At 42.2% G+C, this 103533-nt stretch overlaps 6 protein-coding genes across 16 annotated transcripts; 4 read left to right on the top strand and 2 right to left on the bottom strand.

Moving 5' to 3' along the window:
* Nucleotides 1-3860: 3860 nt before the first annotated feature.
* Nucleotides 3861-5159, top strand: id1 (inhibitor of DNA binding 1, HLH protein). Its single transcript, XM_069155208.1, has 2 exons — nucleotides 3861-4363; nucleotides 4590-5159. The coding sequence occupies exons 1-2, from the start codon at nucleotides 4001-4003 to the stop codon at nucleotides 4623-4625; spliced, it is 399 nt and encodes a 132-aa protein (XP_069011309.1). The 5' UTR covers nucleotides 3861-4000; the 3' UTR covers nucleotides 4626-5159.
* Nucleotides 5160-7475: 2316 nt separating this feature from the next.
* LOC138201357 (nuclear receptor coactivator 3-like) lies at nucleotides 7476-37869 on the bottom strand. 4 transcript variants are annotated; one of them, XM_069155078.1, is made up of 23 exons: nucleotides 37792-37869; nucleotides 22520-22587; nucleotides 20510-20614; nucleotides 20080-20240; nucleotides 18684-18784; nucleotides 18307-18481; nucleotides 17941-18132; nucleotides 17509-17595; nucleotides 16366-16509; nucleotides 15085-15232; nucleotides 14384-14976; nucleotides 13263-14239; nucleotides 13049-13172; nucleotides 12591-12830; nucleotides 12237-12449; nucleotides 11701-11818; nucleotides 11385-11556; nucleotides 10776-11141; nucleotides 10334-10540; nucleotides 9921-10242; nucleotides 9625-9817; nucleotides 9306-9504; nucleotides 7476-9167 (listed from the first exon to the last, which is right to left on the bottom strand). In XM_069155078.1, the coding sequence occupies exons 3-23, from the start codon at nucleotides 20593-20595 to the stop codon at nucleotides 9156-9158; spliced, it is 4830 nt and encodes a 1609-aa protein (XP_069011179.1). In that variant the 5' UTR covers nucleotides 20596-20614; nucleotides 22520-22587; nucleotides 37792-37869; the 3' UTR covers nucleotides 7476-9155. The 4 variants fall into 4 exon arrangements, with proteins under 4 accessions (XP_069011179.1, XP_069010918.1, XP_069011010.1 ...); XM_069154817.1 differs by lacking the exon at nucleotides 7476-9167 and having other exon boundaries at nucleotides 9174-9504; XM_069154909.1 differs by lacking the exon at nucleotides 7476-9167 and having other exon boundaries at nucleotides 9174-9504; nucleotides 9930-10242.
* Nucleotides 37870-42719: 4850 nt separating this feature from the next.
* On the top strand, nucleotides 42720-61366 carry zmynd8 (zinc finger, MYND-type containing 8). Of its 4 annotated transcripts, none has more exons than XM_069154294.1 (21): nucleotides 42720-42802; nucleotides 47640-47713; nucleotides 47998-48149; nucleotides 50484-50705; nucleotides 50902-51015; nucleotides 51448-51513; nucleotides 51719-51811; nucleotides 51901-51988; nucleotides 52302-52357; nucleotides 52471-52548; nucleotides 52663-52778; nucleotides 52868-53367; nucleotides 53461-53595; nucleotides 53758-53913; nucleotides 54127-54663; nucleotides 57619-58122; nucleotides 58396-58592; nucleotides 59283-59363; nucleotides 59471-59549; nucleotides 59649-59888; nucleotides 60073-61366. In XM_069154294.1, the coding sequence occupies exons 1-21, from the start codon at nucleotides 42789-42791 to the stop codon at nucleotides 60246-60248; spliced, it is 3678 nt and encodes a 1225-aa protein (XP_069010395.1). In that variant the 5' UTR covers nucleotides 42720-42788; the 3' UTR covers nucleotides 60249-61366. The 4 variants fall into 4 exon arrangements, with proteins under 4 accessions (XP_069010395.1, XP_069010662.1, XP_069010569.1 ...); XM_069154468.1 differs by lacking the exon at nucleotides 42720-42802 and adding an exon at nucleotides 43675-43781; XM_069154384.1 differs by lacking the exon at nucleotides 42720-42802 and adding an exon at nucleotides 45250-45720.
* Nucleotides 61367-62312: 946 nt separating this feature from the next.
* On the top strand, nucleotides 62313-83344 carry dido1 (death inducer-obliterator 1). Of its 5 annotated transcripts, none has more exons than XM_069154078.1 (17): nucleotides 62313-62407; nucleotides 63967-64061; nucleotides 64983-65097; nucleotides 65338-66430; nucleotides 67662-68082; nucleotides 68614-68979; nucleotides 71056-71275; nucleotides 74172-74721; nucleotides 74823-74982; nucleotides 75146-75262; nucleotides 75434-75595; nucleotides 75886-76048; nucleotides 76159-76663; nucleotides 76968-77115; nucleotides 77219-77308; nucleotides 77428-77623; nucleotides 78747-83344. In XM_069154078.1, exons 3-17 carry the CDS (start codon nucleotides 65016-65018, stop codon nucleotides 82724-82726), a joined length of 8253 nt encoding a protein of 2750 aa, XP_069010179.1. In that variant the 5' UTR covers nucleotides 62313-62407; nucleotides 63967-64061; nucleotides 64983-65015; the 3' UTR covers nucleotides 82727-83344. The 5 variants fall into 5 exon arrangements, with proteins under 5 accessions (XP_069010179.1, XP_069010261.1, XP_069009921.1 ...); XM_069154160.1 differs by having other exon boundaries at nucleotides 68611-68979; nucleotides 75434-75547; XM_069153820.1 differs by having other exon boundaries at nucleotides 68611-68979.
* Nucleotides 83345-83705: 361 nt separating this feature from the next.
* On the bottom strand, nucleotides 83706-86629 carry LOC138201283 (opioid growth factor receptor-like). The gene is made up of 8 exons (XM_069154688.1): nucleotides 86185-86629; nucleotides 85954-86016; nucleotides 85828-85866; nucleotides 85679-85733; nucleotides 85081-85159; nucleotides 84940-85006; nucleotides 84719-84867; nucleotides 83706-84629 (listed from the first exon to the last, which is right to left on the bottom strand). The coding sequence occupies exons 1-8, from the start codon at nucleotides 86605-86607 to the stop codon at nucleotides 84218-84220; spliced, it is 1287 nt and encodes a 428-aa protein (XP_069010789.1). The 5' UTR covers nucleotides 86608-86629; the 3' UTR covers nucleotides 83706-84217.
* Nucleotides 86630-91274: 4645 nt separating this feature from the next.
* On the top strand, nucleotides 91275-94783 carry LOC138199480 (potassium channel subfamily K member 15-like). The gene is made up of 3 exons (XM_069151596.1): nucleotides 91275-91557; nucleotides 93822-94397; nucleotides 94530-94783. Exons 1-3 carry the CDS (start codon nucleotides 91275-91277, stop codon nucleotides 94781-94783), a joined length of 1113 nt encoding a protein of 370 aa, XP_069007697.1.
* The last annotated feature ends 8750 nt before the right edge of the window (nucleotides 94784-103533 follow it).

The following is a 103533-nucleotide window of genomic DNA, read 5'->3' as shown; positions in this document are numbered from 1 at the left end:
CGACTACTCTCGGGCCAAGGACGCAGAGCAGAGGACACCTGCGGAGCTTCAAGGATCTCTGCGAGGATCCGCCGCACACTAACTATCAAATGGAGATAGTGTTCCTGTAACCTGCCCCTGGCTCTCAGGGAAGGGCATCCATCCACCCACCCAGTCTGCTGCCTGCACACAAGAAAAATACCCAACAGGCAGCGAGGCTCCAGAAGGTCTGTGCTGCTGATGACACATCTCTGAACCAGGACTCCCCACAGGAAGTGAGTCCTAACCACTGGTCCTCAGTCATTACAGAGGCTGGGCTGCCCAGGGAGGTGCCAGGCCACGCCGGGGCACACAAGGAATCCAGGCGGAAACGCACACGACACACCCACACAGAGGGTGTGACACACAATGTTACAAACTTCCTCAACTTGTATCTGTGTCCAAGGGTCACTAGTCAATCATCGCTCAGCCAGAGATAGATGTGACATTGTGGTCTGGTAAAAGTTTTTGTATCCGACACCACACTCACCCCTCCCAGTCCATATGAGCCTCTCCACACACCTGCACACAGGTGTGATCATTATCAAGCAAACAGGAAGAGCCTGACTGGGAACTGGAAACTAATCCCACAGCTGCGAGGAGATGGCCTATGTGTATGTGTGTGTGTGAGAGTGTGTGTGTTAGTAAAAATTGTTGAAAACTTCCATGTACTGCTCTCCTCTCATAATCAAATTCCTCCCTCGCTTCTTTTCAACAGTGTATCTCAATAATCATACTGAAGTAAAAATCCTCTGTCTAAGAAACCATTTATTCTCATTCGCCGTCGTTGTGCTTTGGTCGCTTTCATGTTTCAGGAAGTAGTATGAGCACTGCTTATTGTACTCGCAGCAATAATAACAGCAGCAAAAGTGTCAAAGCATTGCTGGAATGTCCTATTTCCTTTGAAAGAATTCCTGCCCCAACTTTTCTCCTCTGTGGCTTCCTGTAGTGCACTTCTCTAAATCTATTTACTGTAGCGATAAAGAGGGCGTATCAGCTAATATGTTTCCTTCTCCACCACCAAATGGAACAATTTATCCTGGAAGAAAAAAAAAAAAATACTGGGAAACTGGTACAAAGGATACACAATGTCCTGACCAAAAAAAAAAAAAAAATACAAGTGTTGCTTTGCTGCTGTTTTGATGGATGTATGACCAGTAGCCTGTTGCAGAAATACTAATCAGCTCACATATAAAGAGTCCGCTGGGAAATGAATTCAGCGTCAGTGATGAAGGAGGGAAGGGGAGCTGAGAGAGGGCACTGCCATTCTGTCAGTTAAAATCAGGAGCTAATATGTTTCACTTTTCTTTCCCCTCCTCTGCCTCTTCCCTCTGTCTTCTCTCTCCCCTTGCCTTGATGTGCTGTAAACAGGCTAAAAAGGGCCCAGCTGTGTGGAGTTATTGTTGGTGTCAGTAGGAAGTGCTGATAGCTTTTGCAGCTGAACAAAAGCTGGATGAGGGGAGTGGAGGGGCGCTCCAGACACTGTGGCTCCAGCCTAGATTCTCTCCCACAATCCCTGCACCGCACTCCCATTGTTCTGCCCACCCGGCCTTCCCTCCGCCTTGTCAGCTGCGACCTAGGACAGAGGGCAAAAAAAAAGAAAGTTTGAAAAAAAGTTTTTACAGGCTACTGCAACAGCTCGAAGAAACAGCCGGTGGTAGTTAACTTTGTAGAGCAGTACTGACGTTATCTTTAGTATGGTACAACATCTGTGCAGATATAAGCAGGGACTCTTTAAATAGCATTTATATTAAAATACGAGGGGAACCAGCTTTTTATAACCACTTTAGAACTATATTTAAATCAAATAAACACTTTGATGTACCACTATCTGCCATTCTGCAATTAAAAAAATAAAATTATTACTATCAACATAATCTTCAATTTGCAAAAACATGCATTTATAAACAACTAAATGGTGCAAAACTGCATGGTCAGTGAAATGAATTAAAAACAGAATATATGGTATCAGACTATACAGTGGTGGAATGTTACTAATTATGTCATGAAAGGTACAATTTTGTACATTACTTGTACTTTATATATTTAGTTAACTGTACTATTACTTCATTTACTTCACAACTACAATTATTAGATACTTTACATATTCTAATTTTCCATATGAAATATACAAACTGCCTTTAAATCTTAATGTTACAGATAAACTGCTCAAAAGTGTAAAAAGTGAGGCAAAATCACATTAAATTAAATTCTAAATACACATCAGTGATCAATAACGATTATTTAGGCATGCACAACTTATGTAATACTGATAGGGGCGATTGTTTTGCTTATTTATAGGATCTAAATATATAATTTGTTTTATGTTATTCTACTATTTGTAGCTATAACATTGTGGACTTTAGTCATTTTTTTTTTAATTAGCTAATTGAAGGACCTGATGTCATAAAATGAAATATAAAAAGTCTTTCGAATTATTTTTCTATTCCTTTAAAATGTCATCACCGACATAAACTGAATTCCTGCAAATAAAATAAATGCACGAAAACTTTTTTTTTTTTTTTTTTTTTTTTAAAAAGAAAAAGTTTTAAAGCAGTTTTAGCCCCACAGAGATATTGTAGTGAAAGTGGGCTGTTCGAAGGAATGCAACAGTTATTGTGTGTTTAAATGCAGTAACAGCAGAATGACGCGCCTCCCTCCGCTGTTAACCGGCTGAGAGCGTTTGCTCTGCAGGTGCGCAGGGCGGTAATCTCATCCCGCTGCTCGGAGGTGATAAATGAACGACAAAGCTCCAGAGCCGGTTTGTTCTCAGGGTTCCGCGCGCCACGCAGGTGAATGGAGGAGCTCGGAGTGCGAGCTTCTCTTGTTTGACGTCTCCATGGAGACCGCCCGAGCGGCGCCAGGCTGACAGGCGTCAAGGCTCGGATGAATGGGTGACGTCACCGCGCTGGCGCCTGCCAGTCTGCTCGGGCTTGTTTGGACAATCTGGGGGGAAGATTCAGAACAGAGCGATGCGATCTGAGTGTGCACACAAGGCTGAGCACACACTGCAGAAACATGTGAAGGAATCCGTGAAGCTGCTGCTCACACTGGGCTTCCTTCAGCAGCACAGCGAGCCAGGAAAAAGAGACTCTGTGCTTCGGGAAAAGTGTAGTTTGTGCGCATAAAGAAAGCTTTGAGTTTAAAGAGTGGAGAATTTGTCCGGGGAGCAGCGGTGTGGGAATTAGTGTGTAGCAGGACTTTTAAACCAGTCAACAACCTGACATCAAATAGTCGTCTAATGTTCTTAAACTATTTAAATCAACTCTTTAGTTTTTGTATTACAATCCATTTAAATGTTTATTGTAGACACACTTCACCATCTTGAACTAATTAAAGCATAAAAAGGGAATCTTTTCCCAGAATTGTTTGGTCACTGTAATTAATTCTCCAACTTTATTTTCCCATTGTCATCCACATCTGCAGTGCCATCGACAATTGTGAAAAAAAAAATCTAGGGCACTGTGGTAGCCTAATTATCATTAGCCATTCATCCTATTCATCCTGTCCCATCCCACACACATTCTCACAGTGCATACCCAAAGCATTCACCACCCCTTGACTGTCCCCAGGCAATCTACACCTGCAGAGTCCCCAAGCCATGGACAGCTGGATTCCCACATATTACCCATAAAAGACACACATTTGTTTCCATTTGTAACGCCATCCTTCAAACAGATTGTAAATCCCGATAACCAGCCGAGCGCAGTCATTGGCTAAATCTCAGGTTGTGGACCGCCTCATCAATACAAACGCAGCTGTCTCATTGGCCCACCTCCTTCAAACCAGACGACTCGGACACGCCTCCGGCTTCTGCTCCATTATAAAGCCGAGGAGGTTCGCCCATGTGGATGTTGCAAACTGTCAACATTATATTCCCGTGATCACTAAGAGGAGGAGAAGCCTCATTGCCTTCCTACGCTCTCTCTTTTTTCCCCCCCTGTACCATCTTTTGGAAGCTACACATCCTACGCTGATCAAGATGAAGGTTGTCGGATCTACCTGCACCCTGAAGAGCAAAGTCGGCGGCGAGGACGTGGTGCGCTGTCTGTCCGATCAGAGCCTGAGCATCGCCAAGTGCAAGATCCCGCTGTTGGACGAGCAGATGAGCGTCTTCGTCCAGGACATGAACAGCTGCTACAGCAAGCTAAAGGAGCTCGTGCCCACTCTGCCCACCAACAAGAAAGCCAGCAAAGTGGAGATCCTGCAGCATGTCATCGACTACATATGGGACCTGCAGGTCGAGCTGGACGAGCCGGAGAAGAGCCGTCAGCATTCGGTCAGCGGTGTCCCACGAACACCGCTCACTACCCTGAACGCAGAGCTCGCCAGCATCTCAGTGGAGGTAAATATATTGCCACGGCACTGCAGAATAAATCTAAGAATAGCTCTTATGTCCTCCAGAGCTGCATGATTCCCCTGTAATATCTGATTTTGAATGTCAGTTCGCGTGCGTAAAGTTGTCAAGTCCGTGCGCAAAATCTCCCTTTTGCGCACGAGTTAGACTGTAACTGCTTTGTATCTGTGTGACATACATGTACTTATCGACCTACTTTTCTCTCTCCCCGCAGAACGGATGCTCAGATGACAGGATTATGTGCCGTTAAGAGCTCGTGGAGCATCGCCCCATCACCCCACAGCGAGCACCGCGAAGAACGAACAAGGCTACTTGATGTGACTTCTCGAAAACATCAAAAAATAAAACCTTGAACTGTGTAGGGACGTTTCAAACTCCCAATGCTAGAAAAAAAAACCCGTTGTGTGGACATCCTCCAACTGCGGTGGTCTCACTCACGGCTCTCGATTCATCAGAGGGCCCTGAGATAAGAGGAAGACCGGTGGTGTCCAGATACAGACTGGGTTATCCGGGAGACCAAGACAAGTTCAGTGCAACCAGCATCGCTCGTTGCTTGTAGAGTTTTAAAAGAAAGCTTATGTTTCTGTTACGCTCTTTGTATCTTGTGTAAACCATATAGAGAATTCAACATTTTGTAAAAGGAAAAAAAAATAATTTTCTCAGATTCCTGAGCGACAAACTTGTATTGTATATTACAATGCCACAGTATGTGAAGATATTGTTTTCTTACAATGTACCTTATTGGTGTTTTTATTAAAACAAGACAATTATTTTTGAACAAGAATCCTTCTGTGTCACTGTGTCTGTGTGGGGGAGAAAGATTAAGTGGTGTATCACATCACATTCCTGAGAGGGGTTCAGTATCGATTTCTCGGGATAGAACCATAGCTGTGAAAAACAACACTTGGTTATTATGGGCTGTTACAGCCTTATTATCACTGTGATCAATCGCAGGTCTTGTCATATACATTTTGAACAACTTCTCGTGTAGCTGAGTACCAGAGGAGTGCTACACCAACAAGAAGCTGTCAAGTCATTCAGGTAACATAAAACCAAAGCTGGTGGTAAACATAATGGCTCACAGCCAGTTAAATTGGTAATTTGCCTCTCTCTGGGTCATTAACGTATCACATTACAAGAGGAAGTCTCACTTTAAGTCGTCAAGTCTAAAGATCTTCACACAGTCAAGGTTCGGGGAGTAAACTTTTAAATTAAATCAGTGCAGTCAGATGATTTAATATTTTACACGTGTTTTCAACAAATTCACTGTCAAAGATGAAATCATTTATGGTTTATTAGGAAAGAAAAAAAAGAAAACGGTTTTGATGCACTTCATAAAACATCCATTTAAAGATGGTGTACCAATATGTTATCGTGTAAATCAGCAGTTTTTGCGAGTCTCCCCCGGCACTGCAGGGGTTAAAATGGCTTTGGCGAGGCGATTCGTTATAAGATTTATTCTGTCTCCCTGGTGCAATGTTTTTCCCATTTCCCTGCGGTGCGATGCGCACAGCTGCAGCCCCGGCGTGGCCAGTGTGTGATTGTGTTTGTGTGATAGCTTTGTGCCAAGGGCAGGGGAGGGCGGCGGGGCCCAGACTGAGCGGCGCCTCGGCACACCTGGGGAAGTTCAGGTTAAATAGCTCCACATTCCTCAACACACAGCTGATTGAAACATTAACAAACAGTAATCCACGGGCCAGGCCGCAGATGGGCCGGGAACCACGCCAACACACAGAGAGAGAGAGAGGGAGAGTAGCTCCCGGGTAGAGATTCCCACAGTACAGTCTTATGCCATAAGTTTGCTAATAATATATAGGCTACACTTCTTTAAAAAAAATAAGAGAGTCCTGCACTGCTTGAGCTGTCTGTCAGATAAGTGTCCACAAGTAGTTCAACAGGAGTATTTAACACTTAAAAAAAAAAAGAAAAAAAAAATTCCTTAGTGATTTTCTTAATACTGTTAAATCATTAATTTTATTCCGTCTCCACTGTTAATCACATATAATTATCTATATGGCAGATACAAATGCCCCTTACGTAATGTGTGGAGAAAATGAACACCAGGCTGTTGTGGTCTCCACAATAAGTCTTTGCTCCATATTATATTACCCCATTCAATCCAATTAGAGCTGCATCGTGCGTTTTATATGCGCTTCAATCCTAATGATTATTATTATTCTAATCCCTGAGTGGGATTCAAACCTCATGTCCCTTCCTTCGACTCTCTCTGGTAGCTTGCCCCCTCTTGCGAGCATGAAATGAATTGCAGTCATGTGCTGCGTAAAAAGCTTGTATCGTCCTGTGTGTGGCAGAGGACGTGTCAGTGAGGACATTAAAAGACAACAACGCCCTCTTCTGGTAACACCGACACTGATGGTACAAACCATGCATCATTTATTTAAAAGAAACTCTAGATTAGGAAAAACCTTAAAAAGTGAGTATGTGTTGGCAGAAGAACTTTTAATTATCGAACCACTGAAGTAAAATACCCATCTATAATTTAAGCAGTTAAAACCAGCCACGGTAAAAAGCTATTGAGGATGATCAGTAAGGTGATGAAGAAAATTCTTTTACTTTTGATACTTTTAAGTAGTTTTTGCTAATAATGCTCGAGAAGTACTTTGAATGTAGTATGGTATTGCTCTTTCAGTCAGAGATACCAGTACTCCTTCCACCACTGTGCCTCAGTGTGTTATATCTATTCTAAAGGATTTAATAAATTCTCAGGATCGATCAGCAAGTTTAACATATTTTGACTCACACTTATGGGTTTTATGATGACTTGAAATTAACAACTGTTTCAAGTTTTCTTTTTTTACACTAAATACACTAGAAGTGTATTGTTGAAAATAAAAGTCGTTTTTCTCCTGACAGAATATTGCAACTAAAAAAAGAGAATGGGTCATTTTTTCATTTGCGTTTTCCAATAACCTGAGAGCAGAGGCTCTCATCTGTTTTGTCTGATGAAACTAATTATTGTATCAGTACAGTAAACTGGCTGAGTTTTCCTGTAACCACACTGGGACTAAGTAAATTACAGAAAAACAACATCGCACAAAATCAGTTGGTAAAAAAAACTAGACAGCTGGAGTCAAGAGTGTTTAAATAGAAATTTGTATTTACATCAATATCAACATCAACTGAAAAACAAAAAACAAATCTGTAATATACATCCTGCAAAATGACAGCTTATCTGACATCCAAACAAAGAAAAACAAACCAAATGATCTCTCACTTCTTCTTGCACTTTAAACTCTACAAAGTTCCTTTTTTCCTGAAGTAACAAATCCTGGACATAAAATGAAGTTGTTTCCTGAAAAATAGATGAGATATTGATATGTCTTAAAGTGGATTTCATTCCATTGGTATTTCTCTATCACAGCAAAACATGCTTTGTATTTTTTTGTTTTGTTTTTCTGAATGTAAAATCTGATAAGCTTCTCACTCGTGGAACAACCAATCCCATGTCCATAACCATTCTGACACTTTTACAGATCCATGATATGTACCCATTTACCATTAGAATAATATAACACGCATCATAAAAAATGTACACCAGAAACCTCAGAAACTATACACAGATGTGGAAAAATATCTTTGGATTGCGCATGTTGAAAAGGTAGATTCAGCGAGTTGAGAACAGTCAAAAGAACATGGTGGGAATAAAAATACACTTGATAGACAGAGCAGGTGGGAGGGAGAGAGGAGAACACTGCAAGAACCAGGCTTATTGGTGAACTGAGGAGATCTGTGCTCTCGACTTCACTGTACTGCAGACAGAACGCACACAGCTCAGCTCACACAGAACCCAACACAAATCATCACTTTATGTGTCAAACATTCAACACATCAGACACTCGTCACAAGTAAAAAGGTGCCTTGCTAAAAACATGAAATACATAACTTTTTTTGGGGAAACTTAAAAAAAGCAGTCAGAAAATGACAAACAAGGGAACAGAAACCCAAACATACCTGCGATATTTGCAAAAGCATGAAAAGAACCCATTAGTATTGACCAATGGGACACAAAAATACAACCAGGTCTTTGTGCAACAACGGGCCTTTAAAAAGCATGTTTGATATATTTTGTAGAATATTTACAATTCATATTCACAGAGGATATTTGAGACATCTAATACTGCAGTACCATTAGTTTGCTTAGAACAGGGATTATGATGCTCAGTTACAGTCTAAAGCATAGAGGCGAGAGTTATTGCTCCAATCTGCATAACATCGTAAACTGTGTGCTTATAGCTTCCAATGACTTTTAAGAATGAGGTGCATCCAAAGGATAAGAAAAGAGAAAAAGCAGAAACCCATTGTTGTGAAGGCATTGAATCTCTAGTAAGGCTGTAATGACGAAGAAATATTGCATCAATTGTTTTTTCCCCCCCACGCAGAAGCCTCCAGGTAAAGTGCAGCTACAGCCAGTTGTACCGTAGTCCTGTTCTGCAGCCTGACCATGATGCTGAATACTGCCCGACAGCTTCAGGTTAGTCACCTGAATACACACACACGCACACACACACGCGCACACACACACACACACTGCTGCTTTATGTTTGTGTTGGTATGCAAAGCTTCAGCTGGGGATGAAGCCCAGCCCACATTTGTCCTTGTTGGCCACTTCTTCCGGGGCCAACAGAGTGTTGTGCTGAGTTTTCTGTGTTACATTTTATACTGGGGAACTACAAATGTGTGTGTGTGTGTGTGTCTGTCTCCTCTCATGGTCCAGCCTGCTCTGCCACAGCTGAAAGGGTCCAGTTTCTGCAGTCAGTCCTCAACAATACTTCTGCAGACACACAAAAACAGTTGAAATTAAAAAAAAACAAAACAAAAAAAACCCTTTCCTTTAAATGTCTAACGTGTTTGAACTCAGCTGAACTTCATGTCAGCGCACTAAATCCCTCTGATTTACAGCATTTTCTACCTGATCAGGTCCTATCGGCATTCTGCCCATTCCCATAGGGTTCATGCCTATTTGAGCCTGCATCTGTCCTGGCATTTGGGCCATCTGCCCTGCACCGGCCCCACTGACCGGCCCAGGGCCACCCATGGAGTTGTTCATCATCATGGGTGCAAACTGGCCCTGGTTGCCCTGCTGGGGGAACGGTGGCTGGGGGTATGAGCTGGGAAAACACAAAAATAAAAGAAGTTATATACCTCTGCCACTTTACTGTGAGAAGTATCACACTCTTCAAACTACAAACCTACACTTGAATAACTGATGATTCAACAATGCTACATACTTGTTACGTGGCATGCCGCCCTGGGGCCAGCCTTTCATGTCTCCAGATGAGTACATGTGCCCCCCCTGAGCATTTCCCTGCATCCCTGGCATCATGGGGTTTTGTGGAGGACCTCCCATTCGTCCCTGTATCATGTTTCCTGGTGAGCTGCTACCTGGAGCCACGAATGATGGGTCCCCCTGCTGGTTCAGCCCTGCAAATACAACAACAGCAACAAGAGAACAGTCACGAGTGGGAAACTTAAAACATCCAGGAGAAACTGATACAGATGGCTGGCTTTGTCCCAGTCAACTCACCATAGTTACCTCCGTAGCTGAAACCCTGCTGTCCCGGCTGGTTCATGGGGGGGCCTCCCATGGGGCCGTCCATGCCTCCTGGTGCTGTGACATTAGGAGGGGGGCTGAAGCCTCCTGCTGCTCCCTGAACCTGCTGCTGCTGCTGTTGTTGCTGCTGCTGTTGTTGCTGCTGCTGTTGTTGCTGTTGTTGTTGCTGTTGTTGTTGTTGCTGTTGTTGCTGTTGTTGCTGCTGCATCAGCATCATCATCCGCTGCCTCCTCATCTGCATGGTCATCATCTCCCTGCTGCGCTGAGCCATCATCTGGGCGTTCAGGAAACCAGGCTACAGATAAACATAATGATGACTTGGCTACCTTTATTAAAAGTGGCAAGTGAATGCAAACTACATTATATATGAAGGGCTGACTACACACCTGACCACTCATGCCTGCAGGCTGCATGCCCGGCTGCATACCCGGCTGCATGCCCGGCTGCATGCCCGGCTGCATGCCCGGCTGCATACCCGGCTGCATGCCCGGCTGCATACCCGGCTGCATGCCCGGCTGCATGCCCGGACGCATGGCAGGGTTTACTCCAGGGTTATTTTCCATCTTAATGCCTTGTCGTGTCTGGTTCATAAACTGAAAGATGCAACAAAATCACAACACTTTAATGCACCTTCTTTGATGTTCACAATTAATCAAAACACCCAGGAAGATAAATAACGCCAAGAAACAAGTTCACCTATTATATTTTCAGTCCAACACTATCTGTGTGTGTATTTGTCTCTCTGTGTGTGTGTGTGTGTGTGTGTGTGTGTGTGTGTGTGTGTGTGTGTGTGTGTGTGTGTTTGTTTCTGTGTGTGCGCAAAATCACCTGCTGTCCCTGTAGTCTCTGCTGTAGCTGCAGTCGAAGAGGCTTGGTGGCAGTCATCATGCGAGGTCTTGTCATGTTGGCACGGGGGTTGCCCATCCCCCCCATGCCTGCCATTCCCGGGAAGACTCCTGTCTGGCCCATCTGATTCATCATTGGGTTGAAGCCTCCAGGAGACTGGCCTTGTATCGTGTTGCCGCCATAACTGGGCTGTATGCCCATGGAAGGGGGCCCGGGGGGCCCGGGGTAGCCCTGGCCGTACATGGGTTTTTGGTCGATGACTATGGAGGAGTCAGGCCCTGGGAAAGGCTCTGATGGAGTTCTCTGGCCTTGATCCTGGCCCTGCTGGTGGCCCTCAGGTCCCTGGGCCTGGTGTACAAAGTAGTTGTCATGTTAGTAGACAAAGGAAGTTTTACTGCAATTACCATGCCAGCAAGCAACACAAATCTTGCCAACAGTATTTAATTAAATTACTGCCAGAGCTGCCAGATGGGACTGCAGAGCACAGAGCTAAAAAAAACTCTGGGAGTTTAACAACATTTAATACAAGTTAACAGTCAAGTGGCTGCAACACTGGTTATGGATGTATGCAAGTCATAATTTACACTGTACCTGGCCTACTATTTCAGGGATGCCTAAGGCTCGGTCTATCTCCTGCAGAGCAATGACATCAGCGGTGTTGAGCAGAGAGTCCAGCTGGTCCAGAAGAGCCCGTTCATCACTTGGACCCTCGCTGTTAGCCAGGGGCCCCAGCAGCTCATTCAGGGGGTGTGCAAACTGGTCCCTAATCCAACAGAAGACAGAGTTAAGTCCCATCAAGAAAAGAAGACTGCGATCACAGACTCTACTATCTGAATGTAGCCCGAGGTCGACGGAGTTAGAAACAATCAGGTGAGATTAAGCAAGTGCCGGTGCAAAGGGTTTTTACCTGTTTGTGTGGCTCTGTGGTCTGTCCATTCCCATGGCAGAGTCTGGCCAGGAGGGGGACTGAGGTGGGGGCCCACGTCCACCAAATGGGCTCATGCTCATTTTAGCTTCATGAGTACCTTCAGAGGTGAAAATGGGGAATGTAGGATTAAAAATGAGTCACATTATTTAGTTCATTTTAATACAGATGTTTATTAAACACAAATTGATCTAAATCATGAAACATGCTGGGTTCTCTCCGGGTACTCTGGCTTTCTCCCACCATCCAAAAAAAACCATGCACTTCAGGTTAATTGGTGATTCTACAAATTTCCCTTAGGTGTGAATGAGAGCGTGAACGGTCTCTGTTTCCGTCTGTCTCTACGTGTTGGAGCTGTGATAGACTGGCGACCTATCCAGGGTGAACCCTGCCTTCGCCCAAAGTGAGCTGGGATAGACTCCAGCCCCCCCCCCCCCCCCCCGTGACCCTGTTCAGGATAAAGCGGGTATAGATAATGGATGGATGGATGAAACACGCACTAGTTACAAGAGACATACCCATATCCATAAGTTGCTGCTGCAGCATAGACCTGGTGTTTCCAGGTGCACTGTTGGAGCGGTTGATCATGGGTCCTCCCATTGGACCAGTGCGCCCCATGCCTGGGTGTCCCAGTCCTGCCACAGGGCTGCCAGTGGGTCTCGCCATTCCCCATTCTCCTGGGCCTGCCATGGGATGGCGCTGATGCATCCCCATGCCTCTGCCCACACCTCCTGAACAACACAAGAGTGTTTCACCAAAAAGCTTAGAAACAGTGAACGCAGCACACTAAACTTCTGTACTTTCAAAGATTGTGGGTTTAAGTAAAAATTTAACAGTATGTAGTCGTATTAAGAAGTAAGTGTTTAAGTTACTTGTTGGATTGCCCCGGGGTGGACACGCACTCATGCTTCCCGGAAAGCCGTTGGGCACAGCTCCAGGTCGGATAGGGGCGTCTATGTTCTCCTGTTTGACCAGCGTAGGACAAGGGACGTTCCTTCTTGTAGCCAGCCCGCCTCCTACTGCTCCCTCTCCACCCATTGGCTTAGCATCCATGGACAAAGCTCTTTGATAGGCAGCTCGCTGACTTGGAAGCATGGGGCCTCTCTCCCCGTCTGAAACAACACAATAGCAGGTTTAGGACACGTTTACACATTTGAATTTGATGACTGCTGCAGATTGAAAAGGATCCAGGATGTGACACCAAGTGACTGAAATCCCACATAACACAGCTGCTTTACTATCTTGACCAGGCATACTCTTGTTTTTTTTTGCAACCAGCATGTGCAGTATTTGACTAATTTATACATTGCACTTGATTATACTAACTCACCGTGTAAACTGTCAGGAATATTTCCCTGTTTGTTTCCCACTTCCTTCCCGGCTCTGGAGTCTGGTTCGGGGTAGAAGCCAGAGTTCTTCCTTGGGGCACCCAGAATGGTCTCCAGGGTCTCCGTCTGCACCACCAGAAAGCAAGAATGATAAAAAAATAATGTCTGACTGGGAAGAATTAACAACATGCAAGAGATCTGGAGCAAAATAACTACCTCATCAGATGGCTCCAGCTTGACCTTGCCATCCATGCAGTGGGGGTCCGAGCTGGTGACCCCCACTCCCTGAGCTCCTCTCCCCTCCAAATCTTCCAGCTTTGGCTTCACATCACCACCTTCTTTAGTGTCGTCTTTGTTGAGGAGGTAATGAAGGAGGGCGTGGGGTTTCTCCTTCTTAGGGCTGTGCTGCTCCGACTTTGATTCGGATCCTCTTCCCCCTCCGGGGGCTGCAGGTCCCGGCTCTGGTGCCCCTGAATCCAAGCTGCTCTTCCCGGTGGCCTCTGCTGTGATGCGAGCCACTTCATCGGGAGTGTTTCCGTTCTGCAGGAGCTTGTGGAGGATCTTGTGCTTCTCCTGCAGTGACTGACTTGTTAAATGTCCTGTGCCACCAGAAGAGGACACGGCACCATTATTCCCGCCTGTGGAGGAGGACACTCCTGTTGAGGAGGGACTGGTGACACCTGCTGTTCCGTCTTTAGCCTCAGGTGTGGCGCTGGTCTTGAAGCTTGGCGTGTGATTCGGTGGCACCAGCTCATCTGTCGGGGAGGTGAGGAGCTGTAGGAGCTTCTTGTGGCACGGATTGTCAGGGACCCGTCGGTTGGATTCTCCTCCACTCAGACCTGCCTCTCTGCTGGCCTGACTGTCTGGCTTGTCAGGAGGGCCCTCGCTGGTGGGTGTGTGTGGGTGCGATTGCTGCTCTCCGCCGGCTCCCAGTGAGCTGCCTGGGCTCTTGGAGTCAGAGTAGGCTGGGAGGCCCGGTTTACACGGTCCCCCTGTAGCCTGATTGGTGGAGTTGATGCTTGGGGAGCTGTCAGGCTTGTGAGGAGGAGGAGAGGTGAGTGAGGAAGGCATTGGGTTGCCCACTCCATCACTGATGGCTTGAAGAGCATTCAACGAGCTGCTGGAGAAGGTGGCGCCCCCTCCTCCACCTCCTGAATTACCAGAGTGAGTGGAGCTCATGGGAGAGTTCATACCTGCAAAGGACACAACCATGAAGTGAAAAAAACAAATGTCAGAAAACATGTGATTTAAGAAGGTGTGATTATCTCCATCTAGTTAACTTGCATATCAAATGTTGCTGATTGTTCTTGAGACCTCTAAAAAAGTTTAGCTCATACCTCCGGGAGAAAAGGGGCTGGCAACCGTCTTGGGGCTTCCTCTGACTCTGGGTGAACCCATGACATTTTGAGGACTGTTAATCCCTGGATTGGCCTGGGAGGGGCTGGTCATTCCCATCCCATACCCTCCACCTCCAGCTCCGTGGAACTGACCCATGTGCTGATGTTGGTGCTGCTGCTGCTGCTGCTGCTGCTGCTGCTGCTGGTGCTGCTGGTGCTGCTGGTGCATACCATGATGGCCCATCTGATTCATGGACCCCATTTGGTTCATTGGATGCATGGAATTTATTTGATTCATCTGACCCATGTTGTTCATTTGATGCATGGAATTAATTTGATTCATCTGATGCATGTGATTCATCTGATGCATGGGGTTCATTTGATTCATCTGGTTAATGGGATTCATGCGGCCGCCCCCTGCGTATGGAGGCCCTCCTCTCTGTGGCATGTTGCCCTGTTCAGCCATGCTGTAGCCCCTGCTCATGCCCATGCTACCTCCGGGGCCCATGTTCATCTGTTGGTTGGGATTGTTCACACCCATGTTTTGAGGCCTCAAGCCACCACCCTGGTTCCCACGGTAACCATTGTGCTCTCTGACAAGAAAATTCAAATAACGGTCATTGGAAACAGAAGACTGATTAATCTCAAAGGTGTAGTAAAATCATATTACTAGGTAGTGTAAATTGTTAGAGCATTTGTACCTTTGTAGCAAGTGTGTGGACAGGAAAGAGTGCGGCTCATTTGTGTTGGGATTCCTACAGAGGTCACTCCTCGTCTGGGCTGTAACTGGGGTGCCATCAGAGAGCGAGAAGCGGTAGAGTGGAGTCTCCGCGTGGCTATTATGGAAAGCTGGAGCAAAAAAAAGAAGAATTAAAGTCCCGCCAAATTAGCTGGTATCAAACAAAGGCATACACACTATCAACATTCAAAACAAACAGCTAATAAACCCGCTGCCATATGTTGTGGTACAATAACCAATGTATTTTCCCCTGACACAACACAGAGGCAGGATAACATGATGAAAGTCAAAACTGCAATGAGAACATGTCACGTATACCTCTTCATCAAAGCTTTGCTTTCTAGCTTCTTCTTTTACAATTCCCCTTTATATAAAGTGATCTGCTGACATAAATGCATTGATTTCTATCTCTAAATAAAATGTTTCTATCAAGATGCCATGCAGTCATCACCATTGACCAAGTACTGACTGTGCTTTCTGTAGTTGCAGTAAAAGACCTATCGTAATCTGAAGTTGAACGATTTGATTACGAGTCCACTGGCTGCATTGACAGCAATAAATGTGTGCATTTTTTCGAAAAGAAAACCAATTTGAGATTCAGAGGCTGCGACAAACTGAAGAGACTTTTCAGGAGTCACAGCAGTGCTGCAAGTTGGGAATAGAGACCACTGTCTTGCTTTCTACACAACTAAATGATGACTAGTTGGGTCAGTCTAGTGCAATGCACAGCTTAGTCATGGGCAGTAACTATCCTGCTTTAGCCCTGCCCCCAAACAGGACTATTAAGATTACAGGTCAACACAGTGATCATTCACTGTATACTGTGGATACCCTGCATGGTCATCCTCTGTTACACATCAGACAGTCAGTGTAATTCAATGCGTCACGTAATGTTTTCTGCTGTAGTGGAGATTATATATTAATAGTGTTGCCCTGTTATTCATATCCCACATACCAAACATTTTAAAGTGATGACTTGTGTTCTGCTACATTCCTTATATACTTTTGTGATTGCTGCCTTCATAAGAAAGCTCAACCTGTTCTCCCGATGCCAATGAAAAAAGATCATAACAATGTCTAAGACGATGCTTTGATTTTAAGTAATCTACTCGCATTGAAAACACAAGTGTGGAAATGAAGTTGCTATTGCATATATTTGTTAATGCACACAAACTTATTTAGTTGAGGACGGAGTGATGGTGGCAGGGGAGGTTGGACGGTAGGGAGACACACAGCTACGTACCATCTTGGTAGTGGCGTTTGTAAGACCACGGTTGTCCATCGCTTCGATGGAGGAACATCTGCATGCAGCGTCTCACCAGGTCCTCCCAGCCTGGACGCATAGTGGTGTGAAGGGAGCTCTGCTGTTCAATTTCAATCAGTTTACCTGCAACAGATGATGCACAGTTAGTATTAGAAAGCCTGAACTTTAGGTATAGGGAATATTCCTAATATGGTGTATTAAGACATCTCTAAATATGTAGAATAACGTGGCATTAAAAGTCACATTGTGGTATCAGTACAAGTGATGAAAGTATAAATAAATACGTTTTATTTAAAAGGGACAACCACACATTAACAAATGTCACTTAACACTGAATTTTTAATTTCAGCTTGTTTGACTAAGTAAGCGGCTGTGCCTAAGAAAAAACATTTCCAAATGTCATGTTATATGTATGAAGGCATTCACATGTTTGGGCTCCGTGGGCAAATTAAATATTTTGTTCATTTTTAGTGAAAAGACAAATACAATCCCTGCAGTATGATTTCCCGCTGATGACATATAGAGCGTCCAGTCCTGTGTCAGCTAAACTGTCCTGCAGCTTTTTTAAATCATACGGCAAGTTTTCGTGGTCTTTCAGAGGTCATCTTGGCTTCCACAGCTCGTCTCAATGACATTTCTTTATGGAAATTTCGAGCTCGAAGCACTGACATCTTCTGACAGCCTTCCCCTGCTTTGTAGGCATCAATTATATTCTTATATCTTCTGTTGCTCAGAGGAGCCAATGGTTGTTAAATCTTACCACAACGATTGAAGTGTCAGACACCTTATGAGGCTGTGGAGCTGTCATGAGCCGACAATGCTTGACCTGCTTTATAAGTCTTAATCAGTCAATTAAAGCCTGGGGATTTAATTAAGTTATCAAACTTTATTCGTAGAGAGGTGTTCATTCTTTAAATTAAAATTTTAATGTTCATGAAATAAAGTTCATTAGCATTTGAAGAGAAGCTAATTTTTCCATGCGCGTTTGCTGCAGGGCTCTTTTTCAATTCAAAAATCAACTTAACATTTCATCTGCATCAAAGTTTTCATACAGCTGTACACAAAATGAACACACTTGGGTCAGTACTTGCATCTACTGGGTGTAACACAGTGGGCACTTACCAGACAGTTCATGGCGAGTGCTGAACCTCTCTGTCCTCTCTACAGCGGTGATGCGTCGAGCCACACAGATCATACATGACTGCAAATCTGAGTAAAGAGGCAACGCAATGTTAGGTCTTCATCATTAGACTACACAGGAGGAGAAACTGAAGAGTCAACTATTTGCAAAATGTAAGTGAAATAAACTTAGCAAATAACATAGAAGATGACCGGTCTGCACACTATGTGGAAGCCAAGTACAACAATAGGTAATAAAAACGAGTCCTGTTTTGTAGCACAAATGTTGGTGAACTCATCATAATATCATCTGCATTAATATATGTTAGAGGTTGTTTCTTGAACATTTTTACATCTATTTTTTTTTTTTAATCTGAAAACTACTACAACAGCAAAAATATTTAAATATTCAAAACTGTAAACTTTGGCTTTTACCATCTCCCTCCTCCATCATGGCCCGGGGCTGTGTGAGAGCAAAACACTGCATGGTCTCATAGCGTTGGCCCGCGGGTCTCTCCTCTGACAACCCATGACTCTGACTGTGGACAAAGTTCACCAGCATACGACAGTTGAAGGTGTGGCTCTTCTGACGGGTGGCCTCACCACCCCATGATGCTCCATTTGGTGCTGTGAAGAGGAAAAAGGACAAACCAGTGACCAGGACTGTGTGTGTGTGTGTGTGTGTGTGTGTGTGTGTGTGTGTGTGTGTGTGTGTGTGTTCAATCATGTACACACATATGTAAGTGGTATGAATGATCTTAAACGTGTTCACAACGACACATGTATGGACTCATATCTCACCATTAGACTTGGGTAGATTCTTGTGAAACTCCTCTCTGTCCTCATCGTGAATGATGTTGTACACACTGGTGTTGATCAGCTCCTCCTGCTTGTACTGCAGGTACTGCGTCACATTGTCTGACACAAATACAATGCTGCCCTCTCGGTTGACCACAAACAGAAAGCCGTCCAAGGCCTAAGAACAGCAGGGACACAAACGTGGACAGTTGAGTGAAGTGAAGACTTATCAATGCAAAAATCAGTCATTATTGGTCGCTCCTGTCGAAGCCAGCTCAGATGTTTTTGTCAACATATGAGCAATGACGGCAAAGCACCAGCCCAGCATATGGAGGGGCTGCTAATTGGTGTTGGCCCCGAGTGACCGTCCCCAAGCTGACCTGTAGGAGCAGCGGTCCCAGATGGTCTTTGTCAATGACCCCTTGACCAGTGGAGGACACATCCGCCTTCTGAACATCGTCATCGCTGCAAGAACTCTTTCCTGAGGACAGATGAAGCACATCGCTTTGCTGATGAAGAGAATTATAATTCTACAATTTGGCACCGGGACTTTTTACCTAGTGCTTTACATATTACAAATTATTCCATATAACAACTTTAATACTTAGAACACTTTGTTGACAGGTTTTGATACGTGTGCTGCGTGACTGGGATGTTTCAGACACAATATACTAGATATTTTTTGGATGTCCCTTTATCATACTGTCTGCCATAATTTCAAGTCAACCATTCTATGATTTACCGCTTCGCTATTAAAATAAAATATATTTTCTGGCCACCAGATGGCAGCACATGTCATGAGTGCATGGTCAGCATGCCTTTCTATTTTTAAAATCAGCATGTGTCTGAGGCTTTGTTAGATACCACTCTATTTCGCGGGGTCATTCGTGGTGAGACACTAAGCATGATTAAAAACAGTTTGACACTTGATTAAATACTATTTAAAAAATGGCTGTACAACCAAACAGAGATGGGAAAACAGTCAGTGACGTGAAAAAATACACACATCCAAGAAACTGCCCACAAAGAGGAAAGATGTGTAAACAAGGGGTGGGGGTGGGAAAAGGTGCATTAAATAGACAACAGACAGAGGACAGAAGAAAACAGGGAGGCCCTCCATCATTCCCATTGTGTTACTATGGTAACTTGGCTGCACAACACCAGGACCTGCAGTAGCCAGCTGTGACCCTGTGGGTAGATTCCAATATGATTGCTCTCTTTCTTGCTGCCCCACTTATCCTCTCAGATCTAATCTCAAAAAAGCTAAAAACAGGTGGAGGAAAATATCCGCCTCTGCGTATTTAATCAAGTCAAATCTGCAAAATGATTGGAAAATGGCCTACGGATAGGAGCGACTCTCTATAAGGTCTGATTTCTGAGTCTCCACTGTCATTAGTCTCCCAGAGAGGAGCAGGGTTTGGCACTAACAGATACTCACTGTCACTGACAGCCTTGAGCCATGACCACCAAGGATTGGTCTCAATTACTGGTGTTCATTTACCCCCAGCGATACACACAGCCAAACTGGCTGTCGGTCTGAAGCGGCCTGGCCATGAACCAAACACACCACTTCATCGCTGGGATCATCTGTCCTGCAGGAGGGTACTTGACAAGCCTAACTTTACCCACTGGTCACTCCACAAACACAAAGAGGAAAAAAACAACAAGAGAGAAAAAAAAAAAAAAAAAAAAAAAAAAAGGGGAAATTATACTTGTTCGTATGTGTCTGTGCTCAGGACTGGGAGTGTATGGGTGTAATTTGCACAGAGGTGGTACCTTGCTCTTTGATTTGTCTGATCTGCCTCACAGTCTCCTTGAGGATGGCACATTTGTCAGGCTTGACGTTGAAGCTGTCAATGTTCGAGAGGTTGGCAGAGATGAGCTCAGCCAGCTCCTCGATGTACTTGCTCTCCTGTTCCCTCCGACGCTTGTCACACCTGCCGGGGCGCCAAGGGGATTAGACATGTTGCCATGACAACCTCACCTCCCCATGCCCCATCCGTATGCAGGCCATACGGCCCATACAGGGCTCAGATGAACCGAGTTATTTTGTTAGCAGCAGACACACGTTTGAACTGGGGATGCTAACGGGAGGTCAGGAGGAAGAAAGTGACCAGACGGAACTTGCTGACATTCACACTTAAAACAGCAGAGGAGACAGTGGACTGATGCATGAAATCCATTCAACAGAAGTTGGAGCACTCACCCTAAGCCTGGTGTGTCACAGGTGGACAGTTTACGTTTGCGGTCGGAGCACAGCGGCTCCAACGAGTTGTCTCCTACGCCACTCATCTTCAGCACATATCAGCACCTGTAACACAACCGCACATCATATATACACACATATACAGCTGGTGCAATGTCATCAAAGAGGATGACGTGAGAGTGTTGTTTTATATACTCATATGTGCGGTACAATCCAATCAAAAGATAAGTGTGGACTCAGCTGTTTTTTTGCCAAGTCCGCTCAGAAATGAGTGGCTATAAACGAAGTGACTTCCATGGAAGAGTAGAGTCCTACAGATTTATAAGGGCAGCATATCCAGTTAGTAAAGCAGCCTTGGTTTCTGCTCTATGTTTGATGGGAGTGAAATCTCATCTGTTCCACTGCGAGGAGCGACTGATGATGATGTAGTGATTTGGAGCCTCGGGGGAGATGGGTCATCCTGCGTTCAGCCAGCCTGCCCGCTAGAAGGATACCACTCTGCTAGCAGCAGCAGCACCACACGTACACAAATCAGTTAGTACATGCTCAGGCATGTCACGGCACAGTCCGTAAGGGAGAAGACTGATAGTAGCTACAGTCACAGCAAGGCACATAGTCACCAGTCTGCCCCTTTTGTCTAACTGCCTGAGACTGCACCAGTAAAAACTACACTGCTCAGGCTTGTGAGCCTTCATACTAGACATCTGTTCTTTTTTTCCAATAGGTTTTAACTACCATTTCCACCATGCCATCTCCAGAAAATCCTCTCTCTCTCTCCCTCCCCTCTCTCTCCCTCCCTCCCTCCCTCCCTGGGTGTAGCAATAGTGAGCTGGGGACCCTTCCCTTGTTTTCTTGCTCTGGCATTGCCCTGTGTCTGACCCCTCAGAGTTCACATTAGAGGAAACCCCTGTAGCCAGCCTCTAAGGTCACTGCTCTTTCCTATTCCCACCCAGAAACGCACACAAAACTGTAGTATGTGGCTGTACAACTTCTACTGCAACACCATAACACGAGCGCTCAGTGAGCTCATTCCAGAGAGGAAAAGTGTAGAGCGGATGGGAGCCATTATGCAACTCCTGCTCTGCAACTGCATGCTAGGACATGCAGCTCAGTCACCCACCACCACCACCACCACCACCACTACTACTACTACTACTACTACTACTAGAAGAGCACCAGGACTCCGACACGCACTCCGTACCATAAATCTGCATTGCATGCTTCTTGTCCGTCTACCTTTCAGCAGGCCTTTCTAAATCTGGCTGTAGTGTTCTGGCTGTGGCTCTCGCTGCCCCCCCCTCCCCGCCCGCCCGCCCGCCCGCCCGCCCCTCCTCTCTTTCTTCCTTCCTTCCTTCCTCCCTGGTTTCTGTCCTAAGGCTCACCTCTGCAGCAGTGGAGAAAGATGACATCAGCTCTCAGTCAGCTTTACATCCTGAAACGGACAAACAGCAGTGCAGCGGGCTGCTGGAGCCTTTCTGAGAATAGGGTTGTACAACAGAGTAGTACCATAGAGAAGCTATCCTGAAAACCAGTCGGTGTAAACGGGTTCCTACACAGAAATGCAGCGTTCTTCTAAAAAGCGTCTGGGTCTCCGTTATCGATAACTGTAGCAAAAGAACTCCCTATTTACTGTGGTTTTCATGTTCATACATTTCATTAGCACACTCATGTAAATATTTTAAAAGTATGACAGGACTGAGATCACATAGAGACACCTCACAAGTAGGCAACCCCTTTCAAGCAGAGTGATAGACTGTCAGCAGCAGCCCACCAAAACCACAGAAGAGTCTCAACAGGCCACTGAACTGAGTCAGCTTCATCTGGGAATGTGAAACTTGCTCAGTGACAAGATGAGATGTTCCACAAACCATCAACTACACAAAGAATAGCTGCCAAAGTGAGATGTATGACAGCTCAAAGTTAAAAATTAAATGGTTTAATTCTTTAATGCATTTTCCATGTCGAGGTAGTGTACAAGTGAGTGATTTTGTACATTTGTTGCATGCTCACCTTGGCCAGTACAAGCCCCAGTCAAACTCCATTCACGGTCGAGTGTCACTTCAGTGTCTTCACATCTCCTGAAAACAGAGAAAATTCAAAAGGTCATGAACTCTTGTTCTCTCTAAACCTCTCGACTCAATTATTCGATTACAGACCTCTGTCGCTTCCTATGAAAACAGCATGAGCTTGTTCTGTTTTTTTTTCTTTTACACAAATTCATGGGAAAAACTGATTTCTAAAATTGCACAGGAAGTCACAGCAGATAACATCCTGTTTGCGTCCTCCCCTCAGCCTGTTCCACTGCGTCATCACTTCCCTTTCCTGGAAATGTGGCCACTCATCCACCCTATTTTCATATTCTGTTTATCAGTCTGGTTCCCCGTCGTCCTGGTTCTTACTCCCACCTTGTACGATTGCTGCTGGCCATCAGAGGGCTTTCAAAGCTTAGCTAACTCAGCATTCAGCAGAGAACAATGCAGCATGAAACTAATCCCCTTTTCACAAAAGGTTAGAAAATTCCTGCAAAATGTATAAAATGATTTTATGGTAGTTAAAACAAGAAGTAAAAATAATTCCCATTTACGATTGCTGGTAACCAAGGCACTTCTGACCAAGTCACCCTTTTCCCCTACCATTTCTTTTTAATATACATGTATCTGTGCGATGGTAACCATTCTGTCAAAGCTTTCATAACCGTCGGTATTTTAGAATTAGATTTCTAATCAGAATAATAAAATCCCTCCAGTGGTTTGTGTTTTCTCATCACAGCAACTGTATAAGCTTTCATCAACAGAATAGAAGCTCTCTTGGGCAATGTTTACAGTTACAATGTTACACTCGGATATAATAACTTTTTTTTTTTTTTTTTTTTATTTACCAACATTTTTTCAATCCACAAATTAATTTTGGAGGTACCTGTTATAGGGTCCTTACCCAAATACCAAGAGAGCTTGGTGTTTCATGTTTGGGCACAAACTGCTCCCAAAACCACTGACCTTTAGCACCATCATCCTACTGCCACAGATAAGCCTGTCAGATGTTCTTTCCCTCATGAAATCTAAGAATAATCCCACCCACACAATAAGCTCAAACTGGTCATAATACAGCTACAATAAAGTGTGACTTTCAGATTAACAGAAAAAGAACTTTGAACTGCTGCCAGTCTCTCGGGACACGCTAAATATAAATGACAGATACAAAAAAAATTTTTTTTTAAATGTGAAAAAGAAAACTTATGCATGACACATGCATTCAGGTTTAGCCTGATTATTTACAAGTGTACAATCGTCATAGCAACATACACACAGACAGCGTGTGAGTTGCAAGCCTGATACTCTGCCCTGAGAGAGAGCGAGTGTGTGTGTGTGTGTGTGTGTGTGTGTGTGTGTGTGATCCCCAACCACAGACCACCGATCACATCAGTCCTAACCGTAGAGCTGCAACTGAGCTAATGCTGCAGCTGAATAATTTAAACACAGAGAAAGAGAAAAAAGTGGTCCCTTTTCTGTCAACTGTCTAAACACGCTTTAATAATTCTGCAGCAACTGTTAACAACAACAAAACTGCAGATCAACAATACACAGAAATCATAAGTGAGAATCAACCCGTGAAGGGTTTAAGGATTTTTTTTTTTGTGTGTGTGTGTGTGCATTTTTTATCCAACTGTTAACCTTCATATATTTTGATATTATTGTTAAATTTTGTAAATCTGTCTTTCTGTGCTGGTTTACTGACACAGATAAACACACAGCGTACATGCACAAGCAGCCCCTCGACGTGAAATGTAATTCACACCAGGCAATAAGCACTCCTGTGAATATGGACCGCAGGAGGTGGAGGAGGAGTCAAAGCAGAGTCAAATGCAGAGGGGGAGGGGGAGAGGAGGTGAGGGGGGAGGGGTGCATAGAGGAGGAGGGGAAGAGAAAGAGCACTGTACACTGAGTTAAATACTGTTTTTACTGTGCTACTTGATGCTGGTTATTTAACTTTGATACAGTTCTAACTATACTTGTCTGATGCCTTTTTATTTCAATATAGAAAGACTTGTGGGCAGTGACTTCAATGTCCTATACTGCTTTAGAGTAAATAAATCTGTCATTGCATTTAGAATTTTCTACTTTAATGAAGTTCCAAAACCACTAATTTGGATTGCAAAATAAATTAAATATTATAGTGACATTAAAATTGAGAAAAACAGCAAGTTGCATAGTTTATGTCTAATGCTGACTGCCATAGTGCACAGTAATTGCAGCAGTAGGAACTGAATCCATGAATTTCATATCTGCCAGGTCTGTTTTGGAAGAGAACTCAGAGTAAGCTGAAAGACTAGCAGGTTCCTGTCAGTGAGTGTGCCGTGTAGTGACAAGGTTTTCTTAAAACAAAAGTAATTCCCGCCAGTTTTGCTTAAGCGGTCAAAACGGAAACATGTTGCAGGAACGTCTTGCGCAGATTCAGTAAGTAGTGCAACAGGTGGGGTAATTCTGTACTATCAATTAAAACATGCAAGTAATGAATGAATATAAATCAATTATTATTAGAAACAACCATAATATTACTTTGAAAATGGCTTTGCTGCTGGTTTCTCTGTAGTAAAAGGAAATACAGGTTGTTTTGTGGTTGGTGAAGCTCGGTCAAAACTCAAGTGAGAAATCAGTAAGATACTGACACATGGCACACTTTTAAATGTGGCTATATTCTGTGCTTTAATGGAAAATATTTTTGTATTTCAAATGGACAGTGACAGTGCATTTTATTTCTTAATTTGTGAGGAAGTATGAGTACAGAGGAGAGGTCGGAGACTGGTACCAAACTGGCCATAACACGTATCAATAAGCTTCGGGAGCATTTGGTGCTTCGATTGGCCGTTCAGTCATTTGTTAAACATTCAGTGTTTTATGTTTGCCTCCTGTTAAGTTAACCCTTTTCCTGTGTCTGTCAAATATGAGGATATGTTCATTGGTTTTGCAAAACTATGTTGTCACTGTGTATGTTTTCTCTGGATTGTGGTTTCACGAGATAGTTCTAAGGGGCTAACAGGGCTAATTTATTAACTTTATTTCTCTACAGAACTACAATTAACTGGAAACCACAATCAGTTAAAACTTTTAGAACAAATGGATTAAAGAAAGAAAGAAAGAAAGAGCACTGATGCACTTAGTTAGCCATTTTAATCCCATCACATTATTAAGAGCATTGATAACTATTGATACCGATAAGCAGTACTAGTATTGATCAATACTGGTATTGATGAAATCCAAATAATACTCACTCATTTGACAGAGGTATGTGATAGTTCAGCTTGTCAGAAGTGCCAGACTCTTACGACCAAGATATTTTGCTTCCTCATATCTTCTCAACTACCCACCAACAAAACCACCCCTCTCATGCCAGTTGTGTGTAATTAAACAAGTATTTAAACATCATCAGTGCCAAGATTATTTACAAATACAAGTGGTGTGTCTCAAAGCTCTCACACCAAGCATGACTTCACTTACTGAGAAAATAAGGGGAGGATGAAGAGCAGCTATACAGATAATGAAATCCCAACTGAGATAACACTCAAGTCTTATAATGCTAACTTTCCTCACTGAAGGAACTATGTATTTTAATACTGACATGTTGTTCGGCGCTCTCTAAATAAAAGACGGTTACTCTTTTACAGACAGAGCTGATGACATTACCGAGGTGAACTTCTTTCTAATTGGTACTGCGTTTTTCTGGACCATCCAATCATTTCAGTTGGTATTATAAAAAACACCTGATTTTGATATCGAGGTGTTTGGCTGAAGGCCGAAGCAGCAGCAATGTCAGTTAGTCAGGACCAGAATAGTGAGGACGACATTCCTGCTCAGCCTAAAATAAAGCCTGTAATCTGAGCTCCCTGAGACAAAGAGTGGCAGGCCCAACAATAAACATTGGCCCACCCAAAACAAAGATCACACAAACTGGAGCACACAGACACACAAATAGAGACTATAGAGAATATAACTTTGAGAAAGAGGTGTGTCTAAAACACACTTTAATCAGTATTTTTTTCTCACACACACACACACACACACACACACACACACACACACACACACACACACACACACACACAGGCAAGGTAATAAAGTAACAAAAGGTGTCCACTAGAGTCTGCAACATCAAGTGCAAAAAGGAAACAAAAGGACAGAATGACTTCCTGTTTCTCTTCAAAGAACTTCCCCACCTCCTGCCGAGCATAAAACCAGCTACATACTGGGTTTTAAATGCAACTGCGGCTTCCTGCAACCGCCAGCTTCAACACTGGCTCCATGAGTAATTTCATTTTGAAGTCATGTTTTGTTTGATCCAGATGTCAACTCAGATTTAATACATGACCCTTTAACCTTGAGTGACTAAAACAATTTTTATTTTTTTTTAAATACTGCAAACTATAATTAAATACAATTTTATAATGTTGTTTATAGTAAACAGTTTGTGAATACGGAAGCGTCTCTGTATTGATATTGAGCTTTTATGAAAGATCATTGAAACACAGTCTTAATTGAAAGCCTACATGTACGGAAAAAAACAAGTTATTTGGAGTTCTGGACCCTGTGAGTAAAATAGACAGTTGTGCAATAGTTAAGGTCTCTGTTGTAAGTGCTAAGAAATGAGTTATCAATTTCATCCATCCATTCATGATGGATTAATGAGTCTGTGGTGTACTGTGTAACACTGAAGGGAAATACTATAATGTTTTGTTCCGGATGGTTTGGGAAATGCGTTGTAAAGTGTCATGATCTGACTCTGTGGCCATGACAAAGAAGGAAATAGTTATGCTGAGAAATCAAACAAATCGTAGTGGGCAGTATTTTGTCAGCATTATTGCCAGCACAGTTATCAGCTTATCTTAGAGCTGACAAACACTGTTAAACATGCTCTTTGCACTTGTGATCCTGTGTTTTCGGAGAGGAATAAAAGCTTTTATTGGAAAAGTAAAGTTCAGGAGAGGAGTTTGGTGAAGGGTCATTACCAAAAAAAAAAAATCCTCCTTAAATGTGTTGACGTCACTGAGCTACACTGATATAAACGGGTACAAAACATGTAACAAAAGTACTGCTGAACAACAACCAGAGAAAAAAGACCAAAAATCGATTTCAAAAGAAATCCATTAAAATGAGTAGTTCTTTCAAAATACTTCAGCATTAGTTTGAGTAAATGAAACAAACTGCTCTAAAAAGTCAGACAGCTGAGAGTTAGTCATGTAAGTAAAGTTACAAAATAAACTGACAAAGGAACAAGAGAAAATTGTGCCCAGGCCATGAAATCATATTTTTATATTTTAAATCTAAAGCAATAGCACATCCACAGTGACTGCCGACCTACTTGCTATGATGTCTAAGCTGGAAATATTTTCTTTCTCTTTCTGAATGGCAGGAAAACAGGGGAACTGTGGACAGTATTGCTGTTCTTGCTTCATATAACTTCTTATAACTAAACTTTTTTTTAGTGGCCATTTATCATCTCTTAAAATTATTGGGGAATTCCCAAAATGTCAAGAAGACCATTTCCAGGAGCAAACATTTGTCATAGAGTCAAATGGACCTTTGTTGTTGGTGGACATTACTTTTGGCCCTTTTTTTTTTTTTTTTTTTAACATACCAGACAATTTTAACAAAAAAGTGTCCTGGCAGGACTATACTGGAGACAAAGGTTTTGATGGCAAAATGGAGACTGCTGCCACACAATGAGATTCAGGAAAGGGGATGAAGGGGACATGTGTAACAAATGTGGATTTTGAAAAAGTAAAGCTGCAAATAAGAGAAAGCCTCCATTTAGATGTGACGGCCATCTGTGAAATACCAACGAGGCTTAAAAACCACACTGGAAACACAGGCTGGGTCCTTATTTGTCTGTAGTGTGGCTGGTGGTACAGCAAGACATTTCTGTCTGCACAGTTTTCATGTGAAGGTCCATTCAAACTAGTTCCGAGTTCGGGATTGACGCCAAAAATAAAACAACAGACTTTTGTTTTACCCAATTAATTCACTGAAGTCTTACAGATAAAAAGCCTCAACAAGCGTGGCTGATTTAGACTTTATATTGAAGTCATACAAGGAGCAGTTCAGAGAGGAATAAAGCACACCTTTCAAAACTGTGGTGGTGACGCAAATGTGCGAGAAGAGGAAGCAGGTTGGTAAAGCAGACAGAAACACGTCAGAGACACATTAGAGTTTGTGAAGATCAGTTACATCAGTTAGAAAATGAAGCCTCAGTCTAAATAAAAATTAAAAAAAAATATAAAAACAATCAGCAAAACACATAAATCTGTGTTCTATACATTTGTACAATCAAATAAAAAAAATTAATTGAATATCTACAGCACTTTATAACCCATCTGCAACGCTTCTACACTGAGTGCAAAAACTATTAAAGTGCATTTGAAATTTCCTCCGAAAAAAGATTAATGTCATGATGTACATGATGTCCATAGATGGATGTCGAGAAGGAAGGGGGGTAGTTCAAAGCAGAGGGAGAACTACCTTCACAGGATCGTTTCCTCTCTGAAAAACATCCCCCGCCCTTACCCAACGCACACAAGAGCTCCCATAGGCTCCGTGTGCATCTCCCCATTTTCTCACACAAACTGCAATGTGTAGAAAGAACAGGGAAAATAAATGAAGGTGAAAACAAAGAGATGGCAGATTCCACTTGTGTGTGTGTGTGTGTGTGTGTGTGTGTGTGTGTGTGTGTGTGTGTGTGTGTGTGTGTGTGTGTGTGTGTGTGTGTGTGCGTCACACATGCATCTCCTGCAACTATCCATCATGAATACGGACAAAGAATAGAAAAGAATAGGAGAGGAGCCACGCAGACACAAATTCAACCAGCTAACTCATCACATAGCACCACTATAATGCCGCATTTCTAATAATCCCTTCATTTTCTATAAGCTTGACATCTTGGAGCATATAGCGAGGAGATAAGCGCAAGGACACTGCATTGTCCAGAGGAGACCCCAGTGACCAAACAAAATGCAGTCGGCTGTGATCACACAAGGCTAATATTATGGAAATTAGCTCATTAATCAATGGCTAAACAGCCTTTTATCTGGGGAGCCAGAACGCCAGGGCCTGATCAGCCTCCATGCTGCCCAGTCTGATAACACACACATCATTACAAGCATGCGATGCAGATGCAGTGAGTATACAAATCTCATGTAGCTGCAGATAAATCCGTGTGAAGATATGTTAACCATTGTAATTATTTTGGCAATATTTTTGAAATGCCCTAATGCTGATATAAAATACTGTGCTTGAGTTTTACTTTGCAGTTCAGAGGCAGTGTTTGTGTTTGTGTGTGTGTGTGTGTGTGTGTGTGTGTGTGTGTGTGTGTGTGTGTTTTTGTGGACACGTTTCAACTGTGCAACTGACGATTTTCTCTCTTCCCTCCCTCCCTCCCTCCCTCCCTCTCGCTCTTGTGTCTTTCTCTCCTCCCTCTCTGAGCTCCCTCCCTCCCCCCCTCCCTTCCTCCCCTTCTCCCCACCGTCCCTGTTGGATTGGTGGAGTAAACACAGGAAGAGAGCGGGCTCTGTTCCACCACGCCAGAGCTGAGCCTGGGCGTTCCTGCAGCGCTCCTGCGCCGGGGTCAAAAGTTTACTGTGGTTTTCATTTCACCTTTCCTCAGCCAATCACAGCGCCACACTGCAGCGCCTGAACTCTGACCCCTGCAAAGAATTCCACTGAAAAGATGGTTTGACGCCAGTTTCACAACTTCAGCCCCTCCCACCTCCCATTTTTCCCCTTATGACTCCTTTTCCTTTCTTTCAACTGGCCAGTTTCATGTGTTGACAGAGCTGAGGTGAAAAAGATTCCAGAAATGAGGTACAGGGGGAAACAGAGAGCAGGAGCAGAAGAAACTATCAATAACTGTTTTATTTGATTGTGCAGGATGAGGCAAAACTTGGTACAAAAAAAAAAAAAAAAAAAAAGTAAATCCCCCAATTTACCTAAAAATTTCCGAATCACATGAGGATTATTTTACAACTTGACATGTAAATGAAGAAAAAAGAAGATATAACACAAACAGAATCCTCATGTGCTCAGGATGGCCTGCTACTCTTTTTTTTTCTATGTTCCTTCAACTGCAATGCTTTACATACACACGTGTGTTTATGTGTTTTATGAGGACAGGCTGGGTTGCAAAGATGGATTGTTGAAAGACAGACAGAAAAGGCAAGTTCAGGAACAAGTAGCTGCGCTGGGGTTTTATCACAACACCTGGGAATCTGTTTAGGAATCACATCAGAGCTGCTCAGTCCACACACACACACACACACACACACACACACACACACACACACACACACACACACACGTGTGTGTGTCTTTGTGACACTGCACTTTGTCCCATCTGTTGAGTGATTAAGCCTGCACTGGTAATCAAGTCCTTTTCACTGTGAGGCAGCAAGCAAAGGACAACACAGGCTGATCGAAAAGACACATTCTGGCCTTCGGAGGGCATCAAAAAGCGTCAATATTCCTGCAGACCCTGCTCTTCAAAAAGCCTTTAAAACAAAACCCTTCTAAGCTTGAAAAGGCAACAACAACAACAACAAAAAATAGCAACAAAAATTGCAGACACGTATTCACCGTTTCAACCAGAAGGAAGAAAAGAAAAAAAAGTTGCTGCTACTGCTTTAAGTCACATCCTTTAAGACTGTTGGAAAAATTACTCAAGAGGCTTGGTTCAAAATCAAACACATCGGACATTTTATTTTTGCAAGAAGGAGCAACTACATGCACCCTCAAACAGAGGTGTCCAGCAGTGCTCTCCCCAGCAGTTCTCCAGCATGGCTCTCAAGCAGTCCTCCCCAACAGTCCTCTCCTCCACCGTCCTCGTCTCCCACTCTCCACCCAGTCCTCTTCCATAGGGCAGCTTTTATACAGTTGACAAACAGTTGACGGTCACCCCCATTCCCTTTGTATCTGCTTTCGTATGGAAATACTGAGTTGGTTGTAGGTCACACGATAAGGACACACGGGAGTCGTCAATTAGATGTGATAAGAATCACTTGCAAATAAGCTTGACAAGAGACTTTCCGGAGCCACAATGCAAACAAGAGGAAGGGACCAATTCTTTTTTTTCCATCAAAGACCAAGTCACCGATTAGTAGTAGGGACGGGTCATCATTTTCAAATATTCTAACAGTCATTAAGACTATTTTTCTTCCTTAATTGGATTTTACCAGTGCCTGGTTGCAATATGTTGAAGGTGTTGGTTACGCACCTGAAAGCTGTCAGTCAACCTCCATTAACCAACACGAGGAGAAGAAGAACATGTTGCAACTAGGCTCCAGCGCTTTGGTAAAACTGTGGTGCTGTGAGATTAAATGAATATGGAATCTTGTAGGTCTAGTCATTTTTTATTAAGGAAAAAGTCCTTAAATAGCCCAATAATTCACCGTGTGTCGACACACACTTTTGAGCCGCACCACTGGCTGTGTCTTTGGCCCCCACAACTGTCAAAACTATTTTAGTCCTTAAAACAAAACTCATAAATTGCTTTTAATAATGTTTAGCTTTCATTCAATTTCAAGGGCGGCCACATGGAACAGGGACGGATTTGAATAGCATAGACTGTTTGAGCGGTGCTAATTGACTGGGGACCTTTACTGCTCCTATTTATGTCATACAGAATCATTGGATCTAGCATGGCAATATCAAACAGAAGTGCATATAAGAACAAAATATGGAACAGGCCCAACGGAAAGATGGTGATCACAGGCCAAAGTGGAGCCACCTCTATATACTGGATCAGCTTAATGCCCAACTTTTGGAACTGTTATTTGGAAGGACTTCACTATAAATCTTGATGTGATGTGGCAATGTCAGGCGGCAAGTGTTAGCTCTGCTATTCTGGGGAAAACAGCAAGCTCCAGAGCAGCAACCTTTTGATTAGAGTGTTGCCTTAACAACAAGCCACATAAACAGGGCTGACGTCACCAGGCAGAGTCAAGAACAGTGAAAGGAACATTTTCCACTTCATTCAGAAAGGAGCGGAAAAAAAAAGACGGAAAAAAAAAAAAAAAAAAATCAGAGCCAATTAAGAATTATGGGTAATAAATTATCTGACACATGCCTTGCCAGTGTTGACATGCTGTAGTAAGTCTGGAGCCTTTAACGATGGTGTGGAAGTCTGTCATACAGGACTTGACTCTTCTTTGAACTCAGGCTGCAATAAAGTCAAATTCGCAGTGGAAAAATAAAACTGGTGTTGAGCACAGAGCTCTAAGTAAATGTCTACACACTCAGTCCAACCTGTGTCAACGTCCTTAATGAAAGGAGATTTCAAAATTGCAAATGAACTGGTAGACCCCTTACAGTCCCTGCTTGCTCGATCACATATCCCCTTACAACAAGCAACACTAGCTCCATGCCAGCAGCTGCTTCTCAATCCAGACAGACTCAGAAACCACGCCCCGCTGCCAACTAAATTCAACATCAAACCGTTTCATTTTGGAGACGTGCAGAGAAAGAGGAACACAATGTAAACAAAAGGAAAAAAAACCAAGCAACCAACCATTTAACACAGATGAATTAGGAGGAATCGACTATCGAGGCCAGTAAACACAAACTTTGTGATAATGTGAGACCGAGAAGTTCCGCACCGTGCAGGAGTCAAGACGAAAGGCCTCTGCAGTTTTGCTTGCAAACTAATTGCAGTTTCAGACAGCAGATAAGACACAAGTCTACCCGATGCACAGTCAACCCATTCATGAGACGCGCCCTCTGTTTCAGCCCAGTCTGCCGTGTAGTTCCACACAAGTCGCTGATGAAGCAAAAAACACATAACTGCATCAGACAATAAGGTACAAGTTAGGTTTCAGTGTAACCTGTCTGTCTGCCCATTATGCACATTCCCTCTCTTCCCTGATCGCCGGCACATGCTTACTTTCTATCTCTCTCTCTCTCTCTCTCTCTCTCCTTTTTCAGCCAGTCAGATGACATTTAAAAGGTCCATACCACTTAATTCATTTCCACTCTTGATAGCAACTCTGTTCTACTGAAGCCGGGTATCGTCCAACCCATGTCCACCGCTGCTCCACTGAAATGTACTGACCCATACAGATAGACGCTGACACGTGTTTGATGGTCACCGTGTCGTGTCAGTCTGAACGAGGGCAAAACAACTTTCTTTTATGTTTGATGGCGGCAAAGCATTCATGGGACGAGAATTGTGCAGACTAAGAGTTAAAGATGGAAAGTGTCCATGAAGCGGTTGAAAAGTTCATTCAGAGATGACAGTATCTCTTTCCCTCTTCACCAGCCTTTCTTTCTCCTTCTCTTTATGCTGAATAACAGACAGCGAGCATCTGGTAGCAGTTATCTCACAAACCAAACTGTTTTTTCACCCTTGCCGTCTCTCCCCAAAGCATTTTTCATAAAATGGGGCCCTAAACAAAACACAAACAAGGTCTTGCTAACATTTTACAATAGTAACAAAACTAAGCCAGGGTACTACCCTCCCACTGGCTTGTTCAGGTGAACCCGTTTTTACGAGCATTCTTCAGCTGGGGGAGCGAAAGTTAAAGGGGGAGTTGAAGTTAAAGACTAAGGGCATTGAGGGGAGGGGGACAAAGCTCTTGGCACTCCCTTCCCTAATAAACTCATGCCTTCATCCAATCAAGGAGGACCAGCGAGAGAGAACTGTTCCAAATCTTTTCTGGTTATAAACTAGAATTGGGTGCAATGATTGCTTCAGGCTGCCTGTTTGGCTTTCAGAAGTGTGCATGGCTCACATATGGCTCAGCTATGGCCCATTCGCTCAGGTTTTACCTCAGAGTTGAAGAAGAGGGGACTGACGGGATGAATAAGAAGTGACTTAAAATAGAGTCAGAGTGCAAACTGCACTAATTGACTTGGGTCTTATTGAGCTGGTGGTCTGGCTTTCTCTGGTTTCAGAAGCTCTCATTTCATACTCTCAACTTTCGCTTGTTTGGGCAAAGTAACTGTAAATATTTCAGGAGGGGAAACATGACTGTCTTGTTGAGTAGAGATTTCTATATTTAGCTCTGTAGAGGTAGGCAGATAAAGCAGACCTACCTGTTGTGCTCTACTGCGCCAACACAGCAGTGTGATGTGCACTTTCAACAAACACAAATGGAGATCACTGTCACTGCCCCAGTGACCAGGAGATGTTGGGACGAAACAGGATGTTTTACACAGCTTGAGCTGACCACAGGAAACTTGAATTCTTAATACACCTGGTTGTAAAACAACTTTGGATCACAGGTCAAAGTGAAGTTTAACTAGTGTGGAAATTAGTTTTCAGAGAATCAAACACTGTTGAATACTCTAACTTGATTTGGGAATATATCAAGGTAAACTTCACTAACATCAAAGATATAATAATGAGTGATAATTTAAAGATGCACTATTTCCCCAGTTGGATGTTTTAAGTCAAAGGGAGAGAAACCGTTTTCCTTGATTAACTCTGCACTCCCTGTACTGCTGCCTAACAAAAAGGTACTAAGATCAAGGAGTCATATTTCAATTAGGGGAAACAACCAGGCTGTCTTTTCAGCTGCGTGTCATCAGGAGTTCTCTGGGAGCCACTGTTCGTCCACATAACTATTCTTGTGAACTTGAACACATACCACATGGCCGATTGGCAGATACTCGAAACTAAACTTATTATCTCAGTCTTTTAAAGGCACGCAGACTGATGAATCACTAAGAAAGGCATCTACTCAGACATCACGGAGCAAAACACCACGTGGCAAAGACAGATTGGACAATCATCATAAAAGTGTCACATAAAAGTTGCGGAGTCAGTATTTAGAAATCAACGAAACCAAATAGCATGAATCATTGTCCAATAACATAAAGAAGGGAGATAATGTAGCAAAGTTAAGGCAGTAACATTTTTTTTTTAAAAAGTATTTCATTAATGAATATTTCATTTCAAAAAGGGACGTTTTGACATACTCTGTTCAATATACTAGACATCAAAAGTGTAACCAACTTTACTGGACAGTTAAATTTGAGTGTACTTTTACATACAGTAGATGTATTATTTCCCATGTCTTGTTCTTAGATTTGTTTACAAAATCTGTTTGGAAACTGTCTCACAAAAAGTAAATTTTGACATGTTTATTGTAATATTGACAGGATACTAACAGGATAATTCAACATCAAAAGTAACCGATACAAGTACCAGTGAAATATCAGTAGTGCCACCAAATTCATGCTCATTTTATCAATCAGGCGATGTAACCTCAGAAATCTGCCACCAGAGACTTCTCCCAGACCCATGAGAAAAAGTGATAAGTTAATGAATAATTGAGAGCATAGGGGCCGGCAGACAAAGAGCGAAAGCCATGCATCCATCGCAGTCACTTCTGCAGTCAAAGAATCCCCCCTAAGATTGATTCATTGTTAACACAGCCTGACACCCTGTGAGAGGGAGAAAGAAAGTGGTAGATAAAGGGACAGAGAATGGGGGACAGGGGGCTCCATTTGCCAAGAATATGAGCAGAAGCACTTCATTGGCCAGGTTCCCACAGTGGTCATTCTACCACTTACAAAAATACCACATACGTGAGCTTGAGTAGAGCTTGAGTAATGGCATTCTATCAAGCTCAAAATAAAGACAAGTTAGCTCATCTGATGGCCGAAGACTGCCAGCAGCAACATTCTCCCTTGTTCACTCCCAGGCAGCTACACACCAATTAATGTCTGCGTTATCACCATATCAGTCGATTTAATGAGTGACTGAAATCCAAAAAGTGGGGGGAAAACTCCCACAGGCAACAGCCACGTTAGCATGTGACAAAAATAGCAGGCTGATTTCAGAATAAGCATTGAGATGTGAATACCTGCAAGTATTGGCAAGGATGGCCCAAGGCAGAGAGTGACAGTACACTCTCAACTAGACTTGAAGCGTTTCAGTGGAATGACTAACCTACCACCATATTGTTTCGCTATACGTGAGCACGCTCTCCAAGAATGTCCTATTGCAACCTCAAAAACTGAGTGCTCAGCATACACCTCGTCAAGCGCAGAGAAAGCAAACCAGGACTGTACCTGAACGCTGAGTGTTTATCTTCCTCTGCTCTGAAACACATCCATCAGCCTCTGCCAGCCTGTCGGTCTGATATGATTTATCAGCAGTGAAAACCAACATTTAATCATGGTGTGGTGGGGCCATTACACCAACCATTACAATCATGGACACGCAATCTGAATACAGTCACGCAAATAAATAGCAGACGCCGTGGATTGTCCAGAGCAGCCACACCGAGCAGTCGGTTCAAGTTTGGTAGTCAGCAAGTGAAGGAGAATAATATAGATTACTGGTAAATACGTGAAGTGCAACTGGTTAACACCAAAAAACATTACCACCAAGGAAATAAGACCTCCTCACAGAAAAGTATCATTTTGTGTCTTTCTAATCCCACATGACTTCATGTGCGCTAAACTGGATCGTTGCTCATTGTTAGCTGTTGTTGCATTTTCTATGTCAAGATCATAAAGTGAGAAACTATTCCCCCCCAAACAAAAACAAAAACAAAAACAAAACAAAACACACACAAAAACAAAATGGGTACATATCACTTTTTAGGGGTAATTCACCTACAGTAACATTCCCAGTGCAGGTTAGAAAGCTGTAGCAGACGGCCAATAAAACACCATTTAAACGTGATTTTCTTACACGGGACAGCTACAGCGGTGTGACCGACATGAGCTGCGAGAACAGACGGGATCAGCAGTCCGGCTGAAACTGAGGCGAAGCGGACGGTGTGGAGAAACAATGTAGTGCCCCCCCAAAAAAGCTATTCCGCTGCGTCGTGGACAACGAGGACAAAGTCCAACAAGCGCTACAAAGTTAACATTATTGTTCCGAAACACCAAAACCAGTTCACTCGTGAGCGAGTTGTTGAGTATTAACAGCCGGGATTATCACACCCCGGCGAATCAGAGCCTCCGTCTCGTAAACTTTGCAGCTAGCGGATCATGGAAACGCCGACAAACACGAAAAGAGCGGAACATGAAGCGAGCCGAGTTTAATGTGAATAACTCTCGTGTTTCATAGTTGTGGAGGTAACAGTATCGTAACAAACATTTCATAACAAATAAAGACAGTGGTGGTTCGTTGTATCACGGTGGCTCAAAAAAAAAAAAAAAAAAACCCACAGGCTGCTCGGAAACGAAGCAACACCAACTGTAACAAATGTGCACGTTCAAACACACTCTGATGACCGCGTTCAAAACTTGCTTTCAACTAAATCGTAAACCAAAATGCAGAAAACTCACCGGCTTCGACGCTTTCATTGAGTACAGCAGTTTCTTTAACGCCTCTACAAACTCTCCGCCATCTTCGGCAAGACCGTGTTTGTTTAAATGGGAAACACTCCCAGAGCGGAGGGAGCAAGCTTGTGGCAGAGCAAAAGGGAATTGTGGGTAATGTAGTTGTTGGCCTTTGCAAAGCAGCATCACACTGTTTGGCACGTTGTGAAAATGGGACTACACGTTCACCAGTACCCGTAGGTGACATGAGAAGCAGTCACTGATATTATTAGGGTAGAGATTACATTTTTTTTTTAATTTATAGGCTGGCAGAAAGGCGACTTTATACAAACAAATTACAATACTATTACATTTCTGTGTTATTCAATATACATACAAATATAAACCTTTACAAAAAAAAAATAATGTAATAATATTTTATTTTATTTTGCTTCTACTCAAACTCAGGTTAAAATCCCCAATGGCCTGGACTGAATTAAGAAGGAATAAATAAAATTGCCAAATAATGATTAGCCATCATGGTTCTTATTTATTTATTTTTTTTTTTAAATGAATTCGCTGCATTACACATTTCAGCCATATCTTATTGCAGTTATGTGAGTGCCACTCACATGTGCAAAATGTGCAGCCTGATAACGCAAAGATTATTGATCTAGTGTTGGTTATATTAGTTTAAGTGTGGAGCTACTGTGGTCCCTGAGTAGCCACAGATGATGGAAGTAGCTGTCTCCAAGTTGATCTCTCAGGCACACTAGTTTTGGATTTTTACAAGTGAGGAGGGAGTGAGGGCCAAAGATTGAGGGAAGGCAGGACAATGAGGGTGAAGGGACTGAAGAGGAGGCAGTATTAAATTGTGTAATCAATTTATCAATTGCTCTTTCCTGTCTGAACACAAATCGCTTTGCAATCTTTTTAACTTTGATATGAAAAAAAATTAAAGGGTCTGTGTGCAAAAAAGTCCTCGTTGCTTATTTAATTTGTTAGAAGGCAGTGAAGTTCATTACAACCATTGCAGCACAGTAGTGATGCAAACCATGATTGCATCCACGGTAATCTGGGTTGATGCAGCTTGTTTGTCAGAGACCTTTTAATGAATAAGGAATTGATCAAAAGTAAAAAGTGCATTTCTGTTTTGTTTGTGTTTTGGTCTGTTTGTAAATCTGCTTGCGTGGGGAGAGCCTTGATTACATTCCATGAAGACCCAAAGAGGGGCCCTGTGGCCCTCTGTTTGTGCCCCTTCCCCCACCATACATAGAAAACTGGCATCCCCCCTCAGTAAGACACTTTATCCCATCCCCCCTCCCCACTTGCCTCTTTTCACTTTGAAAGGACAGGAGATAACAGTTTGAAAGGACAGGAGATAGCCCCACAATCATTAATGTATTCAGATTGGTTTACCTGCAAAGAGCAAACAGCATGCCTTTCTTTGCATCAAATCCTCTCCCATCCCCCCTACTGCTCAACAGCTGCAACAAAGCTGAACAAGATCTCATGCATCCTTCATGAAGTAACACATTTTAGGGTTTTATTTCCAAGTTAGAAATCCCATAGCTATTTAGCCTAATCTTAAAGTTTGACAAAAAGCATTCATTCCAAGTTACAGCGTGTCAAATAATAAAAAGTTTAAAGTTCAGTAAAGCTTGTCTACTGTCTCATCAAAATGTTTCCAAATAAAAGAAAGAAGTACAATAAATAGGAAAATCACTGATTCTTCTGAAGTGCTGTATTGTAGGCCAAAACTCAACTATAAGGCACATCCAATGAAGTTACTAAAAAAAAAACCCAGTGAAAACCCAGAAACCTTGCTGGACCCTGTTATTTACAGCCTAAAACACACAAAAAGCTTTGCAAATGAAGTATATTCTGATATCTATCTGTTTGAACCTTTGGAGATTATGAGAAAGCTGGCGTCGGTGTTCTACTTGGCTCATATTTTCATCAACGTCTAGTTTCAGGGGTCAGAAAAATCCGTAAGACTTTAATTTACCTGTAGAATTGATCTGCTGAGAGAAAAAGCAGTCATAAAAACATCACGGTTGCAGCCAGGAGCTGACCCGAGTGGCGAAGCTCTCGCTCTCGCGCCATCTTGGGGAGCGCGAGGCTCGTTACCAGTCGGCCGACCCGGTGGGTGAGGTTTTGAGGTCAGCGGTCACCGTCTGCAGTCCGGACGCCGGACAGGTGCAGTAGGAGCTGACACAGATTTACACACACGAACTTTCCGTGTGGGATGTCACCAGATAATGTTGTTATCGTTCAAATATTTTCACGGCGTTGTAGGCTGACCTAACCCTGTTCAGGGAGTATTGAGAAGCTCATGCGATTTCAGTTAGCCTAATATTAATTTAAGATAACTCCTTAGATAATCATATGTAACTTCTGGTTAATTTTGCAAAGATAATTGAGGAGGCAAAGGGACTCATGGGAAGAAAAAAAACCAACAACCTTCGTTAAAATGAGGAAAAGCAGCAACGTACAGTTTATTTTATTTTATGCAGACACACTTTTTACCATAGGCCTGACTTTGGTGGTTATCAGAGGCTATCTAAGTTCAACTTTTCAAATCTATCTCCTCAAATGTTGCTATTGTACTTTAAGACCCCCAGCTTCACAATTTGTCAACTGTGCATTATGGTATTATATTATAGGACTGTGCTGGAAGAACCCATTTACAAAATCCAGTTTTAAGACAGTTATTATCTGTTGTACACAGTGTATTTACACTGGGCTAAATACATTTGTGTTTGATACATTTACCATACACTCCATAACAAACTGTTGTTATTATTTTAGCTCACAGTTATTTGTTTGGCAATAGTCAAGATGCACTTTGTAGCTAGTTCTGTGATGTGGATATAGGCAGATTATGTGACAATAGGCCCCTGGCTACACCTTTTGGTCCCTGTGCCTTGTCTTGGGCAGACCGCTGTCTAATCCATCCGTTGGGATGTGCACCTAATGGTGACAAACTTGAATGTACAGGGCCCACAGAGCAGGGGCGGAGTTGTGGCTCAGTTGGGTCCTAGAGCTCAGTTTTGGGGCACCCTGGCAGCATGTCCTGGAGTCCATAGCTTTTTCTGAAGTTTGTCTGCTTTAATAATATTTCACACTTAACAGGGAGCTCAGCCTTTGGACAGGACCTTAACAACATTATTACACACTTTGCACTAATACACACACACAACATGCATGTGTATTCCCTGCTTTTGGCAACAAATCTGTTGGCCTCTTAGACAAAGGTTGTCAACTGGGACCTTTGGTTCAGTTCATACTTCTATGGTAGTTCCTGACATACTGTAAATACGTTTGTGTGTAGTGTACTGTTACCCCACAAGAGGTCAGTGCGGTCTTTCTTCCTGTAGAAGAGGAGGCCACATTCTACTGAGTAATGCAGGCAGGGGTTTCTCAGCAGCCAAATTATATATTTTACAAAAAGAAATATGAATTTCTTTCATCTTTTTTGACACCACTGAAAACTTCAACAAACAATGTATTACAGCAAATAATCTATTTTTCCTAAAGAGAAACAATAATTTATTTTTCCCTTAAAACTATCTAACCCAATATATCTTTCAGAATAATGCTCCTTGCTATGATACCTGCCCAGAATATTTAACATAATTATATATGCCTGAATTGGTGGATAACCTATATTCTGCATTTAAATGTACAGTAGAAGCCTTGCTGTCCACTACGACACCAATTCAAATTTAGTATTGACAGTGAACACTGAGCTTAAGAGTGCATATAGGACAGAAAACAATCATCTGTGTATAAGTACCCATAGTTGTTAATTCAATAGACATTTGAGAGATAAGAACTACATCAGTGGCCAATTTCCTCACAGGTAACATCAAACACATGCCTTAACTAACCACTTCTCAGAAACAAGTGATGGTGAAATATAATTTGCTTTGTTAAAATTTTCCTCAAAGTTTATGTTCATTTACTTTTGAGTGGAATAAATAATCCCTCTGTGATGGCTTCTTCCCCTCAGACATTCAGGCTGTATTTATTTCTATTTAAGGTGACACATAGGGAGACATATACACAAATGCACATCACATATGTCTAAATTATTTGTGACTGTGAAATATGTAAAAAAAATTTAAAAAAAAAAATAAAAAAAACCCATTTATGTTGGTCAAAGGGAGACTGGACTTTTCTTTAATATGTAATTTTCAAAAAAATGCTAGAAGCAAAAAAACCCAATGCAGATTAATGAGAATAAATGCAAGTGAACTGTTGACAATGTACTATGAAGTTGCTATACATTTTCTCTTGGCTAATTGAAAATCTTATGAAAATCTTGTTGATTTTGTCCTGTGGCTAAGGCACACAGCAACAACTGAAAGTCTTGCAATTGTTTCTTTATCAGGAACCTCATTGTTAACATGCAATAAACCCAGTTCAAAGGCCAACATCAGGTGAATCACATGCCTGTAAGTTAGTCGACTTGTTATTAAACCTTTATTCATTTCATTTAGAGTCTGCTCACCCTTTGGTTTTATTTGTATAGCAGTTTCGTTGTCTTTCACATGGTGGTTAGTTGAACTTGTGGGTGGGAACTTGTGAGACAAATTCCTTCTTAAGGATACACAGGCCTGTTCTATATGCATATAACTGCTCACTATCCTTCCCAGCTGCACCAAAGGTTCCCTCTGCAGGTGTTTATGAAACAACAACAGCCGTATGCTGTCATCTTGTTGGCTGATATGTGTGCAGAGGCTGATTATTTTTATCTGGGCCTTGCTCTTCTTGCTCTGAGTACTGCGTTTCAGCTTGCCTGTGCTACACAAAAGACAAGCAGCCAGGAAATGCACTAGCCAATCAGCAGCTGCCTTACATTTTGTCAGCGCATGGGGCCAGTCTCAGTGTGGCTTTTATCCGAACAGTGGAGTCGGACAGCTTGGAGAGCCGTGGCTGTGCTCTAAGCAGGGTGAGGGCTGACAGGGCTGTCCTCCATGTTTTAATAAGCATTGACATATCACACAGAGTTTTTAGCCATGCATCCACAGAGGTAAGCCTTATTTTCATTTTTCTCACATATACTACCTTGTTGACAAGGCACCAACCACTGTGTGTGATCTGTGCCTGGGTAATAATACAGGTTTGTCTGACAGACTGGGGGAGGGGGAAGAGTATTTGTCACCCCACAGCATAGGAGAGGAGCTTGAAAGGAGAGCATAGCATGGTACAGTACAACAGACAGTCTCTGCTAACTGGATGGCTCTACTGATATCTGTAGTTGTGGGCTATAGGTCAAATGCAAGGTCATTGTATGTTCATAGTATACTGACCGAGAAAACCTGCGGTCTTTTGTAAAGTTCAAAAGGGAACTTAGGTCTTGTGGCTGTCCCTGGTCTTTGCTGTCAAGATGACAGGCCCGGTGAGGGAATCAGGGCAGGATGGGAGAGACAGGGAGCAGTGCAGAGGAGAATCCTCAGAGGAATTAACAGATGGTAAACTGACAGCACAGCAAGTTTAATTTAGGCCTCAAACTGGAATGAGAGTAAGGCAGCAGGGTACGGTTGTTAATTGTTTGCCAGACTAACATGGCTATTACGAATAGAATACAACTGGTCTAGTTGCACAATTTTTCTACATTCCATCAAAACCTAAGTTCACCTCAGAATGATGCCATTTTTAAATAGGGGAATAAAACAAACATGGCTTTAAAGGGTCTAATCCTGTAAAGTGTTTAACAGTTTTCTATAATACCAATCATCTGCAGACTAAATATGTTGTAGCAGCTTATTTATCACAGGGTTGGAGGAATTGCCTGAGCCTAATGGTGTGCACTGCCTCCCAGTGTTGTTCTCTGCTGCCGAGTGTCAGCCATTTTAGAGAGCTTCCCCTTTCTGTCCCTCTGCTCCAAGCACACTGGGTATTTGTATGTAAGAGAGAAGGAAAGAAGAAGGGAAGGACTTCCTCTGAAAAGGCTCTGCATAGAAACCTCATCTCATCCAGAGAGGCTTGAAAACCTGTAAATCGACCAGGTTAGATTGAATTCTGCAATATATAATGATGTTGGTGTTGATTTTATGTGTGCATGGATCATATAAATTTAGCTCAAGTTTATATCTTTTTCTGTCAGTTTATCAATATTGTTAATTATTCATTTGATATATTTCAAATAGAACAAATAACAATATGTATTTTTTTTATTTTATTTTTTTTATTTTTTTATTAGTGAATGATGTCTGACAGACTACTTTAAATATGACCATGAGAGATATGGCCTGAATATAATGGTGCCAATTTTGTTGCTTGACCAGGGTTCAGGAGCAGTCTGCATTGACTGAAACAGCAAATTCACCAGTCAATGCTTTGTGAATGGTGCCTGCTAATGCGCTTAATCCCTTCATTCCACTACGGTGTGAGGATTGGTGCAGGCAACACTTAAATCTGGCATTACACCTACACACACAGCCTATTTAGTTTGGTGTCTGTCTTGAAAGATCTCCTTCAGGCAGGTTCCAATATATATACAAATACTCGGCTTTGGATAATGAAGGGGGCCTTAGGGGTTTTTTCGATAAAAAACCTGAACTACCTGGTTAAAAATCCTTCAAATGATATCTGTTCTTCCTCCCTCACAGAAAAATCCAGACTCTATGAATATGCAGATGTTTTGCTACACACAAGATGCCTCCCACTTAATGAAAGCTCATTCTTATTGCCTGCGCCGAGGTTTCACACTTCCAAACTCGTTAAAATATTACAAATCATGGCTGCAGGTACACACTTTTACTTCAGATTTCAGGTGACTGTACAGAAGCTTTCCACCTGCAGTAGCAGAATCCGATAACAGTCTTTTAATGTCAAGCTCTGAATATTCATCATTCTTAAAATAAAAATCCAGGAGAGGCAATACTGATAAAAACATTTCTAAGTAGGGGCAGACTTTACAAGAAGACCTTCTTGGACATGGGTCGATAATATTGTTGTTCGTGACTTTTTGGCCTGGAAGTGTTTCTGTTTTGAAGGGCACTTGAGTCGTTCCCGGTCTGTACCACTGTGTTGAAAGTGTGTGCATTTTTGGGATTCAGGCTTCGTAATGCATACATGAGGTCACAAAATATGTATAGGATTGCTCTTGTAGTCAGTTTACGTCATGCTTTTCCTGCTCAGATGCCCACGCAGATATTAATATGACAGAAAATATTGAGAAAGCATAAGAGAAAGAGGGAGGGAGCAGGTTATGCGGTCTAGGAGGCCTTTGACATTTTCAGCCCTATCTTTGTGTCCACTGTTAAGACCCATGCTGCATGTTAGCCTGCTGGGACACATAATAAGCTGCATGTGGTCCTGTACAGCCGATTTGACTGGTGCCGTGTGTACGTGCTGTGTGTGCTGTGCTGCGCACAGTGGTCAAAGAGAGGGAGAGAGAAAGAGACAGAGAGAGAGATTGAGAGAGAGAGAGAGAGAGAGAGAAAGAGGGAGGTAGAGGGAGAGGGAGTCTTCAAAATGGACGCCATACACATACACTGGCTGAGAGCACAGCGAGGGAGGGAATCTGATCCTCTCCCTGTCAAGCCTGCAGGGCTGCATCTTATATGTCTGTTAAAAGGAACACAGCCAGTATATGTCTTTATGGGGTTTTAATGGAGTGAGGGACTTGGTTTTCAGGAGTTTTTTCGTGACAGCGTGGATGAGTCCTCTCTGCATTGCAGCACTGTGCTTGAGGAGAGCGGGGAGAAGGGAGCCTGTGTGGCACATCGAGCTGAGCACCCAATCAGGCACCTCCATGTGTTGCCCAAGCCAATCGGCAGCTTGCAGCTGAGGTTAAAGATTGACAATTGCAGGAGAGAGCAGCAGGGAGAGAAGGCCTTCTGGGAAACCTGGACCCATCTTTTCCCTCATCCCCCAACGTCCTCAATAATTGATAGAGATTAAAGAATAGGCTGAAGAATCTGTTTGTGAGTAAGGAAAAAGGTATGCTGTTCATTTCCTACATTGAGGCATGGTTGTTATGGCAATGGTGGGTGTGGAAAGAGATGTATCAGTGGGCTGTATTGGATGTTCTGTTGTGTTTGATTTAAGGAAATGTGTTTTTGTCAGGATGGGCCGCATTGATTTTTATTCCTGTCCTTGTCTCTCTCAGTCCCCTGGTGTCTTGTTGCTGTATTTCCTGGCCTGGACAGGTCAGGATGTTGTTGGATGTTGCTTGGGTAAACTGTTTGAGGCTGTCCAGACAGGGTAGATGAGAAGGCCAGTGAAGCCATTTCACAGCACTCTTGTTTGTGTCTGCAGATGTGTTGTATTTCTGTCTTTTCATCCTTCTGTTGTGACAGAGGAGGATGACAGGTGTGGGGGTTGGTGAACAGGCACATAGAAATGGAGGCACTATTTTTGCCTTCAGTGAATACTTTCAAATGGTGCTCTCTTCAGGTGTAAGTGAAATGAAAATTATCTCACCAGAAGCAGTCTGAACAGTAAGGCCACTGCGTCTGCTGTGGCGTCAGAGAAAATAGTAACAACAATAGGATCGACAACAGGGCACCTGCGAACCAAGGTGAATCATGTTGGACTTATACTAAGAAAAACCTGTTGGGGAGATTTTCAATAAAAGGTGGCTGACAGTTTGCATTTCAGCATGCATTTTCCCAACAGTACAGGGGCTGTGATTGTGCAATCCTTGATGATACTGTGTCTTTTATTAAGTCACTTGAACAATGAATATTACTGTGTGTTTATTCTGTTTACATGATTTTAACTTGTTGGATGTCAGAATATTCAGACATTGTAGATTCTACTGTTCTGTGTTTTTGTGTTTACTATTTATAGACCTGTAGGGCAGTGGAGAAAGGTGCCTGCTATTTATCATTGAAGAATGACACTCCACATTGAGTTTTTTGCTTTACTTGAGTTAAAGATATGTACATGTTGTCTTCAAGCTGTTGATGTATGTGCGTGATATCATTTCTATGTCATCAGTATTTTCGTCGTGGGGTCTTGAAAGTTGCAAAAACAGTTCGTGGCTCGTTTGTTTTCATGCAGCGTGGTCCCACATCATTTTTTTTTTTTTTGTTATAATTCTTTTGTTGTGTTTATTGCAATCATGAAACAGAGTAGTAAACTAGATGTTTTTGTGAAATGATTTATTTTATTTTGTAAAGTTTTTGTCATTGTATGTGAGTATTTTACCTATTAAACATTTCTGGCAATGAGTGTTTGATGAAAAACATCCATTTATTGACAATGTTGGATTCACGGTAATCTTTCATGTCATTCATATCAAGACTTTAAAACTTATGATTTTCGCACAGCACTGAAGGAGAAGTAGTGATTTACAAATGTGTTTTAGTATGGACTTTTACTGGGGATTTGTAACACTTCTGTTACCAGCTGGGCAACCCAACTCAAACCAGATTACTATTAGTTTAACAGCAAACCCAATGGCAAAATGGACTTTTCTTAAAATAACTTCATTGACGCAAGACAAGTGGAAAATATAAATTGGCAGGTTAGACTGTTATATAACATTTGCAATACCACTATTATGACTGAAAGACAATAATAAGAAGGATCAGGATTTCTTGGATTTTTATGACACTGTCTTAACCAGTTACTTTGTTAATAAGGAAACCTGGCAGTGTTTTATACTTTTTTTTATTGGGTTGAAATATTGATTCAATTATTGCATCGTACTTTTGCCCGTCAAGGGCAGTTAGCCTGCTAGGCTAATGAACTAGTGCAACTAAAAATGTAGTGTTCTTTATACACCATATTGTATTTGCTTTAATGAGTTATTCTAACATAATGATAATAGCGCAAATAATAGATATGACAAATCTTAAGCTGTAGGTTACATTTGACTGGGGTACCTTTGACTATGCTCTTTTGTGTATCAGTGCCGTAGAGGAAGAGGGAAAAACTGAAAACCAGACGGTAACAGAAGACATGGAGATCTCAACGCGATCCAAAGGTAAGAACATACTAGTCAAGGTTTGTGTTTAGATAGACTGGAAAAGCTCTTTTTTCCTCCACCTACATTATTTCTGTACTTGTGAAATGTGAAGTAGTTTTATTTTGGCTGCTTTGGTTAAATAGCTATTGGTCATATTTTATAACTTATTATGTTTCCTGGTTCAATTCAGTGGTGTGAGTATAGGAAAACTCTGGTGTGCCGTTTCTAGTGTTTTTCTTGCTTTACGAAGGCCGACAGTGTGTCTTCCCTGTTTTGTGTAATTGTTGACACAAACTCTGCAGTTTCAGACTCGGGACCAACAGAGCGGATGGTCCAAAAACGAAAGATACCCAGTCCATCTCATTCATCCAATGGTCACTCCTCTGCTGAAACCTCACCCTGCCCAGTAAAAAAGAAGAAGAAACCAGGTGCTGTTAGCGGCAGCAAAGACCAGGTACCAGTCAACTCACAGCCCATGATTCAAATGTCAATAAAAACATTTCCCCTGACCCCACTACCAAAATAAAGAATTTAGACTTGCTATTCCTCCCAGATGGGTTCATATTTATTCTCTGACCAGTAAAAAATTTGATGGAGAAACTTTTGTATTATCTAGAAGTCTAGCTCTTTAATCAAAGAGTTAAATAAACGCTACATTTATATAGTTTGGAAAATATACTTTAAAGTGTCTTAATTAAAGGGTAATTTCACCCAAATCACTAAAAGCGTTGTTTTGTTTCTTACACCAGTGGCACTAGCAATGTGGATCATTTTGGTTAAACTTGTCCAATGTTTTAGATGACAGAACCTCTTTCCACAGATTTGTGCAAATCTGTCATTGTGGACGTACAAAAATGACATGCGATCAAATGCCCTACACTTAACAAAACAGAGGTTATGACTCCGACAGCTGGCCGGAGCCATTATATCTCTGCGTCATCCTTTCATCCCGTTCTTGTGAACGCAATATCTCAGGAACGCCTTGATTGACTTCCTTCAAATTTGTCACAACCATTCACTTGAACTCAAAGATGACCAGATTAGATTTTGGTGGTCGAAGGTCAAAGGTCATTGTGATCTCACTGCACATGATTGGGGATGTAAATCAAGAATGCATACGCTAATGATGACAAAATATCACACAAATGTCTAATAAGATAACAAGATGAAGTGATTATATTTTATATCCAAAAGGTCAAAGGTCACCTTCTCTGTGACAACAAAATGTTGAGCAAAAACTCTTCTCCCGTCATTGAAACTGTGGTGGTATTATAGAAGCATCCACTTTCTCTTAGCTTCATTGGGCAAATTTCCTTAAAGTCTTCACTACATATAGTGAATGAATTTGCAGTTCCAATCAAGTTGCAGTTTAAATGCAAGTCTGTTTAGACTTGCATTTAAACTGATATGATCTATTGCATTGGTGTAGGTGCTGACCAGGCTCATATACATTACCAGAAAAAATATATTTTAGATACCATGACCAATAATTCTGATGACATGAAAAATATTGAGCATGTTCTTTGAAAATGCCAGGCCTGTATTTATTCATATCAGGGTTTTTTTTTCAGGAACAACCTGTTCTACATCCCACACACATTACACACATCCACAACTGAGAGCTACACAGTTTAACTATAGTTAGAACTGTTGGTCACTTAGCATCTCCACTGGAGCAGAATGGGATGAAATTATTTAAACCAAATTTGATTTATTTACTGTAAAAAGAGAATATTTATGTATTTAGACTTGTGTTTTCCTCTTAATTGACCCCCTGGTTCCTTAACTTTCACCAGTATTGTACAGGCTGGGACAAAGTCATAATGTTTCAGACAAGATTACTGCAAGACTGGCTGTTTGCCATTTACAATAATGGCCTGTTTTCATGCAGCTAAAACTCTTTGCAATTTAATAAGCACTATTAAATTCCAGCTTTCTGTTAATAAGTTTGATTCCTAATTCCACTAGGAGTTTAGCATTGTGATGTTATCTCAATATATCCTAAATTTGTTTGTGATTTTCAACTCTTATACGCTCCAGGGAAATCTAATTATTGAGGACTCAAGGAAATGTATGTTGTGCACTACAGCCTATTAGTTATGTCACTGTTTTTTTTTTTTACAAAGCAAAGTTTAGGATTGTTTGTCATACTGTACATAAATGTTGAAGTACACTTTTAGGTATTTGTTCAGTTTCATTGGATACTACCAATAACAGTAATCTAATATGCATTTCAATTGCTGTTTAATTATTGAGTTCTGAGTAAATGTGCTCTAGCAAATGCCAGTATTTTGGTAAAATCTGCAATCTGACAAAAATGATATGATTACTTGTGGCTTATGATTTAGCTCGCATTTTTCATGTGCATGCTTCGCTTGCTTTATGTTTAAAGCAGTTCACAAACATACACTAGGTAATTGATTGCTAGTATCTCTGACTTCTTATATAAATTCCTTGAACTATCTGATATTCTACCCGTTTAGTCGAGGTCGTCCAAACTGTTCACACTCCTGCCCATTGGTGATGTTGATGCCATAAAGCACAGACTTAAAATATGAACCAGGATCTATTGTTTTTTTGGTTCCTATCAATGCATATGATGTTGTCTCTTAAATCTCAGCACTGTCAAGCAGCAGTTTGTGTGTCACGTGGAGCTCAGAGCAGTTTGTGTTTTGGACAGGAACTCTCGTGTGCTTTTTGTTGATACTTTGCATGTTTGCTTGGCTTCTCTAATCTCTGGCCTGATTTTAACCTTCCCCAACTTGTGTTTCTTTTGCCTGCATTCCAGTCAGAACTAAGACATGGTCCCTTTTACTATGTGAAGCAGCCAGCACTCACCACAGACCCTGTTGATGTTGTACCGCAGGACGGCAGGAATGACTTCTACTGCTGGCTGTGCCACCGCGAGGGCCAGGTGCTCTGCTGTGAGCTCTGCCCCAGGGTGTACCACGCCAAGTGTCTCAAACTACCAGCCGAGCCTGAGGGCGACTGGTTCTGTCCGGAGTGTGAGGTACTCACCCTGGAATTTGAAATAGAAATTAATGTTGTTTAAAGCTTGTAGTCAAAACCTGTGGTAGTACTTGTTTAATTATGTAGGATCTAACAGTGAGTATGGACATAAATGACAAACACACGTTGAGCCTTCTTATGTTCTGTGCTGTCATGGGATGTAAAGAAAGTGTTCATTTCCTTTTGATGTCTTTTAGAAAATAACAGTTGCCGAGTGTATAGAGACTCAAAGCAAAGCCATGATGATGCTAACTATAGACCAGCTGTCTTACCTACTAAAGTTTGCCCTGCAGAAGATGAAACAACCAGGTGTAAGTATTCTGTAACCTCTGTCTTTCTTGGGAATTCATGTTACCAAACAAAAAACAAGCGTGTTAAGGCAGTTTTAAAGATGGGGTACTGTGTTTATTCTTCTTTTAATTTTTTGCTGAATCGTACGTTCAGATATATCAGTTGGATATTGGCATGCGCTCTTTACTGGCTAGTCCTGATTTTTAGATTGCCTGTGCAACTAAAAGACACTGTATTCCCATCAGATGGTAAGATCTGCACCGTGAGGTGCTACCTGTTCACATATAAGTCCAGCATGATATAATATTGATTTGCATGTGCAAATAATTTCTAATAAGAGCACTAACAATCACGGTCATTGTATTATTATGGGCCTGTCGTGGCTGGAAACCATGAAAGTAAACATGCTAGCTGGTGGTAAGGATACAGCTGCCCCTCTCACTCTCTTTCAGGACCATCCCCGCTTGTCATCTCGCTCCCCCCATGCAGCTTCCACGCAGAGAAAGACTTTTAATTGGGTAATCAATTACACCACTAACAAGACCCCGTTATGATTTCTTCCTCCACTGGTTTTCCTCCTTTTTATTTGAAGCGGCTTTTAGAGTTTTTAGTAGTAGCATGGTGGAAGCATGTTGGTGGGCATTAGAGGGGACGGTTGTGTAGTGAGTCCAGCCTGAGAGTTTGTTTACCTTCACTCTCTTTTCTGTTCAATCAATTTTCTAGACTGAACCCTTCCAGAAACCTGTGTCGCTCGAACAGCATCCGGATTATGCAGAGTACATTTTTCATCCTATGGATCTTTGCACGCTTGAGAAGGTGAAATGCTAAGATGCTGTGTCACATTTATTTGATACTGTACAAAGTTAATCAATTTGAAAGTTGAGTAATTTTTATTTGCTCTACAGAATATCAAAAAGAAAATGTATGGCTGCACTGAAGCCTTTTTGGCAGATGCAAAATGGATTTTGCACAACTGTATTATATACAATGGAGGTATGTTGCATATTGTTGGAACCATATTAAAGACTACTCATGTAAGGCTGTTGATATATTATGTTGTAGCACATATAGTATACCCAAATCTATAAAGTATATAAGATGAATATAATTAATTTTAAATTCAATGTTCACTACTGTACATAACTTATATATATTTTATGTTACTAGTTTTTAATCACAATTTACTCAGATTAATTAATTTAGGTAACATGATGTTATTATTAAAAGTTCACTGAAAGACAATTAGCAACTCATAGAACTTGGGCCTCTGTAAATTGTTTAAGATTAATGTATGTCTTTATTTCAGGCAATCACAAACTCACTGCTACAGCTAAAGTGATAGTAAAAATCTGTGAACATGAGGTATGTATGTAAAAGCATTTTTAGTATGAGTGTCACCATACCCGACAGCTAAAACTTATTTTATGTCCTTTGATTTTTTTTTTTTTTTTTTTTTTTTTTTTTTTTTTTTTTAGATGAATGAGATTGAAGTTTGCCCTGAGTGTTATCTATCTGCTTGCCAAAAGAGAGACAACTGGTTCTGTGAGCCTTGCGTAAGCTAGTTACCTGAAGTGTCTGTTAATGGTGCCATCAGATTATTTACCCATTCAAATACAGATCACCAGAATACAACTCTGTAGTTCCAGTGTTTTACTGTATGTCTGCAGAGTAACCCACACCCTCTAGTGTGGGCCAAACTGAAAGGATTTCCATTCTGGCCTGCTAAAGCTCTGCGGGACAAAGATGGACAGGTGGACGCTCGCTTCTTTGGCCAGCATGACAGGTAGCAGCCCTTTGCTGTCAGACTTGGAGACACATTTCAGGCTCTATTGTAACACTGGAGACATTGTGTTGTTGATCTTTATCTTACAGAGCCTGGGTTCCTTTAAACAATTGCTACCTCATGTCCAAAGAGATTCCATTCTCTGTAAAGAAGACCAAAAGCATCTTCAACAGTGCCATGCAAGAGATGGAGGTCTACGTTGAGAACATGAGAAAGAAGTTTGGAGTGTTTAATTATGCCCCTTTCAGGACACCCTACACTCCTGACAATAACTTCCAGATGCTGCTGGATCCCTCCAACCCCTCGTCCATTCCCATCAAACCTGACAAACAGGAGAAGATCAAGCTGAGCTTTGATATGACGGCATCACCCAAGATCCCATTGACCAGGACCATTGTGTCTGGGCCTGGGTTGGGAGGAAGTACAGCAGGGCGGCGGCTCCCTCTCGGCGACATGCCGCGCTCCCCCATGAGCACCAACTCCTCTGCCCACACAGGTTCAGATGGGGAACAGGAAACTGCAGACAAGTCCCAGACAAAAGCAGGAAACAGCCAATACAGTGCAGGAGAAGAGTCCATGGACTGTACAGGTATTCAACCTGGTACATTTTATTGTGTCGGCAAGTATGACAGTGTCTATCAGAAGAGAAATAAAATATCTCTTAAATATCTCTTATCTACAGGCTCACCTGCTCATCCTCGACCTGGTCCTGCAGGCAGTTCCTTGGACAGCCCTAAACCATTCCACTCTCAAGCGCCTGGCATCCCCAAGCAGGAAAAGACACCACAGACAGGAAGCATTCTGAACCTTAATTTAGGTGAATCTTCTATGGCTTTGAAATAGAAATTTGTAATAGGCATGTATGTGTTTTGAAATTTCCACTCTGTGAGTAAATACAGGTCACTGGTAGATTCTAAAATTAGAGCTTTTATCTAGTGCTGATATCAATGAATTCCCGCATGCTTGCTTATCCTCACAGATCGAAGTAAAGCAGAAATGGACCTGAAGGAGCTGAGTGAAACGGTTCAGCAGAAACAAGGAGCCACACCAGTCCTCACCTCCCCAAAAAGACAGATCAAGAGTCGTTTCCAGCTGAACTTGGACAAAACCATTGAAAGTTGCAAGGCACAGTTGGGTTAGTACAGATACCATAGAAAGCCAAATTATTTCTGTGCTTTGTTACTCAGTGGTAACTTAAAGTTGCTTAATAAAACACATTTTGGGAATTTGCTTATTACATTATATGTTTTCTGTTCTGTCATTTTGGGCCTACTTAAACTTCTCCTTGATAGATCAATTCTGTAACATGTTGAATTGCGGTGTGATAGCCTCTTTCTTTGATTTGCAGGTATTGATGAGATCTCTGTGGATGTATACAAAGGTGTGGAACACAGCGATTCAGAAGACTCTGATAAATCTGACTCCAGTGACAGTGAGTATGCCAGTGATGAGGAGCAAAAGACCATGGACGGCCAAGACACAGCCCCCAACGAGGAGCCACAGAAGGAGGCTACCAAAACTAAAGTCAAAGACCAACCTTCCCCAAGCCAAACAGAGGAGGAGGGTAAAGCTGATATTCTTGGAGCATCTGAAACTGCAGCTGCTGATGCCAGTGCAACAGTGTCTGATGCTCCAACTAAGGAGAAAATAAGCGTTGATTTGGAGAAAGAGAGCCCAGAGAAGACCAAAGCTCCGCCTGAATCACCTGCTCCCAGAGAAAAGTCTCAGGTGAAACAAGAGACAAAGCAGACTGTGCCAGTGGAGGACTCTGACTCAGAGAGGGAGCTTGTTATTGACCTTGGAGAGGAACCAGGCGGCAAGGGCAGGAAGAGGAGCAGAAAAGACAGCACCGCTATTAAAGAGTCAACTGCTGGTAAATCTGATGGTGAGTGTTACACTTTCCCCGCTGATACCCTGAGAAATAATGTAACACTGATTGCAGTATCTTTTTTTTACCATTTGTTATGCGAAAACATCAGTTACTAAACTTTATTACAGGTGCACAGCAGATCATGTTACCTATCAAAATCCAAAGTACATAGATAACGGCTGCAACATTATATTATTAAAAATCATGAAAAAAAAAAAAAAAGGCTGAAAATCATGAAAATAATTCGAATCAAATAATACGATAGTAACAATTGAGTATTTAGCAGCAGTTGCCTCTTTAACAGAGACAAATAATAAAAATCAGCATACATACATCACATGTTCTTAGTATATGCTTGTATGTAAGGGATGGATTATCTTTTCCAAATGCCACGACTTCCTGTATCCTGTACCTCTATCTCTATGTTTCAACCATGGTCCAGCCATATACAAAGTTTTGGCCTAGTTTTGTTCATCTGGGGTTCAGAAGTCTTATATCTTGGGAAAAAAAGAGCTCTTATGTAGCCTAGTAGTTGGGCTCTTTGTGCTCTGTACTGCTTTCCAGAGGGCAGGAGGTTATACAGTCCATGGTGGAGACAAGTGATGTCTTTGATATTCCTTTTGGCTCTCCTAAAGCTCTGTTTCAAGTCACTGACAGGTGGGGGCAAGGGTCCTATAATTTCATTTTCCCTTTTGTTCTGAGGCATCACAGCTTCCATACCATTAAGAGATGCAACTAGTCATTATGGTCTGGATGGATAGAATATGAAAAGGACTGGAAGGGGGAAGCTTGCTCTCTTCATTGTGCTCTCTTAACTAGAAAGTTATTATTTTTGAATCTACAGTTGCTGTAAAGAGGGGCAAGCACTATGTGTGTTTTCCAGAAATCCACAATAATCTGTTTTGTTTTGTTTACATTCACATTCAGATTCAGATTATTTCTGTTGCACCAGGCCAAGAGCTGAATCACTTCCTCACTGTAGGGCTGTTGTTAATACTGATAAGACCCACCGCTGTTGTGTTGTCAACATATTTAATTGTGACTTGTGTCTTATATTTTGCACAAAGATTTGTGTGTTGTCAAGGTAAACAGAAATGGACAAAGGACAGAGCCTTTGAGGACGCCTGTGTTCAGAATATTGGAAGTATTATTTTCCCACTTATATTGAATAGGGACTGAATGTAAGAAAGCCTAGAATCCCGTTGCCGAGCGGGTGATTAAGTCCCAGTAAACCCAGTTTACACTGAACCTGAGCTATAGTTGTGTTGAAAACTAGGCTGAAGACTAAAAAGAGGAACCAGACAAAACAGTTCTTGTTTTCCAGATGTGTCTGACTCAGGTGCATTACTGATTATACAGCATCATCTGTGGAACAGTTCTGTAGATAAGCAAACAGTAGCGGATCAAGTGTCTGGGAAAGAGTATTTGTTATGTGTTCATTGATTATTTCTCAAAGTACATCACATTAGGAGAGGTGAATCCGTTGTGGTCGGTAGTGATTGACGCATTGCACTGGCAACTTTTTGTCACAGGTGTAATAATGTTATTGGCTTTGAAACATGAGGGAATGACTGCTTGATTCAGAGAGGTGTTAAAGACATCTGTTTGGACTTGTGTGGCCGTACAATGTTGTCCTCAAACCTTCCAAAATGATTATTTAGTGCATAAAAGAAGTCAACGTTGTTGCTGCAGGAAGACATAGTTGGTTTGTAATCTGTAATGGCTTGTGTGCCTTTCACATACTCTTAGAGTCTTTGGGATTACAGTATTGACTAGATTTTTAGTCCATAGTTTAGATTTGGCCACGCAGATATTAGGGTATATAGCCAGACTTAAAGGTCACATATTTTACACTTTTTTCACGTTTTATTTGTTGTCCTGATATTGAGAAGACATTTATGTGGTACCAAGAACCATTTTGATATAGTTATACATCTTCAATCTTAAGCTTCTCTCTGGAGCTCGACCAAAAACCGTCTGTTTTGTTAAAGACTGAAGGCGGACATTTGACATGAGCATGAGTTCATGACATCACTAACTTTGAGAAATCCAAACAGCACAGGTGCTGAATACGGACTGTGTGCATTTCTCTGTGGAGTGTTTTGACAATTTTACAGTATTTGTAGAGCACCGAGACCTGCATTGTAATCAAAACAGAAATGGAAATCTAAATTTACCCAATATGTGACCTTTCAAGGCAGCGATCATACTTCCAGATTATGTCCAATTCACTTGTAAGTCAGGGTTTTGGGTTGCCGTGTACAGTGATATCTTTAGTATAATTAACATCCTTGACACACTTGCTTATTTATCCAGTTACACTCAGCATATTATATAAGTCATCAGGGGCAGCCTCTCTTAACTCGTTGCAATCTGTGCACTCAAAGCAGTTCTGAAAGCTGACATACTGTAGCAACCTCAGTCTGATCAGTCTGAGCCTGATCTGCTTCACAGCGGGTTTTGAACCGGTGGTAGGGGTTTGTGTGCATCGTAGGCTAGCATTCTGGTTCCCAAGATGGGGTCGTTGAACAGCTCTAAATGCATTTTCGATGTCATCACATACACAATCCAGCGTGCTTGCTCGTCTGATGCCATAGTCCACATATTAATAGTAATGTGGAAGGACTGTCTTCAGGTTGGCCTGATTGAAATCACTGGCAATGATGAATATATCTTCTTTATGGTTATTTTGAAGGGAAAGGATTTAGGAATATAATGTAGCTAGAACTACCCCTGTATTCTCACAAGGAGAAATGCATACAACTGCGATGGTATTGGAGATGAACATTTTAGCAAATAAAAGGGTCGACAACCTTCAAAAATTCAATATCTAGGGAGCAGTGACTTAAAACAGATTTGGCATTGTGCACCAGTTGATGTAAATGCAGATGCTGCCCCGGGATTTGCCACTGAGCGTGTTGTTCTTATCAGCTTTGTAGAGGCAATACTGGGATGTCTTTTTTCTTCCAGGTAAAGCTCTGTCCACATCAACACCCTCTCAAAACAGCACAGCCCCTTCCACACCCTCCAGCGTTTCCACGCAGTCCACTATGGCCGTTCCTGTCAACGTGGTCTCTTTTACTGCACCCTCTCCTACAACCATTAGCCTAGCATCCGTGTCCAGTGCCGCCGCAACACCTCCCTCTTCCTCCTCAACATCCACCACGCCAGCTTTGAAGAAACAGCGCCCCCTGCTGCCCAGAGAGACAGTGCCTGTGGTACAAAGAGCTGTGGTGTGGAATCCCACTGCCAAGTTTCAGACTTCCTCCCAGAAGTGGCACATGCAGAAGGTGCAGCGTCAGCAACAAAACCAGCAACCTGTGGCAACAACAAACACGCCGGCATCGTCTCCCAGGCAAGGCCAAGTTCAGACCCAGACACAAGCAGCTGGAAATAGTTCTACTGCAGTCTCCTCATCTTCAGTACAGCAGTCTTCACAAAGCACACGCTATCAGACCAGACAAGCTGTTAAAGGTAAATAACACGGTTTGGTCACAAGTTTCACAGTATATAATTATGACATTACACTGTGTGTACCAGTATATATCAATATTTCTTCATGTAAAATGGATTAGAAAATGTAGAATACAAATATTTTATATTTTTGGTATAGCACAAAAGTACATGCCAAGTAGATAATTAGTTGTTATTTTACAATTCAAACTCATCAACAAAGGTGCTTTAATTATTTAACCCAGTGTTTTTGGCCAGTATATTGTTGCTGATTAATAATGCTTTTTATTCTAGCTGTTCAACAAAAAGACACTCCACTTGGCACATCCACATCAACTGTCACCCTGGTATCCAGCAGCCCAGCTTCTGTTGCCATGGTGGCAGCATCAAGTTTAGGCACAGCTACCACATCTTCACCGGCGGCAACAGACCTGTATATCCCCACTGCCTCGGCAGATGTAGCTGCAGACATTGCCAAGTACACAAATAAAGTTAGTAAAAAAATGTTGGGCATTTGCTTTGTAGTGAGTCCCATCCAGCGGCTTTGCACTAACTGACTGTTCCCTGGCAAGCATGGCAATTTGTTGTAATTCTCCAGGGGAAAACATTTCTGGTGGCTAGTACACTTGAGTCACGTCAACTCTTGACCATTTTAAAGGAGCATTGTGTGGGATTTAGTGGCATCTAGTGGTGAGGTTGCAGATTGTAACCAAATGAATATCCTTCACCTCACCCTTGCCTTTCAAGCATGTAAGAGACTCTATGATGGCTGCAAAATTAATGAAAAATGAAAATGGTCCTCTGTAGACTCAGTGTTTGGTTTGTCCCCTCTGGACTACTGGCAAAAAAAAATGGCGGTGCAACATGCTGGGCTCCATGGAAGAGGACCCACCCCGATGTAGCTATGAGGGGCACTTTCCAAGATAACAAAAACGCAATATTTCTTAGTTTCAGGTGATTATACACGAGTGAAAGCATAATTGTAATAATACATAATATATTCCATTTCTGCAAATAGATCCCCCTAAATCCTCCACACTGAACCTTTAAAATTACATATTTTGTGATGGCTACACTAATTGGGGCTTGAAGATAAAAAATAAAAATAAAAATGACAAAGCACCAAATTTGTGTTGTTTGTCAAATGACACATCATAATAAAGCCATTTTCTCTTTTTCAGATAATGGATGCAATCAAAGGTACAATGACTGAAATCTATAATGACCTTTCGAAGAGTACTTCAGGGAATACAATAGCAGAGGTAGGTGTTTGCTGGAGACTCTGTACAGACTGAATACTTTTAAGCTCACAACCGTGGCTTTACAAATGACTCTTTTTTTTATCCTAACATGCCCACTTGTTTTCCAGATAAGACGACTGAGAATTGAAATAGAAAAATTACAGTGGTTGCATCAACAAGAGTTGTCAGAAATGAAGCACAATCTTGGTGAGAACTACATCGATCATCTATTAACCATGCAGTCATTTCCTCTCCTGTATGATGAGTTCTACTTGTGTCTGGTCATGCTTGTGTTCTTCAATCTAGAGCTTACGATGGCAGAGATGAGGCAAAGTCTGGAGCAGGAGAGAGAGAGGTTGGTGACTGAGGTGAAGAAACAGATGGAGCTGGAGAAGCAGCAGGCAGTGGATGAGACAAAGAAGAAGCAGTGGTGTGCTAACTGCAGGAAAGAGGCGATCTTTTACTGCTGCTGGAACACCAGCTACTGTGATTACCCCTGTCAGCAAGCCCACTGGCCCGAACACATGAAGTCCTGCACTCAGTCAGGTAACAGTGTGTGTCACCACCAAAATGCTGTTGATAATAATATATAACAAAAACAAAGACTATTGTTGTATTGCTTCCCTGTGAGGAAGTCTTCAGCCTTTTGCTCGCGTGTCAATCACCATCCACATTATTGGTGACATTTTCATAGATGTAATGTATTTTTTCACTTTTGTTCTATTTGTAGCCACAGCCCCACAGCAAGAACCTGAGGCTGAGCCAACAGCAGACCTCCCAAACAAAGGTTTAGGGCAGACTAGCAGTGGCCCAAACTCTCTCAGAGAGACGCCAGCCTCTGCACCATCAGACAAAGACTCTGACATGGAGAAGAGCACTGACAATGTCGCTGTCACTTTGTCGTAACCAAGCTTATCGTTCTTGAAAATGTAAATGTATAGATTGTTTTTTTTCACTATGAAGATATGTCGATGTACATTTTTCTGTTCAAGAGCCTGTTCCAAATTAATAATTAATCATTCAGAATATTTATATTTATATTTTTTGTTTGCATTTCAGGGCTCACATTCTGCCCCCAGTGCAGTGCTGTAAAACAAGTCTGACAGCACATAGTTGTAACCACTAGAAGGGGGCAGTTTAAAAAAAATGGATACTGCATATTCATGCACTCCTTATGAGTCTATTCAAAACGCTGTCAGTATAAAGAGCATGCCTGAGTGTCACAAAACATGCACATAGTGTAATGGACAACAGTTAAACAGTTTACAACTGCAAAAATGTAACCCATGTTAATGGACCACCTCAGTTGTTGATTTAGAGGACTGTGGACAGAAATGTCTGTAAATTACTTTATTATTTTGTATCCTGTGTTAATTTATTTGTTATTTTAATGTTGCCTGTTGTATAAAGCAAAATAACAAATACACACATTTTAAACAAGTTATTTCTATGGTTACACTGGGGTCTAATTAGTTACTGAGCAGTCTGCAATCAATTCAACTAGTTTCAACGAGCGGTTCGGTATATAAATAGGTTATGAACAGAGAACTTAGTTTCTGAAACTTCATTGATAACACCATATTGAAAAGTTATTGGTTGTAGACAGTGCCATTGTAGGTTTTACCTTTTCGTTGTCTCTGAAGTTGTCCGGAACTTGTTCATGAGTTGATTTGGTTTTGTAAATGTAAATTATATATGCCAAATTTTTTAAATTTGAATATTTTAGGAATTCCAGAGATCAAAATCGGAAATTATTAAGGTATGAAGTCCAGAATCAACAGAGGGAAAAATATGCAGTTCTGTGTCAAAAGTCAGAATAACAGATGGCTAAAACTAAAGATTTCTGACATTATTGAATTTGGTGAACGTCAGTTCACAACCGCAGGCTGTAACTGCCTGCAGACAGACACTTTCTGTGACAAATATTCCGTATATCCATTGCATACTGTAGCTGACTTGTTAAAATCATCAGAGTTTAGGAAAAAAATCTTTCATGATTTAATTAAAAAGGTAAGTGACCTGTTCTGTGTTCTTCTTCTTTGGTTTTTAACAGTAGCTTGCATTCATATTGTTGCATTACTGCCACCTTCTGGTTGTAATGTCCTTCAATTACCTTCAGACTTAAATCCTTTTACTCAGCTCAGTTCTTATTAGGAAGTTGACCGAGCTCCTTCTACCATATCCATTGCCCCCACACTCCAGGATGCCTTTTAATCCTGTTTCTGCCAAACCTACTCTTCTCAACACATTAATCGTGTCATTTCTCTCTTCCGCATACCTCCCACAATTAGTCATCACGTTCAACTGTTTCTGACACCTGGCAATATTCACATAGTCCTTTTGGTTGTTTAGCAATACTATGAAGTGCGCTGTTCAATTTACTGTGACTTATTCACAACCTATTTATTATTGTTTCTTCTTTTCTTTTATTGTTACTTTTCCCAGGACCAACTCTCTTTTGTATTGCATATAAATGCCTTCCTCTGGTCTCGCGCTCCCATTACTGCTGTCACTAATAATTTTTCCCTTTACAATGGATTTTACTTCTGCCTTCGAGAGGGTAATGTTTGAGTCTGCTGTCTTTTTAATAGCTCGTTTCGCCAGTCTATCAACTCTTTTCATTACCCATAATGTATGGGATGTGCCCTGATCCCAAAACAATAGGATTTCTGCGCCTTGTCTCCCAATCCTTGTGTATACTGTCAATATTTCATGAATCAAATCCTCACCTGACATTAGAGTGTGCAGGGCAGAGACTGAGTCACTGAAGACAAGAGCTCGGGCTGATTTGTTTCGTTGAATCGATTCTGGAGCCGTGAATAACCGCTCTTCGTTTAAACACGGCTCGATCTTTAAGCGCCAAAGCCGAGGCCCGCAAATCAAACGAGCCCGGCCGTGTTCTCCGTGTCGGCTCCACTCCCGGCCACCAGGGGCGCTGCAGACACGACGCGTGTTCTTAACCCGTCAGCCATCTGCCGCAGTCAGTTAGCTCCAACGGGAATGGAAAATGGAGGACTGACCGAAGAAAGACCGAGGGGCACATCGTCGGTATTTCTTGCGTGTAGGTGGGTAGAATGCAACCATTTAACGTGTTAGTTGCGTAGTGTTGACTTTTTTTTTGGTGGTACGCGTCCGTGTCGGAGGGTTTGTAGCCGGATGTGTCCGGGCAGGTGTTTGAGGCAAGGTTGGACACGATGCGCGTGACGTTAGCTTAAATTTTTTTTTTTTTTTTTTTTTTTTTTTTTTTTTTGGGTTGTGCACAATTACGCAATTAAAAAGGAGTCCGACCGCTCACGCTGGTTAAAGTGTGCTTTTGCTACCGAATAAATGGTTTCCGCGGTTTTTGTTTCTGGTAGCGGTGTGTTTTATTTTTCGGCCTCGGGGGGGTTGAGTGTGCCGTTAGCTTACCCACGCTCGTTGTGGCTAACACTGTTAGCTCGGCTCGCTGTCTACAAAACGCACGTTTTTGAAACTCTCCGGTTCTTCGTTGTTAAACGACTAAACGACTAAACGACAGCCGGCTCGTGTGAAGGCGCGCTTAACGCTTCGCGAAATGCTTGCTGCGTGTTCCCGGCTTTTTTTCTTTTTTTTTTTAATCCAACGCGTCTTTTTACACGATCAAACGGGGGTTTGGCGGATTTAAGCTGCGGCCATTACTGGTGTCAGGAGGCAGAATCTAATCTACCATTACACGTCTTGTTTTTACAGGATAGTGCGGTTTGTGTGACGATATAATATTTATATATATATATTTACAGCACATTTTTTTTGGACAAAATGCATGTGGTAATTGTCTGCTGTGCGAGTGTGTTTGGGTATTCAGATTAAATCATGCGCAACAAGGCCGTGTGCAGCTCTCTCTCTCTCTCTCTCTCTCTCGGTGTCGAGCATCTGAACGTTACCGGAGACACGTGACGTCACACACCGTCAGAAAGTTGATTGAACGTGTGATTATACACGCCGTGTAATTTAAACCGTGTAACGTTAAATTTGATCTTGGTAACCGGCCCCTCCCACCTTTCTTGGCAACCGTTGCCCCCCTCCCCCCCCCCCTCTCCCTCCCCCGTTCACGTGGCACGGTTTCGTGACAACAGGCACCATTGGAGGAGTCATGTCAATCCCTCGCAGTGTCCTCTTCCTCCCCCTCCCTCCCCCCCCCCCCGTTGCCGTGTGCAAGGCGTCCTCGTGCTTCAATTTAAAAGAAGATGCAAATATTATGAATTCACTCCCGACATAATTGTAGGAGGATGCATTGGACTGTAAGTCGTGTTTAACTTGCTCCCTGTGGTTTCTGACTTACTGTGAATGTCAACAATAGGAACGAGTTTCCTCGTGTGTTTTGCACAGTGAGCACTTGTTCCGCCTTTGTTTTCATATGTAGTTCTTCCACGCATCTGGAGGTGCTCAAAAACAACACTGCAATGCAAATAATGTTTTTGTTTATCATATAAAGTTCAAACTTCAGTTAACTAGTGGAGGAAATGATAAATATTCCAGTTAAGTCCAGAGGATTAGCATTTATTTTGTATCATCTGCTCGAGTCCACAGTGTTGTGTTGTATCTTAGTCCTTCTGTAAAACACGGAGTACTGTGATCATAACTTGTGTTTTCCTCTTTCTGGCAGATCCTTTAATCTTGTACCAAGACTGATGATTACTGATGTGGAGCCTTTGTTTTGTTTGAAGAGGAACTTTGTTACCCATCACTCCTGAACTGCAGGTACAGATACGGGCTTTTTTTCATTACGTGCTCTTATATTAAAGCATAGCATGGTTGGCTCTTCATAATGTAAAGTGAAGTGCATTTTCCTTAATTCTCATAATTCTTTATTCTCATAAATTTGGTTTTAGACTTGTAAATGGATGTTATCATTGAAATGTGTTACTGTGGTTTTCATCCTAATCTTTGACTCGTAGATTTAACAAAAACATAAACGTATATTATCCTGTTCTACCATGGTGAAACATTTTCACTGGTATCCCAGTTGAAATAGCAACACGAGACAATCGAGGGTATGAACGTTATGCGACTATACACCAAAGCTACTCCTTTTTAGTGGAACAGGAAACACTCTTCATTTATCATCATGCTTTCACATTGTAAACAATGCTAGAATTAATAAGTGTTGTGTAACCAACCACACAGATTCAGGATAAAAATCCTTCCTTAGGGATTGTGCTGTTAAAAAAATGTATTCAGAAATTTAATAAATTATATAAATTTATGAAGTTCTACCTTTAGACTTTTTAAAGTGAGCGAAGGCCTTGCAATTTTTTGATCAGGATGAAAAATATGAAGTGGGGCATTGCAGGACTCGACATCTATTTACCTTCAAGCTTATGGTAACTTCTTGTTTCTTGACACGCGTACATATTCGTTATTTGTGTCAGGAGGCTCAATATCTGGGCACGTTTTATTGATCTGGCATCAGAAAAGATTCAAATGATTAAAAAATTACCTGGTGCAAATAAACTCTGTTATATTTAGATTATTGTTTTGGAGTGAATAAAATAGAATCAAGTGTCTCTGAATTTTGTAAAGACATGGAATAGTGCTTCTTGGCACCCCTCAGTAATGTTCATATGATAACCTGAAACATTGACTCATAGTCGGTCTCTTGTGCTTTTCTCTCAACTGTAGACGTTCAGTTTGAAAGTAGTGACTCTGTCGTCTATGGAGGGGAATATGAGCCCTGGGCTCTCTCTAGCTCCTGAGCCAGAGCAGAGCCAGGATCGTATGGATAGCTGCTCTCAAGGTACCTTGAATGAGCTCTTTTCCCTTCATAATACTGCATTAATACTGGGCACAATTGATGTGTCAGGTTATGTAATCAATTTATGTAATTTTTTTAAATAAAGGTAAAATTGTAGGTTAAGCAATTATTTTAAAATTAGATTTTACTCGTATGTATGCCTGATCAGAAAACACTCGGTAGTTTTGTGGCAATGCTGTTGTTTCACTCAGGTGATCACATGCTCTGATTGTTTGTTCACAGACTTTAGAGAAGGAGAGAGCGAGCAGAAGGACCAGTTTCAAACCGAGAGTGAGAATGTGGCCAAAGAGTTGCTAGAGAAGCAAGGTAAATCTTCAAAGGCCAGCAGTGAGTTAAAGAAGACTTGGGGTTTCCGTCGGTCCACCGTCGCAAAGAGAGAGATGCCAGTGGAGGCATCGACCGACAGCCCTGAAAGCCGCTGCCCTGTGCGTCGCAGTGGCAGGCAGCCTAAGCGTACTGACAAACTGGAGGAATTCCTCTTGACTGCGAAAAGAGGAGCAAGGAAGAGCGCCCCTCCTAGTCTGGAAAGTGGAGATCCTCCTTCTCAAACCCCAACCGATGCAGAGACTGCCTCAGAGGCCAGCTTTGATGGCAATGCTGATTGCAAGGCTGCAGAAGACAAAGTAGAGTCACCAGAGAGGAGGACAAGAAGTAGTGCAAGGAAGCAGACACAAAAGAAAACTCAAGGTGGCAGACAGACCAGAGGAAGTGGTGGAGCGGCGGTCAAAGATGAGGGAAGCTCTGAGAATGAGGAGGGCAGTGGGGATGCTGTCAACAAGGATCAGTTAGAGGATAATAGCGTGGAGAAACAAGACGAAAAGAGTAATCCCCGTTGTGAAGATGCAGGGAGCATTAATGCAGCACAGATTCAGCCAGAGTTGGACTCTGAAAAGACTGAGGAGAAGAACGAAAATGGAGATAAAAGTGACACGGTCGAAAATGAGAAGGAGACCGACGAGTACGACGCAGACAAGCCTGCAGCAATGACGTTAAAACGTGGACTACTTCGAACTTATGTCAATAAAACCAAGACGGCTAATAAGAACACTACACCTGCTCCTGCTCCTGCAGGCAAGAGCACCACTCCTGTCAAGAAGGAAATTAATCCAAAAGCTACCCAAAGTGCCGGGAAGACGTGCACATTTCAGACGCAAGAGGACAATGAGGATGATGATGATTATGACGACGAAGACGACGATGATGATGATGACAATGACTCCTCCACGTCCTCATCTTCATCGTCAAGTGAGTCTGACGATGGAGGCTATGACCCCAATGCACTTTACTGCATCTGTCGTCAGAAACACAACAAAAGGTATGTTTCATTTTGATGTGCACTTTGTGTTATCGTCACAGTCAGCAGAGCTTGGCATCTTTTAAAAAGAATTTCAAAACCCCAACTGGTACCTGTGACGTCGGTCCTGATTCCTTAAAAATACCAATACCAATTGTATGAAATCTGTTTTAAGAAAAAGAAAATTCCATTGAACATTATGGTACAAATATTTAGTTTTCAGGCCATGTAGAGGGGAAGAGTGTAACGCAGGTCGTTTTCTGTATCTACTATTTACAGATGTCCTCTAAACATCTCAGATGCAGACGACAATTTACAGATGTTCCCTAAACGCTTCAAATGCATATAATTGTTAGACTCTAGCTAGATGGCGGCTCACAGAAGCCTCCAGTTACTGCAACACGTATAACCCAGATAATTATGTGGCCAAAAGCTATTTAGAAAATGAAGAAATTCACCCAGGTTGAAGCCAAGTGGTTTTATCTAGTTACGTGGACTGCTAAAAAATAGCCTATTTATGATGAACGCTGTATTGGCTCACTGACACAAAACCATATTTGGGGCTGCATGATCTATTGCTATCTGATTTCACAACATAATACAATGTCATTTCTAAATGGCAACAGCTTTGCCATGTTTTCATTAGGGACATAAGCTGCATCAAAATAGGCATTTCTACTTTCTTTTCCAACAAATGACAAGCTGGTGTTACACCACGTGATGCAAAGCAGCAGAAATAGCCAAAGTAAATTAAATATACCCAGTGAGAGGACACTGGCAAAAAAAAAAAAAAAAAAGGTTTTGCAGGTAACGTAAGCGTGAAGTTGATTTTATATTCTGTGTTAGATTCATTAGTCTGTAGCATTTGAGCTAAAACAAGATTGTTCCCTGGAAGCCTAAAATCCAAAGTGGATGTGCCAGTCCTTTATCAGCCACCACCATATGTTTTATTTTCTCATAAATGAGTGTAATAAACATTTGCATTAAATATAAGCGAGAGGAAATTGTGATATAAATTTGAAGCAAAAATGTTTTAATTCTCATCTTATCCAATCTTCAAATGTACAATTTTGGGCTTAACCTCGTATCAAAATGTGCTACTCAACGACAAGGCATTTTTTTTGATGATAGATAATAAAGCTGTGTGTTTAGTGCCATTAAGAATGACGAAAGCTGGTGCCTGGAGCTGAATGACAGTGTAAACACGTTAGGATTTGCTCATTGATGATCTGCCTTCTCGTCTGCTCACTAGGTTCATGATCTGCTGCGACCGCTGTGAGGAGTGGTTCCACGGGGACTGTGTGGGCATCACTGAGGCCCGTGGGCGCCTGATGGAGAGAAACGGGGAAGACTACATCTGCCCCAACTGCACCGCCAAGAAAAACCAGGTGGTCAGGCCTGCTAAATCTATCCTCTCTTCGAGTACCGAGATCGGGAAGCCCAGAGTTTTTTTGATCAATACTACTTCTGCCGTGACCTTTTCTACAACCGCTGAGAAAGCTAACACCAGTGGACTGGACTCCAGTCTGTCGGCCGTTCAGGCTCTGGGAGCGCCTCAGTCCTCCACATCTCCAGGAACTGAAGAGAAAGGAACAGAGGACATGGGCATCAAAGGCAGGATAGAGAAGGCTACAAATCCAACTGGGAAAAAGAAGATCAAGATCTTTCAGCCGGTAGGTCCTTGCAACAGATATAAACTTCCAACAGTTTCCAGACATTGATTCATTATTTGATGGCGTGCACATGTACGTCTGTCGTGAAGTACTATATAATGCATGTCAAGTGCTGTCCCGATAAATACTATGATGCCATGGTAAATGATTTAATTCCCTATTTTACGCTATCAAGCCATTATCCCAACTGTTTTGGTGTTTTGAGTCTGCATAGCTGGTGAACCCTTTCTTAAATAATGCACTACTACGAGTAGATGCCGGTGGCTCCACATCTGCTCTATTCTTGACATTCTGACATTTCAATCTTTGTGAACAAACAAATGTGTTTAAAGGCAAAAAGGCAGCCCACCACAACCTGAAACTGAAAACTTAAAATCATTTTACAAAAATGTTTACCTATCACCTTTGCTATCAATAAAATGAAATATAAATTCTGAATGCAGTTCAGCATTTTGACATTGTTAGAATTGTAAGCAGAATGTCCTTAACCATTGTTAGCTGTTAATATGATTTTGTACTGACTTGAAGCAGGCAGCACAGCAGACAGCTGAACCAAAGGCAGACCAGAAGGCCACACCAACTGTGGAAAAGAAGGCGGCGTCCACAGCAGAGCAGAAAGCCCAACCAGACACCGATCAGAAGGTCGCATCAAACGTGGAGGTGAAAACAACAGTGGAAGGGCCAGACGACAAGACCAGGCAGAAGGCTGAGGAGGATTCTTCTTTTCCCAAATGTATCGGGCCCGGCTGTGAGAACAACGCCCAGCCAGACTCTGTCTACTGTGGAAATGACTGCATCCTGAAACACGCCGCTGCCGCCATGAAGTCCATCACTGATGTCAAAGAGCCTAAGCAGAAGGACAAGGCCAAGACTCAGAAAAACAAGTCCACACCAAAGGTAACGAGGTCTGCCTGAAACGATGTTGTTTGCTTGTCCTAAAGTGGTAACGGAAATGCCTTTCATCTCATAAGTTGTTCAGGGTAGCCCACATTATGTCACTAATAGCAAAGGAAAGCATTTTCTTAGATGCACATCAGTCATAGATATTAGACATTTGATCTCGTGTTGAGACCACGTTTGATAAATTATTACGGTGCTTTTTGTTGTTTGCTGAATGATTTGTTTTCTTGCTGGCTTCAGTCACAATGAATATTCAGGTTTTGATATGAGTATTGAAGACTAGTACTTTACTATCCTGTCTCTGAAATCCACTTACCCAACTATTTTTATAGTAATATTTGGTGTTGAAAAAAAAAAAAAAAAAAAGCCAAAATCCGAATATATTATTTTTCTTGGCAGAGTTGAGTTTCTTTGCTTTGACTACACCCTCTGCATTTTAAATTTATGAGAAGGCAAATATTGTCCTGATTTAAAATATTTAGAAGGCTTTGTTGTTACTCTAAACTCTTTGGAAGTGAAATTTCTGAAATGGTAACGGTCAGCTGCTTTGTTCTGATTTCAGAGATGTTGATTTTTAAGTGCCTGTCTGAATAAGCAACTTGAATCGGTTTGTCATTGACACCAGTTGATTGTGCAATACCAAACTGGGACTCGTCTGTTCCAATTTAACTTGGTGCAAACCTCCTTACCGCTGGCCAATGAGTGTTGGGATGTGGGTGTATTGGCTTCTTGGTTTTGGAAATTTGCAGAAGATGGGCAACGCAGACGCCCTATATCCGACGTCAGGGAGTTGTGGTGGCAGAAGGATTCCACGGCTAGCTGACCTTCCGACTCCGAGTTGGGGGAAAGTATAGATCCTGTTGAGCCATTCCTTCTGGGTCGTGACACGGACAAATCAGCTGCATGCAGATTCAACTGTAAAGTGTTCAACTGTCGAGCATTTATTTAGACACTTGGAATTTCTGAGGTTTATAGGCTACAATAAGGCCACTAATGTTTTTCACCCTGAGTGTTTATGTGGTTACTTCTATGCAGAAAACACTACAGATGCAATGCTATAGGAATGATGGCTAGTAATAAAAGTAATGTGTAAATGATTGACTCTTTAACCTTTATCTATAAAACATTTTGGTTACAGTGTTGGTATGCATTTGAAAGGTTTTTACACAGTCACACAAATCTAGTGTTATTCACACTAGTAGTTGCACTTCAGAGTGCAGAACCCCTTAAGTTTAAACATTTATAGTTTGGGCTGTAAAATAAATGGACAGTATTCTTGCTTTTTATCTTTTGTATAGTGTAAATTTGTACTTTTGTTCTGTTATTTATTAGCTGTATATATAAACACAGTTTTACCACTGCAACAATACAAGTATCAGTCATGATAATATGTTGCACTTAGAAGTGATTGGTTGTTTCTTGTAAACTTGGCCTCTTTAAAAAACAAATAATAATAATAATCCTGTTGTCTCATTACTTTGAGAACTCAGATGGGATTTGTGATATTAAATCCTGGACGGCTGAGGGAGCGAGTAAACAAAAGTGACATAACTTGCACTGAAAGCATTGTGATCGTTCATCGTGTTCAGTGAAACAATCTTCATCAGTACGACTTGATGAAAGCCTGACAGTGTTGAACTTGCTTTGTAACGCAGACCCTTAAAGGCGGCGCCAGAAATTACGTTATTGGCTCACAAGTTCACAACAGTGAAATGTACATGCTAAGAATAGTTTGTTACGAAGCGTACATTTTTCATAGAAATATGTCCAGGTTTATAGAAGCGTAGATACTTTGTGCAGAGTAATAGAAAAGCCATCTGATCCTGGAGAAATGCCATGGATCTCTTTGAATTATTAACTGTACATTGTGTACAATGCCTCAAAAGGGAGAGCAGACCAAAGACTGTAAGAGGTATTGATTTTGATTACCACGGGCTGATGTTCCTAATATTTGGTAGTAGCTCTTACTAGGACTTTGTTCTTGAAGCACTTCTGTATTTTCATGCATTGTTAATCGAACAAAACTCCCCGAGATGCCAAAATGCTTCAATGTGTTTCCTCTCGTCCACCCAGAGAAGTGGTGCTGGTGGAAAGAAAGGGCCGAAGACGACGCAGGAGGAGTCGGACAGCGAGGAAGACCACAGTCCTGATCCGGATGAGGACGATGAAGATGAGCATGCTGAGGAACACCCACCCCCGCCGGCCACTGCGTCCTGGTCCAGTGACCATAATTACATTGCAGTAACACCAGAAAAGACTACACCCATATCACCAACAGTGTTAAGCAAAAAGTGTATGTATCTCTTTGAAGGTCTTGGGCTGTTGTTGAAACCACATTGTTGTTTTTTCATTATAAATGTGGTTCCTGTCATGTTAACCTCATTTAGAAATGATCCATCCATTTGGGAAGGAACATGATGAACTCATCTGTGCAGTAGACTTCTTCATGATTTACAAGGGTTTGTGATTGCCATAATGTAAAGATTTTGTTACTCAATGAAATGTTGGCAGCTGTGAAACAGGTAAGTGTCCTTCCTGGCTGTTGGTAAGTAAGTTATTGAATTATGAGTAGTGGCACTGCTCAGATTGCACACATTTACATTAACTTCTGTGGCTCTGGAGGAGCTTTCCAAAGCCTGACAGGCCAACCCTGATGATGCCATCCAGGTTACCTCGGCTGAAAATTGGAGACTTAAAATTCATCAAAGAAAGCCTGCCCTTTAAATTGGAGTCAGCAGTTTGTAAGATGTCAACATGTATAGGGGTCTAACAAATGAAGCTGATTTATTACAGGAAAGGCAGCGTTTCTGGAATGGGACCGTTTCTGGAGTGTGGATGCCTCCGCTGCATCGATTTTAATCCTCATTTTTTTTTTGATACAACTCTTGTCGGTCCATTTGTTTCTGCTGGAGTACCCCTTTTGAATACCTCATGGTTAAATTGCAGCGCTGTTTATAAAACCTATGAAGGAGTGTGGTAGACACAAAGGAGGGCAATAATCTTCAATTCAGAGCTCCATGCCAGGTCGTGTATGGACATGATGAATGGATGGGCTTTGTGTGTGTGTGTGTGTGTGTGTGTGTATATATGTGTGTGTATATATATATATGTGTGTGTGTGTGTGTATGAATGCTTGTGCGTATGGAGTGAGAATTGCCTGTACAAGCTTCTCCACTTCCTGGGTTCTTCACCTCAGCTGTTGGTCCCCAAAAGGTCCTTCCCTAACCTTTCTCCAGCAGGTAGGTGTTTTAGTAGTCCCCCATGTTAATATGAACCTATGAAAATGGGTCATACTTAGCTGGTTATATCAGCTGTTAAACACAGCCTTGTTTTTTTCCCTGCCCATAAATTTGTGGGTAACAGGCTGGGGTTTACTTTTTCAAAGTTTTTGATTCATATTGAATATGATGCATCACTGCTCGTGGGAAAACTGGCTTTAAAATAAAAGGTGATAAACTGATTTTTGGATGCCTCGAATGATTATGTGAGCAGTGTTGGCTTGCTGTAGGATATCCTAACCAGTTGATTCAGACAAGCATGTACAACTGTTTGATCTACACACACTATGAAGACGTGATGCTGGAGAGCCTCTCAGAGGGTGAACAGCTGGATAAGAAAACCTCTGCGATGAAGACCAGACCACCTGGAAAGATGCAGTGAAGTTCAGGAAGGTCACAGTAGAAGATGAAAACTGAAGACCTGGGATGAGCGCACAGACGAGAAGCGGAAGAAGAATCTTTCGAATTTTTTTTTTTTTCCCCCCCACACATTTGGCACCAGAGATCCGATACATATTAAGGGGAACACTTAGTTGTGGACATTTTGATTTTCTTTCAGCTCTTTTATAAACAGCTCACTGAAGGAATTTTATTATCTGATAGCATAGCAAGTGCTAATGTTATTTAAAACACCCTGTCAGTTGAGATCAGTGTGGCCACTGATGGTGGTTTCATCACCAAAGGCAAATTCTAGCTCATTGATTTCCTCGTTCATAGTCCTCATTTTGCAGAGTGATATTTTGACTTGTGTGACAACTTATTGATCTGTACTGAATGGTAGTTTGGTGGCTTTGGGTCTCAATACTGTTGATCTGCACATATTTATTTTGTTAATACATTTAGTGGGTGAAAATTGTGTCCTGTGGGCTTAATGTTCATGCTAATGCAGCTTTAAGATGAAAAAGCTCGAGCATCTGCAGGTGATGGTGTGAGGAGAGATTTGACAAATAGGGAGGGTATTGCCATATTAGTTGTGGTTGAAATTGGTAGACGTATGTCTCCTTTTGTATTTCTATGTGACTGTTGAAGGCTTTGACCTGATGCATTTTTTATGTGTTCCTGCGTAACCTTTTTAAGTGAAAGAGCCAGGAGTGAAATTTACGCCTAGTTGACTTTAGGGGTCAGAGTTCATCCTTTTATCAACTGTTGATAGTGTTTGTAGCTGACCGTGACATTTACACATTTTTATATTTCCAGTTCTAGGATTAGTCGATTATCCTCCGTAAAATTATTTATTATTCACTTAATTCTGGCTAATTCTGTGAAAGCGGTGTCATTTTCCATGTAGGCCTCTGTAAGCAGTGACACATGGTACATTATTATAGTCAGTGGATAACTGGTTGAGACTGCTTGTCTGTTTGCTTTAGTCCTTTTTAGTAACTGCTGCTTGGAGGTGCGCAAGTTTACAACAACTTGCTTCTACTTTAATCGGTTCTTTATCTCCTATATGGATATTGAGTGTCAGTCTAGATTATGTGCAGATATTTATTAGCTCCTTTGCATTAACATTTTTCAGAAGGGCCTGCTTGAACAGCACCATGTATCTGCTGTCGCTGCTACAAATAAAGAGGGACTATTTATCTGCTCCACTGTCAATTTGGTGTTTATTTCAAAAGTTTTTTAGAATGTGTGCACACAAATGATTGATTGTGTCTTATGACGTGTTTAAAAAAAAAAAAGTTACTTCTTTTTGAAATTTTGTGATTTGAGTTTTATCAGCAGTGAATTTGATTGTTGTCTTGGATTAATGGCCATTTTACACAGCTTTGGAATTGCTCATTTGTGGTTCTTTTGAGGATTGTAACTATTTTTGCAATTGAGCAAAAATACTGCCACAATGGTTATTGGGTCTACTGATGATGAAAATAATGCAATATTTTAAAATATTGGATGTTGTTCTTGGTTTTGCAGCCATTCCAAAAGAAGAGAAGCAAAGTGAAAAGGAACAGAAGGAAAAGGAACCAGCCCCAACTCCTGAGAAATCCTCCTCAGCCTCGTCAACACCAAGCAAAGGAAAAAAGAAGTCTCCGTCGACTAAAGCAGCCAAGGTTTCCTCAAAGGGCAAGAAGCTTTCTCCTCAAGTTGCCAGCTCAAAGTCATCCAAGAAGCCTGCGACAACCCTGACTAAAACTGCGGCAAAGTCCAAGAAACCGCCCGTCAAAGCTCCGTCTCCCTTCCCTCCGGGTCCCATCCATGTCACGGGGGCGCTGAGGGTCACTAAGTCGAACTTCACCATTCCCAAGAAGCAGCCTCAACAAAAAGACTCCAGTTCCCGCAGTCAGTCCTCCTCATCCTCCAGAGTCCCATCATCTTCGGTTCCTTCAGCTCCTACCAGCCACTCTTCGTCTTCCAGACCTCCACATCCAGCTGTTCCAGCAACTACTCCTCCCTTTCCGCCGCCACACAACAACCAGATGAGAAAGAACATCCGTCGCTCACTGACGGACATCCTCTTTAAGAGGTGAGTGTCCCACAAAGCCCAGTTCGGGATAGTTTTGTTTCTAAAATGCTTTAAAGTGATTTATCAGATGTTGATATTTTTGTTGTGTTTGTTGTCGCCAGGGTGAGTGACAGTGACGATCTGAAAATGCCAGAGTCAGAGGTGGCAAGGCTTTCAGTGGCCATTGAGAAGGAGATGTTTAACCTCTGCCTTAGCACTGATAGCAAGTACAAGAACAAATACAGATCCCTCATGTTCAACCTGAAAGATCCGAAGAACAAAGTGAGTCAACATAAACATGTTTGCACTTGATTTTCAGTCATTTTTTTCTTGAGAAGAGCTGTGAATGTAAATTGAATGCCTGCAGCCTGGAAAGCTGTAGTTCTGTGATTTTTTTTTTTACATGATTTCCCTCATGTTGAGATGTGCGGTGTGTTTGTCTCAGGGTTTGTTTTACAGGGTGGTGGGTGGAGAGGTTACTCCATTCAGACTGGTGAGACTAAGTGCTGAAGAGATGCTTTCCAAAGAGATATCTGAGTGGAGGAAACCTGATGCTTCTGAGGTAATTGTTCTTTTAACAAAACATTGTTGAGGCTCATAGAGGTCCCTGTTGGCCTTAACTGTAATAATAATAATAATAATAATTTAAAAAAAAAAAGAAGTATATTTTGTTCAATTTAATTAAACTATTTGCTACTATTTTATTATACTATTGATACAATTGTATCCGCAGGCTCAGTCTCCCAGTGCAAGATCCCATTCAGGGCACTCCAGACTGGGCAACAGGCATGACTTTAGCTCCCATAGTATGGATATGGATGACGCGCCACCGACATCTGATGCAGATGTACGTATGTCTGCCAACACTACATCTTCTCGCTTGGCTTCTGCTATAGTAAGTGTTGGCAAGCTGCTCTGCTATTCCTTTCACACTTTCTTTTCACTTTGCATGATGCTCTTTTTGCACAAACTGTCAAAACTAGCCAAGCAGATACATTAGATAAAGTATTACAAGTTAGTTGGCACGCCAACTGTCCTGTTCTTCACTGAGACTTTTTCTTTTCCTACGCTTTATCTGCATTGCACTAAATGCAGTGATCTACATGAGAGTAATCAAAAATTGTGGTCGTTACGTGAGTGATTGCCATCGGTTCCAGTTGACTGAGATCTTTTGTGTGTCATCAGGACCAAGATGAGTCGGGCTCCACTCCTTCAGCTTCAGCTCAGTCCTCTGCCGTTGATGGGAACAATGGCAGCAGCATGCCAGACATTTTTAGTAACATGCTCAAAGACACCACTTCTGAACACAGGACTCATCTCTTTGACCTTAACTGTAAAATATGCACAGGTAAATAAAAGACTGACATTAAGTGTCAGGGTAATACTCTCCTAATGGATTAAGCATGAATGTTATACCTCAGATTATTGTATTCATGTGTTTTAAATCTTGCCCTTCAGGTCAGAAGACAGAAGATGAGCCTGCAGCAAAAAAAGCCAAACTTGCCAAAAAGCCTGAAACTAAGCTACCCCGGCAAGAGTCATTTTCGTCCAGGTCAGGGGACGTCTCTCCTGGCGGCCAACCACCGGTGTCCGCAGCCTACCAGCACCAAGATCCTTTAACCTACCAACACCCGGCCCCTCCGTCCTACCAGTCCAACGTGGAGCCAGCTGTTCCAGACTCGCATCAGGAGGATCTTAACATGATGGCACCTCCAGCCCAGACCACTGTACCCGTCACCCCCACTGTGTCCTCTGTCAGCATCACCCGCAGAGACCCTCGCATGGCCAGGCACAACACCGGGGTGACTGTTACCCACGCTGTTCTCGAAAAACCCACCAGTAACACGTCAGAACTGCTCCCATCTCCTCTTTCTGCTCCCGTTGAGGTTGGACCTAAAGCACCACTGCCGATGCCTCCAGCTCCGCCGCCCTCAGTGGCTGCGCCCAAGCCGTCGAAAACAAGGTGCTCAATCTCATCCAGTTTACTTAAATTACCAAATAACAAGGGTGTTACAAAATTCCTAATGTATTAGCATTGATGTATTACTAAAATATTTAGTATGTTGTCTGATAATATTACACAAGAGTAACATGATTTGTAACAGCGGTGGTAATGCTGAAGTATAGTCAGACGGTACAGGGCTGCTGCTCTGTTCTTGAAGGACAGCTGTGCATTTGTCAAACCGTGTACGCAATTTAAACTGACATGTCATGAAAACGAATTGCTAGAAAACCTGTCTAAAAGGAAGATGGTTTTGGTTTTACAGTACATCCGAGCCTCCTCCCGAGGGGGAAACTGCAATCTTTCTCCACAGTCAAGAGAAGATTTGGAAAGGATTCATCAACATGCAGTCAGTTGCTAAGTTTGTGACCAAGGCTTACCTGGTCTCAGGATCCTTTGAATACCTGAAAGAGGTAATTTGATATTGATATTAAAGCTGGTCATTTTTGAATGTAACACCTTTTTCCATACATATAAACTAAAAGCATCGTATATAAGTGTGTCAATGTTGTGCAGGATTTGCCAGACACCATTCATGTCGGAGGCCGGATATCTCCAAGCACAGTGTGGGACTATGTCGGGAAGCTGAAAACTTCGCTCTCTAAGGTTTGTTAGCGCAAAGATGAACTTCTAGGAAAGGTGGATATTTTAAAAAATAGCCTTGCGTTGCTTATATGCTGTTTTTTTTTTTTTTTCTCCGTTTTTCTTTTTTTTTCCCCTCACAGGAGCTGTGTCTGATCCGTTTCCATCCAGCCACAGAGGAAGAGGAGGTGGCATATGTCTCTCTTTTCTCTTACTTTAGCAGCAGAAAACGATTTGGTGTGGTGGCTAACAACAACCGTCGGATCAAAGACCTCTATCTCATCCCACTGGGCTCAAAGGACCCGTTACCCTCCAAACTATTACCGTTTGATGGGCCAGGTAAGCGTTTAGAGGAGTACACACATATATCTTTGCGATTACTGCAGTGCTATTTCACATATCTTGGGTGTTTCCCCTGTTAAATTGTGTTGTTGTTTTTTTTTGTCTCTACATATGGTGAGTATGTTGAAGTGTGACATTTTTGCTCAGGTTGAAATGAGAGCTTGTTTAATTTTTCAGTTTGTACTGTAGAGGGCGCTCACACTCCTTGTTGAGACTCCCTGGAAAACACATCTGCATGTAACAGCAACTGTGATCTCTTCTGTGTATCTGACTTTGTATCACACATTTCTAATAAAGGAAATTTGCATCGCAGGTTGATGCCATTTCAGGCCAGTCTCAGCCTGTTGTTTCTTAAGACTTGGCTTAATATAAACATTATTAAATACATGTACATATAATCAACACATTTCTTTACATTACAGGTAAGTCGTCAGACACTTTGTGTTAACCTGCTCTTAATTCAGTAACGTATTGCATCACTGGAATAAACCCCAAATTGTCTTTAATGTGTCCTCATAAATGAAGAATCAGCACTTAAAATAAACTTTACAAACAGTTTGACAGGACCACAGGACGAAATGCAGCAGTGGAAAGTAAAAAGGCTCAAATATCAGTAGACCTACTTTTGCATATTGGGCCTCAGAGAGATTATTAGATCAGGTTTTCTTTGTATTAAAAGAGTGACTTCAGAAAAATACAAAACTCATCTTGAATGTGCCATACTTCTGTTAACAGAAACCAAATTTCTATAGTTTAATGTATTTACCAAATTATGGAATACATATCTATGTCACAGTTTTATACCTATCTTGGTTATACCTGGCATCCAGAAATGACTTTAATCACTAGCACAAACTGCTAGCAATTGTCAACAGGTTTAACAGTTGCAAGGAAGGAAACTGAATACTTTTGAGAGAACTTTGGTTTAAAGTTCTTTCCATCTAAACCATCAAAAATGTTAAGCTCTCATTTCACCTGCTTTTCTTTCATTTTGTCCTTGTGAATACTTGTACCCAATTAAACTTCTGATTTGATCAGATTTATTGAAAGAATGGCAGTCTATTTTGTAAAATTACGCCACTGAGTGTTTTCCAACTTTCCTGTTTTGTTTGTTTCACAGGGCTTGAACCAGCTCGTCCCAACCTTCTCCTGGGGCTGCTGATCTGCCAGAAGGACAAAAAGCGCGCCGGCGCTCCGTTAGAAACCGAAGACAAACGGTCCAAGATTCAAACCAAAGATGCAGATGAAACTGGCCTCCCAAAACCCCCTCCTCCCTCAGTCAGATCAGAGAGAAACACACGACAGAATCTTGAAATCCCCTTCAGCACAACTCCCCCAGGGTCACCTCTGACTAGCTCCTCTGAGACCTCCAGCAGCACTGTGACCACTTCCTCCGTTCTTTCCTTCTTATCCTCTGTCAAAACTCCATCCACAGCCTCTGGCCAAGACTCCCCGTCGTCATCCGGCTCTGGTGCTCCCTCTGCAGGAGGTGCCACTCCTCTTCAGACCATTCTCAAGAGTCTTTTTGGGAAGAAAAAGCACGACTCCGAAGCTTCCAACTCTCCGTCTGATCAAGGTGGGGAACTCTCTATCCCGACTGCCACAATGCTCGACCCCATTGTGCAGCAGTTTGCACAGATTTCTAAAGAGACACCGGTGGAGGACGATGAAGATGACCGACCGTATGACCCAGAGGAAGAGTATGACCCCAGTAGGGGCTATAATGTGCCCAAGAAGTCTGTTGAGGTAGTGAGCAAACCTGAACTCCCGAAGCAGCCCGAGGTGGAAGGGAGTGACGCTGATGATGTGGCGTATGACCCAGAGGATGACTCTATATTTGAAGAGGTGAAAACCTCAGTGCCGGGTCAAGCTAAGGCTGCACCTGAAAGTATGACTGATCCACAAAAGATCCTGGAGAGCCTTAAACAGATAGGGGATCAGACCTCGCAGAAACAGGAGGAGTCATCCACAGGGACACCTGGCGCCTCTTTGACTCTTCCAGACGCACTCTTATCTCAACCTACTAAGTCACTTTTGGCCAATAGTCAGATACTACAGCTTGGCAAAAAGGTTGAAGAACTAGTGAAGTCATCATCAGGCGCACCCTTGATCAACCAGAGAAGAGATCCCAGACAGAGCAGGGATCCTCGCCAGGCCGTCGGCGGCAGGAAGCTGTCCGAGGAACTTGAGGAGAAAGAGGAGCCGGATCCTGTTCCTCCCTCGCAGCCTGTGGAGCAAGAGCCACAGCCGCCTGAAACTACTGGAGTCACTGACTCCTCACAAGACCCTGAGACATCGCCGCCTCAAGAGGAGGTGAAAAGTGAGCCGCTACTCTTCATGGAGTCAGACAAGGCAGAGGTGTCAATTCCTTTATTAGGAGAGGAGGTGGAACCTGATATGGAGGTCAACTACATGGATGAGAAAGAGCTGAAAACTGAGGAAGCTGAAGCAGAGATGGACAAGTACAGTATGTGGCCAAATGCTGCCAGTATTTTAAAAGCTAGCGAGGACTCTGAGTATGAGGAGAATAGCCAGGATACACCAACTAGCTATTATAATGAACCTGCAAACACATCCACATTAGCCTCCACAATACCAGTACTTACCCAGAGCACAACAATAGATGACACTCACATGCCGCATCACATGTCAGTGTCAGGCTTCGATAGTGAGTACAGACCTCCAGCTGACATTCCCCCACAATCCAACTTCCCCCCTCCCCATTCCATGCAGGGACAGAACCTGCTAATGAGGCCTCCACCCGTCTCTATGCTACCACCGATGCAGGGTCTACCTCCAATGTCAGGCCCTCCTCCCATGCAGGGCCCCCCTCCACCCATGCACGTTCCTCTCCCTGTACGCGGTCCTCCCCCCATGCAAGACAGCAGTCAGCAGTATGTTCCACCTCCATCTTCATACCCTCCCTATCAGAACCAGTGGCCAAGCACCCAGCAACCGCAGCAGCAGCAGCCACCTCCCAGACCACCACCTCAGAATATCATGCCACTCAGAGGGCCACCACCACCGTTCCCTCCAATGACCCAGAGAGGCCCTCCTCCTCAAATTTTTGATCCTTCCATTCCCCCTCAGCACATTGGACAGCAGGCCCCCCCTCTAGGTCTTCCCCTACCTCCTACTTTCGATGGGCAGAGTAGCTTACCTCCACCAAGATTCACCAGTCCTCCACCACCTTTTAATTTCCCTGCAAACCGAGGTCCTCCTCCACCTTTCGCAGCACCACCACTTGCTCACTTTGATAACAGGCTCCCTCCTCCAGCCCTCTATCAGGGGCCCAGAGGTCCTCTTCCATCTCAGTATAGTGACCATGGGCCTCAACCCCCGATGGTGGACCAACTTCGAAGACCTGCAGAGCAGTACAACAAAGACACTGCCAACACCTCTTTTAAGTTAAATGTGGACCAGCTTCCAAACACACTCCATATTTTTAAAGATAATCAGGGCCCTCCATCTGGTCCGGCCTACAGAGGACCTCCAGCTAACCAATATGAGGACAGAAGAGGTCCACCTTCAAGTGGGGACGTGAGCGGACAACTCTTCAGTCCACATAACCAGTTTGGTGGCTCCAGACCACCATCCTCACCACCCCACCGAAGATCTTTTGATGAGCACCGAGGTCCTCCACCTCAGGAAAGTAGACCCCACCTGTCTCAGCCTTTTGGAGGATCAGAGCGGTACCTCTTTGATAGACACTCAGATGAGCTCAGACCTGTTCGCCACAGCGGACCGCTGCTGCCAACCCCACCAGAGGCTCCTCTAGGTCCTCCAGTTCGCATGGGAGCCCACAGCCCAGACCTGCACAGGGATGACCACTGGCGCCGTCTTTCTCCTGAAATGAGGAGGAGGAGCAGCACCACCCGTGAGGACGCAGAACCGCGCAGCGGAGATCGTTTCAGTCGCTTCGAAGGAGTACACCGAGAACTTTGCCCTGTTTCCATGCAACCCTCTGAGGAGAGACCGAGGGACCTTTCTGAGGACCGCCGGAGGGAAAGAGAGAGGGATCTCCCTCATGGTGGCAGGCCCGCATGGGACAGGGGCCTAGGAAAGCGGTGGAGCCGAGAGCGGGAGTGGGACAGAGGCAGAGAAAGGGACCGGGATCAGGACCGCAACCGCGAAAGGGACCGGGATCAGGACCGCAACCGCGAAAGGGACCGGGATCAGGAGCGTACCCGCGAAAGGGACCGGGATCAGGAGCGTACCCGAGAAAAGGACCGGGATCAGGAGCGTACCCGAGAAAAGGACCGGGATCAGGAGCGTACCCGCGAAAGAGACCGGGACCAGGAGCGTACCCGAGAAAAGGACCGGGATCAGGAGCGTACCCGAGAAAAGGACCGGGATCAGGAGCGTACCCGAGAAAAAGACCGGGATCAGGAGCGTACCAGAGAAAAAGACCGGGATCAGGAGCGTCCCCGAGAAAAAGACCGGGATCAGGAGCGTACCCGAGAAAAGGACCGGGATCAGGAGCGTACCCGAGAAAAGGACCGGGATCAGGAGCGTACCCGAGAAAAAGACCGGGATCAGGAGCGTACCCGAGAAAAAGACCGGGACCAGGAGCGTACCCGAGAAAAAGACCGGGACCAGGAGCGTACCCGAGAAAAGGACCGGGATCAGGAGCGTACCCGAGAAAAGGACCGGGACCAGGAGCGTACCCGAGAAAAGGACCGGGATCAGGAGCGTAGCCGAGAAAGAGACCGCAGCAGAGGGAGGGAGGGTGAGAGGCCCAAGGAGACAGAGGGAGAGAGACAAAGGGATCAAGACACAGACAAGAGGAGAGATCGAGACAGGGAACGGGAAAGAGACAGAGCCAGAGATTCTGACCGCAGGGACCATGACCGGGACAGGGTGAGAAACCGGGACAGAGAGCGAGACCGTGAGCGAGACCGGAGACGGGACAGATCCAGAAGCAGAGAGCGAGACCGTGGGAAAGACCGGGGTAGGGACAGAGACAGGGAGAAGGACAGAGATAAAGATCGTCGGGAAAAGAGCAGAAGCAGGGAAAAGAAAGAGGACAAAAAGGACAGTAAACACAATACACCCAAGGAGAATGATAAAACTGCTGAAAATGACAAAAACGCTTCCTAGACTCTGTTTGATGGACGTCCCTTTACGGTGGTGAGACTCTTTCACTACTTGAAAACATCCCTGTAAATGTAGATGAGCAGTATTTCGTTATTTCCAGTTGTGATCTACCAGAAAAAAAAATATTTGAAAAGGTTTGTATTCTCTTTGTCAGTTAAAAGTTTCTAAGTTTGTTTTATTACATTTGAAAAGCAAAAAAAAACGAAAGGCCATCTAAGTTGCTTGTGTACAAAATGTATTAAGAAGAATGGTGAGTCCTATCACATGCATCTTTCTCATGTCAAAGCGTTTTTTTTTTTTTTTTTTTTTTTTTTTTTAAAGAAATCAATAATGTAACCGATTAACACCATTTTCAATATGTAAATATGAATGTATTTGTGTAAATACTGATGTTTTTAATCATACTTTTATAAGTAGAGAAGATAAAAGCCATATATCTGAGACGGATAATGTGAAGGTTAAGGCTACACTGTTGAGACACAAATGTTGGTTTATATGTTCAGCAGCTTTGAACAGAAAGGCTTCAGTGAATATACAGTATACAGTAAACACCTCATAAATGGTGTGACATGTCCTGATTTTGTTTCAGCTCAATGAATTAAAACCTGTTTGATGAAAGTAGTTTGGCTCTATTATACATGTTTTTTTTTGCTGTGTAAACTTGAGTGAGTGAAGTCCTGGTCCAAAAGCAGTGTGGAATTTATTTTCTTTCACATCTGTACAAGTTGGTACAGGACGGTGTTTAAGGCTTTTACAGTATAATATTGAGGTTTTTGGGGTCATCGCTCATTTTTATATTATTACCATCCACATTATTCAAGTACAGGTGGGGTTCTGTCAAATTATTGTAAGAAATGTTGTGAGCAAAGTATTATGGATGTATACTGCAGATGCTACATTGTGCAGAAACCTGTTCAGATAAAATATTGATGAGCCAATCACTTAATATTTCATAACAATCAAAAACTGCTCTGCATGCTAGTGCTGTGTCAATTGATTTATATAGTGTAATATCATCAAGCAACATAGTCCCAATACACTTTACAATTACCAAGAAAATACATAGAACAGAACCAGAGCAAATTTAACACCAAACATTTGGAACATACAATGCATAAAATATAATCGAGGTAAGGTAACCACATTAACACATGATGGCTGATTTCTTACATTCTTCATGTGTCCCCTCTAATCACACCATAACATAAACAGTCACACTTTGTGCAAAACATTCACCAAGAATAATCCACATTTTTGTTTGTAAAGCCTAAAATTACAAGAAAGGAAAAAAAAACTCAAACTAAATACTAAAGTGAGAAAACAGCATAAATGATGATGCAATGTGAATTAATGTATAAAGCAAAATATATCCGTGTTGAAACGACTACACTACATCATTCAATACTTACAAATAACTGTATCAGGACTGATTTGGCAGACTAGCATGAGGACTTAATTGCTGTTGTTGATCTTGTACATGTTGCTTTATGGCTCTCAGTTTTGCTCATCAGACACAAATTCTACTTTGGAAGTCTCCTTGTATTGGCCTTCAATGTCGACACTAAACGAATAGGGATCACAGGCAAGGTTAAAGGAATCTTTTTTCAATCGATTTTGTCGCTTGAACTGCCTCGACCATAACATCTGAATTTTCTTTGGGCACCACACAAACTCATCTTTGTGATCGTAGCTGAAATAGGCAAACTTGATGAGATCCCGGCGCTGTTTCTTGTGGCGCACAGAAAACATGAAGTAGTTGAGGACACTGTCCTTGATATTTGGGAGTTCTTGGTATTTGAGAGTCTCCTCAAGGAAGAAGCGGACCAGAGGGGCTTGGTAGTGCGGGTATCCCAGGGTTCCCAGGCACTTCAGGATGCGGGTGATGCGCAGGCTGTTATGTGTGTGACTGTCAAACCGTAAAAAGTAAAAGATTATTTCGAGGGTTTTGTTACTTTTTGCGAGTAATGGTTTTCCTAAAATTCATAGACAGTTTACCCGTTCAGGTTTTTGAATCTGTCCCTCCAGTTCTGTCCTCTCCTCACTTCTCCTGTATCCTCGTTACACAACTCGATACCATAAAAGTCCAACATGAGCTTGTATGATCTCAGCAGATTTTCCTGTGCAGTGCTGTTTTGACAAAACTCCTGAAGGAAACACAACGTCCGTCAGAATATGTGAAGCGTTTTCTATTAAAAGTTTAACTTTCACAAGTTTACCTCAATTTCTTCCTTTGTCAGAGTACTGGCCTCATAGTTCACCCCTGGTTCTTGCAGGGGAAACAACCTTGGAAAGAAAAATGTTGTTCAAAATTGTAGCTGAATATTTTACCATACATCTGTGATTTAAAAGTAACTTACCATTGAATATAGGAGTGCACGGACTCCAGTGAGTCATACTGTCCATACCAATGTCCATGGAAATCCCTCAAGTAGAGACCTGATAAGAAATAGAAATCACTACCAGTAAATCAGTCTCTAAACAGTAGAGCCTGACCAAAATTAGATTTTTGGGGCCGATGTCAATACCAATATTAAGAAGTAAAAAAAAAAATTCTGATATCAATTTATTGACTCACTTGTGACTTGTGACAAAGAAATGTAATGGAGGTATTTTTACAGTTTGATTATAACAGTGAACTTCACTGGGAATTTGATGATTATAAAGAACAATTTATGTAAAAAGCAAATAGACTCCAAGGATGTTTTTAAGCATTATTTTCTGTGATTTTTTTTTTTTCATACTCAACATATATGCTGATATCGATATATCGGTGTGGTAGGCCACCATCAGCTGACCAGTGAATTCGTCAGGTTCTACTTAATAGATGGTCACAAATTCTTGAGTGATATTCTATCACGTAAATGTAACACTGCAGTTGCACTCATTTGATAAAATATATCACAAATTTAGGGCTTCATGGGCTCCATACAGCGTTCCAGTGACAGACGTACGTACCGTCTGGTAAGGTGGGTGTCTTATCCAGGTAGAAATTCAGATTTGGCTTGTCGTCCTACTCGAGAGAAAATAATTCCACAAAGACAAAGCATTTTTCTTCAAATAAATCAAATAAGTCGCATAAAACCACAATAAACACGTGTACATACAGGTGCTTGCTTTTTCCAGGGTTTTTGCCAGGGTTGGGTCTGTGGGGAAACATAATTGGTTAATGCTTAAACATGGGACAGTGTATATTTGCAGTGTGTTTGTGCGTTTGTGTACTTGTAACTTACAGGGTAGTTACGCCTGTAGTTTTGCATGTCCTTTGCAGCAGTTTCAAATCTGCTGAACTTGTGCTGGATCATAAAAAATAAAAGAGGATAAATTTATTATTGAAAAATGTACTCCCCACATGAGATTAAGGGGATTTCTTTTTTTTTTTAACCCTAAAAACCTAAAACTAAGAAGTGATTGCAGGATAGGAACTCCCAGCCTAAACTGTAAAGACCCTTTGGTTTACTCACATATCTGGAGGGTGCTAAACGCCTGCTCTTCCGGATTGTAATCTCGTCACTCTGCTCGGCCTCCCAGGTTGAATCATAGTCACAATACAACTCGTCCGTGGTCTCAACTCGATACTCTTCGCTGTCAAAGTCTTCCTCCTCTTCACCAACCTTCAGCCGCTTTTTAAAGGGCTCCGGGTCAAAGTCCGCGGCCCTTTTCCCCACGGCAGCCTCGTGTTGATGATCGTCGCGGAGAGAACTCGAGTCTTCCGGGGAATTTTTGTGCTCGTCGGTTACTTCGGGTTCATTTTCGCGATATTTTCGCCAGGATAATGCGAGTATCGGCGGAAACATACTTGTAATGCAGCGCCACAAAACAATCAATCCACGGCATAACCGCTCAAACCAAGACCTGTAAGGTACGGTGGAGCGGGGCCAGGCCATAGTATGTCTACCGAAGCGCTGACACAGCCTCACTGAGCAGATCGCAGTTGTTCTGTTTCACTTTCCTTTTCTCTCACACTCCCCTTACAGTGAAACGAAAACTTGCAGGACAAACAACACCTGCAACACACCAGCAGGGTAATGTTGCTCACGTGACGCAAACCTCCACCCGTTGTTGTGAAGCTATATGTAGCACACGAAGCATTATTAATCATTTCTTAATTGGGCCTATGTATGACGTTTTTCTTTTTTTGTTGTTGTTGTTGTCAAAAGCAGACTACTGCTATTATTAAAGAAGTACATTTCAGAGCATTTAAAGGGCTATTTGTACAGCCTGAAACACACTGACAGCTGCAGCTGCACTCGTTTAAATTGTGTTAAAACAATATGTAACAAGCCGTCCAAATACTTTACCTTTACCTTTTGTGCGATTCTGTGCTCGGTTATGTTTACAATAATACAACATATATGTATGCCATATCATATTACTTATATAGAGGTCGTATTATCAACTATTAATCCTAAGGGGTAGACGAAAGGCTGTGTTTGTGAATGAGAGTGAGCGTACTGTGCCAAACCAAAAGGTCACAGGGGGGGTCGGCAACCTGTGGGGTCACATACTGTTGTTCTTCGAGGCATAAACAGGAACAGACGGCTGTCCCGAGGACTCCAGGGTGTGAAGGAAGACAACCACCACCTCGGCCAACCAACAAAGGGACACATCAATACACATGACTTTTTGGTGTCTGGACTATAAGAAGACTGGGTCAAGGATAGTCAGGAGGTCAGACTTCGTGAACTGACATACTCTGTTGCGGTCAGAGAAACATAGTCTGGACCCAGAGCTCTGTAAACTGATTATTCTGCGGCTGTTAAATAAATATCTTGAAGCCTGACATCTTCTCCTATTGCCTCATTAAAGAACACGCAGGACTGGGGGCTGACACATTTTGGCTTTGTACTAGCAGGAGCCCAAGTCCAACAATACCCATGTTTAAAAAAATGATTAGCACAAATTTATAAAGACATCAGTTTCATAACTGCTGAATAAATATAGACTGGTAAATTACAGTCGTATGAGAAGTGTTCAGATTGGATGGCACTCAAATACAAATAGAGTCCATTAGCCTATCTAGTTAAAATGGCCCTTTGGTCTGCATTGGAAGACTGAAATACTTTAATTACACAGATTTATAATTGTTTACCACATGTTTGTTGTGAATTAATAAATAAATTCCCGGATTATTATTTAGTAAGGGTTTGCATGAATAAAAAAAAAAAAAACAACTGACGATTTACAAAACCTTTGATTTTTTTTTTTACCACAAGAGATCCAAAGTTGATTAATTAAAGTGGAACGGTTTTTTTCCCTCCTCATTATGGCAATAAAACACAGAGGAATATTTGTGTATTCCTTACTCATTCACCAAAATGCAGAGTTAATGAGTAAGGTAAAGTGTTGGACTTGGGCTCCTGCTAGTACAAAGCCAATATGTGTCAGCCCCCAGTCCTGCGTGTTCTTTAATGAGGCAATAGGAGAAGATGTCAGGCTTCAAGATATTTATTTAACAGCCGCAGAATAATCAGTTTACAGAGCTCTGGGTCCAGACTATGTTTCCCTGACCGCAACAGAGTATGTGTCAGTTCACGAAGTCTGACCTCCTGACTATCCCTCACCCAGTCTTCTTATAGTCCAGACACCAAAAAGTCATGTGTATTGATGTGTCCTTTGTTGGTTGGTCGAGGTGGTGGTTGTCTTCCTTCACACCCTGGAGTCCTCGGGACAGCCGTTTGTTCCTGTTTATGACTCGAAGAACAACAGTATGTGACCTCACAGGTTGCCGACCCCGCCTGTGACCTTTTGGTTTGGCACAGCAGTCTCACTCTCATTCACAAACACAGCCTTTTGTCTGCACCTTCATTCACAAACACACTCATCAATCCAAAATTATTAGTAGTGTCAAAATAGTAAATCTGTTTACCATAGCAAGCATTTTTGTTTCAAGATATTTGATTTGAATTATGTTCAAGCTTATTTCTTTGCTTTTATTGATCCAGCTCAGTGTATTTTGTACTCTAAAATGCAGGAAACAGAGTTGATGAGGTAGTCTATACATAACAAGACATGATCCTGGTGGAAAATATTTCGCTGATTTTTGTTTTTTTCATTAAATCTGAGAGGTTGATACAGAAAATGATACAATTGATGTAAATTCAAAACACAGCTACTAAAGTCAGCTAGAATTTACTTTAATTTGAAAAAAGAATGATGAAGATTTGTGGTCATAGTCATCCTTACACCAGGTGTCTCAACCAGAAAATCTTTCTGAATGATTCATAGTGGAATTAAGGACCACATCCATGCCCTTTTGGTTAATAAGGCTCAAAGGACTTTTCACATTAGCTGCAAAGTTCAAACCTGTTTCCCTCAGTGACATTGATGACTACGTCACCAAAGAGACATTTGCCTGCAAGTTTGTCTTAAGCGTTTACTTTTTGTTTTGTTTTATTGCATTGAATAGAGGTGGCATTTTTATTTTTATTACAAAAGGACTTTATGTCTCCGTACTAAATAATCATCATAACCACTGTTCTTATCTCCACTGCTGCCACCGGCTGTTATCATTTTAAAGATAGCCTCATGTTTGCAGTATGTTTCCCTGCCTCATTTTCTTTAGGAATAGCACTTGATGAGTGTCTCAACTCCACTCAGTGGACATCCTGCTCTTAATGTCTTCCTGTGGAAGATAAAAGGATGCATGAACTGTCCTGTACTGCACAGAGATAGGAGATGAGCACATTAGATAATGCAGCATCATTTCATGGATAGGGTTGTTAAACCACAGGGCCGTTTGTATGAAAGTCACTTGTCTTTTGCATTGATTGTACACAACACTAATGAGCTAATGTTTATTTATGGCTGTATAAAATTATTTTCATCATTATTTGTTTCTTACCAAATTAAATGTAGAAGGAATTGATCTGGAATAATATTGATGCGAGCCCCATGTGCTCTCATTTCGTGGTCTCTGGCGAAGCAATTATGGCTCAGGGACTCCTTTCAAAAGTAGATAATTGCCCTGACTGCCAGTGGAGAAAATCAAACCTCATCTGAACTGTTAACATCTGCTCAGCAGGAGATTCATTTGTGCTCACGATAGCAGGTTAAGGTCCTGCACGGTCTCTACAAGATAAAAACATAACACAGAGCCATATGTTCTGTAGGTACTGGAGGCAATAAATGTGGATTTTATTGACAGATCTTTGGTTCTTTATGGCCTGCTTTAGTGTGTAAATAGTGTCTACAAATTGAAATGGTTTCCTGAAATAGAAGGGACTACATGCAGAATAGGAAACAGCCTATTTTCTGGTTCCAGTGCAGTGTCTCAAACTAGCATAAGAATGAGCAATGAGCTCAGTAAATGCAACAGGAACCCTCAGTGAGGCTCCATAAATGAGGTCCCAGAGCTGTTGCACTGATACATGCACACAAATCATCTCTGGTCTCTCTCACTCGGCCTGCGGGCTGGACTTAGTTAATGATGACGGCAGGGTGGTGGATCACTCAGCGACTAAGTGTGCTTGATAAAGGTCAGCGCTACCACCAGCTAATGCTTCATCGCTCAGAGTAATACTTTAGTGAGCGTAATGTGAATACTCTGCACATGAACGCTTCACAGGGCAACGTCATCAAGACAGTAGAGTCTAGAAAGGCCAGCTGTTTCTGCTGTGCTTCTCTGACGCAGCCACAGACACGACAACACACTCAGTCACTCTGACACTTGTGTATCCCAAATGTCTCCAAACACAGGGTCAGGGATCAACAGCTGATTGAGTCAGGCTTAGAAAGGGTGCAGTATAAATACTCCACAAAATGGGATGATGGTTAAAGAAATGTGACCCAAAGTTTGTATTATAGATCCATATATACAGTACATACTCACATACATACATTCATGCATGTATCCATATGTACTCGCATGGACAGATACATACATACATATATACTGTATATATATATATAGATCCATGAATAGTAATATACGCACATATATACAAACACATTCACACATACATGCAAACACACAAACATATATAGCCTACATATACATTTCCAGTATGTGCATTGGAGACTTCAACTTTCTACATTATTGGCTTTAAATATTCACTTCATTTTAAACAGACTTTTAAAACAAGCATTGAACATTTTTCCTCCTCAACAGATGAATGTGAAAACTAATTCTGCACATACATCCTTCACGGTGATCACGGAGAGGTAACAGTAAGTGGAGGGGAGGCTGCCACAGAACAAGAGCAGGTGTGCACCTGTTAAAACCTTTAGATGTTCAGTAAACAAGGCCATGTGAGCATCTTTAAGTAGGCTAGACAAACATCCTGTGGAAAGTCAAGATGCAGCCAGCTGGTGAGCTCAGGTAACTTGCACAGACACGTTCGGTGCCATTTCAGCAGACGACACGCGAACACAAAAGGCGACAATTTCAGCACGCAGTCCATTTCGACACGCTGTAATCCTAGCAGGCCAAAAGGGGCCAACACATCAACTCTCTGCAGATGAATGCAGCCCATGCAGGATGCTTCTGTGTCCTCTCTGCGTCCGTCCCTGTGAGCAGCAGCACCCTCCCTCTGTGAGCACTCTGGAGTTGAGGATGAAGACGCAGAACATCAGGACCCTCTTTCTTATCCTCTGCATTATTGTGTACCTGCTCATTGGGGCCGCTGTTTTCGACGCACTGGAGTCGGAAAGTGAGAGTTCAAGGAAAAAAGTGCTGGAGCAAAAGCTGAACGAGCTGAGGAAAAAATACGGCTTCGTCGAGGATGATTTCAGAGAGATTGAGAGAGTGGTACTCCAGTCGGAGCCGCACCGCGCCGGGAGACAGTGGAAGTTCGCCGGCTCTTTTTATTTTGCCATCACTGTTATCACCACGATCGGCAAGTATTTAATAGTACTAAATAGTTTTTTTTTTTTTTTCCATACTAGGCAAGCGGGTTTTGCATGTGTGTGTTCGTATGCTGAAGGACAAAGGGACCTAATCTATAGGGGCCACACTGAAGAGAAATAGATGAAACAATACAGCCACACAGAGGGAAGGGGGAAGGGGAGGGTGGTAGTAGGCTACACGATTATGGATGGGGATTAAAGTTTGTGATTATCATGATTTTCCACTCAATAGCAATTTGTGGATAAAGTAGACTGACAACCTGCACTTTGTCATCTTATATTACTTGAAGGAATATTCCACCAACATTCTTTTGTTAGGGTGTAAAGATAAAAAAAAGTTTGTAGTTTGGATCCTCGCAGAAAACAAAGCCCCTGGTCAGGAGTTACAATGAATGCAAGTAGTATGAGCAAAATCATGGATTAGGATTGATGCAGTATGGCCTTTGTAGCCATATTTTAGTAAAAAAAACAAAACTAAAAAACTTTGCATATGGAGCAGAGAAATGTATTATTGCAGGAGTGCAGACGTTTTTAGAAGTACTTAACTTCATACTATTTTTGATCACCATTTGAAGCCTTTTCATGTAACATTGAATATAGAGGTGACTGTAAAAGATGTAACCATCAGCATTTTACACCAACATTTCAACGCTAGAGGCTAAGTGTCTTTAACCCAATCAGAAACTGAGTGTTGAGCGCTAAAGGTTGATATTTAAAGTTTGAAATGTCAGCACAGATTCACGGCAAAGTGTAATACAGCTCTCAGTCCACTAGAGGAGACCATGTCAGTGTCATGTTTAGCCTCACTGTTGCGGGAGAAGTAAACACACTCATGACCAGGGTCGTGACTGTGTGTTGTTCCATCAATGTTCCATCAAAACTGCGAATAAATTTCTCATTTACAACTTTTCATGTGCAACGAGGTTGTTCAGGGTTGGTCTTCCTACTGTTGTTTCACTACTGACAGTGTTTAGATGGATATTAACATTTGTATGACTTTATGATTAGAGTGGTCCAATTGTAAAGGTAGAGTCAAATAACAGGGCAAATATTTGTAGGATGGAAGTAACATGACCTAAAGGTGGAAAAGGTTAAATGTTTCATGACTTGGTTCAAACAGTTCCAGGATTCCTGTCCAAGCTCAGCCTGAACAGGTCTAATTAACCAGACAAAGTGAAAACACCCGTGTGCTGGGTTTGTTACGTTAAAAAGCGGAACTGTTATTTTCTTTTCTTCTGCTGGCTAGTGTTTTTTTTATACATTATTATGTAGATGTTTATTTATCTTCCCACTTTACCATTTTTACATATCACACAAGTAATACACCCACCAGTCGGCTACATGTCAGTGACATGTTTTGCTTTGCCTACGGCATGAAAAGTAAGGTGCCACCAAAAGCCAAATGGTTAGATTTATGAAAATTAATACTTGGTTATGGGTTAGAAAAAGATGTCTTTAACGAAAGCCATTGTTGCTTTCATTGACTTGAACCCTGGTCTCCTGGAATGAAGTCCTGGGTTTGATCCATTGAACCACCCTAAGCCCAGTTCCCTACTTCCTCACTTTTGGAGTTTGTCAAAAGACCTCTGTCACATAACCTCATTCTTCAACCCTGGCCCTACTGGCGGCTACTTTTCACACCTAGGTTAGGCAAAACGTGCCACTGACACGGCATCCTCTAGTTGACTGATATATATATATGAACATACTGGCAGGAACATTGTCTACTATTCGCTTAATTTCCAATCTTCTCTGCCAGATGGTTGACCTCACCTGCTAACTTAGTATCCTTACTATTCGGTGCTGGGCAAGTGGTGTGCACTGGTAATGTTAAAGCCTCAATGGTGAAAGCAGCTGCCAGCTACCGCAAGAAATGAGGTTGATGAAAGCGGCGTGAGTAAACCAAATGAGTGAAGTAGCTGTCATGAAAGCAGTTGGCTGAAAGATGGTACAATGCTCTGCACAGCTGAGTCAAACTGTATCGGATGATAACTGTGCGTTTTTTTTTTTTTAAAGCCTCTGGTTTACACATTGTCATCTGATCCATTGGAAGCAGCAACAAGCAGAAACATGTTGATTACTGCAACTTTACCCATATAAACAGCTAAATTCAGACCAACTGTATGTAAAGTCTAAGCAGTTTTTACTGACAGTAATTTAAAGACTTGACTTGGACCAGCACAAAGTGATGTGTGAGTGAATGAAACAGCAGTACTTGACATTACGTGACCTGCATTATACTGTGACTTTGTAGGTTATGGCCACGCTGCTCCACGCACTGACGCTGGCAAGGCCTTCTGTATGTTTTACGCAGTCTTGGGCATTCCTCTGACGCTGGTCATGTTCCAGAGCCTGGGCGAGAGGATCAACACTTTGGTGCGATACCTCCTGCGCAGAGCCAAGCAGGGCCTCGGCTTACGGAAGACAGAGGTGTCAATGGGGAACATGGTACTCATGGGTTTGCTGTCCTGCATGAGCACATTGTGTATTGGAGCTGCAGCATTCTCCCATTTTGAGGACTGGACCTTCTTCAATGCCTACTACTATTGCTTCATCACGCTCACCACAATCGGCTTTGGGGATTTTGTTGCCCTGCAGAAAAGGGATGCCCTCCAGAAGCGACCCCCCTATGTGGCCTTTAGCTTCATGTACATTTTAGTAGGGCTGACGGTCGTCGGAGCTTTTCTTAACCTGGTGGTTTTGCGGTTTCTCACGGTAAACTCAGATGAGCCAGATGCGAGGCACGAAGCAGAGGGAGAAGAGCGGGGATCACAGCCTAAGGACACGCAGGAGGACAGGGAGGCATCAGACGCCGGAGCAGAAACTGCTGAATGCAAACACAGTAAAGATGGACACAGCAGCCGGTGCAACCTTACCCTCCCAATGGAGGGGGGCACTAGCTGTCTCAGCCTCCTCCCTTCTTCTGCAGAGGAACACAGACTTATTACATCTGAGCACTCGAAGCTCCCTGAAACCAGCAGACTCAGGGCCTTGTTCTCCCGCATGTGCTGTGGCCTGGACATTTACGGCAGCAACCCTCAGCCTCACCACGACCAGACAAGCGGCCACAGCAACCCTGTTTTTTACAACTCCATCTCCTACAGGGTGGACCGGGGCTCCTGCAGTACATGCACCGTGTCGTCACGGGCCTCCCCCGGTGGCGGGGCTCTCTGTCTGGGCAAGAACGATCCTCACACCAGGCGGAGGTCCCTCTAACTCTGAAAGTTTGGACTTCAAGTTGAAGGGCCCTATGTTTTGAACTTTTTGTGCACACCATAAAGCAGATTTAGCCATCTGATTTTCTGTTTTATGGGACAAATTGCTTTCTTTAGTCATGAATGTAGCACAACTTGATGTCAGACAAAATGTAGGTTAAATTAAAGCTCATAGTTTATAGTGTATTTTTTTTACATATATATTTTATATATATATGTATATATATATATATATATATATGTATATATATAATATATATGTAAAAAAATAAATAATATATATATATATGTATATATATATATATATATATGTATGTATATATATAATATTACTAGCTGAAAACCTATAAAAACAAATTAAAGTAAATCTGTAAACCAAAGTTTATTCTCCTTTACTGTTCCACTCTACTGTATTGTATAAAAGCCACAGAGAGTGTGTAGTCTACTTGCAAAAAAAGGATCTCATGTGCTAGAGAAAGGTGAAGCTATCTGCATGAATATCTTAGCTGTCAGACTTTCCGTAGTGTTGTCACCTGTGACCTTTAGATATTTTCAGTAAGTAATCAACGCTGTTTTTCTATTATAAATGTTCACACCGGTTGCTCTGGTTGGTTCCCTAGGTGACGTTTCCATCCTCGTTGCTCAGTGTTGCGGAAACTGCAGACGAACAGGTATAGTACAGTAGGCATTGATCGCCTGGAGGCAGCCGCCAGTCAAAGGTGTGACTTCCAAGACGGCGTCATCTGTTATAAATGAGTGTGTCAACAAAAAGTGAAAAGTGAGCAGTTGCACGAAAAATGATGGAAAATTAGAACGGTCTCTAAATGAGGATTCAATTGCCTTCTTAGATGTGTGATTGAATCTCACATCGCTATCATTCAAATCAGATTTTGAATACAAACCACTGAGACATGGAAATGCTTTTATTTCCATCTCTTACTTTATCTGAAAAAAATGTTTTGTTTGTTTACTTGCACTTGTTAACTTAAGTGGCACTGCAATGATATCTACACATCAAGTTCATTTTACTCATCACGAGTGGTAGCCAGCCTGTCAAAACATATGTATAATGTCTTCTGTGGCTCTATAGGAGCTTCCCACAGTCTGGAATACAGCTGATGTTGTAAACTGGAGGTTGGGAAGGGAGGCTAAAACAAAAATGTATTGCATTATGGGTAGGGGTAGAATGTAAATATGTACATTTACTCTAAAACTGTAAAATATATTCTCTATTGTTTTTACTTCACTGCATTTATTCGGTTGCTGTATTTAATTTTCAGATTCTTAATAACTTCCACCATTGATTATGGGAAATGTAATGTTTTTAAGCTTGACCCATTCCAGGAGCATAAAGGTAGGAAAACTCATCGTCTCCTGCATCCATTTTAAACCATTCTGCCTTTAATCTGTCTCTTGTAGGTTCCCCAGCCATATATGCGTGCAATATTACATTTCTATTTCACTGGTAAATTTGTTCAGTCAAGACATGCAAAGAAAAATAGAGGATGTTGATCAAAGTTTGATGTTTTAACAGATTTTCCTCTCATCTCCCTTTGCAGCTTCACGTTGACCTTTTCTTCTATTTCTACTTTTAGTCAGCAGGGTGGTACAGTGTTGAGAATTTCCAAAGTCTTAACTTCAATTAGTTTCTATTAAATAAAATGATTGACCAATTTAAAACTCATATTTGATGCTGGACTTGAAAAAAAAAACGGTGACTTAGGAACCGCCCATTAACGAGAGAAGCAATGATGGGAAATGTGTGCCCTGTTGAATACGGAAGAGAAACGACAATGAACCTTCAGGTGCCCTGCAGCTGATCTTCGAATCAGAGTGACTTCATTTTAAATTACAATTTTATATCTCCTTCTTTTAATATTTCATTCATCTGTGACTGGCCTGTTCTCTGACCTCCCTGTGGAGGGTCAGCTTGAGGATCACTCAAGTTTTGCATTACATTACATCATTAATAGGAGCCCCTAGTGTTGCCGGTAGTGACCAGAATGTAATTTCTCCTGGTACCCATTTCTCACACTAGGGAGCAGCATTGGTCTACATAAAGCACAGGCTGAACTCTGCCAGATCTGCAACACCGACAGTTTGGTTTGCAGAGATCTTTGCACAGTGACATTTTATTTTCCAACTTATGGAACAAAGAACGACAGTAAGCTCTGAACAATGAGCTTTGTTGCATAGAGATCACTTTCTTGTGAGTGATGAAAGCTGGAATCTAACTTGAATAATTTTCTCCATTAATATGTTCCTTTTTCTTATGTTTTGATGCCTTAGATGCCTTCTCATGTCTCTGGCTGTCACTGCCCCAACACTCTAAAAGTAGTAAGACCAATCTCCACACACCACTGATCAAATACAATGACACATAAGAGGCACATGATGGTATAAAATGAATTGGACATGCAGAATGAGTAGCTTTACTCCAAAACAAAGACTATGTGTAAAGATTTCCTGCACTTGCAGCTCATGCATGACTGTGAAGAAGCGCGACACCCCTGATTGAGTTTTTTTTCAATCTTCTTTTACAGCTCTGTGAGTGGCAATCAGTTGAGCCGTTTTTTTTATGACAAGAAAGATAATGTAGTTTTTTATGTGCATATAATGGATTTTACAGGTAGTAAGCTGAAGGTGGTGGTGGTAATCTTTTTAAAATTATATTTCTTTTAATGCAGAAGACTTTAGTTGAGGGCAGTTTTCATGCACACACTCAAGCATGCTCACTTCTGTTCACATTTATGAAAATACAGTTCTGTGGGAAGTCTATTCATTTAGGTATTATGGTCTGTTCTTTATTAGGACTCTTCATTCTTCAATAAACTCTGTTTAACTCTGTTGGAGACTAAATAAATGACTGCAAATCTATAAATGTGAATATTCATGCAGCAATGCTTAAATTCCTGTAAAGAAATTACAGAACAATGGGAACTTTCTATTAACCTCACCATCAATTGATTTTAATGTTAAATTCCATTATCAAAGCTGCACACATGCTCATCCACTGCAGTGGTTCAGGCCTGAAACTGTGGCTGAATAATTAATTATATTGTTTGGTATATTTCTTTGTGAACACACCCTGTTAAATTATTATTGGTGCAGTCGTATGTAGAGGATACAAGATTAAATCGGAAACAAGCCGCTGGTTCAAGCAGAGTGCAGCTCGACTTTTTCGAAAGGGTAAATAGCTTTAATATGGCAGAAATATGAGCAGGAGGCTCATAATAGAAGCTGTATGCAAATAAAGTATTTATGAATGTACAAATAAACTGAACCAACAGGGTAGTGGTGGCCATGTTTTGTTTACGGAGAAATATATTTGCCTTTCAGGAGAAACTGGGAGATTATGAGTTATTCTCTTGGAATGAAATCAGAATGCATTCACTGCGGCTCAGAGTGAACACAATGAAAGATTACAGTAGTACAAACAACAGTCATATTTATTCAGATTAATTAAATAAGAAGAAAATGGGAATCGTTCAGAGAGCATTGAGAAAACAGACATTAATAGATGTTCTTGGGGGGGGGGGGGTGAGAGGGGGGGGGGGGTAATTGTTCATTAGTTTGAATTTCCAGCCAATTCGCTGCTTGTGTTGAACAGGGTGAAAAAGCTGCTTTTACTCAGTGGTTGTCCCCTTCAATCAGACACCATATTTGTAACACTGTCTTTCTTTGACATTTTGTGTCAAAGAGATCACGCTGCTTGATTACATTACATTACATTACATTTCATTTAGCTGACGCTTTTATCCAAAGCGACTTCCAATAAGTGCATATCAACCATGAGGGTACAAAACCCAGAACAACAGGAATCAGGAAAATACAATTTCTTCCAAGAAAGCCAAACTACAAAGTGCTGTCAGTAAGTGCCATTTTAAGTGCTACTAAAGTTCTACTGTTCAAGGTAAAAGTCGGAAGAGGTGTGTTTTTAGTTTGCGGCGGAAGATGTACAGAATTTCTGCTGTCCTGATGTCGTTGGGGAGCTCATTCCACCATTTAGGAGACAGGACAGAAAACAGTCGTGATTTTGTAGAGTGTTTAGCTCGCAGCGAGGGAACAACAAGCCGATTGGTCGAAGCAGAGCGGAGGGAGCGGGCTGGGATGTAAGGTTGGACCATGTCCTGGATGTACACTGGACCCGATCTGTTCACAGCACGGTACGCAAGTACCAATGTTTTGAAACAGATGCAGGTAGCTGCTGGTAACCAGTGAAGGGAGCGGAGGAGGAGCGGAGTAGTGGGAGTGAATTTAGGAGGTTAAAGACCAGTCGAGCTGCGGCGTTCTGGATGAGCTGCAGAGGTCGGATGGCACTAACAGGTGGACCTGCCAGGAGGGAGTTACAGTAGTCCAGACGTGAGATGACCAGAACCTGGACCAGAGCCTGGACCAGAACCTGGACCAGAACCTGGACCAGAAACTGGACCAGAACCTGGACCAGAACCTGGACCAGAACCTGTGCCGCCTTCTGAGTGAGAAGAGGACGTATTCTCCTGATGTTGTGCAGCATGTATCTACAGGAACGTGTTGTTGCAGCGATGTTGGCAGAAAGAGAGAGTTGACTGTCGAGTGTCACGCTGAGGTTCCTAGCAGTCAGGGTCGGGGATAACACAGAGTTGTCCAAGGTAATAGTCAGGTCGAGGGTGGGAGAGTCATTCCCTGGAAGGAAGAGCAGTTCGGTCTTGTCGAGGTTGATTTTCAGGTGGTGTGAGGACATCCACTGAGAGATGTCAGTCAGACAGGCAGAGATTCGTGCTGCTACCTGTGTTTCAGATCGGGGAAAAGAGAGGATCAGTTGGGTGTCATCAGCATAGCTGTGGTAGGAAAAGCCATGCGAATGAATGACAGAGCCGAGAGAGTTGGTGTACAGAGAGAAGAGGAGGGGACCCAGGACGGAGCCTTGAGGGACACCAGTAGTGAGAGGACAAGGTTCAGACACAGATCCTCTCCAAGTTACCCGGTAGGTGCGGTCGTTGAGGTAGGATGAGAACAGGGAGAGAGCAGAGCCTGAGACACCGAGGTCCTGAAGGGAGGAAAGAAGGATCTTGGTGGTTCACTGTGTCGAATGCAGCAGAAAGGTCAAGAAGGATCAGGACAGAGGAGATAGAGGCTGCTCTAGCAGTGTGAAGCTGCTCAGAGACAGCAAGGAGGACCGTCTCTGTTGAGTGGCCTGCCTTGAAACCAGACTGGTGGGGGTCAAGAAGGTTATTATGGTGAAGATAGGAGGAAATCTGATTGGAGATAGCTCGTTCGAGAGATTAATTGCAGTTTGAATTAAGCCTTAAAGGAGACTTTGAGTCACCCCTTAATCAATGCAGATTCAAATCTGTAATAGTGTCATCCAAATATGATGACAGACATCATGAACTGCCAAACAAGTAAGGTGAATGATATCACTGACACTGCTTTGTCAGATCTAAAAGACCTATAGTATGTTCAAGTAGCCACACTGGTGTATATCAGGTGTTTGAATCTTATTGGTCTAACATGCTGTCAAACATTCCCTCTTCTTTCCATTTATATGTAAAATGACTCACATTATTTATATCCTGCTGCAACAGAAAACAAGGCCTTTTCGCAGATACTGCACTGTTTCTCAAACTATTGTGAGTCAAATGCTGTTTTAGCCATTCATGTGACCTGGCCCAAGGGAGGGCAGTGTCTGTCGGTTGGTTGATGCACTACTTATGTACAGACTGAAGTATCTCAACTGCTCATTTCAATGGTATTTGTTTTGGAATTTTGGAATTCGAGGATAAAACCTACAATGACACATTAAAATCAATTTATTAGAAACACTGCAGTTAACACTGTATGTTTGTTTTTCACACTTTAGATGGAAATTGTTTGGTTAAACTGAGGTTAAATTAGCAGTTATATTTAAGTGGACTGCCGTCCATCCCTGGCTTTTTGCAAACAAGTTAAATTAGCCCTCTAATTGATTCTGCCTATAGCTGCTTGGCCTGAATGCAAAAAAAACCCCCAGCTGTGTACTCTTAATCTGGTTGTGAGTTGACAGGTTGAGGTGACAGAAGGGTTGATTTTGTAGTGTGTGGATTGTGTGTGTAGATAGTGTTTCAAAGATGATCTGTCAAAAACATGCAAAACCTGTGGCTCTGTGTATGACGATTATTCATGAAGTTTGAGGGTCGTGCAAATTACAGGAGTTTCCCGGAAGAAACAACAAATTGGGAGGGTGCCAGGAGACAGCCCTGAAATATGGGAGGAAAAAAACGGGAGGGTTGGTAGGTTGGCCATGAGGTTGGAAACATTTGAATGGACTGATGTGAATTTGCCACAGGCAGGGTGATAGATATGAATGGCTTGATGATGACTCAACTTTCTGTCAAGTGCCATCACCAGGTTAAATTTACATTTGTAGAATATTTTAGTTTATGATCAAATACAGAATATACTGACATAATTCATATTGACCTCAGCTGTGCTTGGTGTTTCGCAGATGTTAGCATACTAACAGGCTCAACTAAGACAGTGAACATGGTACATTGTCACCGTGTGCGTTTATCTCAAAGCTCTGTTGTAAATAAAGCCTCACGGAGATACTAATGTCGTGGCTATATACTCTTTTTTGTTTGTTTCTCACATAGTTGGAAATTTGAAATAAATGTTGAACCTATGTGAACCACGTCAGCACAATTAAAGTAGCATAAAAACAAAATAGCTTTTGATTCAGTCTTTTCCTTTAGGCAGAGGATATAAAACCATCAAGGTTGACTGTTATCTATTTCCTCCTCAGTTCTACAATTTAACCAAACAAATGCTTCTCTGAACACATGACTTCCTGTCTGAACAGAGGCTCGGGGATGGAACGAGAGAGGAAGAGAGTAATAGGTGATGAAGTGAAGCTCTTATTCTCCTTGGACAATATATCTGTGGCCATGAAGCAAGGTTGTGGTCAGTGGCAGATTAATGTCTGTGTGAAAGTGTGTTCATTGGGTCTGAGTGCTCCTCTGTTAGAGGACAGGTTATAAAAAGTGAAGATGTAAGAAGTGAAGTCAAAAGCTTATCATGAAAGTAATGGTGTCCAAGAGGCTCAGCAATATAGAACAATGTAGTTGTTGTGAGATGAGGTAATTTGTCTGTTCTACAAAATCTGTGACTGGTAGCCTCTCACTGTTGAACAGGTCACACTTATCTCCCGTCCACTAGCGCCACATTTTTCTCATTATGTGCAGCTCTACATGCTCAAATGTGTTTCCTCCAGTGAGTAAGACTGATTCAGAAGTTGCTGTCGGAGCAGAATTTGAATGAGTGAGATAAGGCAAAAAAAGGGAAATGCAACACAATGGCCCCTCAGTGCTGTTAGATAACAAATGTATCCTTTTTAATTTATTTTTTTATTTTTAGACGTACTGTGGAGGGAAGAAATGAAAAGAGGACCCTCATAAAGAATAGTTCCCATTGGAGATATGAGACTCAATTTATTCATAGTTCTTATGCTCAGCGGAGTAAAGGATTGACAACAGAATGATTTGCTGCATCTGTTAATCTTCCTAAATGAGCAAGCAGTCAGATCTTTGCTTCGGCCCCTGCAATAAATATTTTACAATACTACACATCAGTTTTCTTCCATTTTTGTCTTTTTTTTTGTTTTTTTTGTCCCAGTCAACTGCGAGAAGCTCAAACTATTCCTACTGTGTCATGAAGCACGGCTGTATCTTCCTTCATATGGAGCCATGCCCTTTAAAGAGCAGCCTTTGCCACTGAGAAGAAGGGACATTTATTTAGCCATTTAAGCCAGTGTACACATGGTGACATAAAAGTGCAGTATTTCACTGTGATAGCTCTTCTAGTATGTACATATGTTCATTCATTAAGATCTTAGTGAGCCTCACAACCAATTAAAGTAATCATCTATATCTGTGGACCATTCCTTTGTCCACCATAAAGATATATTTTGTTTGCACAGGGAGTATCAGTGATGACCAGAGCAGCCTCTGAAAGAGTCCACTCTGGTGAAATGGTTCCTTTTGAACAATCACTGCTGTTTATCGCAACACCATATCCTGCCTCTCATTTTTTTCTATCTGTAATATAATGATTTTAATATTCCATTGACTGTGTCTTTGCTGGTCTGCTGAGCAGGAAGCAGACGTTTCCATCAGCAGAGCTGCGCCTGGCATTCATCATCAAAGGTCTGCCCAGGAAACAGACAGATTTATATACTCATCTGCATCTGCTTGGTATGCCAACTGGGTGAACATCCACATCATCCTACCCACACTGTTATTTCTGATTAGCATATAATGCATCAATTACTTCACTTTCACTAAACAGAAAAGCTACAGCAAGTTTTGTTTCCAAGGCAACTATGAAGAGTGCTGGCGGCAGGAGTAAATTAGTTTGGCAGTGGAAGTTATATTGTGATGGCAAGAGCCAAATATGGGACAACAATTGCTGTCCGTCACAGCTGATCCCAACATATGGAACATGATAAGGAAGTGTACTGAGGACTGAGCAATTTAACAAAACCAAAAGAGGTAGATAAACAAACACAAACATAACGGTGTTTCCGCACTTGTGACGACCAAAACTCAAACAGACGCACAAGTCACACGTGATTGTCTTATCTAGCATACTGACATTTTTACATTTAAAAATATCGCTGAGTTTATTACATGACATTATCCCACTGTACTGTTTCACAATGAACGTGACTCATAGATGTTTTTTCTTCTTTGGAGCTGACTTCACTTGGAGACATGCTGTCTATAATTACACCAT

Source organism: Embiotoca jacksoni, unplaced genomic scaffold (genome assembly GCF_022577435.1).
Source record: "Embiotoca jacksoni isolate LCO1_2020_lvr unplaced genomic scaffold, fEmbJac1.0.p SCAF_1, whole genome shotgun sequence".
Classification (NCBI taxonomy): Eukaryota; Metazoa; Chordata; class Actinopteri; family Embiotocidae; genus Embiotoca; species Embiotoca jacksoni.
Note: the sequence above shows the minus strand (reverse complement) of the source record. Positions and strands in the feature narration are given on the sequence as shown.

Excerpts from the sequence above, each read along its gene's own strand:
- id1 (XM_069155208.1), top strand. The coding sequence starts at position 4,001 with ATGAAGGTTGTCGGATCTACCTGCACCCTGAAGAGCAAAGTCGGCGGC. Across the intron at positions 4,364-4,589 it reads TCGCCAGCATCTCAGTGGAG|AACGGATGCTCAGATGACAG; the intron begins GTAAATATATTG and ends CTCTCCCCGCAG.
- LOC138201357 (XM_069154817.1), bottom strand. The coding sequence starts at position 20,595 with ATGAGTGGCGTAGGAGACAACTCGTTGGAGCCGCTGTGCTCCGACCGC. Across the intron at positions 16,510-17,508 it reads CACTCGCCATGAACTGTCTG|GTAAACTGATTGAAATTGAA; the intron begins GTAAGTGCCCAC and ends CATCTGTTGCAG. Across the intron at positions 14,240-14,383 it reads CAGCCCCTTTTCTCCCGGAG|GTATGAACTCTCCCATGAGC; the intron begins GTATGAGCTAAA and ends TGTCCTTTGCAG.
- zmynd8 (XM_069154294.1), top strand. Across the intron at positions 58,593-59,282 it reads TTGCCAAGTACACAAATAAA|ATAATGGATGCAATCAAAGG; the intron begins GTTAGTAAAAAA and ends TCTCTTTTTCAG. Across the intron at positions 59,550-59,648 it reads AGAAATGAAGCACAATCTTG|AGCTTACGATGGCAGAGATG; the intron begins GTGAGAACTACA and ends TCTTCAATCTAG.
- dido1 (XM_069153820.1), top strand. The coding sequence starts at position 65,016 with ATGGAGGGGAATATGAGCCCTGGGCTCTCTCTAGCTCCTGAGCCAGAG. Across the intron at positions 74,722-74,822 it reads ACGGACATCCTCTTTAAGAG|GGTGAGTGACAGTGACGATC; the intron begins GTGAGTGTCCCA and ends TGTTGTCGCCAG. Across the intron at positions 76,049-76,158 it reads TAACTGTAAAATATGCACAG|GTCAGAAGACAGAAGATGAG; the intron begins GTAAATAAAAGA and ends CTTGCCCTTCAG.
- LOC138201283 (XM_069154688.1), bottom strand. The coding sequence starts at position 86,607 with ATGGCCTGGCCCCGCTCCACCGTACCTTACAGGTCTTGGTTTGAGCGG. Across the intron at positions 85,734-85,827 it reads CCTGGAAAAAGCAAGCACCT|GACGACAAGCCAAATCTGAA; the intron begins GTATGTACACGT and ends TCTCTCGAGTAG. Across the intron at positions 84,868-84,939 it reads TGACAAAGGAAGAAATTGAG|GAGTTTTGTCAAAACAGCAC; the intron begins GTAAACTTGTGA and ends TGTTTCCTTCAG.
- LOC138199480 (XM_069151596.1), top strand. The coding sequence starts at position 91,275 with ATGAAGACGCAGAACATCAGGACCCTCTTTCTTATCCTCTGCATTATT. Across the intron at positions 91,558-93,821 it reads CACTGTTATCACCACGATCG|GTTATGGCCACGCTGCTCCA; the intron begins GCAAGTATTTAA and ends GTGACTTTGTAG. Across the intron at positions 94,398-94,529 it reads CGCCGGAGCAGAAACTGCTG|AGCTCCCTGAAACCAGCAGA; the intron begins AATGCAAACACA and ends CTGAGCACTCGA.